The sequence below is a fragment of the Archocentrus centrarchus genome, chromosome 12 (assembly GCF_007364275.1).
Source record: "Archocentrus centrarchus isolate MPI-CPG fArcCen1 chromosome 12, fArcCen1, whole genome shotgun sequence".
Taxonomy (NCBI): Eukaryota; Metazoa; Chordata; class Actinopteri; order Cichliformes; family Cichlidae; genus Archocentrus; species Archocentrus centrarchus.
In genome coordinates, this window is record NC_044357.1 from 3,311,471 (window position 1) to 3,455,649 (window position 144,179).

The 144,179-nt window shown below is 41.0% G+C and overlaps 6 protein-coding genes across 13 annotated transcripts; 5 read left to right on the plus strand and 1 right to left on the minus strand.

Moving 5' to 3' along the window:
• The first annotated feature begins 212 nt into the window (after nt 1-212).
• jmy (junction mediating and regulatory protein, p53 cofactor) lies at nt 213-33,978 on the plus strand. Its single transcript, XM_030743301.1, has 10 exons — nt 213-1,532; nt 9,684-9,857; nt 23,340-23,490; nt 24,244-24,413; nt 24,945-25,110; nt 25,386-25,576; nt 25,714-25,800; nt 27,140-27,226; nt 27,564-28,077; nt 28,461-33,978. Exons 1-10 carry the CDS (start codon nt 663-665, stop codon nt 28,769-28,771), a joined length of 2,721 nt encoding a protein of 906 aa, XP_030599161.1. The 5' UTR covers nt 213-662; the 3' UTR covers nt 28,772-33,978.
• Nucleotides 33,979-34,965: 987 nt separating this feature from the next.
• homer1 (homer scaffold protein 1) lies at nt 34,966-62,880 on the minus strand. Of its 5 annotated transcripts, none has more exons than XM_030742418.1 (10): nt 61,793-62,880; nt 45,702-45,858; nt 42,852-42,986; nt 42,670-42,762; nt 39,727-39,780; nt 39,322-39,464; nt 38,415-38,574; nt 38,216-38,326; nt 38,003-38,083; nt 34,966-36,583 (listed from the first exon to the last, which is right to left on the minus strand). In XM_030742418.1, exons 1-10 carry the CDS (start codon nt 61,795-61,797, stop codon nt 36,395-36,397), a joined length of 1,128 nt encoding a protein of 375 aa, XP_030598278.1. In that variant the 5' UTR covers nt 61,798-62,880; the 3' UTR covers nt 34,966-36,394. The 5 variants fall into 5 exon arrangements, with proteins under 5 accessions (XP_030598278.1, XP_030598279.1, XP_030598283.1 ...); XM_030742419.1 differs by having other exon boundaries at nt 42,852-42,983; nt 61,793-62,879; XM_030742423.1 differs by lacking the exon at nt 39,727-39,780 and having other exon boundaries at nt 42,852-42,983; nt 62,410-62,879.
• A 3,954-nt stretch (nt 62,881-66,834) lies between these two features.
• si:ch1073-398f15.1 (cardiomyopathy-associated protein 5) lies at nt 66,835-70,234 on the plus strand. The gene is made up of 2 exons (XM_030743161.1): nt 66,835-66,999; nt 67,322-70,234. The coding sequence occupies exons 1-2, from the start codon at nt 66,875-66,877 to the stop codon at nt 69,537-69,539; spliced, it is 2,343 nt and encodes a 780-aa protein (XP_030599021.1). The 5' UTR covers nt 66,835-66,874; the 3' UTR covers nt 69,540-70,234.
• Nucleotides 70,235-70,798: 564 nt separating this feature from the next.
• Nucleotides 70,799-76,138, plus strand: dtwd2 (DTW motif tRNA-uridine aminocarboxypropyltransferase 2). 2 transcript variants are annotated; one of them, XM_030742667.1, is made up of 7 exons: nt 70,799-70,899; nt 71,330-71,479; nt 71,697-71,787; nt 72,545-72,639; nt 72,717-72,915; nt 73,494-73,622; nt 75,335-76,138. In XM_030742667.1, the coding sequence occupies exons 2-7, from the start codon at nt 71,391-71,393 to the stop codon at nt 75,512-75,514; spliced, it is 783 nt and encodes a 260-aa protein (XP_030598527.1). In that variant the 5' UTR covers nt 70,799-70,899; nt 71,330-71,390; the 3' UTR covers nt 75,515-76,138. The 2 variants fall into 2 exon arrangements, with proteins under 2 accessions (XP_030598527.1, XP_030598526.1); XM_030742666.1 differs by lacking the exon at nt 70,799-70,899 and having other exon boundaries at nt 70,990-71,479.
• A 1,518-nt stretch (nt 76,139-77,656) lies between these two features.
• On the plus strand, nt 77,657-88,467 carry LOC115789152 (nucleolysin TIA-1-like). Of its 2 annotated transcripts, none has more exons than XM_030742405.1 (12): nt 77,657-77,844; nt 79,791-79,887; nt 80,123-80,221; nt 82,188-82,242; nt 82,353-82,440; nt 82,967-83,042; nt 83,161-83,266; nt 84,424-84,522; nt 84,606-84,690; nt 84,801-84,942; nt 85,510-85,658; nt 87,579-88,467. In XM_030742405.1, exons 1-12 carry the CDS (start codon nt 77,819-77,821, stop codon nt 87,715-87,717), a joined length of 1,161 nt encoding a protein of 386 aa, XP_030598265.1. In that variant the 5' UTR covers nt 77,657-77,818; the 3' UTR covers nt 87,718-88,467. The 2 variants fall into 2 exon arrangements, with proteins under 2 accessions (XP_030598265.1, XP_030598266.1); XM_030742406.1 differs by having other exon boundaries at nt 85,513-85,658.
• A 4,134-nt stretch (nt 88,468-92,601) lies between these two features.
• c12h2orf42 (chromosome 12 C2orf42 homolog) lies at nt 92,602-98,992 on the plus strand. 2 transcript variants are annotated; one of them, XM_030742088.1, is made up of 9 exons: nt 92,602-92,695; nt 92,939-94,045; nt 95,894-96,013; nt 96,160-96,270; nt 96,563-96,667; nt 97,394-97,501; nt 98,009-98,109; nt 98,260-98,422; nt 98,511-98,992. In XM_030742088.1, the coding sequence occupies exons 2-9, from the start codon at nt 92,977-92,979 to the stop codon at nt 98,747-98,749; spliced, it is 2,016 nt and encodes a 671-aa protein (XP_030597948.1). In that variant the 5' UTR covers nt 92,602-92,695; nt 92,939-92,976; the 3' UTR covers nt 98,750-98,992. The 2 variants fall into 2 exon arrangements, with proteins under 2 accessions (XP_030597948.1, XP_030597949.1); XM_030742089.1 differs by lacking the exon at nt 96,160-96,270.
• The last annotated feature ends 45,187 nt before the right edge of the window (nt 98,993-144,179 follow it).

Genomic DNA, 144,179 nt, shown 5'->3' on the forward strand with positions numbered 1-144,179 from the left:
CGTTTTGTATGTCAGTACAGTAGCGACATTTTCTAGAAGCTTCATATTTACTATTTTCATCATAGACATGAATGCAGCACTGGAGAGGGGGGTTCACCAGTTAAATCCCTCCCCGGACAAACACGCACGCACCTTGTGCTTGTAAACAGAAGCTCACACGTGACACCGAGAGGCGATCTGCGTCGCGCGACGGCATTGTCTGAGAGCGGACAAAGAGCTACACGTTCAGACTGCGCGAGCATCGGCCAGGTGAGCGGCCAGGTGTCATGGCAACGCACGTTATCTGCCGCAGTACGAAGTCGACATCTCGCCTTCGGTTGGACCGTGGTGTCCGAGTGCATTTGGCCGCTTGAACTTCTTCATGTCGGAATCCAAAATCCGACCATTTGGAGGAGGGACAACGACGCTGGCTGCGTTTTCGGCCGCTCACACGCAACTAGCAGCTGGTTAACAAAGCAGGAAAGTCTTTGTGTCATCTCTTAATCTAGCTAGTCGGTTTGTTCGCTGTAGCTGCGCCAAATCTTACTTTCTTCTTCTTTTTTTTTTAAACTCTGAGGTCTGTTATCGGGAGCTAGGAGTAGCATTTAGCCTCGACATCAGAGGAGAGCTTTTTTTTTTCTGACTAACGTTTATCTAAGTGTCTTGTTTACTGGCTGGATGAGATGTCATTCATCATGGAGGATAACTTGGAGTCCGGATGGGTGTCCGTCCGGCCCAGAGTCTTCGACGAAAAAGAGAGGCATAAATTTGTTTTCATTGTGGCCTGGAACGACGTCGAGGGAAAGTTCGCCATAACCTGCCACAACAGAACCGTGCAGAGACGGAGCACTTTACTGGACGTCGACTGTAGCCCAACCGCTGGGCTTCCTGCCCCCGGTGCCTGCGTGGCTGAAAAACAGACAAAAAGTCCCTTCACAGCAAAGAAGGACGGAGTCTGCCAAGTGGGTAAAGTTAGACCGCACTCTGTCCCCAAAGGAAAACCCGCAACAAATGCTAATGCAGACAAGAAGACTTTAAAAGCCGGTAGTTCAAAGTCATATGAGTGTGTAAGTCACACATTAGGCTCGTGGGATGTGGTGACACCCAAGATAACGGATATGGAGATCCTGGACCCCGTGGATGTCATGCTGTCTCCGGGTGATGCAGACCCAGGGGAGAACGAGACCAGTATCCGTGAGGACTTCAGCTGGGCCGGACTGTTCTCCTTCCAGGATCTGAGGGCAGCCCACCTCCAGCTATGCGCTGTCAACTCAGACCTAGAGCCGTGTTTACCCTCGTTCCCGGAGGAGCAGTCCGGCGTGTGGACTGTCCTTTTCGGTACGTCCGGGGTGTCACAGCGGGAGACGGATGCCCTGTGCTATCAGTTGCAGGTGTATCTTGGTCATGCCCTGGACACCTGCGGCTGGAAAATCCTGTCGCAGGTGCTTTTCTCCGAGAGCGACGACACTGAGGAGTACTACGAGAGCCTGAGTGAGCTTAGGCAAAAAGGCTATGAAGATGCACTGGAGAGGGCCAAAAGACGCATGCAAGAGGTGAAGTAACTAATTTAGTTGTCATGTAGTCCGGTTTGAAAAGGGATTGCCTTTAAATGAAGGCAGGGAATGAAGCTTTTAGTACTTCATGATGTGAGCTTATAAAACCACATTCTTAATGACAGCCTGGCATTACATGGAAAGGGTGGGTTTTTTTTGGATAGGCGGGACAATTTTGGTAGAATAATTGTAAGTCGTGGGCTGCTGGTTCTCTTCCCTCCTCTTCCTTTGCCCCCCTCCTCCCTTGATCTACCATCTGTTGCTGCACATTCACAAGCCAGTAATATGATCTGGTCTGGCCAGACATCACACTCCAGTTGGCTGAACCATTGGAGGGGAGTTGCATAGAAAAAGGGAGAACAAAAAGAGGTGGAGTCACAGGCGTGATGTGTCACCACAGCTGTTGAGATTGTTTCAGATGTAATCCTAGACAGCTGAAGTTATATATTTAGCTCAGTTCAGTTCCTACATTTTAATTCATATCTGTAGCTTACAGTGCGTGCTGAGCATAGATGCTCTTTGGGAGGAGACAAAGGCTCAGGCAAAATCTTATACACTCCAAAGGTGCTTTCTTTAACTGTTTTCTTTTATCTGACCAGAAGTTTAAAACCCAATGGTTTTGTCAAGCACAGCATAGAAAAGCAATCATCCTCATAGTAGAGAGGCTGAAACTAGTGAAGTTTTATCATTGTGGATGGGAAAAAATTACAAAAACAATATATATTTTCCTTGTAACTGGTTAAAAAAAAAATGTCAAAAAAGGGTAAAGGAGATCCAGAAGTATGTCTGTCTGCATTTGGTCCTAAAATTGTCCCAAATGCTACACCGCAGTTAAGCTGAAATGATTAATCAAGTTGGTTGACAGCACACAAGAGATCAGCAGGTATTTCTCAAGATGTTTCCTGCACCTTTTGGACATTTTGAATGAATTTCCAGTTAGGTGATTAATCAAGGAAACAGTTGTTAGATTAATCAGTAATGGAAATAAGTGGTAGATGGAGCCGCCCGCAAAGATTAGTGTCTTATTTTTGAATGCAACTTGTGAAATGTGTTATTTCATCCAACACATTCATATGGGAGAACTCTTAAATTAGAAATGCAAACAATGTAATGTAAACGGGCTCAACTCATAAACTGCAGTCTCAAATGTTGGAACACTGTAATGTCAACAACAGAGGTAATATTTACTCAGTTTTTGTTGGATTGGATTTGTTTCTGTTTTCCTGGTCACCAAGTTCATTCATGGTGAACTTTGACTGTAAGAATGCTGACCTGGTTCCAACACTTTCAAGGCTATAGTTTGTGTTTAATGGCATGTTGACATGGGAAGAGGGTATATCATATTATCTTAATTAAAATTGAAGTATACCCTTTTTGACTTTAAAGATCTGTAAACATCATATTAATGTGTTGTAGAACTCCAGTAATTATGTTGATTTATCCAGCCTCATTCTCCAGATCTCATTTTTAAAATGTCTTGACCTCATATGCTGAATGATTGCCTAAATGCATAGATGTATGCTCTGCATCTGCTAATAATTGTACTTTGACACTATTCCAGCTTTTCCTTATCTGTGGCCTGTTCTCAAATGAAATCTGGCTTATAGACCTGACATGTTGCAAGTTAATAGTTACATTTTAATAGTTACATGTCCTGTAAAGTCCCATCTTTGAGCAAAAAAAAAAAAAAAAAGAAATCATATTGCACATTACTAGTAAGAGGAATTAAAAACACAAGTACTGATGTACATTTCATATATACAAATAAATAAAGCACAAAAGTTGAAAGTAATGAAGAGGTGATTAGTAGCTCATTTCATGTGAGTAGTCTTACAAGGACAAGTTGCCGTGTATACATGCCCAGTTGGTAGTCCAATACAATACCCTAACCCCGACCCCTTAACCTAAGCCTATTCACCACAGACAAGCAAGATTCAGGCTGTCAGTGTGCTGACTGCCAGAATGAATGCTGCAACAATTATATATGAAACTGTTACATTTTTGCATTTTGTAATTGTTGCCTCATTCAAGCTTGTAATCTGTACAACATACCATTTAAGAGTTTCTGCCACTAAAAACGCACACTTCCAGATGGTTTGAAAGTCAGGTGTAAATACGTACAATGATCAAGTTTCCTCAGTTTGCTATACAGTTACTGGAAGTTGCAGTTTACTTGATTCACATTTGGATATGTTGCACTTAAACGGATGCGTTCATGACATAGTCAGAAGACTTATTTGCCACCTAACGACTCCTGAATATTGTTCAATTTGAACAAAAACCTTTAAAGCAGATTCTGCTCAGTCAGGGCGTTCTCTTCCTGCCTCTAATCTCAATTAAAAGGCAGAAGGGAAACTGCTTCAGCAAGACTGAGCAGATTTAGCAGCAGCAGGAGAAGGTCCTGATGACAGGGCCGGTGCAGCTATACTGTACTGCATATCAACAGGAATGCCCTGTAATTATTATGTATTCATTTTACATTGGAGGGCCTTCTGTAGCTTTGATAGCAAGGCGTATCATAGGTTTTATGTTTGTTCATTTCCAAGTGGTTTTAAAACATCCAAATGTATCCATAGCAGACAAGCAAACATACATTCAAAATCAGAAAGCCATATGACAATAATAATAAAAATATTCATAGTATGAGAATCGTAAAGAATAACAAGAAAAGTACTACAAAACAACACAAATGAGGTATAAGCAAATTATATGTAAAATGGAATAATTAGAGAGTAATGTCTGGGATCCTGGATGGTGCCTTTGGCTGCATGCTTGGTCTTTGGATGCACAAGAAAGTCCTACCAAGCAGCAATTACCGTAGTTTTGCCCCACAATGTGAAGTAACAATTGGTAGTTTTTAATTTTGTAAAACAACAACACAGTGTGACCACAACAGTACAGTACAGTTTTACTGAAAATTGACAAGAATGTTCTTAAATGATCACCTTTTGGATGTAATGCATGGAGATCCTAAAAGCTGAACATCACGCTAGGCAATATCAGACAGATGTTCAAACAAGTAGTTGAGTCAACACGTGCAGTGTTCAACACAACATTTTTCCCATGGGGGCAGTTCATGCTTTTATTGTGGTGGGTAGGGCTCACCAGAGAGAGGGTTGTCTATCAACTGGACAGTTGGTGGATCGACCCCTGGCTCCTCCAGTCTGCATGCCGAAGTATCCTTGGGCAAGATACTGAATCCTGAGCTGCTTCTGATGCATCCATCAGTGTGTGTGTGCGTGTGTGTGTGAGTGAGTGAATGTTAGCTAAAGCACTTAGAAGCGTAGATAAAAACGCTGTGTGACTGTGTGTGTAATTGGTTGAATGAGAGTTGTAGTAGAAAGTGCTTTGAGTGCTTAACTTGAGTTGTAGCTGTATAAATACCAGTCCATTTATTGACCCACAAAAAAAAATCCAATTTAATTAATTAATATACTGCTAGCAGTGTTTAACTTTGATCGTGGTGTTGCGTGTTTTCAAGAGAGTAGATAGTTTCTTAAAGGCAGCAGTGGTGATAATACCACATCTTTTGATTTCATTGCCAAGTCTGCCATCCCAGCTGATCGAGTTGTCCTACATATTTGAAGGAAGTGACCAATTTGATGGCAGTGTCAAGAGGGCTGACAGGGTTGATGTTTGAAGCTTTTTGGACATAATGATGGCTTTTATTTTGCTAGAGGAAACGTTAAGGCCATAGTTGGCAGATGTAGACCAGAATTTATTAAGTTGATCTTGACATACTTGAGCAGAGTCAATCAGTAGGTTGATATTGTCCACAAATGTGAGGTAAGTATAAGAGTGGCCTTGAATTTTGAGATGTTAAGTTTGTCACTGATAGTTTGGAGCATAATGAGGTGAAGTGACCACTTAAAAATTGCTTATTACAGCTCCAAACCTGACAATATTCAGTTCACCATCACTGCACTATCACTTATGGTAAAAAGAAGCATCTATGAAAAAATCCATTATTAAAACCGCTGCACATATATTTTCTATTCATTAACCATGTGATTAGTCAGATGACTGCCCAAGCACTAGTTGAGAAGTAATAAATCTGCCACTGACGGGGAAGAGTCGCAGCGCTGTGCCTTCTTGCACTATCACCAACAAATAGAGTTGAGTGTGTAAATAATATCACAGCAGGAGTTGACAATGTTACAGTATAAATAAAAAATGGGAGTTACAAAAGAAAAACATGCAAGTCCAGCTCCAGTGATTTGATCTCAAATTCTCCAATCTGAATTAAGTCGGATTATTTAGCCCAGGGGTTTTTTCTGGCTAGCAGTGACTGAGGGTGGTTTGGGGGGGGGGGTATGGCTGGGCATTGGTTGCCAGGGTTACGCAGAGCTAAAGTAAACAGTAGGAGCAGTGTTGGAGCTGAATCGTGTAGTGTCTGCCCCCGTCCCCACTGTGGAGGGCTCTGGAAAATCAGCCCAGAGTTAATATAAGAGTCACTATTCATATCTATCTGTTTCTGCAGAACGAAGATCACTTTATTCACCACTTTGGATGACCACTGTGGATATTTCAGTACTAAGCAGGGGTGAAGGAGAAGTATTATGCTGTGTGAATTGGAGCTGCTGGTTTCTGAGAGCTGGGAGGTGAATTGTATTTCCTGTGAACAATCGTTGTTTTAATGTTATTTTCTCTGGAACAATGAACCGTCTGTGGACACTTGGACATATGGTATGAATCAGCAAGAGTAGAGGCCAATTTATTCTTCTTATGCTACACTTAAACAATGTATTTTATGGCATCATCCCTGATCTCACACAGTAGTGTGCCTGCACTTACACATGCACACACGCTCTCACATTCTGCATGATGGCTAGGATTTTTTTTTTTTTCTTTTTTGAGCTTTGAAAGAGCTTTTGTTTGGGACTGACTGTAATCATGAATCAGTCAGACTTAGACCCACAGTTGGATCAGCAAATGACTTCAGCATTGCAACATTTGCCTGTTTCTACAGATAATGAAATTAACTTGGCAGTATTTTCTAGGAATAAATCACAGGTTTGTGTTGTCATGGAATAACCTACAGTGTAGAACTTTTTCACATCATATATTCCTGATAGAAGGGAAACATGGATGGAGTTGCTAATATTAATGATGACCCAGTTCCACTGAGTGTCCCAGTGTGACGTGACAGTAGGCCAGCATGCATGGTAACAGGCCCCCCCCCCCCCCCCCCAGTGTTTGAAGTCTAAATGTCACCTGTGAAAGGGCTCCTGTGGATGTGTTTAAATTTTAAGCCAGGAATTTCCAACCATAGGAAGCTACCTGCTGTGGCAACCCCTTGTGAATAAGGGAGGAGCCAAAATCAACTTTTAATATCTATGATATATTTATCAGGGGCAGATATTCTGTAATAGTTCTAATCTAATTAATTATAGTTTTCAGTCATTTTTAATCCAGAGGGAGTTAAAAACACACTTTTACAAATAAAACTGTATGCTAGTATCATTTTAACACCAGCATATGGATGAACTGGAATAATACTTTAATCATCAACGGATTACAGTAAACTTATCAGTCTAGGTGTTTTGGGGGCATTTTTTGTTTTTTTGCTTGTTTGTTTATTTTTTTATTTTTAACTTACCTGTTTCTGTTTCAGAGCAAATCTAAAAACATCTTGTTTGTACAGTGCTGTGCAAAAGTCTTGATCCACCCCTCATTTCTTTGTATTTTGCATCCAAGGATTTTGGAAGCTGAACTTTGGCCAGACATTTTTTTTTTTTTTTAAATGTTCCTAAGCAATAGTTCTCCAGGCTTTCTGAACATCTTTCAAAGTTTTTCTTTGGACATTGGCTGCGTTTTCACTCATTTTCAGATTAGTGTTATTCTTTTGTTTGGTGAACTGCTTAACACTGACCTATGAGTCATTTAAGCATAAAAAAAGGCATCTAACTCAAGGGATGAACCACTGTTGCATCCATGCATAACAAGTAACTTGGCAAAGAACCAAATTTAAATAGTATCTTTAGGCACTTGATTACTAGCAGCCTGTCAGAAAAAAATCTTTTGTTCCCATTTTTAGTTGAATCTAGAAAAAAATGCCAAAGACAACACAGTTTGACAGTCATAAAATAGCATTTTGCACCAGCAAGGTGATTGCCAAGAGCTATTAGCTGAAAATTTATGTTGGCATTGTGTGCAGTGTGTCCTTTTAAACATTTAAGGAAACTGGATGAGTGGAGGACAAAAGATGATGCAGGCCCACCAAAAACTACAGCAGATGAGCCATATCTGTAAGACGTGTTCTTAAGAAATAGGAAAAAATCCAGCAAAGAACTGACACAGAACCTGAGAGATGCTTCTGGTCCTTCAGCTGATCCATCTACTGTTTGCCAAAGCCTCATCAGAAATGGTCTAAGTGGAAGGGTGGCTGTCAAGAAGCCATTCTTAAGGAAGGGAAACAGGGAGAAAAGGCTGTGAGTTATGCCAAATTACACGAGAACTGGACTAAAAATCAGTGGCAACAGGTCTTATGAATGTAGAAAAGTGCCATCAGATTCACCTTCTGGAAAGTAGCTGATTGGCAACAGTTTATTTTTTTCAGCATAACAATAATCCCAAACACACTGGCAGTGCAGTAAAAGGATAAAGGATCTACCTGGATAGAAAAACACAGTGGAACACGATCGGTCATCCAAAGAAGAGCTTTGAATGTCCTTCATGAAGCCTGGAGAACTATTCATGAAGCCTACTTAAGAAATTACAAGAAAGCTGCCTCAGAGAAATCTGGCTGTGTTGAAGAATAAATGTGGTCATACCAAATATTGACTTTCAAGCTCATTAGAATTCTGCAAATTCTGTTTTTGTATTATATACTGCATTTCAATATATGTTTGCACCTATTGTCCCTAGAAAATATAATTGAATGAGTGGTCACTCAAGATTTTTGCAAAGTGCTGTAGGTGTTTAATATTAGATATTTTGTGTAGAAATACTCAAAATATTTTGACTGAACTACCTGAAAAGAGTCAAAGATGAGATGCCTAATTATGAAATAATGCCTGTAATTGGTATTTAAATGACAAAGTCAAAGTCTATAACGTTCAATGTTAAAACATAGTATCTTAGTGTTCATAGTATGTTTTTAATGTCACACACAAATATATTAAATGTGACGATCATAACTGATTCTGCTCGGTCACTTGGAAGTTGAAAATGGGTCAGTGAACCACAGTATCCTGATTGGAGTCTCACTGATAGTTTTTTTATAGTTCATAGTTTTTATTTATTTTATTATTTATTTCTTTTTTTGGGGGGGGGGTCAGTGCCAGTTATTAGGCAGTTAAACATTCAGATATTCTTTCCATACAATGTACATGCATAGAGTATGTTAGTCACATGGAAGCAACAGTTTACCTTTTTTTCTATGTATTTAGCAGCTTAACATGCAGACACTTGCTTTTTCTTTGTTCTGGTTTTCAGAAACATGCCATACTTTGAGTACTAATCGAGACCAGGATACAGGGCATAAATAATTAAGTCCTTATGCTTCCTCTACTGGTGAATAACATAGGGATTGTGATGGTGAGAAATCAGCACATAAGCTGCGCACAAAATATCAGCCACCTGCTCTGTAAAGAGGGATGTGAATTATCAGGTTTTTCCTGCTCCATTTACTACACTCACTGGTTTGATGGGCTACATGTCCATTCATTAAAAAAATAAAAACATGGGTGATATTTTGAACCAGGTGCTTTTTACACTCACTTACATGCACCATATAACAACTTAAAAGTCTCAGCAAATGCACCATGTACTCAGGTTTGAGTGATGCTTGCTGAACAGTAGGACTAATGTCATTACTAATTTATCTGCTCATTACTTTCTCAGGTAATTGGTTAATCTGTAACAGTGGTAAATTCCCCAAATAGTTTACAGAAAACCAGCAAATATATAAAAAAGAAGCCTTAAACAAAAACATAGACTATAATTTGAACATTCAGAACATTTTGACCTTTAGTAACAGTCATTGAGGCTTTGTGCTGAGGTGAGAGAGGTCAATAAAGCCTGAAACTTTAGTCTTTTGGATTATTGTGAAATTTATGAAAGGGGGGGAAAAAAAATCACACATCAGCACACGTTTCACTGTGTGGCCTGTTTGTCTGAGTACACTGTTCTCTGCACATTTTGTTTCAGGTGTTGGATAAACACAAAGCCATGGACAGCATGGTGGAGCTGCTACAGGTGTACCCTGAGGAGGACGAGGCGTATGGAGAGCTGCTGGAAGCAACAACTCAGCTCTACCACTACCTGCTTCAGCCCTTCAGGGACATGAGGGAACTGGCAATGTTGCGCCGACAGCAGATTAAGGTAATACACACAGGCACACTGATACACGTGCCATCTGTTTCAGGGCTTGATTTAAGTAGGTTTAGCTCTAGCTGTCTCCAGCTAACTGGTCTCTACTGCTCTACAGTGGTGCACACCACCACTTAAAATGCTGTCTCTATGGTTTGGTTAGTGCTGAAAAGTGATACCTGAACCACTGCATGGTGAGCCTATGCTTCTGAGGCCGCTGCATTGATGGTAGCATTAGGTATTTAGGCTGGGTGCAGTGGTAGTGATGGTTGGGTAGTAGCCAGTCTGTGCTATGCATTAGATTTGCAACTGGGGGCTGCAGAGGTCAGAGGATCAGCAGAGAGGCTTTCCCCTTACCCAGAGCAGCTTAACAACCAGCATAAGTATTATTGCAGAAGCCACTAAACCACTCTGTAATTCTGCAGCCTCAGCACACCCTTCTGTTTTCCACCCTCTTTCTCTGCTCTGTCTTTGTTGCTTTTCTTCATTAGGCTTGGAAAGGGAAGTAAATCCGTAGACTAATCCCTACTGTCTTACAGCCTTCATGGAGTGGAGTTCAGTCTTAACACATGCCTGCTCAGTCAATAGGTCAGAGTCCTAGTTGCTTCTTGTAAACTTGTTCAACAGCCCAGAAGATTAGAAGTGAAATGCAATTGCAAATTAGATAAATAACCTGATTTCTCACTAATATGAAAGTTTAGATTTTATAAACAAGAATCTGTCAAACCAGACTAGAAGTTGGCTAATGTCACACTAGAGTAAAAATAGGATGGCAGCCTCCTTGCATCTAGGTCACTAAAGGTAACTAAATCATTAGTTACCTGGTGATTGCATTTTTTTTGCATTCTATGACCAGTTGCAAGGGGTCACCAGCTGGTTACCCAAAGGTTGAGCATGCAGGACTCTCAACTTCTGGGCTTACTTTTCATCCCAAGGCGATTGTACAGGTCGCGTGTTGGAAGGCAACCTGTTTCCAAACAGTCACAGTCCAGCTCAGACTACTTGCAATCACTCTCAGACAGATCGGTGAATGTGTGCAAATAATTGCCATCTAATTTATAAACAGAGACATATTGCCAACACATTGCAGTCAATTGGAATCAGTCTGTGCTGATAAGCTCATCTCTGACATGTCTCTTTGCGATAGAGGACTTGACCCCACTGGTTTCCAGCTGGTTGTATTCTGGTTATATTCCTAAGTAAAAGCAAGTTTTCCGGGTGCTTTTGCAGTTAAATCACCGTCACCTGCACCAACTACGTCACTATTTGTGGAGGAATTTCTGTTCCAAAATGTGTTTCTAGACTCTGAATGTTGGTAGTTAATGTGAATTTTTGTGTATGCATGTGCAACAGACAACAGATTTGTCATTTGCACAGATTTATCACAGTTAATTGCTGTATTATCACAAACAGATTGCATGTAATATCCAACTTGATTGGATAGTCAATCACAAATAGGGCTGCAACGATTCCTCGAGTAACTCGAATAATTCAATTATAAAGATCCTCTACACAAATTTGTTGTTTCGATGCATCGTTTAAACTCTGCAGCTCAGGCGTCACTGTGTAAGCAGCGCGTTTCACCCACATTAGCAACATTAAAGTTCTCCATTGCTGCGACAGATTTCTGTCATTTGGAAAAACGACCCTTTAACACGGAGAGTAACATTGCAGATATGTTTTTCCATGCCTGCTTTAATCCCTGGTTAGCAACTAAAAGTAGATCTACAATAGAAACATATTTAGGAGGACGCCTGTGAATACAAATCATTACAACAATAAGCTCTTTGCAAGTTCATTGAACGTGGTCGCAACAATTTTGGTTGTGCTGTCTCCAACCACTGTTTTCCTCAGTGTGACTGGCATTGCCTCACTCAGTTAATACATGCATGCTTCAGCCACAGAATACAGTAGAGGCATCTGCTTCTGTTTTCTATTTGAATCCACTTAGTTATTTATTTTCATTATAGCATAAGCAGAAATTAAGCAATCATGAAGTGCCAAAAAACTGCAGTTCTTTGAGAGTTGTTTCCAAAAGTAACTCAATCCCAGTAGACCCTGATTTTTCAAATGCCCAGCTTGACTTAATTAAAAAAACATGTTTACATCCTAGTACAAAAAAGTGGTTTTGTACTCTGTGGGTACTTTCCCCCTTCATCATTACTGTACAGTGGGCATTTTTTTTAATTAAGTAAGTAAACTTTATTTATATAGCACCTTTGACAGATAAAATCACAAAGTGCTTTGCAATGTGCAAGTAGAATAACAATAGCTGATAAAACAAAGTAAAACATTTAACTAAAAGCTTGTCTGAATAAAAGTGTCTTAAGCTGCTTTTTAAAGAATCAACAGATTCAGCCATATGGAGAGACAGCTACAGAGCATTCCACAGCCTGGGGGCTGCTACCTGAAAGGACAGGTCACCCCGGGTTTTAAACTGGGTCTTAGGGACCCTCAGGAGGTTCTGGCTTGAGGACCGAAGAGTGCGGCCTGAAGAAAAAGGGGTCAGCATTTCGGTGATGTATTGGGGGGCCTGTCCATTAAAAGCTGTAAAAGTCTAAATTTGACAGGTGGCCAATGTAGAGAGGATAAAACTGGTGTGATGTGTACCCTTCTGTTGGTTCCTGTCAAAAATAACTCACCTGTTTATATTTTGTTAAGACTTTAAGGTAGGGGTTTTAAACTTGCCATTTAAACAAAGCTGCTATAGCTTAAGCATATGAAACACTAGTAAATAAGAAGGACAGCTAAGGGTTATGAAGGACATGGAAATTAATTTAATGGACAATAGAAATAATGTCCCGTGTTGTCCCTATTACTGTCTCTGTACCTGTCTTTTGTTCTCTCTCATAGACAGTCTCAGTCATTCTCCCACTGTTGGGCTGTGAGTAGTTTACTTTCTCTGCATGCCTTTCACAGCATGCTTATTTGGCATCTTGTCACTAATGACACAAGTGTGGTGTGTGTGTGTGTGTGTGTGTGTGTGTGTGTGTGTGTGTGTGTGTGTGTGTTATGATGGTGTTTTTGGGTGTGTGCTGAAGTAAACAGACATTTCATCTATTTGCCACTTTGCACTTTTTCTTAAAGGAGAAGTTACTCTTTTCTTACTATTTTTTTTTTTCTCCTGGAAACAAAAAAGTGTTAGAACATCTTTTTAGTCGCTGTTGCTCAGAGCGCCACTGCTGTCCACATATGTTAAAAACACATCAGTGAGTCACACTGTTGGACTTGGCGGCAACTGTGGTTTACTTTAGACTCAATTCCATATCTATGTATGTTCAGCTGCCAAAAACCGTCATTAGTGCAGTAGACTTTTCACTCTGTGTTTATACGCCACTCTGCATTTAATCATGAGTTATTATTAATCTCTGACTTTCTTCCACAGTGTGTCTTTTGCCCCTCCTCACCCCTAACGGGTCACAGCAGATGACTGCCCCTCCCTGAGCCTGGTTCTGCTGGAGGATTCTTCCTGTTAAAAGGGAGTTTTTCCTTCCTACTGTCACCAAGTGTTTGCTCATAGGGGGTCATTTTGACTGTTGGGTTTTCTCTGTAATTATTGTTACATTATTTAATTTACAATATAAAGCACCTTGAGATGACTGTTGTGATTTGGGACTATATAAATAAAACTGAAATGAATAGATGTGGTCTAATCTACAACCTAAAATAGTTCCCTGTGAATGTAGTGTTAAGTAAGTCTTACTAAAAAGCCTGTTCTTTGTATTCACAACCTGTTTTTAAGGCAATTAAGGGTCAATCAAAAAATTTCAGAGAAGGATTAACACATCATTGAGTTTTGGTCTTTTTTTTTTAATTTATTAACAAGAAGAAAAAATATGTCTAAATCAGTAAATCTGCAAATTGGTTCAATTAATAGATAACCCTTTATATTGTAACATGTCAAATAATGTTTCAAAGCTTCTGATATTTTGCCAGTGCAAAATTAGACATAGTTATTTCTTTATTTTTTGGATATTTACACTAATTTCATTTCAGTAGCCATGACCAGTGAATATTTTTGCTTGGAAATTGTGTAACTCATTAATGCAGATTAGCTAATCCTTTAAGCTGTGTTGGCAGCCTTATGGTTTAAGATTAACAATCTTGTTTATGCTGCAGAAAAAATGCAGTAGAAATAAGTGAAACATGATTGATAAATTGTGGAAAATGTGAAACCTTCCCTGAGGTTTTACACCTTTTTTTTGTAGACTTCTGTAAGGCTACAATACAAACTAGTGGTGCGAGCTTTAAAGGCAGGAAATTTTGTTTAATTAAAGAGCTTATGAGTTGCATTATGGGAGTTGTAGTCCAACATTTTAGAAGCTTAGCCCATACTAGAGTTTAAAGCTGTATGTAATGGCTAATGAATGCCACTATTTCGGAGATCAGCTTTTACCTGAAGCCTGTTTTTTCTCTGTCTGCTTGTTTCTGACATGCTTTGTGAGTCACTGTGAGAATCTGAACTCTGTATGATGCCAAAGTTTTTGTAGCTCTACCACCTGCTTCCCTCAGGGCAATCCAACTGCTGAAAACAAAGCTGTATGCAAATGAGACCTTGATACTGGCTATGGGAGTTGGTTTCTCTCAAACTGATGAGTCAGGGGATTGTGGAAATTCTCTCATTTGTGAAGAAAGGGAAAGCAGGGAAGGAGGGAATCGGCACGTAGGGCACTGTGTGGACATTTACATGCAGTTTGCATCCTACTTGTGGTAAAGTGGAGGTGGAAAAAAGACAGCCAGTTGTTGGTTGCTTGATAGAATTACAATCTGTTCTGACCTCATTTGCAAGTGAGAAATGCAGTAATACACATGGCATGTGTGAGGTTATTGTGAAAACACCAAAGTGCTTCAGGGAGCTGCATGCCACGATGGTTCCAATGAATTGCAGAACCCTTTTCAAACATCAGTCTGTTGAAGTGGTGTCATTCTATCATTCAAACATAGTCCTCTTTTTTTGGCTTCATTCAAACATTTCTGCAAGAGTAATGTGACCATCCACAGTATTTTCACAGACTTTTAAGTGATGTAAAGTGCAAAAGATGAGAGTTTTGTTTAATTGGCAACTATATTTCGATAATTGCTTTGATTGGGTTTGATAGGAATTTAATGAGTGGATACCAATTCGGCAATTGAGCAAATGTAAATATGTTCACAATCTCCTGATTTGTTCCCAGATGCAGCAGTGAACAATTAACAGAAAAGTGTTTTTGTAGGGGCAGCACGGTGGCGTAGTGGTTAGCACTGCTGCCTCACAGTTAGAATACCATCTGGAAGGCCTGGGTTCGATTCCACCTTGGCCCAGGCCTCTCCCTCTGTGTGCAGTTTGCATGTTCTCCCCGTGCTTGTGTGGGTTTCCTCCCACATTCCAAAGACATGCACTTACTGGGGTTAGGTTAATTGGCTAATCTAAATTGCCCATAGGTGTGAATGTGAGCATGAATGTGAGTGTGAAAGGTCATCTGTCCCTCTGTGTTGGCCCTGCAACAGGCTGGCGACCTGTTCAGGGTGTACCCTGCCTCTCGCCCTATGACAGCTGGGATAGGCTCCAGCCCCCCCACGACCCTTAACAGGATGTGCGGAAGCGAATGGATGGATGGATGGTGTTTTTGTAGAATGTTATGCTGTGACAGTGAAGTTGAACCTTGAGAAGCCACATCCTATATGTAGGTAATTGATTCTTGATTCTTGATTCTTGATGTAGGTAATAAACCTAGAACAGACTTAGAAACAACTGCAAGCAACAAAGTAACTTCAGACCCTGGTGGAGTTTTTTAAAACTAGGATTTGAGCATTACTAGCAAGTCTCATTAGTCAGACTCTGTTCTCCTTCTGGCAATTGTGAAGTTGTTTATAATCAACACTTAAATCTGTGATAGATGGGAAATTGAACACAAAGGATCGGTAATTCTGGAGAGGCCTGTCTGTGTATCTGGCAACTAAAAAGCAGTCAAACGGTCTTTTTCACTCTGATATTTACGGATTAGTGTTAGTGCTGAGAGGTTGAAGTAGCTGGATGTTTAGAGTTTTTCATATATGCAATAATAAACTGTCTTAACATTTATAACCATTTCTTTTATTTTTTTCCCTCACAATTATTGTTTATTAATTTTTATTGTTTATTAAGCACATGCTTAATATTTTAAATATTTTCTAGATTCACGGGTATGAATGTGTGTGTAAGGAGAGAGTGAGCTGTGTGAATAAGATTGTTTTTACTGTATTTTTCGTGCACTGCGAGCGTAACCAAAAACAAATTCCTTGTTTGTGTGAGCGATACTTGGTCAATAAAGCCTGATTCTGATTCTGATTTATGGTTTTTCCAAAACAATCAAGTCCTCTTATGAGCTGAACAACTAAAGATAGAGCAGAGGCTCTTTGTGTGTGCTGTTAATGTGACTACATGCATACAGACTTGGGCTGTGTTGACCTCAGGATTGCAACCTTTGCTGAAACTGACTAGGGTGCCATTCATACATGAAGCTAACACATTCAGATGCCATCACATAATTTATTCACAGGTGCTGGGCTACACCTAATAATAAGTATGCAAGTAATACAAGTAATAAATAATTGTTTTCTCAAATAACTTGAAAATTGTTTGGTCTGTATAATGTCAGAAAACAGTAAAACTTTCTGACAAACTAGTAACTGAGTTGTGGGAATATTTTTTTCTGCCTGCTAATCAATTATTTGACCAATTGTTGCTGCTCAACAGTGAATTTTCTGCAAAAGGTTTAACTCTTTCCACCCTCTCAACTAGAGGCATCAAAGCTTAACAGAATCAGTGAAGAGCAGATGGAGAATTGAATGAATGTTCCCTGACAATGGATATCAGGCCTTGTGGTGAATGGTGCATTGTGGGATTGCCCTGTAGCATGTCAGAGCAGTGCAACATGGGTGTCCTGTTGCTCAGGAGGTCAGAGGGCAGCCATGAATTAAAAATGTAGTTTCACTGTGGCATAGCGCAGCGAGTTTTGTGCCACAGTGAGCTCCAATTACTGTTTCACATTGAGTTTTTTATAACATGGCAGCAATTGTCAACATGTTACACTTGCTGTGCATACCCCCATCTATCAAGGAAATTTTACATAAATATTGAAATATCACATAAAATAATATAAACTAAAAGGGCATCTGGAGATTGCAAACCACTGCTAAGACCCCGTCCTGCAATTTTAAAGAAAGTGACTTGGACATTGAATGGGTTCTTCTACCCTTTTGTCCATGCTCCACCTCTTCACCGTCCTGCATCACTGTAAACATTTTTGTGCCTCGTCCTTCTGTTGTGGTTACATTAATGCAGTGTTTCTCAAACTGTGGAGTGCGTCCCACTGGGGGTGGGGTGTGAACGACCCGGGAGAAAGGTCATGTGGAACAAGTGTTGAATATCAGATTAATTCTCACTTAGTTGCTTATTTCAATTGTTTGTAAAGCAGTCGCAAGTAAGAATTTCATTGCTCAGCATAACCACAGTGTTTTGCGGTGTACATGACAATAAACTTCTTGAATCTTGAATCTTGAATCTTCTCACGGTGGAACAAGGAAATGTTAGCACAGCGACTAGCCAAACTGTCCACTGTCACACAAGGATTTCATTTGAAAGTTTGAGAACCACTGCATTAATGTGTAGCTAAGCCAGCTTTTCTAATTTACTGTGACTTAAAGAATAAATTTCCATATACATCTAAGCAAGCAATTTAACTGTTTTGATTCATCTTCTTAGTCTTTTACAAAACTTAGTGCAAAAAGTGAGGAAATTTGTGTTTGGTCGATATATTTATTCCCCCTTAAATGGTGCCACATTTGTAAGGAAAGTTGAGCAGCAGAGTTGAGTGTGTGGATTGCACTCACGAAAAACTTGCCAAATCTTCTCTGCCAAAGCCAAACAGCTTATTCTGCTACTGACTCTTCTTTTTTGTCATTTATTGGATTGGATAATTGAAGTCTGAAGGAATAAGAGATATTAGCAGTTTATTTAATGAACTGGGACTTCAGGAACATGTGGAAGAACCACACACAGCCACAACAGCCTGTCACGTCCTCCTCATGCTGGTCACCAGCTTGGTCATGCCCTGCTGTGGGATGGCATCCCAGTCTTCAACCAGCATTGTCACGAGTCAGCCAATGTGGTTGTGCCGGTCACTCTGCCACGAACAGCAAGCCTGAGCTGATCCCACAAGGGTTCAACAGGATTGAGGTCAGGACTGCAGGCAGGCCATTCTATCCTCTCTGCTCCCAAATTCTGGAGGTAGTCTCTTATAAACCCTGCTCTGTGGGGGCGATCATTGTCATCTTGGAGGATAAAGTCTGGCCCCAGACTGTGGAGATACGGGATTGCCACTGGCTGCAGAATCCCATCTTGATAGCTCTCTGTATCTGGTCTTTAAGTCCGACGTCACTTCTGGGTCCAGATGCCCATAAATGGACAGTAATGGCAGCCCAGTCACTGTTCACTATTACATTCGAATCAGTCAAAACAGCGAGTGACACAGCATTGTTGAGTATTGAACACAGGAGAGTTTGGACCCGGAAATGGAATTCTACGTCATCACTTAAAGACTGGATTGCCTCCAATGATGACAAACCTAGTTTTTCCTGAGCGAGATAACACCCCGCACCATCACACTGCCTTCACCAAAAACTGTTGCAGAAATCGGTGTAGTTTTCCCTGCATCTTCTCCCCACTTTGACCCTACTATCCAGTTGTTATAGGCAGAATCTGAACTCACTGCTGAACATGACATTCTTCTGCCTGTTCAGGTTGCAGTGCGCATGTTGCTGACACAAGCACAAATGGGTTTATGGTGGCAGCCCTACAGGACTAGAGACTGTCTGCGTGCAGTCTGCTTCCGATTGTCTGGGTAGAGAGCCGTTGGCCATATTGTCCTGCAAACCTTGACTGAAAATCTCTAGAAGACTGCCTACAGTTCCTAAGTGTTGACAGGGTGAGGAAACATCCCGAAGGAGTTCATGTGTTCTTGGGATGTCCTCTTCTTGGGATGCCCACTTCGCGGCCTGTCTCTGACATCCCCCTTTATATGGAACTTGGCCTTCAGTTTGGAGATGGTACTAGGGCTCACTCCAAATAATGCTACAACTTGGTTTTACAGAACACCAGCTTAAAGTTGCCCTATGGCACGGACCCTATCCAGATCAGTCAAACTTTGTATGCTTGGAGCAGACACCAACTGACTGCTGGCTCCCTGCTCAAAACAAGAGTCAATAGCAGAATAAGCTGTTTGGCACTGGCATAGAAGATTTGTTTTTTTTTTATGGTCACAACCCACATACTCAACTCTGCTGCTCAACCCACAAATGCATTTTCCTTACAAAAACGTGCCACCATTTAAGGGGAAATAAACAAAACAAATAAAGTCCTGGAGGAGTTGGACTACCTGTGCATCCTCTGTAGGGTCCCCGTATCGCCTCATGCTACCAGTAGTAACACTGACCCTGGCCAAATGCAGAACTAATGAAAAACAGTCAGAAAAGATGAGGAGGCAAAAATGTCATGTGGCCTTCACCTGTAAAACCGATGCTGTTTTGGGGGTTGTTTCATTGTTGCCCTTCTAGTGCCCTTGTTAATTTCATTAACACAAAAGCAGCTAAAACTGATTAACAACCCCCTCTGCTTCAGGTCAATATCCCAGAAGTTTAATTAGCTTAATGCTATACTCTGATTAAAAAGTGCTCCTTTAATTTTTTGAGCAGTGAATTTGTGGGCAGGGCACCCTGGGTACCTCTATCTTTTTTTTTTCTTCAAAATGGCTTTTTTGCTTGCAAGTAGTGTATTAGTTTTGTTTTTTAAAGAAGCGTTTCATAAATAAATTTGATAAAACAGCTCGGGAGCTGCAGGTTTGTCCACACTTACAAATTCCAACTATTAAATCAGTGGACTTGTTGGGCTACATGGTTCCAGCTGCTTGATAAAGACTGCCTCATATCTACCACAGTGTCAACTAAAAAAAGCCTTGTTATTTTAACCAAGTGAGATAAGGGCTACCATGACACTATCCATGCTGTAATCCCAGCACTTTAGAGTGGGAACTGACGTCACACCTCTGTTTTCAGTAAGTCTGACACATCTTTGTATGGTCACCAACAGCTGCTGACCAGAGGTGTTAGGAGATGTAACCCACCACTGTTTTTTAACTTGTATGTAGGAAGTAAGTCAAAATGCGAATGGGGAGAAGGCTGGCAACAAAAAAGATGCTAATTGTATTTGTGTGGCCTCTTACTTGGTCTCTTTTACAAACATTCAGAAAGTGTTTTAAAGTTGACGTAATTAAAATATAAAAGGACTGCAGCACATTTGGCTTACAACCCAAATGTACATTATTCATAGAAATTTGTCACCTTTCCTGAGCAGCTTTACAGGCTTGAATCATCACTCTTTTGTTCTTATAATTTCATCACCCCCTATTGAGATTTAACTTAGTCTACAACACACACACACACACACACACACACACACACACACACACACACACACACACACACACACACACATACACACATATATATGCAGAACTCATAAAATTCCCTAAATGTTAGCGTTTGCTGTTATGTTTCAACAGGCTTTGGACTGCTTTGCTTGTAGAGCAGGTGATATGTTTTCTCAGTTTTGTGGAAGTTTTTCTGCTTTGCATAAAACCAGTCTAACAGACTGGCCAGCAAGAGCCAGCTTTATGCAGAGATGTTTGCTTCAGTTTGATTTGCTTTAAAGGTCAGCAGGGACAAAGTCAGTGACAGCATGCAAAGAAGTTAAACAATGGATGCTGTTAAATATCAGCATCACCAGTTGGGACTGACTTACTAAGGGGAACCATACTCTTGTTTTCTCGTGTCCGTGTAGTTTTTAGGTTAAGAAACCATATGCTTTCTAAGATTTTTATGCCAGACTTTTTCTTTTCTTTGATGTAATCTCTCCTCCCCCACTCGCTCCCGGTTTCACCCCCAAACCACTCCCTGTTCATGTGCCTCACGTGCAGACGCACACACAGAGAATAAAAGCACTGAGTATGCTGGTTAACATAAATCAAAGCCTTTGGGGTTTGATGATGATTATTATAGTCTTGTTTATTTTTGCACACCTACGCACATCTGTTTTGCATTGAGATATTGAAATACGACTTTATGCACAGGGGGCCCTTGCAAGGAGTTTAGCTTATATTGTATGTACATTTTGTTCCTGCACTTCCTCTTAGAGGGGGCTGTATTTCTCAGTCAACACCCAGGACCCAGTTAAGGCATTGGATTTCCTTTTGAGCCAAATTATTCCAGCTGGGATTGCAAAGCTCTTCTTTTTCTGAGTCGGAATTAGCAGTTTAGCATTGATCTGACTGGGAAACCGTAGGCCACTGCACACTAAGCTAGCATCAACATTAAAGCATACCCTACTTCATCCTTGTTTTTGCCTGTATAGGGACTATAACTTTCAAAAAGAGCAGAACATCATGTTGCATTCATACGCATATAAACTTAAGTCACATCCCAATCTTAATCCATATGATATGATGCCGGCCCACCTTTTGCAGCTGTAACAGCTTCAACTCATTTGGGAAGGATTTCCACAAGGTTTAGGAGTGGGTTTATGGGAATTTTTGACCATTCTTCCACATTTGTGAGATCAGACACTGAGGTTGGACAAGAAGGCTCGTAGTCTCTGCTCCAATTCATCCCAAAGGTGTTCTATTGGGTTGAGGTCAGGATTCTGTGCAGGTCAGTCAAGTTCTTCCACACCAAACTCACTCATCCATGTCTTTATGGACCTTGCTTTGTGCACTGGTGTGCAGTCATGTTGGAACAGGAAGGGGCCATCCCCAAATTGTTACCACGGACTTGGGAGCATGAAATTGTCCAAAGTGTCTTGGTATGCTGAAGCATTAAGAGTTCTTTACACTGGAACAGTAGCATTCTCCTGGTAACCGTCAAACCCAGACTTGTCCATCAGATAACACGTCTCCACTGCTCTAGAGTCCAGTGACAGCTTGCTTTACACCACTGCATCTGACACCTTGCATCGTGCTTGGTGATGTAAGACTTGGATACAGCTGCTCTCTTCTCACTGTTCTTGAGCTAATCTGAAGGCCACATGAAGTTTGGAGGTCTGTAGTGATTGACTCTGCAGAAAGTTGGTGACCTCTGCTTACTATGTGCCTCAGCAACCGCTGACCCCGCTCTGTGTTTTACATGACCTACCACTTTGTGGCTGAGTTGCTGTCGTTCCCAATCACTTCCATTTTGTTATAATCCCACTATCAGTTGACTGTGGAATATTTAGAAGGGAGGAAATTTTACGACTGGACTTGTTGCACAGGTGGCATCCTATCACGGTACCATGCTGGAATTCACTGAGCTCCTTTCACAAATGTTTGTAGAAGCAGTCTGCATGCCTAAGTGCTTGGTCTATACACCTGTGGCCATGGAAGTGATTTTATTAACAGAGTGTATATCACAATATAAATCAAATCACTGTCAAGCACAGATCCCACTGTCTTGCCAAGGTTCTATTTTACTCCTAAATGAGATGTCATTTATTTCTGTCAGAAGTTGAACATGATAAATGTAAAGCAACTGTAATTTAAATAAATAACAGGGTGTATATACTAAACTAAAATTCTGACATTCACTCAGTTGTGTGTCATATAAGATCAGATGTGCACAGCTGTGTGTCTGTTGGGGCATCATGATCAGTAATGCTGTCACCTTCTGTTGTCACTTTGTCTTTTATCACTCACACTCTTAACGTACTGCGGTGTAGCAGCCCAAATATCAACACACGTGCTGCTGCTGGCTGCGCCTCTTGACGTTGCTCTAACTTTATTCCAACCACATAATTGGTTCGGAGCGGCACTAATCTCGTCATGGCCTTTTGTGTTGTGTGTCAAAAAAAATGGATGGAATGGAAAAGAAACTGAATCACATACTTTTTGGACATGCTCAACCTCAGAGTGAGCAGTGTTACTTTTTCAGATAACTATTAAAAATGACAGAAACCACAGAAACACACAGAGATGTCACTCCATATAGCTGAAGTGAACCCTGGAAGACAAAAATCAGCTGCAGCTGCTTGTGTGGGGACATCTTCTAAAAAGTTGAGCTAGATGAGGATTAAAAATGTGCCTAAGACTTCTCACATATTTTAAGCTTTCTTCAGTGTACATAAGTGGATGAACTTTAAACTGATAGCTGCTAGTTTGGCATCAGTTAATTGGAGCCTGTTTGCCAAAATCCAAACAAAGACAGATTAAAAAAACACAACTTTATACTTCCTGTTTACATCCCCCCAAATTTAGGCTTTTATCTGTCAAAGAATGGTAAGACCACGGTACAAGCAGCAATATGAGTTCCAAAATCGACTAAAAGCTCTTGTTGTTGCACCGTGGAGTGATGACACTTTGAAAGCCTCTGTTTTTTTTAACTTTGTCACCTGATCTGAGGTAAATACAGTATGTTTAAGCTGTTTTAACAAACTACTTTGACTCCTGTCAGATCTCTCTGGAGACAGAGCGCCTCGGCCCCCGTCGTGTGGAGAGCCTGAGAAAGGAGGATGAGGAGTGGCAGAAGAAGGCTCACGCCGCAGTGCTTTCCATTCAAGACCTGACTGTCAGGTTCTTTGAAACCACAACTCGAGCTCAGAAAGGTAAACAGTGTGTAGCATTGTTTTTGCTGTGACATTTGAACCTTTGTAAAGAACGTTAGCTTCATAACAAAGTGCTTTAGAGATCATGTCAAAACAAACGCTCTGGCTCTCTTCTCATCTCCAACTTCTGGCATACCAAAGTCATTATCATCCATTCCACCCTTACTCGTGAAACACTTTAACCCTCAAACCATCTCAGCTATGAACTGGAATGAAAAAATGATAAACTGTTTTGCCTCAAACAGCATTTATTTGCTTAGGGTTTTAAGACAAAGCACTGCTCTAAAACATTGCCTTAGTGATTATCTTATTTAACACTCCTATTTTTATACCAGGAAATAAACTGTCCATTATTATCCTAATTAACAGGTTCCATACATGCCAAACCAATTTTTTTCCAGGTCTCCTTTTTTTGCTCCAAATGATGCAAAAGTCAAAAATATTCTATTATTAGTGCTGTGAAATAGAGAATAGTGGAAAATCTTCACATGGGAACAGCTATTTTTTTTTTTGATCAGCTGCTTAATGTCCAGTTGCCAGGTAACTAATTGACTAATCACTGCAGCTCTAGACCATTTCACACACGCCCCACTGTCCTTCCCACTGTCGCTGAATGCTTGCTCATAGGGGGTCATTTTTGACTGTTGGGTTTTCTCTGCATTATTGTAGGGTCTTTACATACAAGTTTGTTGTGATTTGGCGCTATACAAATAAAATTGAATTGAATTGAATTCTGTACTGTATATGTTATAGCTCTGTATGAGCGGATGCGTGCTGACCAGAGAAAGTTTGGAAAGTCAGCGTGGACAGCGGCGGTTGAACGCATGGAGCGGCTGCAGTACGCTGTTTCCAAAGAAACTCTGCAGCTCATGAGGGCCAAGGAGATCTGCCTGGAACAGAGGAAGCATGGCTTGAAGGAGGAGGTAAAACATAACATGCTGGTGCTGCTCAGGAAAACGACAAAACACAAATCAGAGATGTAGACCAAGATCTGAGATTCACTTTCAGATTCTCAAGCTTATCTGGGTGTGTTCTGAAAAGTTTATGATGCTAAGTAAGGTTATTTAAAAACCACAAAAACAAGACTTGGATATAGACACACTAAAAGACTCAAGATAATAGCCGTGTTGGAAAAATGAGCTCATGGCTGTGGCATCCTGTAATGGAAGGAACAACTTCCTGGTCTGAAAGAGTGGAAATGACTCATTGGGAATAACTGTCAGGTCAAATATTTGTGCATTTTTAAAGTACACTAAAACTGCAATGTAACTGGTCAGTGTGTTATCGTATAGAGGACTTCAAGAAAACACAAATGCTGGCTCAGGTTCACTTTCCACTGGGTCTGTTAATGTTAAAAATAAATGCAGTCATTCAGGTAGTGCTTTTGGAAAATCACCCAGCCTGTGGACGATGCCCTTTGGCCTGTGAAATAGTCTGTGGGGTTGTTGTTCCAGATGCAGAGTCTGCAGGGTGGGGAGGATGCCATGCTTCGCCTGGACCAGCTGGAGGCGCTGTACTATGAGTTACAGCTACAGCTGTATGACATTCAGGCTGAGGTGCTGCGCTGTGAGGAGCTGCTGCTCACTGCCCAGCTGCAGAGTCTGCGCAGGCAGATGACAGGTGAGCATCACTTTTGATGGTTTAGTGCAGTTTTTTCTTTCTTTTTTTTTTTTTTTGTATAGCTCAATGCATCAGACTTAAGACTGATGCATAACTATAACACCAATTTAAGATCCCATTAATAAAAATGCTAGATTTTAAATCAGTCTCTCTTCTCTCTCTTAAAAAATGAATAATAAAAATCAATTGTTATTTGGTTATTGTTACAAGCTGTACACGCCAGTCAGCTGTACAAGCAGCTCTTAATTCTTCGATGTCTTCTGATGTTCTGCCAGAGAGACAGGATGAGGTGGTGTACTACGATGCTGTTGAGAGCCCTGATGCCATGAAGGGCGTAGAAGACCCCGCGACCCCACCATCACCCCTCAGAGAAGAAGAGCTCAGCATCCTGCAGCAGAGGACCCGGCAGCTCGAGGCCCGCAGGGGCCGCATCACTGCCAAGAAAGTCTACCTCAAAAATAAGAAGGTAAATCACCGATGACTGAAGACACAGTCACATGATTTAACTCCTGTGGTTTAAAGATCCATCTGAAAAGTTATGCAGTCTTTTTAACAGCTGTCAGTTCAGAACAACATTTTTGTGCTTTGTTCTCCCTCAAACAGGAAATCTGCATCATCAGTCACAACCAGAAAATACAACAGCGCCAAGGTAGCCATGCTGACAGCAAATCTCTGCAGGAGCTCCAGCAGGTAAATCATAACTGTCTGTGGGATTTATACATTCACTGTTCTACCGTATCAGTCTGTGAAGAGTTTATGCTGCAGTAAATTAAGAGAAGCTGTTACTATTAGAGGGTGTAAACGTTTCCTCATTTTCTTATTATTTTGAATGGTGAATCAAGCAAAGCTACCCTAGCAGAGCCCAGGAATAAAACTATGAAGCAGGAAATAAGTGTCATAGGTTCATTTAACATGACTAGTTGCTGCCAGACTTTGTTTTTTTTTTCCAGCTTTTCCAATATTTTATTCTGCAGTCAGCTCAGTTTTATTTGTGTCTATAGTTTGCAGAGTTTTTTTTTTTTTTTTTTTTTTTTAAAAAGAAGGAAAAAACTATGAAGGGACTGAAGTCCACATTTGTTGACTAAACACGTGTTTAATCACATTTAATGTTGGGTTCTACACAGCAAATGCCTGGAGGCTAACACAGAAGCACCTTGTGTTATGTATACTGAATCCTTTGACAGGCTAATGTTGTTTGTTGTTGTCTGGTGTCTTGTAAGTGCAGAGGACACATTAGTCACTCTCACATCTGCAGGCGGATTCGTTCTGCCTTGTTTTTCTTTTTTTTTAAACCTTCTGGTGTTTTAGAATAAACAAGGACAAAGTCACAACAACTAGCAGGTAACTGACTGGTGTTCATTTATCTGGATGAGGTCATATAGAAAAAATATCCAGAGCAGTTTTAATAATTTAGGCCACACCTCAATGTTGTGTCTCATAAATGGCGATGAACAAGAGAGAGTGGGTGGCGTCTTGCACTGCAGTATAACTGGATGATGGCTCATTTGTATTGAATGTGATGTAGGGTGTTGTGCATTGTTGGTGCTGTGGTTAGAAAGTAGTTACCTAAAACAATTTGAACTAACCTTATTAAACACACACTTTGTCCACAGAACGAAGCAGGTTATGCGTCAAAGTACCTCTAACTGCTTACAGGGAGCTGTTGGCCTCACTTCCAGCTCCGGGGCTTTATTCTTGGCTCCTACAGTAGCGCCTACATTCAAAGTTCAAAGCAATCCTTGTTTGGCTGTTCCATTCATCCTGTGCCTGAAATAAGCTGTTTTAGCTCTCTTACCCCTCTCCTTAAGCAAACCTTTCTTTTTGCTCAAGGCGATGGTCACATTAGGGATATCCACTATCTGTGACATCAGTGAGAGCTAAAATTAGAATAAACCGAGCATTTAAAACCGCTGCTTATATGTACCCTGACTTCACTGTTTAAAACTTTGGTCATGCTTAATATGAGCATCCACCACTGTTCTAGTCACTCTGCTACAATAGTTTCTTACAATTGCTGTTTCTTGTAAAGGGAGAAGAAGATGATGAAGCTAAGCGAAATGCCAGAGTGAGTCAGGAGAGGCAGAGGACACTTGACAGGCTTCGCAGCCTCAAACAGGTGAGAACTTAACACAAACAGCCTCCTTCTGTTTAACTGTACCAGCCTCTTCTGAAGAGGAACCTTCACTGAATCCTCCTCTTCCTCCAAGAACAATGAATAGGACACCTTACTTTAGTTGAAAGATTGTTTTGTGTTCCTCCATAGTGTTTAGCATATTTTAAGGTTCTTATGTTGTAGTGACATCATTATTCTATAGTCAGCACACTGTGCATTCAGCATTTACATAATCATGATGTGTTAAAGCAAAAACACGTGTAATGTTACTTAAACTAAACTCAGTCCTCATCTACCAGGCTCAGTGCTGACAGTTTTTTCTTGCTGCATCCCCACACAGCGTTATCCAGGCCAGGTGACTGTGAAGTCAAGCCGCCTGCGCCTGAGTCAGACTCAGAGTCGGAGGCGTGCCGGGCAGCAGCCCAGCACCCAGGCTGCCAGCGTTCAGACCGACTGCATCTCAGATCTCCCAGAACTCGCTGGTCCTCTCCTGCCAGAAGTCTGCAGCTGTGAGAGCGTGTCTTTACCTGTAGTCGATCTCCAAAGCCTCGATTCTTCACCTCCCTTTCTCTCGCTGCCTCCCCTGTCAGCTACACCATCCAATTTTTCACTGGGTCCACCTCCCCCTCCCCCTCCTCCTCCTCCCCCACCCCCTCCACCGCTTCCCACCTCAGAGGACGAACAGCAAAAGAACCCTACAGGCGTCCCGGTGCAACACCAAAAAACTGAGTCTGAATCCACCTCGCTCCCGCTGGCTCCATTTTCCCCTCGATTCTTTGATAGCAGCCAGCTGTTAACGGCGAGGAAGAAGCTGCGGAAGACGGCTTCTCTGGACTCATCGCAGTGGAGGAGAGGTGAGCAGGGAACTTTTTCAGTGCTCTTCTGGTAGAGACCGCCATGGCTGGTTAATATTCTAGATGTGTAATTTAAGACACCAAACACTCATTAGGTGCCTGCTTTGAAATTAGGTCATTTTTACCTTTTTGTCCTGGCTCCCTCCCCTCACCCCCACCTGGTCACAGCAGATGGCTGCCCCTCCTTTAGTCTGGTTCTGCCGGAGGTTTCTTCCTGTTAAAGGGAGTTTTTCCTTCCCGTTGTTGCCAAGTGCTTGCTCATAGGGGGTCATCTGATTGTCTGTATTATTGTAGGGTCTTTAGCATACAATATAAAGCACCTTGAGGTGACTGATAAACATGGTGAACATGTGAGGCTAACTGTCTCGGCCTTGTGTTCTCAGCGAGCTCTCCCATGGATGAGGTGCTGGCCTCTCTCAAGCGGGGCAGTTTCCACCTGAGGAAGGCTGAGCTGCGGGTCCTGGGCCCTGATCCAGATGACGACAGCAACAATATCTTGGCTCAGATCCGACAGGGTGTCCGGCTGAGGAAGGTACGGACCAGACCGGAGCAGCAGCATCATCCCAAAAGCTTCCCCCACTCAGCCGATGCTCTGACCCGCAGCATCCACGAGGCTCTGAGGAGAATCAAAGAGGCCTCTCCAGAGTCGGAGTCAGAGGATGAAGGTCTTCCCTGCACTGACTGGGAAAACTAATGTCATTCATCAGAAGAATCTTTTAACCCAAACTTTTTATTATTTTTTTTTTCCGTGTGTGTGTTTTATTTACACACACACAGAGTCAAAACAAAGAGAAACCCAAGTTAAGCCAGGGTTAAATCACCTGGAGATTTCTTGGTGCAATTTGAACAAATACCCTTGATTTTACTTTTTTTTTAATATCTATTAGAATTTTTTTTTCATACTCATGTATGCTGTTTGTAAAGACGGACCACTAATCTTTTTTTATGTCATTGCTGTGGCTCTCTGGGCGAGGATACAACCTCTAACCTCTCATCACGTCTGAATTGTACTGTAGCTTGCAGTGACAGGGTTGTGGTAGGAGATGAGTTTTGCTCATGGTTATGGTAAACATTCAGTCTGAGCTCCTCACTGAATACGTTTACATTTTACTACACAACAAGCATTTGTACTGTACATCTTACATTTTAAAGGAAGAGATTGAGTACACATGAGTGGTATTAACATTCATATTTACAGAATCGCCAAACTTTGACTTTAACTTGCAAATTTGAGACAATGATTTGTGTATCTGGCAAATAATCCATGCTCTTTTGTTGTTGTTGTTGTTGTTGTTGTTGTTGTTGTTGTCAGAATCAGTCTGAATGGCCAGAATCTGATTAAGGCGTTAGAACTCTGGTTTCAGTATAAAAGGTCCCAAAGGCAGTTAGAAATAACCCAGTCATCCGTACATCTGTAAAATCACTGTTTACCTGCACCTCTCACAGGATGAGACAGCCCAGCTGGTCATCAAAGACAAAAGCAAACTTGTAGATTTGCTGCTCCACAGCTATTTACCCTGTGAGAACAACAGACCTGGGGCCAGATTTACTGAGTGTGATGCTGCAATCACAAGAATGTGCTGATTAAAAATTTTGCAGGGATTCCATTAACAGTGTGCAGATTTATGAGTATGCACATGTAGAGTTCTTCTCAGTAACCAATGCCGTTTCCTGAGGGCCGTATACATTAGTGGGTCAAAAACCTGCAGCACTGATGAGGGGGCGACTCTACCAACTGAAAGAATCCAGAGTAAGTGCAGGTTTTATGGATGCCCTTCTCTCTCAGACAGCATGGTAATTCAAATCAAGGACAGGCAGCTGAAGGAGAATCGATGTTTGATACAAAGGTGAACTCTCCTGTTAGGACACAGTCAGATCCTTGTTTTTTTTTTGTTTTGTTTTTTTCTGCATGCTGTTTGAGGCTGCAGCTTTTAAGGTCAAAGAAAAGACTCAAACAGGTTCTAAATAAATGAATAAAGGGGCAAAATTCTGAGGAAAAGAGCTAAACTTTGTGATTAAAGTTGCATATGTGTAAGGAAATGATGACAATCTGAATAAATTTAAGAGAAAGAAAACTTGTAGAGATTTACAAGGAAAAATGTAAATTTATAAGAAAAACACTGCATATTGTGAGAAAGTGGCATATTTTTGATGGGAAAAAAATCTGGGGGGAAAAAACTTTGAGGGGGAAAAAACTTGCAAATTCTAAGAAAAGTGGCAAATTTATGAGAAAAAGGAGTCTATTGTTTCACTTTTCAAGATTAAGTTGGAAAGAGCCACATATTTGAACTCCTGGGATCGATAAACCATACCATATGTTATTAGAACAGCAGCAACAACTTTTTCCAAGCGTCTGTTTAAGGCAGAATCAAACTCCATGCTTGTTTTCATTAAAAAGCCCTCTGACCTGTACAAACAGCACTGGGCTCCACGTGCAGCTGGCTGTGAAACGAGTGTGCAGGGATCGTCTGTAAAGTGCTGTGAGTGAAAAAAATAATACGTGCATATGCAGTAATATCTTGGCTCTCATACAATGTCACCAACATATAGGGGCCTCCAGATTCTGTGTGGTCCATTACAGCAATTTGAAGTGCTAAAAATAGAAAACGTTGAGACCAAAGCAGCGTATGAGGAAATGCTAATAAATGTTCACTGTTACAGAAGATCAAATATGTGAATTTCTTTCCAACTGAACTTTGGAAAGTGAAGCGATGTGACGCTTTGACTAAAACAAAAACCGCCAATTGTTGAGTTTTGCTCTTAAATGAGTCGCTTTTTTTTTAAATTTTGTGCTGAGATCGAAACTCCTGCAAATGCAAATGTGATAAAGCCGGCCACAAAATTAGCTGCCCACGCCTTTCAGTTGCTAACTTTAACGTGTCTAAGGGCGTTTTGTGCTGATGCAGACCCACAGGAAATCTGGCCCCTGCTGTTCCTGTCATAGTCACACTGTAACACTGTAATTATGAGCTGTAGTTTTGCATAACAAGCTTTGTCTGTTGTTCTGCATCCTCCATTTCTTTTAGAAGGATGCAGTTAACACCAGGTCAGTATTTTGATTTCAGCTCCATTTGAAGTATAAATGAGTACTTGAATGTTGCTCTGGATGTTTTCTGTGTTTGGCAGATTTTACTGTCCACCTCAGAGATGGAAAAAACTTGTTGGGCTTCCTGTTGGACATGTGGACCAGATTCCCCTTCATTTATTGCTTTGGTCTTGATTCTTGAATGGAGCTCTGCTGTTCAGATACTACGACTAGAGATGAGTAGAGAATTTATAGAAATTCACAGATAGTGAAATTCTAGACCGATACCATTATTTAAAATAAGAGTTTGGCTGATATTTTTTTCTGTTTGTGCTACCAAACAAATTAATTTTCATTCTAAAATATAACTACTTTGTTTTAAAGCCTTTCACCTCTACCGGTGCAAAATTGATCCGGCATGACAGATAAATATCAGCCACTGATATCTGTGTTTTTGTTTTTTTTGCCAGTATCAGTCAAGAGGGGCCGCTATTGGCTAGTAGTCTAACCATTTGGCTGATACTTGCTTTGTTTTGTTTTTTTCAGATTTTTCTTCTTTCATTCTGATTGTAGCTTCTAGCATGTGACAATTAGCAACACATTAGATAACCATAACCTGGATATGTGATGGATTTGAAGACTTTAGGAAACAGTGGCGGGTGTTTTTTTTTTTTTTTTTTTTCCTTTTTTTTGTTTGTTTTAAATCATAATCTGCACATGAATGATTAACAGATTAACACAAAGAAAATAACCAGCATATTATTTTTTAATAATTTCAGATGCTTTACACGGCGTGGCAGGGATCGGTAGAGGAGTGTTAGTTTGTGTGATGTTTCTATTTATTGTGCGGAGCTCATTTGTTGTTTTTGCTGTCGGTTTCCTCACCTGAGAGATGCGCTCTCGTCCCACTGCCTTCTTTTATGAAAGATGTTTTCCAAGCTTGATTACTTACCTTATTTACTGGAGTTGTTGTTGCGTGTGTGTGTGTGTGTGTGTGGTTTTGTTTTTTTGGTTTGGTTTGCTTGTTTTGTTTTTTAATGTCTGCTGAGAAAACCTGTTTTTAACTGAAGAACTGCTTCCACATTTTCCTGTATTTGATAAGCCGTGCACTGAATGAGCACCATGGCTTATATATATATATATATATATCAATCATCTTTCTGCTTATGCTGACAGAGTACTGATGACATCAGTACTCCTATGTTTAAATGATGAACAGTTTAACTTAACAGAAAGACTGGAAACAGCTGGCCTGCCGCTGTTTAAAAGAAAAGTAACACTTAGTGAGCTTTAGAGGTTAAAATTTTCTTTATAATGTAATAAGCTGGACTGTTTGGCTGGTTTTACACACAGAGCATCAAATTCTGAAACAAACTAGCCATTAATCTGATCTGACATGAAGACAGTTTGAGCAGTTCAGGTTTTGGTTTGTTCCTCATTTCTGGTGCTTTCATAAAAAACATTTTGCTGGACTATCTTAAAAGTGGCTCCATGGAGTAGCGGCACATGCATTCGCCTAACAAGTGAAAGATCCCCGTTCCCTTCAGGTCATGTTGCAGGCATCGTAACATTTGGTGACCCTAGGCTCTTCACACCTGTCACAGGTGCTCAGTTTGAACCTCTCATCTGTGACGAGAACAAGTGCCAAGCAGGTGAAATGGATTCACAATAGTTTATGCTTCCTAACTGGAAGCACTGATATCTCTGAAGTTTAAATGAGTTTGTAAGGGTCAAGTGATCCCTTAAAGAAAATGGTTTAATGCTACCTCGTGCCACTCCATATCTCACCTTTGTGTGGCCCGTCCTTTACGGCAGTCACAGCTGAAGCTGAAAGGATGTTGTGGAGAAACACCAAACAAATCATCACCTTTTGCCATAAACAAAATAATGAATTGACAGTCGCTCTAGAGTGACATATCAGTGACTTAGCATCTTTGGGGATTTCATTTTTTAGCTAAACTGTTGAATCCAGTCACACTGTCTAGAGCCAGACTGATTATCAGCAGACAGATATTATCGATTTGCTGATCTGTCAGTATCTGCATTTGTAACGACTGAAAAATGACCATTAAGAAAGGAGAAACACCCTTCAACTGAGTGTTTGTTGCATACTTTGTTCACCAGAGGGCACTCTGCAACTTCTTTGTTGACAATACAACACAACAACCAGATGATGCAAGCAGAGTTGGGCAGAGCCAAAATAACTACGCACAGCAAATGTCAGGGAAATCTGTTTGTTTCTTGTGTCTGAATACCAGAGTTTTTAAATCGCCAAATATCTTTATCATTATCGCTCTTAAAAATCTTGTATGGGTCGGGCTCAATCCCAGTCTTTATGCTAAGCTAAGCTAACTGTAGCATTATATTTTCTGCATACTGTATAACAGGAATACAGTAAGTCAACTGACAGAGTAAAAGACTGCTGCTAAGTGTTAAAATCATCAAGAATAATTTGCACGCAGTTCCTCTTCAGCCACTCAGATCTTTAAAGATATATTGTGTGAGTGTAAACCTTTGGCAGCGGATGATTTGACGTTTTCCTTTTTTTTTGTTTTTAACTTCTTCATTTGAACATTTGTGGAGTTCAGATTCCACCCTGAGCTCATCGCCAGTTTGACCTTTACAACCTTATGCATGTGACGGGTTTGAGGGCAAACCTGTCACAACGTAAGTGCAATAACAAAGATTGGGGGAGGGGAGTCATTTTAAGAATGATACTGTAATGAAATGTAAATCATGAAAATATATCCGCATGCCTAAATGTATTGAAGTATTTATTTAAACTTCATATTTTAAAGAATTTTTAAAGCGTACAAATATAAATGTTCAAGGTTTTTTTTTTTGTTTGTTTCCTATCATGACATTCCTCTGCTTTCTCAAGGCCATTTATATAAATATATGTATATTTTTTTCCTTTCAAAATAAAATGAAGCACCTAAATGTTATCTTTGAATCTCACATTGTGTTTAAATTACTGCCCTCTGTTCTTAGTGTTTTATGAGTAGCATATGAACTTTTAATAAATGGTTTATAACTTTAATGTTGCTGCTGGGTTAACAGATGACAAAAATATTTGTGAATTCTTTTTAAGCTAACAATTACTGTGAGGCAGGGATCCAGAGGGCAGCTATGTGGTGGCACCATCAACGTATTATGCTGTATCATTCTAGCTAACATTACCCAGCAGTATAAAAGTAATTAGATTGAAGTTCACCCCAGACTCTGCTTCCTCTATGGAAGGTGCGTCAGTGGGTTGAGGAGATCCTTGAACTATGCCTGGCTAAGTCCTCAGTTGAAGTCAACAGCACTCCAGCCCCACCGTACGCAGTGTGGGTGGTAAGCTGCTTCCCCCTCCTGAGTTGCATTATGGTTTGCCAGAAATGCTTTCAAGATGACCGAAGCTCTTGCTCCATGGCCTCAGTGAACTCCTCCCACACCAGTTTTTGCTTGATGCACAGCCAGAGCTGCACTCTGGTTGGCCTGCCAGTACCTGTGAGCTGCCTCCACAGCTAACCAAAGCTGCAGGGACTCCTTCAGCTCGATGGCGCCCTTCACCTTCAGCATCCACCGTCTGGTTTGTGAAGTACAAAACATTTTCTTGAAAACACCGTTACAACCACACATGCTTGCTTGAGTTATAGACATTCCTGTAATAAGTGCAGGGTTCACCTGACATGGATGGGACTGATATTATTATTGCCATTATTTGAAACAAGCTTGGAAAGATTGAAATGTGATTTAAGTTCAAACTTAACCCTTTAACCAAGCAAGTCTCACATCAGCCAGGTTTATTTACGAAGGTGCGGGTTGGTTTACTGTCAGCAATCACTCGTCAGATTGTGAAGGGAAAAACAGCTGCAGGGTTTTCTTTTATTATAAACTCAAAATTACAATTTGTGTCTGTAAGCATGTGGTTTAATCAACATTTCAAAGTCTTATTCAAATTTTTTTTTTTTTTCCCCTTTATAGCACAAAATCCATCCAAGTGTCCCAAATGTACCCGCGCTAACAACAAGCCCTTAAATAGTGTTCCTCAGGTGTACACACTGAATTGTATTCCTCTCATTTTTGGCAATAGTAAATCCCACCAAAAAAAAAAAGTACCGCTTAGTTAGCTACCATTGATGCATGTTTGTACCAAAGGCAACATCAGCAAAAATTCAAATCTGTACAGGAAAACATTATTTGGCAAAAGAAACAAAAAAAGAGGAAACGATTAACTGCAAAGTCCTACCCGCCATCACCTGCTGCGTTTTCCTTTTTCCTTTGATAAACAGCTCAAAAATATTTTTTTCTCCAAAAGCAAACATCTTGACAAACACGTACCACATGATAAAAAAGATTAAGTGAAAATGAGATGTAAATAAAGATACTTTGATTTTGTACAACTTCCATCATAATCATAATAATCGTCACAAATTTCTGTAATAAATTAACAAAAAAAAAAGGATTCAGTCATTGCACTTCAAGATGCAACAGAAACAAAGAGGGAAAACAAAACATCTGATTCACCCACACACACACACACACACACACACACACACACAAGTGCACTATGAATCTGTTTATAGCCTTAAAAAAAGTGTATAGAAAGAAAGACGTTTGAGTAAAATCCCACCTCGATGTCTAAACGTATCCGAGAGGAGGAGTAAAATTACCTGAAAGTGAGTGGAAAGTGTTTTTTTTTTGTTTGTTTTTAAACCCTCTGGTGCTGCCCTTTTGTATTGCTCATATATTTTAGAAGAATATTCGACATACTGACGTCCTCTTTGCCTCGAGTCCACATAACATGTAACTGAATGGATCTCAGAGTTTATTTGGCTGACGGTGACGTGGGATTTAATAAAGATTTGTGCCTGGAAAAAGTCAGAGGAGAAAAACAAAAAAGAAAAAGGAGAACAGTCACCGACTCTGAGTGGCTGCATCTGAATGCACTGCGAATGTCGTCCTTATAGAAAAGTTTCTGTGAGTGAGGAAAGAAACTGCAAAAAAAACCAAAAGCTTCTGTGGATTATTCCAGAGTGGAGCGGCGGGGAAGGCTTCGCTTGGCTGTTTGTAAACGATGTGAGCGTGGACGTAGCGACGCGTGTGTACCGTTAATGTATGAAGTCATGTGTAAACCTTTACACGCATGTGGGAGGGGAAAAAAAGAGAGAGAATTCAAGTTGTCAGTGAGCTTGCGAGTGCCGACATGCAGTAAAATGCAGGTGACGTCTTCCTTAGAGTGGCTGGTGGAGCGTTGGCCGCCGTGTTTGGTGAAGGTGCTGGCACGTTCTTCGTCTCTCTCTCTTTCTAGCTGCCTTCCAGCAGCTTGGCCAGGGCGTCCCGCAGCTCGTTCAGCTCAAAGAGTTTGCTGTCCAGCAGCTCCAGCAGGGAGCGCAGGCTCTTGCGAAAGGCTTCTTGCTCCAGCTGGTTGCTCTCCAGACGCTGCTCCAGATCGCTCAGCTGGGCCTCCAGTGTCTGGTTTCTCAACTCCGTCTCCTGATAGAGACAACAGACAGAATTTAGGAGTTTTTTTGAATGTCCATCATGACATCTCTGGCTATCCCAACCATCCTCTTCTGTCTTCAGCCAACAGCAGCGGTCTCTACTGGCACCCCGCTGGTCAACAGCACCAGTGGGAGTTATTAACCTGGGCCTCAATCAAACCAGTGTGGAAATCTTATTGATGAACTGCATGTTTGATTTTCCAAATATTTTACGTTGGATGCCCTTCCTAACACAACTCTCCCCCATTTATCCGGGCACTAGGAGTACACTGCCTTGTGGCCCCCTGTGGATGGGTTCACATAACGCCATTAAAAGGCTCCTAAAGGCAATGACAGCACAAACACAGCCCAGTGACTTGAAGACACAGAGTTCAGACAACCTGCCAATCAGTGTGGACACACCCCTAACTCCAACATCCACACGGATGAGTTATAAAAATCTTCAGCTGCTATAAAGAGAGAAACTATCCACAGAGGCCAAAACTTCTTTTTTTTTTGTACCAGGCTATAAACATTATATCTAATGCTGTAAAGCTAGCCATTTTAACATGAGACTCTATGGGGACTGACTCACTTTGGAGAAAGCCTCAAGTGGCCACAGGAAGAACTGCAGTTTTTTGGGCAATCCATGTTGATGGTCAAAAATAAATAAATAAATAGCAACAGGCAAAGGGTGTCAAAATACTGGTCCAGAACCCACTCGACAAAGTAGAGATGGCTGAGTGGATTAACAGATTGACATGGCCATCCAAAGAGCAGTATTATCCTCTGCAGCCAGTAAAAATGAAGTAAATTCAAAGTGGCCATGTCCCTAAGTCTAGTACCCACAGTATAATTGTTATGAAGGGGGACCTCTCTACTGAGGCCAAAACCATTTTCATACCAGGCTGTAAACATGCTTTTTAATGTTATGAAGTTGGGCATTTTGTAACATGGAAGTCAGTGAGGGTTGACTAGCTTTTGGAGTCTGCCTCAAGTGGCCACTAAAAGAAATGCAACTGTTGACACTTCAGTGTTGGTTTTATTTTTCAGCTCCACAGGTTGCTGCTTGCTTCCCCTCCTCAGCTCATGCACAGTCTGAAACAAGCCTGTTTAAGCCCTTTCTCTTTAAGGCCTCCCTCACTTGTCTGTTCTGATTGGCTGCCCCTCACCTGGTTTCCAAGAACAGAACCAAATGTTTTATCATCACTTGGTTCTCTGTAGCAGTATTTGCAAAAATTCATACCAAACATGAACTGACTGATTTTGTTACATTTGTTAATACTGGCCTTAATTATGTGGAAATGGCAACTCTGTAACCAGTCTGGAACTGGTCTTCAGTGGTTATAGATGGAGTCATTTTTCCCCTCAGCTGTTCATATTTATAGACTGCATTAAATGACTTGAATGTTCAGTACAGTGCGTTACTCACCTGTAACTTCTGTGTGAGGGAGTCTCTTTGAAACCTAAACTCATTGGCACTCTCCACCTCTGCTTTGAGTCTCTCCAGCTCCTGCAAGTATGATCAGAAAGAGGAAACAGATCAGAGCAGATGGTTACAGTACTAATCAAGGTCTGGGCATATAAATTTGAGGGTTTATTTATATGAATTCAACACTGTAGGATGAGCAAACACTCGCCGTACCTCCTCTTTGGCCTTCAAAGCCAACTCCAGCTCTTCTATTGTTCGGTTGAGTTCAGTCTTTTGAGATTTAATCCCCGTTGTTTGGCCGCTTACGCACTCCAGCTCCGTCACCTGCAATCAAAAGAAAGAAAAAGCATCCGGACGTGGTAAAATGGGATCACGCAGTCAGTACTTGTACTGCTGTGTGCAGTGAGGGTACCCGTTTGTGTAGCCTCTCAGCTTCTTCCTGATAGGCCGCCAGCTGCTGTTTCCACTGTTTGACGTTGGCTGTAGATTCGAGAAGAGCCGCTGTCAGTTTGGCATTGTTCCCCTTCAGCGCCGCAAGCTCCGCCTCCCAGTGCTTATTGATGCTGGATGAACTGAAAATGGAGAAAGAAACAGAGGGAATATCTGGAAAGGGTGAAAATGGCCATTGTCATTTTCTTAAGCCCACAGTGGCACAGTTTTCCTGGATTCAAACCCACAGTAACCAAATCCAGATCAATATTTACTATTTATTGATCTAGAGCTTCAAACCAAAAAAAAAAAAAAAAGACATTGTTTAAGTTTCTAATGATCCTTCAGTTCATCCACTGTATGAAACAAGACATTTTAACACCTCTCAATTTAGGCCAAATTTCTTCAGATTTTTCAAAACCTTTTGTTTCTCGTAAGCATCCTCTGTGTGGGTAGTTTTCGCTCCCTTTCCTCCCTTTGAGCCACATTTCCTCTGACTGGTTGCCCCTTGTAAGTAGCTTTGAACAGCAGGTGGGTGGGGCTGCAGAAAGCCCCCCACTTGACAAAAGGTATCTTCCAACCTCCAAAGCTTCTCTCTCTGTGCCCTGTAGAGCTGACCACCATGAATAATTCTTTATCTTTCAGGCTACCAGACTCTTTAATATGAATGAAGATACAGTTTGTGATGTGTTTTCCATGTAACCATTACATGCCTGATGAAGTTTTTTAACTACTTCACAGCTGCATTGAACTGACTTTAGTTGTGGTGTGTGATGTAACCTTTGCATAAAACTTGGTTCATTTACACTGCAGACTGCGATCACGTCACCAATACGTTCTTAACTTCAAGAGAAGACGCTTCTCTCTCTGTCAAATGAGCTCTGGTTTACCTGTGTGAGAAGGGCAGTGCATTCTGGGAAGGCTCTGCTCTGGGTTCAGGGTGCTGAGGTGTGTCTGGCGTGACTCTGTCGTTGTCTGTACCATTGATGCTCTCTGAGGTCAAAGGTGACTGCAGATCACCTGGGGCTGACTCCTGATTTGGCATGTTTGTGAAAGTGAAGGGGAAAAAAAAGTCAGTTCAACACTTTGAGAAATTCATACTGAGAGTTAAGAGGAAAAGACTGACACCACACACAGCTGTGAGTTAAATATGAAGCTACAACCAATTAGATTAGGTTAAAGAGAAGCTGGAAAGAGAAGGAAACAGGAAGAGGAACACACCACTTGGGGAAGACTGGGGGGGGGGGGTCTCTGAGCCATGGAAGTGATTTTTTTTTTTTTCCATTTGTCTTTACCTTCTTTTTAATGGGTTTGTTGACTGACAACACATTCCTTTTTATGGTGCCACCCTGAGGAGGAATCATCAGGGAGAGCAAAAGAGCAGAACAGATTTCATCTTATTTTCAGCTCCATGTTTCTGTCCTCAAACTCAAGTAGAGTAGCTTTGCATGATTCACAGTTCAAAATCATCCTTATTCATATTGTCTAATACTAGGCCTTTGTGCAAACAAGCAAAAAACCCAAGATGTTGTTGCTCCTCTGTGCTCACAGCTCACAGACATGACCACAGCAGGGATATCTACTATTAAACCAAGTAGAGCCAAGAGTAGAAACAGATCATTTGGAGCACCCTGTAGATGAGCTTTTTGCTCATAAAAAGGTAGAATAGATCCCATTAAGCAGACAGACAGACTTATTTCATGCTAATTTTCTCTTATGTCAGCTTATAACCTGTGCTGCCAGTTGTTGATCTGAGGGACGCTTTTCGTTTCTCACTCCTTGTATGAGCTACGTTAGTGTAGTCACAGCATTATGGCAGCTAGTAGCTGCTGTTCCTCACTGAGATTCTTTGTATCACGTTAACTAGCAAGAGCTACCACATGTCTATGAATATGTAGGTTACCTGTGGCTTAATGGATCTAATAAAAGATAAAAGTGCCATATATAAATTTAAACCCCAAACTATTGTATGTCATCTACAAACCCAATACCAAAGGGGTGCTGTGTAAAATATAAATAAAAACAGAATGCAATAGATTCACAATAGAATATAGAAAATATATTAAATATTTGACAGGAACAACAAAAGACTGCAAAAGTAAGTGATATTTAAAAGAAACCACCGAACAAACATTTTAAAAAGTGTGTGTATGAAAAGATTTAGATTGAAATGTCTGTGTCCAAAGGGACAAGGCTGAAAGTTGGTATTGGATACCCGTGATCTTCGGGCACTCAGGCAGCACTGCTTTAAAAACAGACATGATTCTGTCACAGAAATCACTGCATGTGCTCAGGAACCATCCATCCATTTACTTCTGCTTATCTGGGGGCGGGCCATGGGGGCAGCAGCCTAAGCAGACAAACCCAGACCTCCCTCTCCCTAGCCACCTCCTCCGGCTTATCAGGGGGAAACACCCAAGGTGTTCCTAGGCCATCTGAGAGTTATAATCTTTTCAGTGTGTCCTGGGTCTGCCCTGGGTCCTTCTCCCGGTAGGACATGCCAGGCACCCAAGAGGCATCCTAGTCAGATGCCCGAACCACTTCAACTGGCTCCTTTCAATGTGGAGGAGTAGCAGCTCTACTTTAAGCCCCTCTCGAATGACTGCACTCCTCACCTTATCTCTAAGGGAGAGGCCAGCCACCCTTTGGAGGAAGCTCATCTCAACCGCTTGTATCCGTGATCTTGTCCTTTCTGTCACTATCCAAAGCTCATGACCACAAGTGAGAGTAGCGCCACCCTTTTCTGTCTGAGGACCATGGTCTCACATTTAGAGGTGCTAATTCTCATACCAGCTGCTTCACACTCGGCTGCAACCCCCTCCAGTGTGAGCTGGAGGCCACCACCTGATGAAGCCAACAGGACCACATCATCTGCAAAAAGCAGAGATGAGATTCTGAGCTCACCAATTCGGAAGCCTTCCGCCACTTGGCTACGCCTAGAAATTCTGTCCATAACAATGATGAACACAATCGGTGACAAAGGGCATCTGGTGGAGTCCAACATCCAATGGAAATGAGTCCAACCTATTGTCAGCAATGTGGACCAAGCTCTCGCTACACTTGTACAATTGTACAGGGACTGAATGGCCTGTAACAATGGGCCAGATAAAGAGCTGGTCCAGCGTTCCGCAACCAGGATGAAAACCGCATTGTTCCTCTTGGATCTGAGGTTCAACTAACGGACGTTCTCGGGGAGCTGAGGAGTGTGATTCCCCCGATAGTTGAATCACACCCTCCGGTCCCCCTTCTTAAAGACAGGGACCACCACCCCAGTCTGTCAATCCAGAAGAACCACCCCAGATTTCCATGAAATGTTGCAGAGTCGTGTCAACCAAGACAGCCCTACAACATCCAGAGCATTCAGGAACTCAGGCGTCCACCCCAGGGGCGCTGCCAACAAGGAGTTAACTACCTTAGTGACCTCACCCCCAGTGATGGGCAAGTCGTCCCCCTCATCACAAGACTCTGCTTCCTCTACAGAAGGCGTGTCAGTGGGATTAAGGAGGTCCTCAGTTGAAGTCAGCAGCTCCCCACCCGCACTATAAACTGTTAGGGTAGTGCACCGCTTTCCCCTCCAAGGTCGCATGACGGTTTGCCAGAATCACTTTGAGGAAGTCCAAAAGTCTTTTTCCATGGCCTCACCGACCTACTCCAACACCCGAGTATTTGCTTCAGCCACCACCCAAGCTGCATTCCACTTGGGCTGCTAAGGGTTCCAGTAATCACTTTCTGTGAACATAATTCGCTGTGCCATCCACAAATGCAGGTTAAAGCTCTATCATGCAAAGAAGAAGTCACATGTGAATATGATCCAGAAAGGCCGCTGTCTTCTCTGGGCCAAAGCTCATTTTAAAATAGACTGAGGCAAAGTGGAAAACTGTTCTGTGGTCAGATGAATCAAAAATTATTTTTGGAAAACAAGGATGCCACATCCTCTGGACTAACGAGCAGAGGGACCATCCAGCTTGTTATTACTCAGTTCAAAAGCTTCCATCTCTGATGGTATGGGGGTGCTTTAGTGCCTATGGAAGCTGGCAGCCTCATAGGCACCAATATGGCTGAATTAAAACAATTCTACAAAGAAAGGTGGGGCAAACACAGCTTCCCAACTGTTTTGGAATTGGGCTTGTATTACAACATGTTGCCTGCACTTCTAAATCCTTTTAATTGGAAATGTATATGTATATATTATAAAATGCACAGACAGAGGCACTGGTGGTATTTCTAGTGTTTGTTACCTGAGAGGGCGTGCTGGTGAGCTCCATCTTCTCCTGAGACTTCTCCTTGGCTAACCGCGCCGCCTCCTTGAACTCTGCAAACTTATCTGCGAACTGAAATAACCGGAGCAGCTGATACTACAGCACGGCTGACAACTGAGCAGCAACGTTCAGTTTCTGATAGGGAATCCACAGTTTCTCACCTTGACCAAGTGGCTCTCTGATGAGAAGCCGAGGCCGTAGACAGTGTTGGCCCGGCTGTCCGCCCACTGGCCAAACTTCTGCGATGTCTTGGTGAACGTCATGTTGGGGGTGATGGTGCTATTGATAATGGCCTGCTGGGGAGAAATGAGCATGACATGGAGTCCCAACAGAACATCATAATCAAATGTAAACATGAAGAGTTTATTAAAGCCAAAGAATAGTTACAGCTGCTTTAGACAAGCAATGGAAAGCTGTTATCTACAGATGAATGGTATGCTTCTTCTACAGGTGCAGGTTTGTATTCCCTTGGTGTGGTAAACAGGAAAGTGTCAATAAGGTGTCTACAGCTGACAGTAATGAGAGTTTAGAGCTAAAGAAAAAACTAACTGCTGATATAAATTTGCTTCAGTTCAGGGCAGTTAACGAGGTCAGCTTGCTTGCTTTTCTTGAGATTTCTATAGTACCACATGACTCCATCATACTGTCCGAAAACTGATCCTGGGCACGTGCCTGGCGGTCAGGACTTAGCCTAAAAGAGTGACATGGGCCTGTCCTCCTGTAGCCCCGCCCCCTACAATAGGAGCTGTAGGTATCCAGTGCAGTGTGGATATGGGTGGCTGTCAGAGGCAGAGGCCATGGAGAGCAGATCCCTGATCCCCCAGTTTGTTTTATGTTAGAGTGGCTGGGCTCTACCATTGGAATATTATCAAAGTATCACTAGGATTTTAATTAATGCATGGGCAAGTGCACGAAGGTCTGGGTGAAAGGGTGTACGGGAGGCTGCATGCAAAGCAAGCAGCAACGTCCTGGGCTGAAAAATGAAGCCAGTACAAAAGTGGGAAAAAAAAATAAACTTGTGGCTGACTGAAGTGATTCAATCCCAATAGAGTCCAGTGTTAAAATGCTAAATTTGATCAATAAAATGAACATGCTTACAACCCGATACAAGACTGGTCTTGATTTATATAGTTTCCACCTTCATAACAACTGCACCGATAGCCAATAGCTGTCTGCTTTGTCTCATCTTTGCGAATTCAAGTCATTGAACTGAACAATACAGTTTACTGTGTAGTACTGTAGTATCCAGTAAGTTTTTGATTCAGTTTTGAGGCTTTAAAATGCAAAGTCCAACAAACAATGGTGGATGTCCCCGTTACTAAGTCCATCTTTTATATACAGTCTGTGAGGCAGACATCTGTGTACCCTCAAATTTGTTGTGACCACTACTTTATAAGTGCACATGGACATACACAGGAAAACCTAAAAGGATGCTGAATTCAAAGAGAAGCTGTGTGAAGAGGTGGATGGCTACCTGAGTCTGTACGATTGAGCTCTAAAACAAGATAAAGGCATTCAAATTTGCTGCAGTTCTTCGATGAAAACTGCCTATAATTTAGGAAAATAATAATAAATAGAGATGTCCACAGCTGTCTGTCTGCACATAAGCAACAGAGAATCATTCCAGACTAAGTCTGTGGATTGAAAACTTGGAATATGGTTCATAGGAATTTTATGGCTGCAGTTTTGTACAACAGTGGACTCACACCCAAAACCCAAGGTAAAGCTCCAAAAGAGGTCTTAACTGGTGGGAAATACTGCTTTTTCTTTCTCATCATTTATGTATTTACAGTACCAAAGAACAGTGGTTCCCAGTAATTGAATAGTTATAAGACAATTAACAGAAGGTACGAGCAGAAACAAACATCCAAAATAAAGCTCAAGTTAATCTGCAAGTGGCTATTTTTTAGTTTGTGATATCAATTTCCTGAACCACTTGGGGGCAGCAGAAACTACTGGCAAACTTTTTAATTGATCCTATAAACAGCCGCTCATTTACCCAACCAGCAGCAGTCATGGAGGAACATTATGACTATAATCTCAAGTGTGTTTAGCTGTTAAAAGCTCACCAGCAAGCAGCTGGAGCAGGTTGCGTGTAGGAGAGTTTTTTGCTGTTGTTGTTGTTGAAAACATCTGCCTGTTGCTGCTGATATGAGTGAATGAAAGTAGTAAATGTGCAGCCAAAAAGACAAAGAATAGAATGAACTCACTGTAAAGTTCTTAAAGCTCTTATTTCAAACACATTATTAACATACAGATTACAATCACTCTGTTTTTAGGATCCATGGGCATCCTGAGAAACATGTCAAAAGTTTGCTCCCTCTGGAATTTAGACGGTAACACCAGCAGACGATCTGTCATTGTGTGTGTGTGTGTGTGTGTGTGTGTGTGTGTGTGTGTGTGTGTGTGTGTGTGTGTGTGTGTGTGTGCGCGCGCGTGCGTGCGTGTGTGTGTGTCTGCTGAGAAGCCTTGTTGTTGTCTGGATAATAATGTCCTCCAGCGCCAGCCCACCCAATTGCTGCTATTTCCAGCAGAGCACAGCTAACTTGCTGGTTCAACAACAGCAGCACAATCACCCATAGAGGCTCTTGTATAACTATGCGAACTCCACCCCTGCACCTCGCTCAGGACTAAAATAATCACTGCCACATAGATATGACAGGCCTGAGCTCGACTTCACTGCTCCAGGAGAGAAACCAGACTGAGGCACAGCAGTCAAAGAAGACGTGCTGACAGAAAGCTGGTGTTTCTGATTATTTAAATAATAAAACATCACTGATACACTTTGGTGAAATCCTTTTCTTTTTGAGGGTGATGTGTGGTGAATTAAAGGGTCTCTGAGATAAAAATCACTAGTTATTTGATGGTTGACTATTAGATATTTTTATTTAGACGCAAAGCAGGTGAGGAAATGAGACAAAACCCAGAGGATGCAGATAAATATGTTAACACATTTTAAAATTAACATCCTGTACCAGCTGGGGTTAAGAACTGGCTTTACTTGTACGCACCTTGGACCCATCCAGACTGATGATTCGATAAACATTCCTGGTGCTATCGAAGAAGTAGGAGACTGTGACAGCGTGTTTACTCGTGGGAACCCAGTTCTTCTTGGTGTTCGGGTCAATCTGGAAGACGTGGGCCCGTGTACTGAAGATGGGCTGCTCTCTGCACAGAGAGAGGGAGAAAAGGATGAGGGGGGGAAAAGGAGGCTTGGAACAACTGGAATCAGATTAGGATGTGAACAACTCAACTGAATAACAGTTTGTGAAGAGGAAAAACAGGAGAAATATGCACTTTTTCCTAAAAGGAAAATGCTAGTTTACTTTTCTGGGCCCACTCTCTCTAAGGGAGAGCCCACACTGATCAGCCAAGTTTAGAAGTTAATGAAGAGGGGCTTCTCGTCCTCTGAGCTACTGGCAGGAAAACAGTTGTGGCTTTTTATCCCCTGCTGTTTGTCTCATCTCACAGCTCTTGTTGTGTAATTTTATTTCATTCAGAACTGTTTACGAGCAGTGGCAGGAAATCCCATAGCTGTCTCCGTTACTATGGACTGCTCATCCGGATAAAAGGTTAATCCACGTGTGGAGAACGGGCCCCTGTGTGTTCACAAGTTAATGTGACCTCATTCAAAAGGAGCATGACTGTCAGCTCAAAATTGTATCTGTGGACTGAGGCATTTTGCATCCATCTGGTAGATACTGAGATATCTTGCTGGATAATCCAAAACAATGAAAAATCAGTCAGTAGGACTCACCCTCTGAATCTCTGCACAATGTTTTATGGTAGTCCGCCCAGCTATAGGGACTAAAGCTGTGTACCAACCCACTGACACTGCCACAGCTAAAGCAAACGTGTGGACAGAAATATCCAGCACTGTCCTGCCCTGCCCTGGAAAGGAAGTGGAAGTCTTGACCGACACAATGAATCAGAAGACACCGTTTCTCAGATCCCTGCACATCCATAATTCACAGGCCTGCTGTGTTGTTGCACTAGCAGATACTGAACAGGGAAGGAAAAATTTTAAAAAAGCCAGCAGCCATTCACACAGAGCGAGCGTGTAAGCCTGTTCAGCTACAAACGTGTACATACTGCAAACATTAATAAACTGTTTACAGCGCAGACCATATTTATTTCCTCATAACGTCAATGAACCTTTGTAGTCAGCGGGTGATACAGTCGAGCCATCTGTATCATATTTGACACACAAGTTCCCGAGACCCCGACTTTATCGACACGAACGATGCTTTGCTGAAAAATCTGTTGTATGGTATCTGATCCATGTCTTCTGCCACGGGTGGATTATCTGTGCATTTTCAGGCAGTCACAGGCCTTTGGATGCCAAAATGGATATCTTCATGTAGTAAGTGTTGAAAGCAGCCATTTTTATTTAACACAACAGAACAACAACAATGCAGTACTTAGCAGACGCAACAGATGGCAGCACAACAGCCACTCCATTAACAACCATTGAACAAATTACTGCTTCATATTTCAACACTCCCACTTAATTTTACAATGGTTCTAAGACACAAGGTAATGCTGAAATAATAAATTTAACTCAACTTGCAATAACTAACCTATTATTCCTTCCGGTTTATAGTTTACTTCTGTCTTGCTATATCCAACAAAAAATATTGCCCATTTTATAACAAATCCACACAGCAAGACATTCTATTACAGATTTACATCGGGACAAGTCCAATCTCTCTCCTGAGATACTCAAATTTCTGTCTTGTAAGAGGTTTTGTCAAGATATCTGCCTTCATGTCATCTGTTGGACAGTATTCCAACTTGACTTCACCGTTCTGCACACACTCACGAATGTAATGATAGCGAATGTCTATGTGCTTGGTTCTTGAATGGTTCACTGGATTCTTTGCTATTGCAATAGCTCCTTGATTGTCCTCCAGAATCACTGTAGGCGTTGTGACCATACCTAGATCACTTAGTAATCTTCTCAGCCAGGTACCCTCTTGAGCTGCTTGACTGAGAGCAACATACTCAGCTTCTGCTGTTGAAAGTGCAACTGTTGCTTGTTTCTTGCTTAGCCAGCTCACTGCTCCTCCACCCAGCAGAAATATGTTGCCTGTTGTTGAATGCCGGTCATCCTGATCTCCAGCCCAGTCAGCATCAGAGAAGCCAATCAGATCTTTGTTCCCTGTACAGTCATACTTCAGAGCAAGGTTAACTGTGCCCTTTAAGTATCGAAAAATTCTCTTTACAGCAGTCAGATGTGCAGTATTTGGGTTTGCACTGAATTTTGACACTGTACTCACTGCTTGTGTTATGTCTGGTCTTGTTGTCATCGCTGCATACAGCAGACTTCCTACCATGGACTGGTAAGTACTTGGATTGACAGGATTACTGACACCATCATCCTTTTTCAGCTTTACACTGATGTCAGCGGGGGTTGCAACAGTTTTTGCTTTATCCATCCCATACTTCTGAAGAATGGTTTCAATGTACTGTTTCTGATGAAGAGCGATGCAGTTTTCTTCTTTGTCTTGAACAACTGAGATGCCCAGGATATAGGACAGCTCACCCAAGTCCTTCATTTTGTAGTGCTCCTGGAGAGCTAGTTTTAACTCATCCATGCTTTCAGTTGACTCTGTAATCAACATCAGATCATCTACATAGACTGCAATGATCTCCAGCTCCTGTGATGACCTCACAAACACACAAGGATCTGAGGTGCTCTGCTTAAATCCAAGATCCTTCATGAACTGTGTGAATTCTTTATTCCAACAACGAGGAGACTGTTTTAGTCCATAGATTGATTTTTTTAGCTTGCACACAAGGTGCTCCTGACCTGGTTTGATGTATCCCTCAGGTTGTTCCATGTATACTTCTTCCTCCAAGTGTCCATTTAGGAATGCAGTGACAACATCCATTTGATGCACATGTAGGTTATTCTGGATGGCAAAGGATAATAATGTACGAATTGAGCTAAAACGTATCACAGGTGAAAAGGTTTCATTGTAGTCAGCACCATACAGCTGTGAGTAGCCTTTGGCAACAAGTCTGCACTTGTATCGCTCCACTTCTCCATCACTTTGATGCTTGATTTGAACACCCATCTTGACCCTACAACCACTTTGTCCTTTGGTAGTTCCACCAGATCCCAAGTTTCATTTTCTAGCAGTGACTCGTATTCCAAATCAGCCGCTTCTTGCCATTCTTTTGCATTTGGACTCTTTAATGCTTCTTTCAGTGTACCAGGTTCTGTGACAGAACACACATTAGCACAATGATCAATAGTCACCATATCTGCAAACTCATCATATCCATATCTCTTTGGTGCACTTCTGATTCTACTCCCTTTTTTAACAGTTTCATCGACAGTGATTTCATCATCAGTTGTTTCCTTTTCTTCTGTGATGATAGTCACTCCCTTTTCTGGACAGGAAGCATCCACCTCATTTTTCCAGTCAAATTCTGTCTCACTAAAGATGACATCTTTTCGAATCAGGATTCTTCTCTTCTCTTCATCGAACAAACGATAACCTTTTGCGTTGCTTGCATAGCCCACAAATCTGAGCTTTACTGCTTTCTTGTCTAGTTTTCACCTTTCAGCATCTGGGACATGTGCATAAGCAACACAACCAAACACTCTCACATGACTGATGTCAGGTTTTTTGCCAGACCATCGTTGGTAAGGTGTCTCTTGCTTCAGAACAGATGTGGGCAACCTGTTTTGTATGTAGGCTGCTGTTGCTACTGCTTCAGCCCAGTACATATTTGGTAGCTTAGCATGCAACAACATGCTTCTAGCTGCTTCAATCAATGTTCTGTTTTTCCTTTCTGCAACTCCATTTTGTTGAGGCGTATGAGGTACAGACATTTCATGGTGGATACCTTGAGCCTTCAGATAGTCTTGAAACTCCCTTGAAATGTACTCCCCACCATTATCTGATCTTAGTCTTGCAACTTTGTGTCCACACTCATTGGAGTATGTTTTCTCAAATTCCTTGAATTTGCTTAAGACTTCACTTTTTTGTTTCATGAAGTAAACCTTACAGCAGCGAGAGAAGTCATCAATGAATGTTACAAAGTATTTTGATCCACCTATTGACTCAGTCTGCATGGGTCCACAGACATCACTATGGATCAGTTGCAGCTTACGTTTGGAACGGATTTCTCCCACTGTCTTACATGACTGTCTCGTCAGCTTGCCCTCCACACATGCTTCGCAGAAGGGAAGCTCTTTGTCTGTAGAGAATTTCACTCCATTTACCAGACCTTCTAGTTCCTTTAGCTTGGTAGTGTGACCCAAGCGCTGATGCCACAGATTAGCTGTCACTGATGCACTTGATGCACTATAACAGATAGGTGAAGCTCCTTCAACATCTAACTGATACAGTCCATCAGCTCTTTGTGTTCCCATTCCTCGAAGAATTCCATCCTTGTCACGTATGTAGCAACGAGATCCTTTGAACTGCACTGTATTTCCTTTTCTTGTAGCAGCTCCCACTGAAAAGAGATTTCCAGACAACTTTGGAACGTACAACACATCATACATAGTGGCAGGTTTAGCATCACTGACTTTGAAGATCATGTTCAATTTAACAATGCCAAAACCTTTGGCTTCAACAACTCTGCCATCACCCAGTTTTACAGACTGTGGGTTTGAGAACTGCTGGTAATCTTGAAGAATTTCTTTATCACATGTCATGTGTTTTAATGCTCCGGAATCGATCAACCACTCAATTTGTCTTGGTCCTTCAGTAAGATTCACATTTTTAGCAACGAATGCACTTTCAGAGGAGTCTTCTGCATTTTCACAGATCACATTTTTGGCTTTGTGGTTTTTGATTCGTTTTTTCCAGCTTGGACAGTTACGCTTTATGTGTACTTCTTTTCCACACTTGTAACATCTCCATGAACTTTGTCTTTCAGCTCCCACTACTTTTGAATCAATCTGCATTCCTCTGTGAACTTGTGTTGACATGGCTGATGCACCACCTGATGTAGCAGCACCGTAGTCATCAACATTAGCTCTCTTTTGCTCTTCGTTTATTAAAGCTTGCTGAACAAACTGCAGTGTCAAACTGTCTATCTTTGTCTCCAGAGCTGTAACAATTGTAGCGTAGCTTGGTGGTAAGCTACCCAGGAGTGTTACGATCTGATCTTCTTCTTCAATTACAGCACCTATTGCCTTTAGCTGATCAGTCCGTTCCTTCATTCGTTTTAAATGATCATTTAAGCTTTCCTTTTCTTTCATTTCACATCTGAAATATTTCTTCTTTAGAAACAGTTTATTTGCTAAAGTGTCTCTCTCAAAATGTCCTTTTAGCGTGTCCCAAGCCTCTTTTGGTGTTTGGCAACTTGTTATCAAATACAGTTGTGGTGTACTCACATTCAGCACTAACAAGGAAAATGCCCTTTCTCTCCGTCTCTCAAACTCTGCCGTAGCTTGTGCGTTAGCATCCGCAGTTAGCATATCCGTCTCAGTTAGCATACCCCATAGTCCTTTAGCTTTCAGCAAATGCTCCATCTGAAACTTCCATGTTGCCCAGTTCTCTGGTCCGCTCAGCTTGTCAATAAACGTCTTATCATCCATTGTGAATTCCACAACTCCGTTTATCTGACTCAGCAACTAAGTTTACAGAGCTTTTTTAGCGACGCTCTGGGCCCATAACCTGTTGAAAGCAGCCATTTTTATTTAACACAACAGAACAACAACAATGCAGTACTTAGCAGACGCAACAGATGGCAGCACAACAGCCACTCCATTAACAACCATTGAACAAATTACTGCTTCATATTTCAACAGTAAGCACAGACAGTATGAAACACTGATATAATGCATCATATCTGGATTCAAAACACCAAGATGGTGAGGGTGAAAATGCTCATCTCAATGCTTCTTAGAGCAATGGGTGATGTCACAATAGCTACGTCCACCTTTTATACTAAGTATAAAAGGTTATCTCAGCTACTGTCTAAGCACAGACAGGCTAACCTTGCATTCTTTTTATTCACCAGCAGGAGGCGACCCCTGTGGTAGCATAAAGACTTCTGATTGTAAAGAGGTCTGTGGGGCAGTTACCCTTTAGCGCCCTCGCTCTGTGACCTCAGTAAACAGCTTCCTGATGAGTTTATGAGCTCAGTTGCTGAATGGAGCATTAAGTCAATTTTGCAAATTGTCGTCATTCTAAGAATCAGAAATGCAGCTTATCCAGTGATTGGATAACGACTTTCATTCACAAGTTTCATCACCTTTCATACTTCTTCACAAACCACAAAGTGTGATGTTCTGGTGGCTACGCGGTGGCTTAGTAAGTCACTAATTTTTGCCATCTCTTTTCATTTTTCAAGTTATGCTACAAGTAGCATTTATATTGTTACTAATATTTAAATGTTTATTGTACTGAGGTAACTTAAAACAACAGTTGCATAACAGTAGAGTTCAGTTGAGCTCAGGCCTGTGAAACAGGCTGTGCACAACTTGCAGATATACGTGCAAGAAAAAAATTAAGAAAGATTAATTTAGCCTTAATATCAGGATGCATTTAATAGTTACGTATGTTGAGTTGGTGATCTCAGCATTCGTAACTAGAACCAGAAAGCAATGTCTTGCTTGACTAAGTGGAGTGATGATTTAACCTTTTTGTTGATTGGCTAAAGCCTTCAAGTGGACTAAAATGTACCTAGAAGATTTTGTGGGAGATGCATTTTACATTAAATAAATGCAGGTCATTAAACTGTATGTGAGGCTATACACACCGTGGGCTGCGGGAAATGTAATTTTAGTTCTCAATCCGTTCCGTACATTCGGCATCAATTGACAATAAAGTTGAGTTGAGTTGAACCAGAGACTATCTCAACCTTGTTTAACTTCACTGGAAAATGTGATAAATGTAGATCTTTGCACTTCTGTGCACCAACAGAACTGTAATAAATGACACATGATCACAAAGGCTTAACCTTTGTGTCAATAGTAACAGCTTTAAAAAAAAATGCTACACATCACATCAGGGGATTTGCTGCTTCTTGTCACCATATTTCTTTTTTTCACTTGAATTCATATCTTTAAACTTCTGGTTTAAAGTGGCGCCCGTCATAGGCACAGCTCTACTTGACATGCCCGAGTGACTTCTGGCTGGAAAGGTAACAGGACGCTATATTCCTGTTGCCTATTATATGTGAGCGTGTGCAGGCTCTGGAAAGTTATATGCATGCACACACACACACACACACACACACACACACACACACACACACACACACACACACACACACAATTTTTTTTACCATATAAAATATGAGAGATAGACAGAGGCGGGGGATCTTTCTTGAAACCTACCGCATCTTAGACTGGAAATTTTTAAAGCAGCAAAAGTAAGCAAGGCTAAGTTAGTTAGCATGACTTTCTAAAATAATGAAGCTGAACAATGCACAGTGCCTGCTCGGATGCAGAAAACCATCATCTCCACTACGAGCAGAGCGACTGCGCAGCTTCAGGGGATGATCGGACGACCTTAGGATCCTTTGGCAGGAAAACTCTACAGCAAGGAAAAGCCGGTGAAGCTGCTGAGCAACTTGTTTGAGATAGAGGGGATTAGACTTTAAAAAAAAAAAAAAAGAAAAAACAGGCTTATCATTGGACTATCAGGATCATGTGGATCCAGATACTGAAGGAGGGTTGGTATGCTTCCATATTCGTTTGTCAGGTGCCGTTGTGGAGCTGCTTGCTGCTGATTGGCTGTCACTCCGATCATTTTAAAAACCACTTTCACAGTGGCACCCGTCATAGGCACAGCTATACTTGACATGCCCGAGTGACTTCTGGCTGGAAAGGTAACAGGACGCTATATTCCTGTTGCCTATTATATGTGAGCGTGTGCAGGCCGGTCTTGACCAGCAGGGTGCACTCTGAGTGAGGCGAGCACCTGTGCAAACATACAGAGATCAGCAGACACTGGATGGCTTCCAAGTACTGCTATGGATGAAAAGCTCCCAGGGTCTTGGATTAAAAATAAGCTTTGACTGCGGCAACTGGTCACAGTGATGATGGAAATCCACAAGAAATGAAGAGCAGATTTTTTCTTTTTGTTCCGAGTCGCACAATTTCTGTTTGGAAATGTCCCAGTTTGTCATTTTTATCCAGAACATTCAAGTATAGGACCAAAGTTTGAAATCTTTTCATAAATTTAGAATATTTCAGTGACACCATAAAGATGGAGAATGTATCAACAATGCAGAAACAACAATAAAGTCCTTTTTTAATTGTTAATAATTGAAAAAAAAGTCATGTAGGGAGTTATATATTTTTTTTCAGCTTCTTAAGGGGGACATGTCAGAAAAGGTTTAAGAAGCACTGCCTTAGAGGATCATGAATGTCAAGACATGCGAGAAAACTTGAGATATTTCAGGGAGACTAACTGCTGCTACCACAGCTAACAAAAGGTAAAACTGACAGTGACGTGTCTAAATGTTATGGTTAGCATATCTGATACTGATATCATATCGACATGCAAAATGGGCATCACTTCCAGTGTGCACTGCATTAAGTCAGGGATCATGGAGATCGTCTTTCACACTCTGGCCTACCAGACAAAAATAAACATGCTCCTCAGAGGGCTGCAGCTTCAGTTAAGTTATAATTAAGTCAACAAGCTGCTCAAGTTAGACAACAGATTTAACTGCGGTGACTAAATCTGGGTGTAGCCCAGCACCTTAACAAGCTCTTTATTCCAACACTTTAATACAGTTTTGGTTCTCAGAAGTCTATCTAGCAGGCTTTCACGGAAAGTAGATACACTCTCTGTTGCCAAAAGTATCCACTCACCCATCTGAATCATTGATTTCAGGTGTTCCAATCACTTCTGTGGCCACGGGTGTATAAAACCCAAGCACCTAGGCATGCAGACTGCTCCTACAAACATTTGTGAAAGAATGAGTTGCTCTCAGGAACTCAGTGAATTCCAGTGTGGTGCTGTGATAGGACGCTGCCTGTGCAACATCAGCTATTAGTGGAATTATAACAAAGTGGAAGCGACTAGGAATGACAGGGACTCAGCCACAAAGTGGTAGATCATTTAAAATCACAGAGTAGGGTCAGCAGATGCTGAGGCGCATAGTGCGCAGAGGTCGCCAACTTTCTGCAGTCAATAGCTACAGACCTCCAAACTTCATGTGGCCTTCAGGTTAGCTCAAGAACAGTGTGTAGAGAGCTTCATGGAATGGGTTTCCATGGCTGAGCAGCTGTTTCCAAGCTTTACATCACCAAGTACAATGCAAAATGTAAGATGTAGTGATGTAATGCATGGCACCACTGGACTCTAGAGCAGTGGAGACGTGTTCTCTGGAGTGAGGAATCACATGAATCTCTGTCTGGTGATCCAATGCAAAAGTCTGGGTTTGGTGGTTACCAGGACAACTGTACTTGTCACAGAGCACCTTTGGGATGAAGTAGAGCGGAGACTGTGAGCCAGGCCTTCTTGTCCAGCATCGGTGTCTGACCTCACAATTGTGCTTCAGAAAGAATGGTCAAAAATTCCCTTAAACACACTCCTAAACCTTGTGGAAAGCCTTCCCAGAAGAGTTAAAGCTGTTATAGCTGCAAAGGGTGGGCCGACATCATATTAAACCCTATGGATTAAGAATGGGATGTGACTCAAGTTCATATGCGTGTGAAGGCAGATGAGCGAATCCCTTTGGCAACAGAGAGATATTTCAGGGAGACTAACTGCAATTCCTTTTCTGGTAGCTAAGTGTTCCAGGACTCCTCTGAGAGCCAGGTACTGTTCCCATCTCTGGGAATATCCTGTCACATCTCACTGCGTTAATTAAGTTAGCGGAGCAGAGGATTATTTAAACCCTGACACAGTTAATGATGTAACAATGTGTGCATGGGAGTCACACCAGCTCCACTGTTTCACACAGGCTGGCAGTAAAGAAGCACATAAATATACTGCAGGATATAAACTCATTAGAAAAGTAGATTGGATGAAAATTAAGCCCTAGGAGACACTGGATACAAAAGCATTCTTTGCTTTGGAGGTTACGTGAGAGTCAGAGTTCATCATAAAGACTTCCTCTGACATGATTTGGTTACAGCAGCTCTACCCTGATATCAACCAGGACATCATCTAGATGAGATATTATGCAAACAAACAAGGTTTTAGATAAGGTAGTTGGAAGGGAGCAAACTGGCTCCTGGACTGAACATTTTAACTACTGTGAGCTTATTTTATTTTTTTAAACTATGCCAAGGCAAGCTAATTAAACTAACATCACCTCTGGTTAACTTACTAATGTTTAACTAGCAATGCAACATTTGGATTGGATATTAGTTCGATCCTTGCTCGAATTAAAAGCTGGATTGGATACTGGATGTTGAATGGCAGCACGCTGGTTCTAGCATGAGACCTAATGTAGCACAGAGGAAGCCAGTGTGAGTTGTAAAGATTGAAAAACACCTACAATAACAATGCTTTGTCTTTCTAGTTCGCTCTCTTACACTGTTCTTATGTCAGGAGTAAAGCTAAGTTTGTGGCTGCTGCACTGGTTGTGTCGCAAATCAGCTGCGATTGGTGCTCAAGGGGCGGCAATGGTGACCGTAAACCAGGTGTAACACTTGTTTGGAAGGTTTTAATGAATGGTAACATAATGTGTTGTTACCATGTTTCCATTAATATCAGTTCAGTTCAGCTGAAAGCAGTAGCACAGTAAATGACAGCAGAAGCCTGTGACTCTCACACTGAGCAGAAATTAGACCAGTGCAAATAAATCAATAACAAACCGTAAACATAATTTTTCAGAACTGGAAAAAGCTGGATCCCTAGTTTCAGATAACCTGCCTAACTACAAGAAGAATCCTGATAAATACTTGCAGCTGCACTGCAAAAAATAGCACTGTGGCTGCCAACACAGATAATGTTTGGTGCCAGCAGGCTCCTAATTACACACTTACTAAACAATTCAAAGTAAACTGTATCAGTGATATTACCCTGCTTTAAGCCAAAATACAGAAAGTTATCCTGAACCAATAAAGTTAGTAAAACATTGTGATGGGTAAAACTATTGGCTATTTTTAATACCTTTTGGATTTTGTTAACCTAATTGGTGAGTAAATATTCAATGAATGAACTGCATAATTTCATAAATGTTCCACAATTTTTTTATGATTGTGTGGCAAATATATGGGCCAGTGCTTAAAGAACAGTTCTATTACTCAATGGAAAAATGTATAAAACAGTGTATTTAACTCATATACCTATGATTGTTAGCATGGCTAACTCCTGGTTAAGGTAATTATTGCAATTAGATTAAATAAACTCACTGTTCAGTTCAATCCTTAACTCTTTTGTTCTTGGTTTTAAAGGTACCGCGTAGAAAATTTCATCATACACCTAAGGCTCGGATGCAGCTGTTCAGCCATGGAAACCCATTCCATGAAGTTTTCTACACACTGTTCTTGAGTTAATCTGAAGGCCACATGAAGTTTGGAGGTCTGTAGCGATTGACTCAGCAGAACCACTCACAGTACCACGCTGCTGGAATTCACTGAGCTCCTGAGAGGGACCCATTCTTTCACTAATGTTTGTAGAAGCAGTCTGCATGCCTAAGTGCTTGGTTTATACACCTGTGTCCATGGACGTGACTGGAACACTTGAATTCAATGATTCAGATGGGTAAGTGAATACTTTTTTTAACATAGTGTAGTTATGACTCTTCATATCTTGAGTCTGAAGGTGCAGGCATGAAATAAAATTTGATTCCATGGCACACGAACGCCTAGGAGTTCTCTTCTTCTCTGTCTTTGGCGTACTACGTATATGGTCGGTCTCTAGTCACATACATAAAGCGCGATTAGGCATAAAGCCGATGTCCATCTCAGCCACCATATTCAAGATAGCGAGGCAATATGGTGGCTACCACAAACCAGTGCTGGCTCCCATTTATTTTTAATGAATTAATTCTAAATTTATGAAAATGCATCAAGATGTTGGAAAACAAATATATATTGATTAGTGTGTAATTACGAGTACAACATTTTTTTTCTATTAAATAACCTCAAAAAATGACTGCCACTAACCCAGTTCTTCCAACTCTAGTAAACTTCTATCATTCTTAGCCCTTCAGACTCCAAAGAAAGCTAAAGCTGTCCCAGGTTTACTGTAGTTGCTATGCAACAATTAATCCTACGGTTATTTCTTCATTTACAAAAATAAGCATTGGGTCAAATGTATGCAAACTAAAAAGGATAAAGAAGATTATTCAGAGTGAAAATTAATTTTGAAACTATAAAAATTTAAAACCTGTTAATAATCAAAGTTCAATTAATCGTTAAACATGAATAAATTATATTCTCCTGAAATCTGCCTATTGCTGGAGTCGCTCTGCTCGTCACTGTGTCAAAGCCTTAAGTAGCCGTGGCTTTTCAGGGGCTGAAGAGAGTGCAGGTCATTAGTCTGACAGTGTGGCCTAGATCAAAATCTGCCTGGTGCAGTGTGTCTCCATGAGAGCGTGCCGATTGTTAGCCCATAATCCCTTTTCACAATGAAACCTATTCAGGCATTCGACTCTCAATGACAAGTACTTTGACAGGAATCTGAGCGCAGATGTTATCAGATCAGCACAAACATTCACAGCAACAGAAGACACACACAGGCACTGGTGTTTTCATGGTGGCAAACAAAGATGTGGACTATTTGTGACTGAAACAATGTTGAGATTAGCTTCCTACTAGGACATGCTGCAGTCACCCAGGACAGAGACTTGTTGATACCTGCCACATTTAGTGAGAACAACGAGGTTTGGGGAGAAACACAAAACGATTTCCTTAATAATTTACATATACTAAAATTGGCATCTTAATTTTAATTAGGGCCGCAACTAATGTTAACCTGAAGTGTTAACTAACCTGATTAATCTTAATTACTTCACCACTGGTGATATATAAAGTATCAGAAAATAGTAAAAAACAATGTTCACAGAGATTGAGAGAGAAAATACAAGAAAGATTCACATTTGAGGGCTTGACTCCAACAATTTTTTTCACCTTTTCTAAATAAAATATTTATTATTTGGGTTTTAAAACTGAGAAAACTGGCAAAAAAAATAAATAAATAACCAAAGCAATCAGTTGCAGAACGCCTTCGCTTGAAGTCTGGAATAAACAAGTGATATTAAATGAACGGGGTGCACAACCACACATACAGTTATTGGTCTAGTTTTTAAATTTTCTTTATGAATTGACATTGCTTTTCAGTATCAATACATCAGAAGGAGACAGCTTATCATTTAGTCATTGCTATATTTTCTGAAAGGAAAAATTAGTGCAACAAAAATGCAAATAACATGGCCCAACTCCAGCTGCCAGTTCCTACTAGTGCAAATGCTTTACAGATACATTGTTCACCAAGGTAGTTTTTTTTTTTCAACAGACCAATAAATAAGCAAATTAATCCCATTCCCCTCAAAAACAACCACCACCAATGGACTGAATGACAAACTACCCAACCCAAACAAATGCGCTGACTGATGTTTGTCTTGCAGACTGCTATCAGCCTATCAGCCCTCAGTCACAAAGACCTAGAGGCTGGTCTGCAACCCCCTGGCGACCTCTGGTCACAAGGGAAAAACGTGTATTCCCCAGCTGGTTGGTGAATAGTTGCTGACTGCTGCTATGTGAAATCAATTGCAAAGAAGGTGCTACACCAAACGCCTCCTTGTGATTGCTTTGGTCATTAGCAGATTGCCACGGTTGCCCGCAGATTGCATGTAAGACGCCAACTTATCTACAAACACTCACTTAGCGGTAGTTAAACATGAAAACGGAGAGCATTCGCCTTCAAAGTAAAAGTTGTGCCTCTCCGCTCACTAGTATAAGAGATGTGACAAACACTTTCCTGTATGGGAATCTTCATATATCCAAATATAAATAAATAAAAGCCATGTTATTTCTTCTTTATAAAACATGAATCAGTTTTTAACCTATCCTGTCAATGCCGTATATGAAGGACTATAACAAGAATATAGAAAATAGTCTGACTACAAGACAAAACTCCACTGACTGAAAGCAATGACAGCTGCAGCCTGTGTTTGCTATGCACAGGAATAATAACTCCACATTACTAACTTAGCTGCTACGTTGTCATGGCAACAGCCCACGTGACACAGGGCTGGTCATGAGCTGTGAACATCCTCCAACTCCATCGCTCCCTCTCCTTCCCACATGCTCTCTCGCCCAATCCGATCCCTGCATCCCTGTGGGTTAGCCCACTCGCAGAGGGAGGCAGCAGGAGCCTGGCAAGGCGAAGCCTCCAGTCCCAAACGCCCATATGCCGTTCACAGACCTCTAGTCTTTTAGCAGCTGACGGGAGAGAGCGTGGGACACTCGGTTGGTCTGACACTTTCAAACTATTGCTCATAATAATGATAAAGCCCCGTCTTTTCCACTGCTGTTCTTTTTGTTTCAATGTAACAAGTTCAAAGAGTTCGAGCCCTTCTGTAATAACTCTTCATATTCACAGAAAATAACACAAGCTCACGAAGTTAGTGAAAGAAAAATGACAGAAGTTATGAAAGACTGGCTTGTGCTGAGGAAATCCAATTCAAATATCAGCTGATTAATTGCTCTAGCTCTGTGTATGATGTATTTTGTCCAAACGCACTCAGCTTATTAGAAAAGCTGCCAAATATTCCCATTTGTGAAAGAGCATTTTTGTTGCTTAAATAAATGACTCAGATGATTAACTGCTCATCAAAACTGCTGCCTGCCAACTGAATGATCATTTTCGCTCTACCTGAAAATACCTGTGAATATTCACAAGAATGGGGCAGGCACAGCGACACAGGTGCAACCCCAAAAACATAAGCGCTCCAGCTGTTATCAGCATGGAGGCTTAAAAATATGAATATACAAAAGGCTTTTTTTTTTTTAGGAAAAAGTTAAACTTTTAAAGTGATGTTGGATTATAAGATCAAAGTTTCCTGAATTCATTTGAAACCAAAGAGGTTTCAACATTACTCCAAAGGAAACTCATCAAGACTGAGGTAAAAAAAAAATAATTGCAAGAAGTTGGTATAAAGCAGGATTTACTTGAGCATGAAATTGCTTTTTTTTGTCCATCAAATGAACAGAAATAACAGGAAATGCTCAGACTGCTATAAGCAATGTAACTCAGAGTCATTGCCTTCACTGTATGGGACCAACTGTCTGTAGATGCTTCCCAAATGCCCATTTTTAAGCTAGAAAAATTGGAATTGTGTTACTACTGCTTGCATTACACTTGCTATCATTTCCTACAATGTCCTAACTGAATTTCAGTGGCAGGGGTGTGCCACTGCTGCAACCTAAGATATGTATGTTTTCACTGGAAAAGAAAAAAAGATGCCAGCAACATTTGAACTGGCCAGCTGTGGCCTGACTGACGGAAACAGAAAAGCCAAGTTCGAGCCTTTTTACAATCAACAACAGCACTAAGAGCACTGGCACAGGGAGAAGCAGCTAATTAAGGGTGTGTGAGCACATACTGTAGGAGGGACATACTGTCTTCTACTGAGGAACTGGTTGTTGGCCTTGAGAATTACAGAGGATGAGGAGGCCAGCAGTTCCCCAACCCCCTTCTCCTCCTTTCCAACTACAATATGACAACAAAGCAGTCACATGCTGCATCATCTGGAGGAAGAACTAGGTCGCTCTTGATCAGGAGAATCACCATAACATCTGCAGCCTCAGCTCCATGCAGCATGGAAGCCTCAAGAGTTACTGCTTATTTTCCAGCTCCTTCAGGAAAAATTAAATATGCACTCCCCATCATCAGTAGTCTACTTCATCACATCCTGAAATGTCAGCGTATGGAGACTTTAGGCGGACACGATGATGGACATCTACCGCTATAAGTAGTGCGCGGGTTAGTGGTGAATATTTCGGGCAGTCTGCACGGCTCAAGCGTTTTCTTTACAATTATTTTTTTTTCTATGAGGACACAAGGGATGACAGAAGTGCTTGTTTTAGTTAGCAAAGGGTGGCTAGCTAGCAGACTGGCAGCTGTGGGTGCTGAAATGTCCTCAAATCTGCAACAACAAAGTCTGCAACACATGCGAAGTGAGAAATACAGCTTCCAGCGTCCCGCCAATTACATACCCCATTTTAGCAGAATGCTGTCTCTAAGTTGAGTCGAAAAGGATCCTCTCGGTGGTCTCCTGAGAGCGGTTCGGACAGGCTAGCTGCAGCTTTTTGATCCGCTCCCCCCTCTTAAATTGAAAGGCGCTCGGTGCGAGCTCACAGCCGGCGAAGCCCCGCTCTCGCTCCTCTCAGTCCGACATGGCTCGGCGTGTTGCTGTGCCCTCTGGGTGCATCATATTTTTGGCTAGGTGGTGGTTTCATCCGAGCAAACGTGTCGGTGCACGCGTGTTGACCGACAACACACACGCATATATATTATACACACACACAGCTGCACTGGCGCTAGTAGCCGCCACTGTTAGCTAAAACACAACCAAACTCCACAGTAATGCAGGATTATGGAGCTCAACACGAGACCAAAAAAAAAAAAAAACTGACAGCAGAGGGAGAGTGTGATTTATAACCACATTAGGCTCTTAGTGGTCATGCTGCGCTTAAAGTGAAATTATCGAAAGGGAGAAAAATGTTAGCGTATTCCAGCAGATGAAACAACCTTTAGTCTCGGTGCTCCGTTAGCTGGTGTTATAATCTGAATCGAGATGGCAGACGATGGGATAAAAAAAATTAACATTCACCCCTCAGTTTCAACATTCATAAATCCCACTTTAAGTCGCTGGCTTTTGATTGAAGTCCGCTGTGCCATTAAAATCCTCAAACCGGAGCGATATTAAAGAGTTTTAACGCCGAAAGTGAGGCATTTAACGCTCTGTGGTGACAGACATCTTCCTCCCAGACGGGGCTCCATCATCTCCGCTGCTTTTGGAGACAACACAAAAACCCCGTGGAGCACACTCCGGGTTTTATCATCACGTCCCGTCCTCCCAAAAAAATAAATAAATAATACAGCTTCACCGACGTTAATCTTCACCAGAAATGTTCCTTCATTCACAAACGAGCGGATTTATCGTCTTATTATTATTATTTTTTTTTTTTTAGCTATTTCGCGAAAAGCGGGACTCAGACGGTGGGAGAATAGGGTGCTGATGCACCTTCAGCGGCTTCTTCCTCTCTCATCAGCAGCCCGTCTACCCTCTGTTAGCCTCTCATCTCATTCATCAGCTCCATCCGCCGCCTCTGCTCCGAGGGAAGCGTTAACCATCGACGTCATGACGCTGTGTTAAGCCTGAAATTTTGACGTAATTGGCAATATGCGTTTCCTCACATCCGGTAGAGGGGAAAAATTGACTGTAAATGAAGGTGGAAATAAAAGAGCGGTACTCAGCACATCACAGTATATTTGTAAAATACTAAAACTGCCAAAAACAGTCTTCAAGAAACAAAAAGAAGTCCCGTCGCCTTTTTTCAAGCTCCAGAGACTACTATGACCTGGATGACTGAGAATCTACACAGACAGCAGCTCCTTTAGTGATTCTCTCACATTGGTGCCCTGTAGAACATGCCTTTAAAAAAAGGGGGGGGGGGGGGGGGGGGGGGGGGGCTATAATTGTAAGTCTAATTACTTCATCTTATAGTGGACTTCAGTATGAATATTTTAGAAAATATTATTTCCCACCTCAAGCATGAAGACGCAGTCATTATTAGGCATTTAACCCTCCCATTTTGAGTTCAACACCATCAGAGACAATTTGAACCCCATATGATCATGACTTTAATATCATTTCAAGAATTTAAGTAAATTCTTGTAAAAACTCAATTATGGAATGTTCCTGGTTGAAGACCACTTATTAAATATGAAATTTTCATTCAAAATGCTCACATCAAAAAAAAGAATTCTCAAAAAATATGTAATAACATAAGTATTTGATAATCAATCATATCCAATAGACTCCAATTTGTTCATGTTAATGGGGAGTCTCCTCCACACGCTAAGGTTAATTATGGAGTTCCACAGGGTTCTGTGCTAGGACTAGTTCTATATACATGTTTCCCTAGGCAGTATTATTAGAAGGCATAGCATACTTTTTCATTCCCATGCAGATAATACCCAGCTTTATCTATCCATGAAGCCAGATGACACACATCATTTAGTAAAACTGCAGAAATGTCTGAAAGACACAAAGGCCTGGATGACCTCTGATTTCTGCTTCTAAGAAGATTCAGGAGACAGACACCCTCTCTATTTTTAAGATTAGGTTTAAACATTTCCTTTTTGATCAAGCTTAAAGTTAGGACTGGAACAGGTGACTCTGAACCCTCCCTTAGGTACGGTGCAATAGGCCTAGGCTGCTGGGGGTTCCCATGATGCACTGAATGTTTCTTCTTCATTCCCCTCTTTTCACTCACTGTGTGTTTATACCCCACTCTGAATTTAATCATTAGTTATTACTAATCTCTGGCTCTCTTTCATAGCATGCAATTTGTCCTGTCTCCCTCCCCTCAGCCCCCAACCAGTCATGGCAGAAGAAACCCTGGTTCTGCCAGAGGTTTCTTCCTGTTAAAAGGGAGTTGAAGAGACAATTGACATTTCAACATGATATGCATTCACTTACCTATGAAATTAATGATGTAAGGTTAAAATTATGGTAAATCATGGGAACTGACTTAAAAATAATGAAATTTATTTTATTCTCTGGATCTTGGAGATTCAATTTGTTTATAATTTTTCTTTTTAACAGGACTCTGTGCAGTCCTGTGAATCTTCTTAGAAGCAGAAATAAGGGGTCATCCACGCCTTGTGTTAACACTTGAATGCTCCAGACCAGCAAACTTGCTGAAAATCAGCAAATCAAGTGCATTATTTTTGGCAGCAACTTGCTGCTACTTACATTCACAGGACTGCATAGAGTCCCGAGGAAACCCCACTGAAGGACAAAACTCTGTTTTTTTTGTTTTCCCTCCCTCAGTATCCCTTTTCCACCTCTCATATTCACTGCTGAGACATTTTTCCATTCTCGCTGGGTCTATAGTCTTGCTCTGTACTCTCTTTGCCTCTGTGCTACTGATGTTGCCATGGGCCTGGTATGAAAATATGAAACATGAAACATGGCCACTGAGGAAATGCACACATGATGGTACTCTGTTAGCTAGATACCCATTTTTTTAAAAGATGAGATTAAAATATCTAATTTATTTTTGCAGTGTAATGAAAAGACACTAGGTTTTACAAATTAATGGTTTTAAAATGTATTTTGAGGTTTCCTTTGAGTAAAAACCTATGAAATTAGTTTGGGGGACTTAAAGGGCACTAAATTCAAAGAATCACCTAGTGGCTACTAGAGGGTTGCTTCAAAAACACGTTAAAATGTCTAACTTTGGAGCATTAAAAACGTCCTTACAGCCTGGCACAAAAACAGTTTTGGCCTCTTTCATCTTGTCTGCAGGGAGAATTGAGTGCGGCATGTGAAGTTGTAGGATTTTATGAGTCTGTTACTATTAATTAACAGAGATGTATGGCTGTGCATTGCACAGCTTGGTAGTTAGCTAACAAGTTAGCACTCCAACCAAAAACTGTAACTTTCGGCTTCAAAAACCCAACATGAACCACAAAGTTTAAGGCTTCAAAATGTAAAATTCAAAACCACAATGAAATTCACGATTTACATCCATCATTTATATACAGTCTGTGGTAAAATCAGCAGTTTCAGATACAGACAATCAAAATTGTCCATGCTGGGCATTTACAGCTGTTTAATATCTTCATTATTTACCATTGTTTATTTATTATTAATGGGATTGTTGCACAAGCATGACATCTTGCTGTTAGTGGAATTCTTATTATTGCACTTAAAAAAAACTGAGAAATATCATCAGCCTTGTCTGTATATTGGGCATATTATATCCTTTATAATATCAAATCCTTTTTAAAAAAAATATTTTTTCATGTTTTGCACATATTTACTGAATTAATACAGCTATGTTATGATCTTACATATTTGAGCTCACAATGTGCAAACTGACTGCAGCTAAAAGTTAATATTAACCTATTATGTATTATGTGCATCTGACCATTGCCATCTTCTGGAGAGCTAATGATATTGCCAGTTGTGATGAAGCTGGTAGGCAAGAAGGGGGAATAGTTATGTGCAGATTGCAACTCGTTTATTTTGTTACTTTTCCCTTTAGGATACTTGCCTGCATGGCACAAAGAGACACAATATGGTAAGAAGGTAAAGAAAATTCATGGAAGAAAATGTATGGAAGGTAAATAATACTGATACTTACATCTTGTCATATACACTGTGATATACCCAGCAGCGGTAAAACAGGAAGCTAATGTAAAATAAGAAAGTAATTTAACAGTGTTGGATATAAACAGTGTAACTAAATGTGCATGCTACTAATAGAACTCATGAAAGATTATGCACTGGTTATTTTACGCACTTGTACATCAAAAAGTAGGAAAACTAAAATTTGCAAAGTGTTGATGCAAAGGGTTACCAACTTTAAAGTTGGAATTCCTGGAATTGCTGGAATTTCAGCCACCCCCCCAAAATGTAGAAGATCACTGTTTGCCAAGCCCATTTTAAAGGCTTATGATTTACAGAGGAGATGTCAGACTAGTTTACACTGGAGAACTTTTACCCAGAAACAACATGTTGACTAAACCCTCCCCAACTCCTTCACTCTTTCATTTCCCACATAGCATCTCTGTCACACTGCATGACAGACATGAGCAGGTGGCTCAGCTAAAATGAAAGAAAAGCAGATTTTTAAAAACAATGTTGAAATTTTTCAACACTTTCAATAACATTCTCACCTATAACTTACTTACAGGAGGAGTAATGATATCTGATACATGCTGCCAGGACAAAATTATATATAGACCCTGCAAAAATAAATAAGAGAGACACTGATTTAATGTTGTTGCATTTTCACACTTCAAATGAGTTCCAACTGCTTAACCCAGATTAACCTGTTAATTGTATATACCAATTTCAAGGGTTCAACCAATGTGAACAGATGACAAACTGCTCTCCCTGCGTGCTGCAGATGCTTCAGATGAAACACTGGAAGGCGAGTTTTCTATTTCAAGATTACGCTGAGCATGAAAACCCAACTCGAGCACGCTAGCTCAGAATACGATCAGCAGAGCAGCGTTGAGTCGTGCTGAGAGGCTGAAGCAGATCCATACTGCAAACAATGGATCCGGCAACAGAGGATTCTGCACAGTCAGATGCTGACCCTGAGATGACCGTGTTGACCCCTGAGGATATTACAGAACAAAACCTTTATGTTGGTGATGAAGTGGAGACACTTCGAAACAGGTATTTTTTTCTTTGTATGTTTGTGTTGGCTGAGCAGAATGAGAGGTTCTGCAGTGTGAAATTTCCTTTTTGTTCCTTCTCCTTGATGACATTTGTGTGAACTAAACATCCTCATGGAGCGACAGAAGCAGCTTTAAAGGCTGCTATGAATGCAGTTTAGGAGAGTTTGGTGAAACTTACATGAGACACGTGTTCTTGCTTTAAGCCAAATGCTAAAAAATACAAAATCAAAAGAACATATGCAAAACTTCAAAGTTATGAGGACATGTTTTATATAGTTTTACCTCACTGTGACAATATTTGTGTGTTACTGTGCCTCCAGCTTACGTGAGGCTGTCCACGATGATAATGTCCAGCCTAAGATGCAGTGCCTGATGATGGACTCCTCCTTCTCCATGGTCACTATGCAAGGGGAGGACAGTGGAATTGCATGGGAGACGACCCCTAGTCGCTGCACCACACCATGGATGTCTGAAGCTGGAATCCCCTCTGTGGATCTCAGCTCTCCGGCTGCAGTACGGCCTGCAACACCTGGGTCTCAACCAGCAGGAAAGATCATCTTTGTCATGGATGAGGAGCTCATCTCAAGACGGAAGAAAACTAAAGAGAGGCTAAGTGGTCCAAAGAGGAAGGCAGACAGAAGGCAAGAAGTCCTGGCTGAAAGCTCTGAGAGCATCTCAGGACGGCCAGAGTTAGTGGAAGTCTCTCAGCCAAATGTGAAAACCGAAGGAGACCAAGAGGACCCGACCGATCCTCTGGAAGATAAAGAGCAGCAGCTGTTCAGCTTAGTGTCCGAAGGCTCTGAAATCCTCAACATTGTTGTTCCTCCCAAACTGGCCACTGTGGATGAAGAAGTAAGCAAAGAAATGATGGACAATCTGTCATACCTAGAGGAAACTCTTGTTCCTAGAGCTAATGAGGAGACCCATGAAAACGAGTTGCTGACCTCAATAGAAGAGATAGATGACCAAGTCAAACCCAGCCCTCCTGTGGGTCTAGATTCAATGGATCCACCAGGAGCTCCAGTGGCCAGAATGCCAACCAGAGGAGCAGTAGGGAATGTGGACTATTTTGAGGCATTCGCCCTGATTGATGCTCAGGCTCCAGGAGGTCCTACTGTGACTGGAGAAGGACAGGTGGAACCAGAGGCAAAGACCGCTACTGAGAGTCAGGACACTGAGAAACCTGCGCAGCCTAAAGACACCGCCATCACCAAACATGTAGATACTGACAAGTCAGACACAATTAGTCTGGAAGAACTCACTAACGAGCTTCTAGATGAAGTCTTTTATGGCGGTACAGACGACTACTTACCGAAAAGTCCGGAGACGACAGATGGAGGTGGAGCAGGGGAAAGCGTACCCTCTAGGCTTCCCTCAAAGCCGAGTGGTTCAAATTTATTTGAAAGCCAAGAGGACATCCTGACACCAATCTTTCTACCTGAGGGGCCCCCGAAAATTATTGATCCCATTTTGCTGGAGGAGCCCAAAGCCATGGCCTTCCTTTATACTGACCTGTATGAGGAAGCACTTGGCAGCTGGAAAAAAGAAGAGGACACTGAAAGCGTGACCTCAGAGAAGTCTTTCCACAGCCGGCATTCGGACCGAGAGGCCCGGGGATATTTAGAGAAATATGTCCTTATAGATGAGACTCCTGTAGTAGAACTGGAACCAACAGATAATGAAAAATGCTCAGAGGAAGACACTCGGATAATGTCCCAAGATTTCTATGATTTGGGAGTTTTTGTGAACAAGCCTGAAAAAGGTGAGATGCCAAACTCAGAGGAGGAAATCACAGACTTCTTCAGGTCCAGCGCCAGTTCTTCTCCATGTGGCATAGAGCCTTTCTCTCAACTCCTGGAAGAAGATGACACACAACCAACAATAAAGAGTAAAACCAAGACAGAGAGAAGTGTGTCTATAGCTGCAGAAAAAGCTGCAGAAATCCCAGTAGATCAACTTAGCATCTCGAGCTTTGAGTTTCCCTCAGAGGAACTAGAATGGGCAAGTACAGATGATCATCCTACAACCCTGACAGAGAGCAATGTCAGTGTTCAGTGGCAACGAGATTCAGAAATGAATAAGCCAGTCGCCCCTCCTAGGAGAAAAGTAACATCCCCTCCTAAGGCGAGTCTAGATCTAACGCCTCTGATTCCAGTTGACGTCATCACACAGGAAAACGAAGAGGCTGGAGGAAAGGAGCAAAGAGAGGAGGAGAAAGAGACGGCATCACCAGCAGAGACTGCTGATGAAGGCGATGGAGATGGAGAAGAGAATGCGTTGGCTGTGACCAAAACTGGAGCTGAAAACATGCAGGAGATCGATGAAGTAACTGCTAAACCAACAGAAGGAAGAGACGCCAAAACAGAAGAAGAGGAAAGAAGCGAGACTGAAACGGTCACAGAACAAACTGACCTGGAGACAAATGTTAATTCATCAGAAACCGATCAAACAGAGAATAATGCTGAAAAACAAGAAGATACTTCAACAGTCTTACCAACTGAGCAAGCCAAAAACAAAGGACAGTGTTCAATACTTTAGGGTAGCTACAGTTATTTTTTCAGTAACCTTGGTATTAAGTACTGTAACAGATCAATATCCATATTTGAGCTTAAAATCATAGTAAAAATAAAACACATTCAAGTAAGGCGAATTCTTAAAGCTCAGATTTGTATGTATTAAAAAATCTGCCTTCACGTTGATCAAATATCCTCAGTCTCTCCAGATAAACCCAGTGTTTCTGCCAACAATGCATGAGTCACAGACTGATTGAAGAGAGAGCGCTTTGGGTCACGTGCAAATAAAAAGGATGACAGTGCATGTGTCGGTGTTTGTGTGGTGTTAGGGTGCATCTTCAGCTATAAATAAGCCTCTCTGGCAGTTAACCCGACACCTTATCTAAACTAGGAGCGTGTGTTTTGTGCAACCACTTGTAAACAGTCAAGAAAAAACATCTGTAATATATGCAGACGAGTGTATTTACACACAGTTATTCCTGACAAATGATCCACCCTGCAGTTCGTTGTTTAATCACTAATGTGTCTGGAATGCAAAAGTGAATCTGTCGCTAAACCGAATGGAGAGAGATGTTTTCCACCCAAGCAAGATAACCTGTGGTTAAAGATCGCCCTCAGATCTTATAAATCCTGCCTGTATTTTTTAATTTCCACAAAATGTTCAAAGAAGCTAATAAAAACTGCATGTATTCCTCCTGCATCATTGAAAATATATTTCCAACTCAGCCAAGCTTAGGCCTGTTTTTAATCTGCTCTAACACAGCTGGTTCAAAATGAATAAAATATTCCCCACTTTATGCACACAGAGAACTCTTTTCTTTTGAGAGCAATACACAATCTTGCTCTGTGACAATATTTGAGTGACACATACTATGATTAAACACATTTACATTATTTGCAGATCTACTGTACAGTCGTTTCTTCATGTCCTGAATCCAAAGGTGCCACCTGGAGCTTCAGCGGTGACCCGTGAAGAACAGACTAAAAACAAACTCACAGGTCTTTATTTCCAATTGGACAAACGTGTTGTGAGTAAAATGCAAACACAAGTAAATGTGTAGTGCAGAACTATTGTGTTTCCGTGGAGTAAAAGCTTGTTTTCAAGCATTTATCTTTAGTTTAAATGGGCTTTGGCGGCACCCAGTGTAAAGTAATGCGTGTTCAGATTTGCCATGCCTTTTAAAAGAACATTTTCCCTCCACACCGACAGGTGGCAGCATTGAGTTAATGACGTACTAACAACTTCCAAAATAGGTGTCGCTGTGTCATAGAAACACAGTAGATAGAATAGATATGCCAGCTCAGGTGCGCAGTTAAGGTTTTAGAGCAGCAAACATCAGCTTGAACAGGAAGACAACAGGAACCCACCTCTTGTTACAGCCAAGGTATGCATCTGTGGAAGCATACCCAAAATACTCCTCTGTAGAACAGATACTAATAGTGATTTTTAGGGCAGTGAAAGATTACAGTAACATTATATAACTTGTGCTATTCAGCATACACATAATGACAATATGTTAGATTTTTATGAAAAAGGGGGTAAATGATGGGGTTCATTAGGAACGAGGTGAGTGCAGCAGCTCCTTGGCAAACAATGACAGCAGAGGGAGGAGTAGAAGGTATATGAGACTAAAATAAACGCCACTCGGTTTAAAGCTCAGTGAAACAAACGCTGGCGTATTAAAATAAAAAGCAGCCTACTATTCAGCCTTTCTAGTTTGTCTATTTCTATACCAGAAGTCCCTGGTCGGCGCAGTGTTTGAGTACTTGGACAAGTTAGCTTTTTGCTAACTCCGCAATGGACTGTGCTCCCAGTTTGTGTCCCCCAGCCGCTCCTGATACAGAAACCGTTCCAGAAATCTGCGGCGGCTCCTCAATGGAGGACGGGTTGGTTGACGCTTTTGGGGACCTGGCTGCGCTTCCGGTGGAGGCTGGGGAGAGAAGACCGACATGTTTCCGCTGCCGGTGAGTTGAATTAAAGAGAAGGTTTTGCTAGTAGCTAGCCGAGTGGATTGATCCAGGCAGCGCACAGATCGCCCCCTCTCCCCGAGTAGCTGGCATGCTGTAATGAGGGAACAGATTCGTGTCGTTACAGAAAGCTCAAGACCACAGAGATGGGGCTATAGGATGGGAAGTAGCTGGGAAATCACAGCCTCACGTCTTCAACTTTCCTCCCATGTAGTCGCCCTCAGAAGGTGTGTCTATGTCCTTTTCTTCCACCGCAACCCCTGGAGGTCTCGACATGTCTGTACGTAGTGCAGCATCCTGCAGAGGTGAGTCCCAAGTTATCCTTTCAGACCGCAGGGGTTCAAATCCAGAGTCCTCGATCCTTTTACATGAAGCTTTTTGTGAGGGTTCAGTAAAATTACGTCTCTGTTATTTAAAGTTATACAGTTTTTAAAAAGAATCTAAAAGCACTCTGATTATTGGATAATAAAATCTGTCAGGTTATGTTTTCTGTTGCATGGTATTTCTAGCACTGTTAGTAATGATATGTTTTGTGTGTATTGAAGATGGGTAATTTTTTTTTTCTGCCCAGCAAATTGAGCTTGCAAATTTAGTCAGCACTTTGAGACCTGGCCAGCAAAAGTAAATATAAATATATATAATATAGTATACTAAATATAGGGCATGGTTTTCCATCCCACTTAAGAGCCTTAATTTAATTCTATGTGGCACTGAAACATCCACATAGAAGAATATCTATCAACCTGTAGAAATACTGATAATGTAACAAAGAAAGAAGGATTTGTTTTGTAAGATGACTGCATCTGTTTGAATTGGATTAAAATATCTTGTTGAATATTAAATTACACTTTAAATAAACACTCAAAAGTTTCAGTTGTAGAGACAAACAATATGAGCCACATCTTACTATAATAATCTCTAATGTTAATTTTATTATGATTATTACTATTGTTGTGGTTAAAGATGTAAATCTAGTCTTTTTAGCCCTTGTTTAATATAAGCAAACATTCTGGTGAGAGTGCATTAATAATAAAAACATTAAGGTGTCATTATTTCTTTCAGGAGAGCCGAGTACTTCGCACAGTTCCTCTACTTGCTGCTTGTTTGCCACAAGGTAAATGCAACGTCATAGTGGGGAGGAGATTCAATGAGGAAAAGTAAGTATGCATTAATTAAATATAGCTAAATATGTATTATATATATTTTTTTCTACCTTCATATATTCTCTGTGCAGGCACCCGGAGCTGGCTGTGGTGTGTCGGGACAGCAAAACCCTGATCCTCTACCCAGGTCCTAAATCCCAGAACCTTGAGGAGTTAATACAATACCAAGAAGTGGGCACTGTCAAACATAATGTCATCATCATAGATGGCACCTGGAGCCAAGCCAAAAACATGTTCCTCAAAAACAGCCTGTTCCACCTGCCCAAACAGGTGTATATAACTGTATAACCAGACTTTTTTTTCTTTATAGAAAGCCAAAATAAGGAAAAAAATGAAATGGGCCAATTTATCATATGATGATAGCTATTTGCTGATCTATCAGTATTTATAACGGCCCATAAATGAAAATTTAAAAAGAAGTGATGGGAGAAACACCTTTCAACTATGTTAACAGTGTTGCCATTGCATAGTTTGTCCACCAGAGGGAACTCTTCAACTTTTGTGTTGAAGTGTTTGGGAGCGCAAACACAAAAAACAGCTGATCCAGGCAGAGTCAGGGAGAGCGTAAACAAGTAAATAAATAAATAAATAAATAACTACACATAACAAATATTATGGAAATCTGCTTATGCTTCACGTGTCTGAAAGAAAAAAATATTGGCTCATGTATCGGATATGGGTATTAAAAATTCTACGTCGGTTGGGCTTTAAGTTGAATGCATTTATTGTTAACTGGCATTAGAAAATGTTCCGGCTCTGGTAAGGTGTTAATGAAGGCAACCGTAACAGTGAAACTTAACTATACCCACCATATTAGACTACTATTCACTTCTGCTTTGGTTTACCAGGTGCAGCTCAATAGGACTTTATCCAGTCAATACGTGATCCGCACACAACCTTCCAACATCTGTCTGTCTACGCTGGAATGTGCCGCTGTCGCCCTGTCGATCCTAGAGCGGAACGATGAGATCCAAGAGGTACCGTAATGAAATAGTTATTAATATTGTGTGATGATTTGAAGCGGCTCCATGGTGTAGTGGTTTACACATTGACTTGCCGAGTGGAAGGTTGCTGGTTCAATTCTAGCCAGTGGCACAAATCCCCTTTGGGGCTAGACTCTGCCAAATCAAATCACCGTAGCAACCCCTTGTGACAAGGGAGCAGCAGAAAGTAGCTTTATTGTGTGATGGTGTCACTTTTTCCACAAACATCCCCCAAAATCCATCAGATATGAAGCAACATTAGTTACACCATTCATTTTGAGTTTGTCTGATGAGATTACATCATATATTCACATTACTTTAAGCACCGTGTTTGATCTCTACCAACTGCTGAGATAAATATCTGGATTTTAAGCTGCTAAAAGCTTGACTGTATTCAGCAGATTGTTGCTAAATGTAAATGCCTCTTCTTCAGCAAACAATGGGTTTTTTGCTGCCTTCCTCTTAAAACGAGGCCAATGAGTTGTTGGACTAAATCGAAACAGTAGAAGGACAGTAAAATGAGTCTTGGAGCTTAAGAGAGCGTGAGGAGCTGGCTGATAACTCTCTGTAGGATCTTTGTTATGAGTGTCCCGTCTCACGCTCATTTCAGAGTATTCATTTTAACAGTTTTTGCAGTTACAGGTAATGCAATATTTGGACATTTTACTCTGAAATCTGTGCTTGAGAAACATTCACTTGTCGTGTCCAATTAGTTTTGAATGGTTTCAAGAGTTAAACAGACAAACTGAAATCATATAGAGCTAAGAATAGGAAAAAAAGTCTAAAATTAAGCATTTTTGAGCAGTTTGAAGTCTAAACTTTTGGTTCATAGTGATTACTTACATGCACTATACATACACACACATATACAGCTAACTGTTTAATGTCAGCCTCTTTCTTTGTCTATATAAATAGCATAATAGAAGAAGTAGTTCATATGTCTGACATCTCATCTGAGGATTGAAAAACCTGATGGCTGTGAGTGTGAATGATTTTCTGTAACTCTGTTTTACAACAGAGAGAGAGGAGCCTTCCAGTACTGATGTTATTTTGCTCCATAAACATGTTACATACACCATCTCTGGTTCACAAACAAAGCCAGACCTCCACCTTTTTTCTTGCCACTAGCTTTAGCATTTCTGTCTGACTGTATGAGGGTGAAACCAGGTAGAACCACATTAGAGTCTGAGATGTTTTTATTCAGCCATGTTTCAGTAAAGCACATGAGACTGCACTCACGGTATACTTTTTTAGTCTTCACCAATATCTTCAGCTGCTCACGTTTGTTGGGCAGAGTTGTAATTTCCCATGATGACTGTTAGCAGAAAGGGCTTATATCTCCACTTCCAATCCTTCATCTTTGCACCAGCAAAGCAGCCACAAAAGCACCTTTTTTTAGCTCAGCTGGAAGAGGGTGGTATCTTCCAGATTTTCTCCATTTCAAGCTCTTCTCTTGAGTAAACTCTTCTTCCTACAAAAGTATTCATCAGTACCTGACAAAAACAAAAACTTTTTTTTTTTTTATCCTGAGCCGTTAGATCAAAAATGGTCCGAATGTTTGAAGTCTGAGTTGTAGATTTTTTTTTTTTTTTTTTTTTTTTTTGGATGGAGTGCACTGACCCAAACTAGTGCAAGAAAGTCCTTTGTGAAATAAATACAGATAGTGTTTTTCATCACTCTTTCCTTCCGATCCCATCTGTGTGCAGGTTCTGCTGAAGCCCCTGAAAGCACTCTGCTCCTTCCAGCTGCAGCACGGCGCTCAGATCCATCACAGCAAAGAACATCTGCTGAAGAACGGCATGTACGACAAACCCATGCCAAAGAACAAACGCAAGATAAAGAGGATGGAGAAACTCCTCACTGACCACAACATCTGCCCGAGATGAGGGCTTGTCAGAACAGAGAGGACAGGCTTGATTCATCTCTGCATGCCCTGCTGTTTGCACTGACTGTATCATCAGAGTACAGGCATGGACTCTGTGGGACTTAAGGGGACTGTTTTTTCTTTTTTTGTAACATGCTGGTGTAGGCAATTTATGTATTTGTCATTCATTTTAAATAAATGAATGACAAATGTTGTACTTGAAGCATCACGGCTAACAGTAGGTTTCTTACTTTGTTTACATGTTAGCCTGGATTTAATAGAAACGCGGTGGTTCTGTTGTGAAAGGATTTATATGGCTATACATACAGAGGGTCACATCTAGAAGGGCTGATTCCATTCATATTTTTAATAAGCAAAATCTCAGTTTACATGAATAATAACAAAACAAACTGGAATTAACACAAAAAAAAACCTACCAAAGACAAATAACACACTGGTGACAACTGAGAATTGCACTATACTGTATGTGAGGTCATCATAGGTGACAGTGTAACTTTACTGTATAAATGGTGTTTGCAGGCTTACAAAGAATGTTTGTTAGATACTACAAAAAAGCTGCTAAAGTACTGCAGCTTTTCTGTACCACAAATGACGTCAATAAAATGGATAAGAGATCTCATTTTAAGTAAGTGGAATGATTTATAGCTGCAAAATAATGTGTGGTTTTTAAGACACAATATGAAGTGGTTTTATGCGTGGACTTTCAGAGATACTTCTTTACTTGGTCGTGTTTTTAAGATGAAATGCAAGCGCAGATTGAATATGTAGGTTGCACTGTCTGAGTCTCATCACCAACTTTACACCACAGTGCTAATAAGAGCTTCTCCCCCATCCTATATTTAGAAAAGTTTAAATGAAAGCATGAGCCAGTATCTTTCAGTGTACAGGGAGTGTATGAACACATTTATGCACTCATTATTTTTTTTGGTGATTTTTTTTTTTTTTTTTTTTTTTTTTTAATTGTAATTTATTGAAGCTGTCTTATTTTGAAAACTTGCTTACAAGAACAACAAAATGTAAGACAAGCCGACCTCCATGAAGTGGTGGGTCTTGGGGTGAATCAGATTTGTACTGTTTTGGAATATAATTGTAAATGGAGGACAGCACCCACAGAATGGACATGAGTGTCCCAGAGAAGAGAAGACAAAGGACTTTTGAACCAGGGTCTTTGCTAATCTAGAGAAAGCATATGATAGAGTGCCAAGAGAAGAACTGTGGTACTGCATGAGAAAGTCAGGAGTGGAAAAGGGGTATGTGAGGGTGGTGCAGGACATGTATGAGGACAGTGGTGAAGTGTGCAGCAGGATTGACAGATGGATTTGAGGTGGCGGTGGGATTACATCAGGGATCAGCTCTGAACCCCTTGTTGTTTGAAGTGGTGATGGACAGGTGGACAGATAGAGTAGGGAGCAGGTGGAGGTGTTCTCTGAAGAGAAGACGAATGAAAGTCAGTAGAAGCATACATGACATACAAGACTGCATACATGTGTGTATTCTGTAGGGAGACAGGTGTAACAGTGACGTTGCAAGGAGTAGAGGCATCTGTCTACCTGTCTAACCTGTCAATCACCACTGCAAACAAGAAGGGGCCCAAAGCCAATCCTTGATGTAATCCCACCACTCTCTCTCTGACCGTCTCAAAGCAAACATCACATCTGTAGTGCTTTTTCAACATCCTGTATGTCAGCATGCAACTCACTGATCATCACCTCTCTTTTTAACCTAGTTTCAACAACTCTAGCTTCATGGTATGGTTCATCAACTTTATCCCTCTGTATTTATCATTTATCTTTTAATATATATTTACAATATATTACATATCCTAATATTTGCTCCAGAAATTTGGAAAAGAGTTGAAACGCAAAAGATATTTTACACCACAGAATAAATAAAGAGAATAAATAAAACAGGAAATAATTAAGTTATTAAAAGCCACACAGCTCCTTAAATATTTTTTATTGCTTGGAGATTTAGAGGTCTACTTGTACTGTACACATTATGGATGTATGTGTGTGTGTGTGTGGTTTATGAAACATAATGCACGCGTTTTGTAATTTGCAGTTGCTGTTATTTTGTAACCCATCTGGAAGTTGCCTTAGGCTGAACTACTGCGCATGCGGATTTCGAGTCGGCCTCTAGTCGCTCCGCCATCTTTGTCGGCTACCCATTGTTCACCGTGGAGCTAACAGCGGCGATAAACTAGTTCGCAATAAAATAACTTGACAGTGTCACCGGCAGCTGCCCGCGACAGTCGTGGATTTGCTCTCAGGGTTGCGACTTGTTTTCGGCCTGCGAGTGAAACAGAATGGACGATGACCAGCCCAAAACCCTGTAAGTGTGTGTGTGTCTTTACACAGCTAACCGCTTGTGTCCGTCGCGCAACACTCAGCAGCAGTTTGTAGCTCTCACTCCGGTGTCGAAACGGCTGTTTCTTTGGCTCGGACACACTGGAGACTACTCTAATGTGACCGATCAGCTGAATGTGTTGTGCAGGCTTTTGTTAAAGGTAGCACAACTACACGTTAATAACAACCAAGCACATGTTAATGGTCTATCTCTGGGAAATCCGACACCTTGGTTAGTCCTAGCGTGCTAGCTAGTTCCAGAAAAATCTCAAATTAACGCGTCCGTTCGCGTTGCTTGCTCAGAAAAAGCCAGTGTAAAAGTTGAATTTTTGCTAAAATAAACAACTCTTGGTATATTTAGTTAACGTCACATTAAATGGTAACTTGGAGAAAGTCGCCAAATGTGTTAGAGACCGCTCTGTAACGCAGTTAAGTGTTGCGATCAACGCAAACTAGGAGGCTTTTCAATGGACTTGGATGTGCCATCACCCGACAGTCTCACCAGTGTGCAGGCCAAAGAACTTGTTTAAATCCTTTTGCTACCTTCAGCTGTTATAAATGTTAACATGGGGTCAAGATAATGTTGATTTGGTTATGAACAGAGGTTATTTTTATTTCTTGAGGAAGATTAATTCTATTTAAGGCCAGTAGGGAGACACAGCAAGGTCAGTGCTTGATATTTCATTAATGTAACTTGTCCCTTCTCTTTGGCTGAGATTTAAATGCTATGATTACAGAATCATTAAGCATAAATAGCCTTCAGATTTCTTGATAACATGTGCATTTAATGGACTCATGTAGTTATGCTGGATGCTGATATTGTTTTTATTTTTCTTTGTGTTGTTTGCTTTACTTTAAGATTATTGATTAATCTGCAAATCGTTTTCTTAATTATTCTTAATTAATCATTAAGTCTGTAAAAGGTCAAAAAATAGGAAGAAGTGAATTAAAATTTCAAATAATTTTTCTGAAAATACATCAAGTAATTAAATGTTAGAAGCAACTTAACAGAGTTGTACATGGACATGTAAAAATTAGGTAAATGTGCCTGCAAAATATTAATAAAAATTTTAATGAAAGGGCGATAGCTATCAGTTAATCTGTGACCAGTTACTTTGCAGATAAAAGATTGTGCATTCAAACCCTTTTGTCAGCTCATTAAGTGTTTATATTTTTAGAGATTACATTCTTCTCCAGTGTGTGAAAGTGTTTAAATTAACTTAACCCTGATGTACTACTCATTCATCCACGATATTATACAATAAAAATAAAATAAAAAAACACAGTATTTTCATAGTAATACTTTAATAGTAGAGAAAAAGAGACTTAGATTCATGATAATTACTTGTGTTTTTAGATTGTGATGTTTTTACTGTATATTTAGTCCACCACAGAATATAATTTTTATATTTTATTGAAATGTGATCACAGCAACTGCTTTGCCATCTTACAGAAACTTGCAGTGCAAGTGAGCTCATTTATAAAAAAAAGTCAAGACTGTAATTGTGCACTGAACAAATGCACTGAAGCCCTGAAATATTCTAGACATTACCCAAAAGAGGGGCGTGTGAGAACGCAAACGTCCGATACGGTTGGATTTATATGTATGTGTGGTATGCGGACGTGATTTGCTGAGTTGCACTGGTGTAAGAATAACACATGTGATAGTCTGGTGAATTCACATCTATCACGTTTGTCATGATGTCTGGCCTCATGCACGCTCTACCCTGAAGCATCCCTTGTGTAAAACCAAAGAAAGTATTTCAGTAATGAGAATGTGGCTGATGTGAACTACCTCCTGCAGTGTGCTAAAAATGAGAAAGGACAATTTCTGACAGTATCCTAACAGGTTACGGATCGCCATCAGCATCTACATTAAAAAATTAACCAGCACTGTCTCCTGTCTGTCTGTGCTTATCTTTATGCATCTAGGTATGTGGGAAATCTGTCCCGGGATGTGACAGAGGCCCTCATCTTGGAGTTATTTGGACAGATTGGACCCTGCAAAAGCTGTAAAATGATAGTAGATGTGAGTTTTTGTTTTTTCTATAACTGTTTTTCCTCTCATCTGTCCTCTCTTTGCTTTCTATCCTGGCGATCTGGTTTAGCTGCTTGCTTGACACCTCTAATGTTCATCCTGTTTTTCCTTTGTGCAGTGGTGTTTCGTCCTCCCATTTTAATGCTAAACAGTGATGTCAGCACACTTATAAAAGCTTGTATAATGCCCACAGTTACTTAACTCCTGTGTTTCCTGTCCAATCCAGACAGCAGGTCACGATCCGTACTGCTTTGTGGAGTTTTATGAGCATAGACATGCCACTGCCACAATCGCAGCCATGAATGGTCGGAAAATTCTGGGTAAGGTAAGCTATCGTATCTCCTGGGTGAGTCAACTAGGGCAGGGCTGGGTGGGCACGGTTTGAAATGAAGCGTCTGGAGAAACTTGTCTTGTTAAAGCTTATCACACTGCCCTGTTCCTGCTCCACTTCACTTAATTTGTTTAATTCCCCTGTGCGAATCATTCTTCTGTGCTGTCTGAAGTGACCAGGGTGAGAACACCAGTCACTCATCTGTGTAATCTTAATGATGTGAACTTTGTGAATCCTAAAAATACGTAGTGTCGGTTCTCAACAGTGTGGGCTTTTGGTTTCGTTTGTTTCCTGCTCTCTTGTGTGGAATTAACATAAATCAGTAGATGCACCTCAAGAAGTGACTGCAAATAACATAGACCTGAAAAATTAGATGCAAAATTACTTACCAGCATATTCTTTTTCACTGTGGTAGATTAAGAAGGCTAAAACAGTGTGTTATGGTTTTTCTAACCCTCAGTAGTGCGACCAGAGCTTCTTAGAACATTAAATCCTATTTAAATAGATAATGAAATGGTCATATCTTTGTATCAAGAAATTAATATTTTTAGAAATTTTAGCAGTTAGTGCAATACAGATGCACAGCAATTAATTGTCTGATTCTAGTCTTTTTTTTTTTAATGAAATTAAAATTAAGATAAAATGGAAAAACAAATCAATTCTAGCTATCACATTTTAGAATATTGAATATTTGTTTTGTCCACAAAAGGTCAAAAAGTAGGGCTGTCCAGACTGAACTGTGTATTTCTTAGCTGTTCATAGGTAAAAGTTCAAACTGAAGTTAGCATATTCTTATCTTTCATTCTGGTTCAGTAACAGTTTAGTTGAATGTTATAATTACACCACATGCGCACATTGGAGAAATCAGATTTTTTTTTTTTTTAACTTAAGTTTTTATTTCAGTTCATTCAGCCAGTTAGATTATAAAAGCACAAAAAGGAAGAAAATTTATTTTTTATAACTTGTGTGTAAATGTGGTCACAGTTTATACTGAGGTTTCATTGTAGTTTTTTTTTGTTTGTTGTGTTTGGGGGTTTTTTTGTATTGAATTACTACAGGACCCCTGAAGTCCCATAACATTAACTTTATCTTGTTCATATGAGGTAAAGAGCTTCCTGGGCACACAGTTTGTTTTGTGAACTAAAGCTTGATACCTTATGGGAGTTCAGGAGCTCTGTAGGTTACTGATGTCATAAGTGAATTACATTATGCGAGTGGGTATAAACACAGTGTTGCTTTTTATTGTCACTTCATGCTCCATGCTGTCTGTTTTGAAATGCCGATTTTTTTCCTTAAGTGAGTTTCCATCTGTGTATGACTTAATTTACCGTGGCCCTGCTGTGTAATCATGCAACATGTAACATTCTCTGATCTCCTTTAATTGATGCTCTTCTGTCCCCCCCTACATCTTTACTGCTGTGTGTTCTTTTGCAAACTTATTTCCACATAGAATCCACATAAGAGCTACTTCCAAGAAAAATACATTCAGTTGAAAATATTTTATCCTCAACAGGTATTGAAGGACCATTTGAGGAGTATAACAAGTTCGTAAAAATCACTTGTTTGTAAGTCCCTTGTTATTTGGACCTTACTTCCTACAGTTTTGCTCCAAATTTTTACTAGACTGAGAGTGAAATGTTCCTGATTATGACGGTGAAATCTTGATATCCCTTTGTGTACTCCACTGTATTTTATTGTATATTAATTACTGCAAAGGTGTATAAAATTAAATAGCAACGGATAAATCAGTTTGTGTTGGTGTTTTAAGAACCCAGAAGTGTCATGCAGAGATCATCTTATTTAGAAAAAAGTTCTCAATCACCAAATATGGCCTAAGTAAAACTGGTGTGTGTGAAAAAGCCTCTAATCAAAGAAAAACAACCTTCCTCCCTTCCACAAGCACACTACATGTCTCACCTTTTTTTCTCTTCCTCGCTTTCTGCATCTGTCTCTTTTCCAGGAAGTCAAGGTCAACTGGGCTACGACGCCAACCAGCCAAAAGAAAGACACAAGCAGTAAGTAAAAGTTGCGACGTTCTCTCGGTTCTTCTAACCTTTCTAGACAGGGAACATTTGTAAATTCTGTGTTTTACTGTGTTGTCCTTTTTTTTTTTTTTTTTTTTTAGGTCACTTCCATGTCTTTGTTGGAGATCTAAGTCCTGAAATCACCACAGATGACATAAAAGCAGCTTTTGCTCCATTTGGGAAAATATCGTAAGTGCGTTCTCGTGATATTTCGTCTGTGGAAATGTCTGAAATCCAAAGTGAACATGCTAAACCACTGGTTAAGTTTTGCATCTCCAGCTCCTCTGTGTCACTCAGCTTGACCCCCACTGTGTGTGAAATGAATTGATAGGTTAATTTTCAAAAAAGGCCGCTGTAAATATTAGCAAACACTACTTAAAAAGCCGTAAACAGACTCTCATCTAACCAGATTTGCTGGTGCGTTCATAAGGAGGGAAGTGTTACAGAAATAGGCTGGAATTTATTGCTGAAAATGTGAGGCCTGTTCCTCAGTAGTTCTTATGCTGGACCATCACTTGATACATTTCTATTTTTGGAAACCAAATGAATCCAGGCAGGTGAACACTGGTTGACTCTGAGGCTCTTATAAGCTACAATTATTAACCGTGTTACAAATGCTAGCTTTACAAGTTCAATAATCTGTTAATATATTCTTTTATAGTTCTGAGTCTTTCAGGTTGTTTTTATTTTGACTTTGAGCTTTATTTCTTTGTAGGGACTGTCGGGTGGTGAAAGACATGGCCACAGGTAAATCTAAAGGCTATGGCTTTGTCTCCTTCTTCAACAAGTGGGTAAGTGTGCCAGCCATGACTGTGTGTTAAAGGAGTCAGAAACAGGTTCTTAAGGGTTTACATATTGTAATTGGTAATGTTGACTAATGTGTTTTTTGTGTTTGCTTTGTGTAATCAGGATGCTGAGAATGCCATTCAGCAGATGGGAGGCCAGTGGTTGGGAGGAAGGCAGATCAGGACCAACTGGGCTACAAGGAAGCCTGCTCCAAAATCTACAAATGAAAGTGAGTTCACTGAGTAAAGATTTGGGAGATTTTTTGTTTCTCTTGAGCCCAGTCCTCTTGTACATCTCTGGACTGCTTTCAGTGTGGCTGCTATTTTTAAATCACTCCCTAAAGCCCCTTTCTCACCGCTTGCACTTACCTGTGTCACCATCTTCCTGTGTGAGAGACCAGATGCAGTGAACTTTTTCCTCATCATCACTTCAGTAGCATCCAGTGGCATCTGATGGTGGATATTCAGTAGAAACAACTGTGAACTGTGGCGCATGCCATTGAAAACACAGGAGTTCTTTAGCCATGCTAACATAATCTTTGCTCACCCCCTCACTCACTTGACACCATGCAGCTCTTGAAAGGGCGACATTCTGACTAAGGGTGATCATTTCCAGCATAAAGTATTCACTGGGAATTTAAAGATTGCACCACATCCCAAACAGCTCACAGCTGACTGTGCATAGTTTCGGTTTACCTGGCAGAGTTTACACTGGGCCTTATTTTTGTTTAGTCTTTGAAACAGTTCCACACAGTTTTTTTTTGACAGCTCTTTTTGTCTTTTGCTTTGTGTCTTTCTCCTGCTTGTACAGTATTGTTTAGTCTCCCACACCGCACACATCAAGTGTTCTTCTATTGTTGTTGTTTAATGGTCGTCGGCAAAAGCTTTTACATATATTACCCTCACCTACTGGTGGTTATATTAAATATTATCAGGTAGGGGTTAATGCATCTGAATATATTATCCTAATATAGCTTAATAACTTTTTGACATTATGACTATCCCTGGTTTTTTTGAGTTCCTGCATGTGCTGCAGAAGCACAGATGGGAGGGGACTGAGTTGGACTTCCAGGGACAAAATGAGAGGCACTCCAGCAAATAGAAGTGCTGCCTGCTCGTGGCTTGTTGACAGAGCAACACTAGACTTCTCAAAACATGGCAAACAATGAATATTTACATGATATTAAAATAGCATCCAATTAAAAAAAAAAGTTTTCTGTTTTTTTTTCTGCCTTTAGAAATGAATAGAAATGCAATTTAAAAAGAAAGCAGCTCTGTCCAAAGCTAACTTTTTATCAAATATGCTACACACACAGTAAAAGAATAATTAATCATGTTGATAACAAAACTAATTAAATAAGCCATGGCTTTCTTTTTCTAATTTTAGCCACCAGTACCAAGCAGCTATCTTTTGATGAGGTGGTGAACCAGTCGAGCCCCAGCAACTGCACAGTCTACTGCGGAGGAGTGACAACAGGCCTCACAGGTGAGTCACGGTTTACCGCTATACTGCAGGGTTGAAGGCACTGCCCACACGCTGAGCATTAAAACTGTGTTTCCTGTTCATAGAACAAATTATGAGACAGACCTTCTCACCTTTTGGCCAAATAATGGAAATCAGAGTTTTCCCAGAGAAAGGCTACTCATTTGTGAGGTAAGCTGCCTTTTTTGTTACACTTAATGAGGCAGAACTTTCAAATACACTTAACTTTAGGATGTCTTAATTTCACTAAGTGTAATGCCTAAGCTTTTTTCTTTGTGCAGGTTCAACTCCCATGAGGCAGCAGCTCATGCTATTGTTTCTGTCAATGGCACTTCCATAGAGGGCTATGTTGTTAAGTGTTACTGGGGCAAAGAAACAACGGACATGGTCCAGGGCCCCATACAGCAGGTACAGATGGCACAGGTATGAATATATATATTTTTTGCTTTTATTTTTAATGCATAACAGATGTACTGCAGCCACACCCACTCACATGACTGAGATGAGTGATTTTTTTTTTTTTTTTTTTTTTGCCTGCCGAGAGGCAGGGAGACACGTAGGGATCACTTTTCTGTCCATCTGTCTTCCTGTCAGAATTTCAGTATCTCAGTAACCATAACCCTACTTCCTCTTATACTGGAGTTATTGGCCTTTGTCTACATATTTTAATCGCTGTCATCAATCTTTCCATCATTCATTCGTCTCTCTGCCGTCTCATCTCTGTTTTTCCTGTCTGATATCTTTATCAATATTGAATGAAATAAACTTCATGTATAAAATATAGACAGTTCTACTCAGTACCTGTTGAACAATTATTTACTGTAAAAAAAATCTATTTGTAAATATTAACTACTAAGCACTTAATCACTTACTTTCATATATATGAATATGCTTTCTGCCAAGCCTTTGAGCAGGCGACACATGCTCTTTGGAACACTCTTGTGATGCAATGTGATAGTCTGCCTCCTAAAATATAATTCTGTATGTCAGCAGAACACAGTGAGCTTCGCAGCGCAGCCCTATAGTCAGTGGGGTCAGTGGTACAGTAACACGCAGCAGATTGGTCAGTATGTGCCCAATGGGTGGCAGGTGCCGAGCTATGGCGTCTACGGACAGACCTGGGATCAGCAGGGCTACAAGTGAGTACCAAAGATGACTGCAGTTAAAGTGAACAGGTTGTTCCCTTGTGCCTTCATTGTTTTCTGTGCCAGGCGCTGTGTGTTTACATTACAGTGAATTAAACATGTTACATGTTCCCTTGATGCTTTATAACTTCTGCCAGCATTAATAACCCTTAGTGCACCTTTTTGAAGCTGAGGTAACAGTAGGCTGCTTAACACATACGTACGGTTAAAGACGGAGCCACCGTGTTGTCACCCACTGGTTCGTGGAGTCCTATTTTGAAGCCTCGAGATGAGCGTTTCCATTGTTGCCATTTTGGTGTTTTGAAACCAGATATGACAAGCAAGGGATGACTGACAAAAACATTACACAATGAGTGTGTGGTCTCACAACTTGTTAAGCAATTAACATATCGTGGATAATCCTCCTTCCTGAAACCTAGATTGAGTAAAATGGGCTTAATGTTTTATTCAGTATGACCTGAAATGAGTGACTGAGTCCATAAACTCATTAGGAAATAAATAAATCATTAGACAACAGAACTAGGGTTTAATATTTTTCCCGAAAATGACATGAATCAAATCCCGGGAAATGACGAGCCATTTCCCGGGAATCCCGGGAAAAAGTTTATTTATTTTTTTATTTTAATTAGGCCTTCTGTAGCCTGTGTCGGCCTTAACCTATTCTGATATTGTAGAGGTAGCTTTCCAGCTATGTCCTGTTATGCCCAGTAGGGGGTAACGTCGGCTTGATTAACGCAATAAAACCTACATCTGGACATTCGAGTGCTCGAGCTATGCGGTGTTGTGTCGTTCCTCAACACTCCCTTAACAAATATAATTCGAATATTCCTCCATTGTACATGGAATTATAACAAGCTATTTTACAACTGCTGGTGCAAAACAATACGGTTCATCTCCACAGCATTGATAAAGGCTCAGCCACGCTGTCGTGGCGACATCTGTTGCGCTATATCTCCACCAGTGGAACGCTGTAATAGTCATTGAAAAGTTAACTACTGTACTACACTATAATATGGCATAACACAGAGCCTTGAGTAATGCTCCACGACTTGGTCATTGCCATTCTGGCAACAGCAAATTTATAACACCGTGTCTGAGGGTTAAAGTAGGTTCGCTGTGAATCGTCTTTTGAAAAACTGGCCAATCCTTATAGCCTAAAAAATATACATTTTACTCAACTCCATTTTAAAAGCGAAATATGTTAAAGCAATCTATTTCATGATAATTTCTTCACCCATTAGGCCCGTATCCTAATTCATGATTGTTAGTAAGCGGCTGCAAACGAGGAAAAGAAACACTCGAAGTTAAACAGATATTTCTTTATTGTTCAGGGCAGGCATATTTTATAGGCTATATAATGCAATATAACAATATATAATAATATAAAATTATATAATACAAAATACCTTAGGGTAAACACATTGCCTACGATTTCAACAAATTAAAGAGGAAAAAAGTACAACTGTGTAATACCTCTATTAAAACGCTTGAGATGAAGGCTGAAGCCTTAAACGGAGGCTGAACGTGCCTGAAATGAAGAGTAATGCTTTTCGCATTAAACGAACCCTTCTCTCAATATTTCCTTAAATTTAACATTCTGAAGCTTTCTTTTCTTTCTGAAAGTCAAATCGACGCGCGCGACTTTTTTCCCGGTTTCCCGTCTAACGTTTCCCGGGAAACGGGAAATGGTTCTGATCGCATTTCCCGGGAATCCCGGATCCCGGGATTAAACCCTAAACAGAACTGATCATGGAGCTGACCAGTGCTGGGAAGAGCTCACCGTTGCCCCCACATAATAAACCATGTAGGGAATCAGGATTGGACCGATAACTTGTCCAAATATCGGCTCAGTGCGTGCCTACTCTGCTTCATGTCTTATTCTGAATCCCTTTTTGTCCTTGTCTGGTGTTGCAGTCATTTACATGCTGGTGCTGGATGGACAGGTGTGGGCGCCATGAGCAATGGAGGCATGGTGGAGGCTGGGCAGGGCGTCAACGGGACTGTGCTAACCAACCAGGCCGGCATGGGCACTGCTGGCTACCACACTCACTGATCACAGCATCCGTCTCTCTCTAAGGCACTGATGCCACAAGGATGATACTCTGCTGGGGAAGGAGTGCAGTAGAAGTGCTCTGTCTGTCACCTCACCAAATTACTCTGCTAATGAAGCTGGTATGCCATTTTTATCAACCTTACCAGCCCCAAACTTCACCCACTGCCCAAATTTGCAAGTGTAAAGATAACTAGCCACACTTTAACACTGTTAAAGCAACTGCTAATGCACCTTGCATTCCTGGGCCCATTTTATTGTTTGGTGTGTTATTGGCCAAATGTAAATTCTCTGACTTCCCGATATTTCGAGCACAGCCACAGTTTAGTTTAAAAGGAACATGTTCCTTGAATTAGATTTCTATTCAAACAGCTGCTTTTTTTGGTTGTTTTCCAGCCCCTGAGAGCCAAAGAGCAAGGGCAGAATTTTATACCCATATTCAACAATCGTGCAGGGCGAAAGAGGTGATGAACTCAATAGTTGATATAATTGCAACACAGCTACAAGATGTGTCTTGAATAAGGGTATAGTTTTTTTTGTTTTTTTTTTTTTTCCTTTCAATTTCCCCTCTCAGTTGGAGCTCGATGTCACTGTCAGTCTGTCAGCCGGTCGCTAAAGTAAAACACAAGTCCGAGCGAGTTCTCAGGGTGTTGTCGAGTCATTCTGTGAAATGTAGGATATCACTGAGTAGAAGGAGCCGGCAGGCTGAGGGAAGGAAGCGGATGCAAAAAAAAAAAAAAAAGAAAAAAAAAATCAAAGTAAATTTGAGTGCTTCTCCACTTGTTATCCCAGACTGGACTGAGCAGAGAATCCCATCTATGGATTAAGAAATGTGTGTGTGTGCTTACGTGTGTGCATGAACTGATGCTTTTACACACAAGACAATACCCCGATCATCTTCCCCTGAAACCGAAAGGACTACGCCATCTTTTTCTTTTCTTTTTTGCTACAAATCTAATAGACGAAGTGTCATTTTTCTCTTTTTGTTGAGCAAATTTAAAATGCTGTTATTGTACAAAGAGCTTTTGCCTTTTTGTGTTTCCTTTCAGGACTGTCTTACAAAGAAATGTTGAAGTGACACCATCGAAACATGTGACGCGCAAGATCTTTTATGTTTTCTTTCTAAAACATGAAGTGGCTGTCAACTGTCAACTTTATTTTTTAAATTAGAAGATCTCAAATAAAATGCAGGGATTACTGCCACTCTTATCTTACTTATAGGCAGACAAATATTGCACAAGTACTTAAAAGTTTTCACAAAATTTGAAACACTAGAGGTTTTTTTTTTTTTTTTTTTTAATGTTTTTTGCATTCCACTTTATTTGTGATTTCATTTGGAAGTCTGTTTTATGTAAATAACCAAACAGTCTGTTCAACTGTACTGAATCTGTATAAAGACAACATGATGATTAAGGAAGTGTGCTTGCTGTCCTGGTTGGGGAAGTGGACTCCAGCAGTAGCCAGTCTGTTCAAGAGGCAGTGAAGCATTTGTCTTCCAGGTGCGCAGGACACGCTGCATTGCTATGCAGTGCAAGTGCATTAATAAGCTATTCTATTTTACCCCTATGTAACAGTTTAGTTTTAGATGTAGAAACAGCTTTATGAGGAATAGATTTTATTGTGGCCACCATCATTTAAACATAACTGAAAAAACCCTGTTGTGTTGCCTTATCAGTGACCTACCTTTTATTAAACCAAAAAATCATTAGAGTAGGCCGAGCATAACAATGAATTCAGCCCAGTCTCAGCAAAGTTCTGTCGATGCTTCAGTAACATGCTTTGTGGGTTTCTTTTTTTGTCTCATTAAAATGCCAATACTTAAAACCCATCATATTTATGCTGTTTGCATTGGTCTTTAAAAGCAGGCGGAGCCTGTGAGATGGAGACCATTGCTTGTAGTTGGTTTATTACCTGCTGTAGGAGAGGCTTCAAACATAAATGAATTAAGAGTACAAGAGTCCCTAATTGAGAATTGGTCACAGTCATGAATGCTGATGGATACATTCACAGGCCAGGTATACCTGGTCAACTGCTTGTTAATGCAAATATCTAATAAGCCAGTCACATAGCAGCAACTCAGTGCATGTAGACATGGTCAGGATGATTTAAGTGACTTTGAATGTTGCATGGTTGTTGGTGTCAGATGGCTGGTCTAAGTATTTCTGACCTACTGGGATTTTCCCATAAAGCCATCTCTAGGGTTTACAGAGGATGGTCCAAAAATGAGGAAATATCCAGTGAGCAGCAGTTCTCTGGGAACTGATGCCGAAGTTCAGAGGAGAATGGCCAAACTGCTTTGAGCTCATAGGAAGGCAACAGTAACTGAAATAACCGCTCGTTACAGTCAAGGATTGCAGAAGAACATCTCTGAATGCACACCACATCAAACCTTGAACCACTGGTCTTTTCCGGCAGACAGCTATAGAAGATCGGACAGTCAGTGCCCAGTTTGGTTATTTCTGCTGCGACATTTGGATGATAGGGTCCGAATTTTCCGTAAACAACACAAAAACATGGATCCGTCCTGCCTTGTAATGATGGTTCAGGCTGCTGGTGGTGTAATTTTGTGGGAGATATTTTATATGACACATTTTGGGCACCTTAATACCAACTGAACGTTTAGACGTCACAGCCTGCCTGAGTATTATTGCTGAACATGCCCATCCATTTGACCACAGTGTAGCTATCCTCTGATATTTGCTTCCAGAAGGATAACACATGTCACAAAGATCATCTCAAACTGGTTTCTTGAGCGTGACAGTGGTGATGACCTCCACAGTCACCAGATCTCAATCCAACAGAACACCTTTTCAATGCGGTGTAACGGGAGATTTGCATCATGGATGTGCAGCTGACACATCTGCAGCAGCTGTGTTGATAAGCAGCACTGGTGCACCTCAGGATACTGACATCAGTCATTTTCACACTTAACGTGAGAAATCCTTAACATATCCCAAACCAGGAACCTTAAAAATTTTTGGACAACTTGACAGTGATGAGGAATATACAGGACTTATGGAGGATTTTGGTCACATGGTGCACAATCGGTCACCTAAAGCTCAATATCGGACCAAAGTCCAAAGAGCTGGTGGTGGGCTACAAGAAACAACCCACACAGATGCAGTGATGAACCTAGAACCATAGATTGACCATTCAGCTCCTCAAACCATAACACTCATGACACCACTTCTACAGTGGCACCTTTAGAACAGTCACACACTTTTGGCGCTTCACGTTCTCTATTCGATTTGATTTTGTTTTCATATATTGACTGTTCCTGAAAACAATTTTAAAAACATTTATCATATTCTCATAGTCATGCATTTCTAAACCACACTGTAATTCTATATGCTTAATTTTAAAGTAAATAAAGAATGCACAAAGTGTGGGAAACTGCAGGAATACTTTTATCTGAAAGATTATTTTTCACTCTTATGCACAATCAATGGGTCAAAAGTCCTGCATATTGTACAATAATATTCCCAAACATATGTTCATTTGAAGCTTCTGGTAACTTAAACATTTTGGGTATTACAGAGTTGATTTTTGCTCCTCCCAGGGGTTTATCAATGCCTATTATTGAGTTTATGAGCAGTTATTAATTTTGTTTAACAACACTAGGCAATTAAAAAAAAACTGTATTTTAAAACATGTAAACATAAAAAATCTTTTTCCCCCAGAAAAATCTTTATGACATTTAAATGTGTTGTTGTATATTGTATAAATACTGCATGCTATCATAGACTAAATGTTTTGTCAGACAAAAATAAAACTTGTCACCTTTTTTCTAACATTTGCAGACAAAATAAGTTCTTTAAAAACAACTCGAGATAAAGTGTATCCGTTCAAATATATTTACATGCTTAAAACGGATCTCATACAGTTTATTGGGAATGCCAGTTTTATTTAAACAGTACATTTCATTACACATAAACTCAGTGTGCTTAACATAGAAGATATAAACTTTTTACACAGAAATAAAACACAAGTTAAAACATGGTTATTAACTGTAAGCCTGTGAGAATAAAAATACTTTTAATCTGCTTTTGAAAGTTGTAACTGATCTCAGGTCAGCAGGCAGCAGGATCACAGTAAGTGAAAGCACCCTCAACACACAGATCTAATTCTGGGAACAGTTAAAAGCTGCACCCGATGACCTGAGAGGTGTGACTGAATTATAGATGCTGAGCAAGTTAGAGATGTAGTGGGGCCCAAACCATTGAGAGCTTTATGATTTTAAAGGTAATTCTGTGTTGAACTGGGAGCCAATGAAGTGACTTCAGTACTGGGGCAGTATGGTCAGATCTCCATGTACCTGTATGGCCTCTGGCTGCTGAAGTCGTGCTACTGATGATTTGATAACCCTGCAGCCTGCTTGATATGAATGCATGGATCAATTTCCCACGGTCAGTTTGAGATCATAATTTTCTAACTTTTCATATATTTTTGAGTGCAGTTCTGTGACCTTATTAATATGATTCTCAAAACTAAGATTACTGTCCAAAATGATGCCACAAGTTGAAGTTGCGCAACTATAGAAAATATAATGTAACATATAAGTAATAACAAGAGTCTTCAGCTCTCAACGCGTTTATTCAGCATAATCTTTCATGCTAATATTTGCAAACCGACACTCCGGATAAAACATACTTCAATAAATATTTGGCACGTTTTTTCTCCATATGAAAAGTGTGTTTTATTCCATTTGAAAACCAACGTTTTCAAAAAAAAAAAAAAAAAAAACCTAAAAAAACCCTAAAAAAAAAACTCACAAACATCCGCCCAACAGTCTAAATTAACTACAGTCCCCATAATCCAACGCTCCGTCCCCGCCTTTCTCCCCACGTGATCGTCTCCGACCTATAGGGAGTGTCGTTACAGGCGCAATGCGGCTGTCGGGATGTAAGAAGCAATGGCGACGGTCGAGACGATTTTGGAGGCTTGAGTTGAGCTGGATTTGACCAAAAGAGGCGGATTATAGGTAGTGTGAACATTCACACACGTAAAGATCATATGCAAGATAGGAGGTTTGTTTACAGAGCGGTGGTGTAGCTGTTAAACAGAAATATGATAAATGTAAAGCACGTACAAACACTGAAACTGAGTGTTATTTTAATTAAAGTTTAATATAAAAAATTGACTGTTTTACTGGTAATATTTAGGTACAATGTCCTCTATTCTTAATGGACGTGTGTTTTATTTTCCCTCTTTTTTTTTTTTTAAGGCTTGAATCCCTTCATGTCCACCTAAAGTGGACTGAAGATGGAAACTGAAGTGTCCTCCTTTTCAAACGTCCTCTCAACCCCCACTCCACAGACTCTGACCAGTCAGGCCAACTTGGCAGCAAAACAGCGAGACAGCAGGAAGTCCACATCCACAACTCCTGCCTTTCTCTCCAACCTGGGACGGGCCACCTTGCGGGGCATTCGCAAGTGTCCTCAGTGTGGTGTCTACAATGGCACCCGTGGGCTCAGTTGCAAGAACAAGGCCTGTGGGGTGTCCCTCCGAAATGCTTCATCGACGGGTAGAAGCAGCAAGAAATGTGCTGTTGAAGTGGTGAAAGTTATAATCGACAGTGAGGTGAGAGGTGGGAAAGAGCAGGAGGGAGAAGGGGTCCTGGGCAGTGGCTCGGGTGGCGGAGTGCAGGTGTTCTCGGTGTGTCACAGAGGAAGAGCCACAGCCGCACAGTGGGGCTTTGTCGAACTTGTTCCCACAGACACTGCGATAGCCACAGGGGATGGGCCCACACTGCTTACCCGCATCAACCTGGGCCGCTGCTTTTTGCCTTCTTGCAAGCAGGGTCAAAGGTCAAATCAGGGTGAATCTTCTGCAGCCAAACAGTCCTCCGAGAGCCTTTGCATCCACATCAAGCAAGCCATAGAGTGTCAGCGCCATGCCGCCCCGCTGACGTTAAAAAGCTCCATCCTGGAGGGTTTGAAGGCCTCCATTCAAGTCAAAGAGGAGCTGTGGCGGCTGGCCACAGAGTCTCCGGGGCCCCTGGTGCAGCGTGTTTCTAAAGACACGCTGGTGGTGAAGTGCCACACGGACTCTCACCATCCTCTGGGGCTGCTGCATCTCACTGTAGGTGCAGGGGGACCATCGTCAGAGGCTTTAAAGAGTGAGAGAAGCCTTTTTCACTGTGCCTGCCAGGTTAACACGAGAAGAAATAAAGCTAGTATTGATGGAGCAGGTGGATCGGCTGGCTCTCACCCTCCTCCCAGTTCGTTCACATCGCAGCCCTGCCTTCACTTCTTCGCCTGTGTGTGTGCCTTTGCAAGCGATGAGAAGCTGGCTTCAGAGTTCTCAGCTTTCCTCAACTATGCATCCAGCGGTACAGCAACTTAGCTCATTTCAACCTGTTTCAAAGGACCCAGGCAGCAAACTCGGGGTTACATCAGTCCTCAAGTTTTGTCAGGCAATACTACTGTATCTAAGAACTATTCAATCAAATTTCTTTATTTATACAAAATCTTAACACGAAAAAAGAAATCTGCATACATTAGCAATATTCTCCTTTTGGAGGGTTGAAGAGGAATAATGTAAAAAAGTTTATGTCAGCAATTGAATCTAAATGTACATGATGTTTGCAATGAGAATTTGCAAATGTACAGATATTTGAAAAACTTTTGCTAGTAAAAATGTGTTATGTTACAAGATAGATAGCAAATTCATCAATAACATAAAGGGGCATTTTACCCCAAAATGAAATTTACATACCGGTACCTTTTTTCCTCTGGCCTGCAGAACTTTTTTTTAATTCATCTAGATTGTTTTCAGATGAGTTGCCCAGCCTCGCAGATTACGGTACAGCTGTAAAGTTGTCTCCCGTCTCTTGAACATACTTAAACAAGAAGGCTTGAGCTGTGGCAGTTAAACCCTAGATATATAAATTATATATATACATACACACACATGCACCAGCCATTAATACTCATAACTGCTCATGAATGCAACTATCTAATCAGCCAATCATATGACAGCAACTCAGTGCAATTAAGCACGCTCAAGACGACCTGCCTACGTTCAAACGAGCATCAGAATGAGGGGAAAAAAGGTGATTTGAGTGACCGTAAACATGGCATGGTTGAGCCAGATGGGCAGGTTTGCGCATTTCAGAAACTGCTGATCTACTGCGATCTCTGGCTTACAGAGAATAGGAAGGCAACAGTAACCCAAATAACCACTAGTTACAATCAGGCTATGGGGAAGAGCATCTCTGAATGCACAACGTGTGGGACCTGAAACCAAATGGGCTCCAGCAGCAGGAGACCACTCCTCTCATCTGAGAGCAGGAAACTGAGGCTACAGTCTCCACGGGCTCATTAAAATTAGACAGCAGGTAATTGGGAAATGTTTCCTGCTCAATTTCTGCTGCAACATTCAGATGGTAGGGCCAGAATTTGGCACAGAAAACATGAATGCATGGATCCGTCCCACCTTGTATTAACGGTGCAGCCTGCTGTTGGTGGCATAATGACGTGGGGGATATTTTCCTGGTCCACTTTGGCCCGTTAACCAACTAAAGTTTGCAGTTGGTACTAAGCAGACAGCAAATCTGCAACAACTGCATTATGCTGTCACGTCAATATGGGCCAAAATCTCTGAGGAATGTTTCCAGCACCTTGTTGAATCTGTTTCATGAAGAATTAAGGCCATTCTGAAGGCAAAAGCAGGTGCGACCCACGAATAGCAAGGTGTGCCTAAAAAAGTGAGTGTGTGTATACATGAAAACCACAGCAGGAGTGTCTTATTAACAGTAATCATGACCAAAATTTCACTCAAGAGCTGTTTTCTGCTTTCTACACCAGCCAGCCAGGAGGAGTGTGCAGCCAGCTAAAACATTACAGCTCGGACGAGGGTGGGCACATTAATGTTAACATCCTGCCACTCTGTCACAAGCGAGAGCCTCTCATCACACTTCCTTAGTTCCTTGCTGCTTAGTTCTCTTTGGGCGTTTTAAGGACCGCAAGGCTTTGTTATATTCAAGAGAAAGCAGACATCTCTACAACTGAAATCTCTAAAACTGGGCAGCTCATACCAAAACAATCTAGATGGATAAATAGCACTACAGGCCATGTGTCCATTTGATTTTCATAATTAACTCACAGCTCTACTCTCAGTGACAAATGCCTGCTTATTCTTTTTTATTTCATTTCTTAACATGTGGTTTTCCTTTCAGGTGTGCAGCAAAAGGTTTCCGGCAGAGTAATCAGTCCCTGTGAGAAACCTCTGCAGCAGGCCGAACCCGTCGGCTCTCATCCCAGAGCCAAGAAACTTCACCTGGATGAATCCGTCTCTGGTGGTTTCATCATAATTCTTTCTGAAAGATTCAGCACAAATCATTCATTGCTCATTAATGTTGGTCTAAATCTTCTGTTGTCGTCCCTTCTCTTCCTGTCTTATCTCCAACTCTTTGCCCTTACATTTCCTGCTGCCTCTGTGAAGCCCCCTCAGTGGCTTCTCCCTCTCGGGTGGGGAAGGAGGGAGTGTTGGCCTCCGGCCAGAGGAAAGTCGGTCACAGGAAAGCCCCTGGTGCTGGTGGGCTGAAGGCTCCAGGTGCCGCCTCCTTGCCTTGTCTCACCACTGAGCCTTTGCTTCTCGCTGCATTTTCGTCTTTCTTGTATCTGTCTCTTAAGGAGCTTTACACCATCTTAGACATCTGTCTCTGTGGTTATCACTCATCTGTCTAATCCTGCAGCACTTGCACTGATCCACTCTTGAAAAAGAGCAGGCCAACTATAACATATTTTAGCATTTAGGTGAAACAAATCCAGGCATTTCAATCTGATTTGCAGATTAAAGATGAAAAATCTGGGTTTTGATCTTCTAATCTGTGTGTATGTCTCAGGGAGCGCGCAGGCCGTGGATGAGCATACGGTGACGATAGGCTTCCATCAGTGGCTGGCAGGTGTCACAGAGAGGATCCACCAGACAATGCACTACCAGTTTGACGGTAAAGCTGAAACACTGTGTTAACGTTTCAATGTTTTCAATAAATAAGGCCATGAAATTTTGTATCTCTGAGAACAGGGTGTCCTGTCTGGAACAAAACTGGCTGGTGTGGCCATTTCATGAACCTGGACAATTTTTAGTGTGGCCCAACTGATGAGAATCACTTTCAAAGGAATTAAACATTAAAACATTGACCAAACTCACTCGACCTTTGGCCATAATTTATCTCTATTTTAGTGACTTTATGTTCAGTGTGACTCAGTATGTGAGACTGTAAATCAGTAAGAAGCAAATCAAAACAGCAGCTTAATATAAAAAGTTATTGATAATAACATGAATGACAGATTATTAATGATACATAGAACCTTTATAATTTAACCAGTCACTTGAAAAAGATTTCATTTAATTGTTAAATATGCAGTGGTTGCTGTATTTGGCCACCAGAGGGCAGCACAAACCCACTTAACACATTTTAAGTTGATGAACTTTGGAGCAGACAGTTGTAGGGACAATACTTAATTACTACTCTACTGCTAATGGAAATATCGCATTCTGATTGCTTAATGCGGAGCTGTAAAACAAAATTTAAGGGATGTACCACGAATGAAAACTCATAGACTCTTTGCAGTAATTGTGAATACTCACAATGTGGGCACTTTAAGCTTGATTACAGTATATCTTTCTGCAAGTGGACTGGCTTTGAATTTCTCACTGTTTTCCCCATCAGGGAAGCCAGAGCCTCTGGTCTACCATATTCCGCAGGACTTCTTCAACGCTCTGCAGCAACGTCTGTCGCTGGGATCCAAGAAGAGGAGACTGCCCAACTTCACAACAGGTGGGATTATATTAAGCTTTAAGTAGAACAAAGCTCTGAATCTGAATCATTCAGGTGATGCAAGTCTAGTATTGTGTACAAATTTCTGCTTTTAGCTCATCCAGCCAAAGAACTGATGAGCTTACGCCACAATGAGGTAACCGTCTGTCCACAGTTCACAAGAACCACTACTTCACCATAGAATATTGATCAGAAATTAGTTGTTTACAGTGATTATCTCATTTGCATTGATTCCCCACTTTACATTTCCCAAATGGTTTTAAGTTTGAAGCCAACATTTTTAGCATGTCACAAAACATTAAAGATAAGAGAAAATTGAAAAAATGAAATGCAAGCAAGTGCATCTGAACTCGTTAGCCCTTTTGTACCCCTTTAGAGAGTTATGACCCCTTCAGTTTGCAGCGACTGCCAGTGTCTCCTGTGAATCTGAGTACTTCAAGCTAGACAAGCCCATAAATATGTAATTATGTGATACCTCCCTCTTTGTCTTATTTGTGTGGATGCCAGCTTTTGTGAGAAATGATGGCCTTCCTCAGAGCTCTTTCTCCAAGTACACCTGGCACATCACCAATCTGATGCAGGTCAAACGCATCTTTGACACTCCTGAGGTAAACACTCACATCTAAATGGATCAAAAGCATGCAAAAAGAAAATCAGCATTTCTTTCATCAAAGGACTTCATTAGTACTAATAAAGGAAGCAGTCCCCAGACCTCTTCTTACAGCTTCACACCTCTTTCCTCTCCTTTTGTCCAACAGTTGCCGCTGGAGGTCACTCAGAGTTTTGTAAAAAACGTTGATGGTTCCTTCTCACATTTTCGCTGCCCCGAGCCTCCACCTGAGCCGGAATTACCGGAAGGATGCAAGTCAGATCGGCCACAAGTGATACGACCAATGGAGCTCCGCACGTTCCTCAAAGTCGGTGGGTAACTTTTTTTTTTTTTTTCCTGGTTCTTTATCACCTGAGGTCAGTCTGCACAGCTGTGTTGACACTGTTATTTCACTGCCAGGAGCAGGCACTGCAGATCAGAAGGAGACCTGTCCATTTGTGATTGACTGGATCCCTGACGTTCTGCCCCGCTGTCACATGGGAGAGCTCAGGATCAGCTTTGAATTTGGCCACCAGCAGAGCGGCCAGCCTGAGTGCTGCGAGAAAACGAGTGCAGCAGAGAAGGGAGGTCGTAATAAGACAGACGGTCCTCAACACAAACTCACAAACGCTGTTGAAATTCTTCAGGTAGTTGTCTAAACACAACATGACATTATGTGACTCACCCATGTGTTAGTATTATGCAAAGTGTGGATAAACAAGTGTGTTACACAATATGATATAGATCAGTAGAAAGCTAGACTGTAGTGGACTTCTCATTTTAATGATTATTCCTTTATGCAAAATATTTACAATAATAATATTAAAAAACAGAGTTTATTTTTGAAACATTCTATTTTTTAACTTTGTAAGATTGATTATACGATAAGAACGTTTTAACAAAGTGTGTAAAATAAAATCCTCTTGAAAAAAGAAACATTTACTTGTTCTGCTGTGTTATCATTATGGAAAATAAAATAATTAAACTTGTCACTGAAATGTTTTGGATGGATTTTTAGCCTTTCTAGGCATGTCTAGCACTTAGCTCCAGAATTAAAAAATAAATAAATAAAAACACTGGATTAATGAACAGAATTATTTTTTTCTCTTTACAAATGTTCATGAACTCCAGAAGAGTTCATGATCCTCAGATCACCAGTAACACTGTTGATCCTCAGATTTAGAAGAATAGACAAAACACAATTATGTTTAATTTAAAAATCCAGTAACATTTGGAAAGAAAATATCATCAAGTACACTAAAGAGGAAGAGGCCATTTCGTAATACACAGAGTACATGGTGTGGTCAAAGAAACCACACTGGACTTAAATTTGAATGCCAATGTTTCAACATACGGGAGATGATCCAGCCATCATTGCAAATTCACACATGTAAGTAGTCCGAGCAGGACTTCTGGAGAGTAAGCTAATAATAGCCTCTGTGCTGGTAGCAATGCAGTACTGCAGAATGAGATCACTTTCAAGAGGTGGCCATCCATCCATCCATCCATCTTCCGCTGGGTCACGGGGGTAGCAGGCGAAGCAGAGAAACCCAGACCTCCCTCTCCCCAGCCACCTCCTCCAGCTTTTCTGGGGGAACACCGAGGCATTCACAGACCAGCCAACAGATATAATTTCTTGAGTGTGTCCTGGGTAGGACATGCCCGGAACACCTCACCCAGGAGGTATTGTACTGTATTTTATTCAGTTTTACTTATATAGCACCAAATCACAACAAATAGTTGCCTCATGGTGCTTTATATTGGTACCATACAATAATTACAGAGAAAACCCAACAATCAAAATGACCCCCTATGAGCAAGGCATCAGTGGGAAGGAAAAATTCCCTTTTAACAGGAAGAAACCTCCGGCAGAACCAGACTCAGGGAGGGGCAGTCATCTTCTGTGACTGGTTGGGGGTGAGGGGAGAGAGACATGACAAAAAACATGCTGTGGAAGACAGCCAGAGATTAATAACTAATGATTACATGCAGAGTGGTGAATGAAAAGAAATATTGAGTGCATTATGGGAACCCCCCAGCAGCCTAGACTTATTGCAGCACAACTAAGGGATGGTTCAGGGTCACCTGATCCACCTGTAACTATAAGCTTTATCACAAAGCTTATAGTTAGCTTATAGTGTCTGTTTTCTGAATCCAAACTGGGAGCTGGTTCCACAGAAGATGGGTCTGTAAACTGAAGGCTCTGCCTCCCATTCTACTCTTAAGTATCCTAGGAACCACAAATAAGCCAGCAGTCTGAGTGCTCTATTGGGGTAATATGGTACTATGAGGTCTTTAAGATGGGGCCTGATTATTCAAGACCTTGTATGTGAGAAAAAGGATTTTAAATTAAATTCTGGATTTAACAGGGAGCCAATGAAGAGAAGCCAATATGGGACAAATAGAGGCCAAGGTAATGCCATCCAGAGTAAGCCACCATGTTTCTAAGATTTCTAGGGCTGAGTACAATAACTTCAGTTTTATCTGAATTTTGAAGCAGGAAACTAGAGGTAGTCCCGGCCTTTATGTCTTTAAGACATTCCTGCAGTTTAACTAATTGTGTCATCTGGCTTCATGGATGGAGAAAGCTGAGTATCATACCCTCATACCCACTGCTTCACACTCGGCTGCGACCCACTGTGAACTGGAAGCCACCACCTGATGAAGCCAGAACAGAATTTGTAACAAAGGGCAGCCCCAGCGGAGTCCAACACCAACTAGAAACAAATTAGACTTATGGCCAGCAGTGCGGACCAGACTCTCGTCAGTAGAATTAAGGAGGTCCTTGAAGTATTCCTGACTATATCCTTAGTTGAAGTTAGCAGCTCCACATCCACCCCCACCCGAGTGAGTGGAGCACCGCTTTCCCTTCCCGAGTTGCCTGACAGTTTGCCAGAATTGCTTCAAGGCAATCCGAAAGTCTTTTTCCATGGCCTCACCAAGCTGTTTAAGTTCTGTCGGAGGAGGGAATTGAAGATTGTGTGGACTGGGGCCTCCGCCAGCTGCAACTTCACTATATGTTTAGGTGCACCAGGTCTGTCAAGCATCCACCCCCATTACCTAATCCAACTCACCACTAGGTGGTGATCGGTTGACAACTCAGCATCTCTTGTCACCCGAATGTCCAGAACATATGGCTGTAGATCTGATGATTACAAAATCGATCACTGACCTGCGAGCTAGGGTATCCTGGTGCCATGTGCACTTATGGGCATCATTATGTTCAAACATAGGGTTTGCTATGGACAAGCTATGGTTTGCACAGAAGCCCAATAACAGAACACCACTTGGGTGTGATCAAACAGGCTTTTTCTCCCAATCATGTCCCTCCAGGTTTCACCGTCATCATCCATGTAAGCAATGAAGTCTCCCAGTAGGACAACGGAGTCACAGGATGGAGCAGCTGTCATTTGGGGCATAAACGCAAACAACTGTCAGGACCCTTTTCCTGGTCCAGAGGCGCAGGGAAACAACCCTCTCCACTGGTAAAAACTTCAACGTACAGACACTAAGGGAAAGGGATACAAGGATACCCACTCTAGCCTGCTACCTCTCACCGAGGGCAACTCCAGACTGGAGTCCAGCCCCTCTCCAGGAGACTGGTTCCAGAACCCAGGCTACGTGCTGCACCCAACCCCTATGGCACCTCCTGCGGGTGGGCCTACAGGAGGGTGTGTCCTTGTTTGGCTGCTCTTGGTCAAGCCCCATGGGCTACGGCCTGGCCACCAGGTGCTCTCCTTCAAGTAACAATATTGCTGGTAACACTATCCCAGGCTGGGTAAATTGTTCCCTTGAGCTTCCTCTCATATGGGTCATCTGAATCGCTCTTCGTCTGGTCCCTCACTCAGGACTAATTTACCTTGGGAGACCCTGCCAGGGTGCAAAAGCCCGTGGACATCATAGGCCCTGTGATTCTTGGGACACACAAACCCCACACCACAATAAGGTGGCGGTTCATGGAGAGAGCTTTTAAAAACCTTTTCTTTTCTCTTTTTTTTTTTTTAATCAAAGTATATCAAATGCCAGAAACCTGGATGTACTCTGTCTAGTCGCATTTTTCAGTTTGGCTTGCTTTTCTGGCCATTCTGATCAACAGTCCAGCTACATGTACAGTACACATACACATACAGCTACATGCAATGTCCAGTTGCAAAGATGCTGCATGCCACATTATGTATTTGCTTACATCCATCACTCGTTAGTACTTCCTGGAAACATCTCCAGTGTAGTAATTACTGTATTTGCAGCATGCAGTTTGCTTTTCCAGTTAGGGGAAGATGCTCTCTGAATCTGCATGCTTTTGCAGTTCAGATCTTAAGCGTCACAATATTGCTGTCAAGGAAGTCAAATTCAGCTGATTAAACAGTAAGAGTGTTTGCATTCTCCTTACAGAATGTCAGGCAATCTTTTTGTGGCACAATCTGCCTTTTAAACTCAACCTTTTCTTCAGAAAAAAAAATAGTTCTGTATTACTTTTCTGGACTGATGTGCATAACTTTTACCAGCAGATGGAAGCAGCAGCCTGCTCATTCACCTTTTTTCAAGCAAACACAAGCTGATAAAGTGGAAAATGGAAGAGAAATGAGTGTAAAAAGTGCATCATTTCACTCGGTTTGGAAATTAGTTAATGTAGAATAAAATTAGGTGTATAACTGCATTTCATAATTTGGCTTGATCCTTTTTTTCTCCCTTCTGGGCATCACAAAGCGGCGATTACACACTTGCTGTGTGATATATCGCTGGAAACATCACACATGCTTACAAAATGTGTCCAAATGTTCATGAATTAATTAAGATTATAAGTTAATGCCACGAAGACGTAATGCCAAATTATATGCAGTGCTCAGAATAGCAGCTTGCACACTGTGTATCTACATGGTTGGTGTAGGCGTTTAAGAACAGTGCCAGCCCCCGGCCTCATCTTCCCTCACAGGCCCCCAGGACATCAGTGTGAGTACAGCCTCTGCCTGCGCAGGGGGGGCCCGGCTGCCAGACAGCTCTGAGGAACGCATTTAGCTGTTTATGTAGTCTGTCAGTCACAAAGATGGGAGACGCATCAATCCTCTCCTGGAAGGAATAGCGAGCACATTGTGACAGAGAGACTTCCTCCATCACCTAAAAGATGTGTCATAGAAAGAGACAGCAAAGGCCTGAGAGGATGGGAGGGCTGAAGCGTTGTCTGAAGCCAGAAAAGTTGATTTAAATTTAAAAAAGAGTGGTTTTCAGTAAAATTAATGATCTTTTTAAAACAGGCCTCAAAACTGATAAGATGCTAATGGCATGTCACTGTTCGGTGGCACATGTGAGTTCTACAGTAGTATGTCACAGCTCTTGGATGGCACACCATACCATACTTTCCAACAGTGGGTGTCACATCAATATGCAAATTTAATGCCAGTGACATTGTTTCTATCTTTATCGACAGTGCAGCTAAGGCGAATGCACTTCATTTCAAAGAGTGTAAAGCTGCTTGTCTTTTAGAGTAAGTGCAGCAGAGGCTCATATTAGAGCTAACCTTTGCTAAAATGTCCACGGTTCGCTCAGCTGCTGTAGCCAGTCTGTCTGACCGATAATAGCGGGATGAGCTGATTTAGGGAAGCTGCACAGAAATTGGGTGGAATGGAGTTCAACTGAGGCACAGCAGGTGGGACTCCCAAGATACTCCTCAGTGAACAGGAGTGACTTTAGCTGAACAGTTAAAATGACTGTACATGCTCCTGGACCAAAAAAACAAAACACTAACCCCACAAAATTAATATTTTTAGCTATACCTCCACAGGGCTCCATTCATGTTGAACTATCTTGCAAACGCCGCCATGAAACTGGAAGTCTGGAGCGTGCGAGTTCTTGAAATATGAAATGGCACCTGGCAAGAAGAAGCAGCTACTCAGTCTCAGAGCTGCTCAATAGGATCTTAGAAGCTTGGTGAGCCTAACCTACCACTAACACTGTGACCAGCAACAACAGCTCGCAGAGCTACTCTCCACTTTCCCTCTACTGTTCTCTTCACTCCACCCTCAGATGTTGTTCATATCGTATTATTTTCTTAGTGAAAAATTATTAAAACAGTGAAGCCATCTGAGCAACCCAGTCTGCTAGCAGCCAGCAGCTTCCTCTAAAACTATAGTGGTTTTAACACTGCGCATGTAACCAAAAACAGGATAAGTACGTTTTTTACTTTAATTAGATTACTTTCAATTAAGTATGTACATCAATGAATTAGTCATGTTTAAATATTTGGGCACAGTAGCCATAAACGGAGCTTTATAGCATCTTTGAGCCCCTTGTTTTGGTTTTATATCCTGTTCATATCATGGCCAAAGAGACACTGGCTCTATAAAGTTATAAGCAACAAAAAAGTTATAGGTTTGTGTCTCCTGGTTGGCTGCGGTCTTTCTGTGTGGGGTTTACACGTTCATGTGCCTGTGTGGGTCTCTGGCTTCCTCCCACAGTCCAAAGCGATTCATGATTTCAAATTGGCTCGGATGTGATGTAGATACCTTTTCCATCTGTAGCATGTCTCTCTCTCTCTCTCTGATATACAAAAATGTGCAACACATGCAAGTTTTGTTTGGCTAATATCACTGCATGTTGACAAAAGATCACTCATTCACCTTAATATAATTTTAATTGCATTTTGCGAGATGCAGCGTCTTGTACTGCTGTACTATTAATACAGAACTTTCAGACCTCAAAGCTACAAATCCGTTATCGCTTTGACATCTTGTTGTTTCAGCATTCCCATGGCCCTCATCACTTGACTTATCTCCACAGAAAAGTTGCTCCTATGTGCACGTCATTAGTAGTAACAGCATTCTGTAGCTCTTTGTTTCCAAGCACAGAAAAACAGCACTAAAAAAAGGGAAAAACCTTGAGGAAGCACCACTCATCAGTTACAAAGGTCAACATTTTTATGGTCAAACGAACAAGGCAAAACACATTATCTAAGCCTGCCACGTGGATATATTAGCTACTCAGTGCACCTGCACCAACAGCACAGGCACCCATCTGATGTGGTGTACTTCAGCATAAGGCGAGGGAGGGGAAACGGATCCGCCAACAAGTGGCCTACCTGCCAACTGGAAGAGGTGCAGGCAGACTGACGGGACTTATCAACACATCCGTGATGACTGATGACAAACCGTGACACGCAACATTTCCACGGCCTGGAAACAAACTGCACTCGACCTGCCTCAACAGAAAGTCATTAAGCAGACAGAGAGGTCAATGTCGCATGCAAGACAAGGAGCAAGAAGACCACTTACCTAATGACCTGCGAGCTCTGTCTGTCAATCCTCGAGCCAACCAACCGAATCCAAAGTCGATGTCCTGACGATCCGCATCTCAATACCTCCGCCAGTCCTCCTGACTTCACAGCTTCACGTATTGACTTGTATTAGGAGGGGTAAATCAGCCCTGAATGATGGATGAATATGTGGAGCGAGTCGATTGTGTTCACAATCACATGTTCAGTAGCAGTGTGAAGGAACCTTTAAAAAACAACCCAGAAGTGGTGGAATCTGATTAAATCTAAGTCCTCTATTAGAGTACATTTCTGACTGCTTATATTTTACTTTCATGCCTCTTGATAAAAAAGTATTTTATCTTTCAAGGTACATTAATTGCTTTAGAGGACTAAGGGTAGGGTTAGTTCAGTTTATATCCACTTCCTTTTATGAATGTTTTGGAAAAAATACCCAGATGGAAAGTCTTACAACAAGAATGCATGTATGAAGATTGATTTACAAACGTAACCTCTTTCAGTTTATAAAAATGTGCCTGTTTTGCATGTGGATAAAACACTACTGAACAGTAGCTTTGGTGGTTTCTTTACTCTTAATATGTTCATTGATCAACTGACATTCAAGGAAGTCATTTTTCTCACTATTTTATTGCTAATAATTTAGAAGTTTGGCCAATTAATTTTATAACACAAACAGTAGGAGGGTGTCACTTGTGGCTCTGGATACCATTGATAACTTTTTCATTACTGTCTAAAGTTTTACAATCAGCTGAGAAAGTACGTACAAAGTACTAAAAAGTACATTTATAAGCTTCACCTAAACTATCTCCAGCAGCAAAATTCCATTTACTCATCAATGTATCAGCAAATCAATGGAATCATATATCATAGAATTTTAGATCAGTCTACTTTAATTTTAATATTGTTGTACCTTAATTTCAATGAATCTAAGTATTCATTGAAAAATTAGACTGAATTTATATATATATATATATATATATATATATATATAGTATTATAGTATAGTATAGTAGCAGTTATTGCTGTGTATTATTACCCTTCCAGTTTATGGATGTAGCTAACTAACCAAGCTTGCTAGCGTTAGCTGATAACTTCCACCTTCTCATTCAAATATGGTCACTTTGTACTTAAAAAAACCTCACATGGCTAAAGTTAAAACACTAAGGTCAACTAACTGTGGGTGCTTCCGTTATACATTCTAGACGGGGAGGGTCCTTTGTTTCCATAAATGGAAACAACAAATTTAATTCTAAACAAAAAATAATAACAATTTCTCTGTACCTGCAGCAGTGACAAAAAAGTGGAAATGGTAAAAACAAAATTAAATACATTTTTTTTTAACACCATAGAAACAGGTGAGTGAGATATGTCAATGTCAAACTCGAATGATGCATAATAAAAATGCCAACGTTTAATGACTCTCCACTATTGAATTAGCACGCTAACTGTGGATCTCAATGCGCCCAGTAAATCACAGTAGTTGTTTTACATTCTTTAAAGAACTGGTAAAAGTTTGGGCTGCATTTGAGTGGAAACTCGGCGTGTGACGATGAATCTCTGAGGAAAACTGAAAAACAGTTTGAATGTGCAAAAGCGATTTGTTTGTGATTGCCATCAGTGTTTGGATGGATCTCATTTTGTGCAACTCAGCTGCTACACTGCATCATTTAACACGGCCTTTCTTCTCTTATGATTCACGCATTCCTCCCCTTCACATGCAAACTTTCTCTCCCCTCCTTCTCCTCCTCCTTCCTTCAGACTGCTTCCTGATCGCTGGGCTGAGCAGAGTCATCATCAGATCCATCAGTGCACAGTCATTGCCTGAGGAAACACGGGCCAATTATGGCCATAAATAATAATGGGAGAGCGCATCTGGCATGATGACTGATGGGCCTCTCTCACAGCTCATTTACATGGCTTTTGTGTGGCCATCAGCAGCTTCACTATAATGTAATGCTCAAAAAATGAGCCTTTCATAGAATATTGTACGATTCAAGGGCGGAAAAACGGCACCAGGGTGGTGCATGCCCTGGATTGGAAACAGGGTAGGAGTGAGCATAAAGAGGTCTTAATTGTCCCATTATATGCTGCCATACATACAGTGCAGGCTTGTGGCTTGTCTCTGCTTGTGTGTTACACAAAGAAGTCCATCCATCAGCATCAACATGAAGGGGGGGCTGATTGTGCCTATGCGGTCAGGTAACAAACTAACCACCTCCCACGCTCGAACACACACACAGTACAGATACTTTACATGTGCCTGTCAGACACCTGCCCACTTATCCTGCCTCCTTAATGCTTTTCATGTCAATTCCTAATGAGCAAAGTGAAAAACGATAGCGTTACTTCAAAGCACAGATTGGTGGACAGTTTTTAATTTCTCAACATAGGTGTCAACGGCGTTCAGAGAATCCTTAATCTGTCCTTTGGGTCGGTGGCTGCCTCAAGCCAGAGAACAAAAGGCTGCAGCATGCTGACGTGTGTCCCAGGAGCTGATAAGCCTGGTTGTTAATGGTGTTAGGGTAGATTTCATTACCCCCTCCAGACTGCTCTCATTAAATAAACATCCTCCTGTCACATCCTTCACCCTGCGAGCAGAGGAGTAACCGAGGCAGGACGGGGTGACGGGAGGGGAGGTATGAGCGAGACAGACAGTAAAGTGGAATGTTAATGAAAAACTTGTCAATCAAAGTCGCATCAGTTGTAACATGCATGTTTGTGTTCTTGTAAAATAACTTGCATCACTTTTTCTTTTGCTTTATAGCCAAGCTGGCAGTATGGCTCTAGGGATGGCAGTGCTGGCTGGTCCGCCTCCTTGATCCAGACTGAAATATCACTAACTGTTTAGTACAAATATTCATGATGCACTCAGGATTTTGGAGATCCTCTAATGTTTCCTTAAGGGTCACTGTGATACATTGGTGGAAAAATGTATCAGCAACACTCATGTAGATTTGCATAATATTTATTAGACAAACAAATGTCCCTTTGGGATGGTGACGTTTTATTTAGGGCCAAGTAATGGCAATCTTCAGCAAGGACTTGGCAACAGTGGGGAGGAAAAACTCCATGTTAACCGACCTTCAGCGGAACCAGGCTCAGGGAGGGGTATCCATTTGTAGACAAAAAGAGAGAGACCACAAGCAACAAACAAAACAAAACACAAACTATGGCACAGGGTAGACAATGTTGCAATAGTGAGGAGTGAAATAAGGGGGGTGAAGGTGAAATGTTCAGCGCATTTTTTTTTTTTAAGCATTATTCTGAGATGGGATATTCTTTTCTACAGATGAAAAAAAAAGTGGCAGTGATTTGATGTGTGTAACTGTCTGTAGTTTCACTAATTGATTTGCTTTGTAAATATAATAGATTATCATCTACATAGCACTGGAAACACATGTAATGATTTCTAATATTAAAACAATGCCTAAGGGGAGCATGAGTATAACATGAAAAGCATCTGTCCCAGCACAGAGTTCGGAGCCAGCCTCCGGTGGAAGAAGAATTACAGTTCTGCATTGGCTTTATTTTTCAGCCCCAAAGGTTTCTATGTGGCAGTAACGTTACAGCGCAGAAGCAAACCCAGTAGCTAGGATTTTTGTTCCCCTTTTGGCTCATGCACCAGGTAAGCATTTTTATTTAAACCACTATCTTGTAGTCAGTATCAAAAGAGTGGCTGTCAAACCTCAACATAACAAAAACGAGTTTTCAGTCCATTGACCAGTGGATGGAAACTTGCAAGCACGTTGATGTTAGCATTTAGCTACAGCCTTACAGAGAGTCTAGCATGGATTTATTACATTCCATTTTTAAGATACCCACCAAACACATGGCGATCTGATAAATCTGTTTTTTTTTTGTACCATTGCAGTTATCCAGTCATGTCCCCGACCCCTTATACACTTATTATTTTCCACACTGTAATCTCTTCAATCAACCTCGTCTCTGCTTCCACTCTCCGTCTCTTTTGTCTTCTTCCATTGGTTTTTGCTGCAGTTTTCGTTGCTGACGACCCTTTCATTACCCCACTTACACCTCCTCTGACCCTGTGTGGACTCTTGTCTTCTTCCCCCTCTCTCTCTTCTGCCCAGATGAATCTATGCCATCATCCTCTCTTCATCTATCAGAGTGCTCTCATTGTTTTGACGTCTAGTTAATTCTCGGCTCATGATTTATCAAATTCTTATTACCGCTTGCTGAAAGCCTCATTCATTGTCCTGATGTATGGTAATGATAGCCCCGGTGTGGCTGCCTGAATCGCAACAAACCAGCACATTTTTTCTTCTTCGTCTTCCCCCTTTTCCTTCATGATTGCCTTTCCTTTGTAAATTGTTTTCTTTTTACTTTGTAATGTGACCATCTCTCAATTATGTATGTGAATGTAAAACTGTCCATCCATCCATTTTCTTCCACTCATCCAATTCAAGGTCACAGGGCTAACACAGAGAGACAGACAACCGTTCACACCTATGGCCAAGTTAGAATCACCACTTAACCTAATCATGTGCATGACTGTGGGAGGAAACCGGTGTACCTGGAGAGAACCCACACAAGCATGGGGAAAACATGCAAACTCCACAGAGAAAGGCCCCTGCCAGCCAGTGGATTCAAACCCAGTGTGGTGCTAGTACTGTGTACTGTTCTCAGCTCAGCTCAAACATGTGATGGATGATCACGCTTTTCTTCCTTCACTGTAAAGAAAAACACATTCACTGCATCCAGTCAAGTGATGAACATGCTCCTGGAGTGGAAAAATTACGATCCCAGTGTAACATGTGGAGAAAACTTCATAAGGAAATACAAAGTATTCACCATCAGGTATTGAAGAAGTGACAGAAGACAGAAGAAGCCAAATCAATTTTAAAGCCTGTAGTGCGACACTTTCTGCTCAGGTTCAGCCAAATATGTATTTGACTAATTGTATTTCCCTTGCTGTAGATGAAACTAAAAGCACAAGGACCAACATTTAAAATTTTTTTTTTTAGCTTTTATTTATGATTGTTACTTTGTCCAATTATACGAACCCCTAAAAATGAGGGCCGTGCAAATGGCTGTAACTATTCCTCAAATTAAAGCTGTAAGTCTTCACTTAAAAAAGTCCTACTCCGCAGGACCTTTTTTATATTAAATGCTTTTTTATTGCCAATGTGTGTACATATTGTAATGTAATTAAAAACAGAAAACTAAATAGACCTTGCCTGACTCTCTCAGTTGCCTCTGAAAGCCGCTAAGAGATTTCCACGTGAAAAGTGCATAACATATTTTTCACAGAAATCCGAGGGATGTAAGGGATGAGTGTTTTGCCTCATTGTTTCTTCTTCCATTTCCAGCATCAACAGTAAGGAAACACTAGCTGACATTTGTGGGCAAGTAAGCTAGCGGGTAAGCTATTTTTAACTAGCATTAGCCAAAAGGAAGCCATTTTTTTACCTAATTAACCTTCATTCATGTACTCCTCATTGCATTGCACCCATACAGTTTATGGATTAAACTGTAACTAATCAAGTTTTCTAGTGTTAACTGATGACTTAGCACTCCACCTTTTCATCTAAATATAGTCACTTTTCACTTTTAACCCCCCAGGAAATAACATGGCAGCCGCCAAAACGTGTAATTCAGAACCCATGGGTGACAACAGGCAGCTATGTTCAGGTATCGTTTGATGATACTATTGTCGCTATGCTTATTTAAATGGAACACCTTTACTTATAAGGGAGTATTTTTATATTATGGTACTATATAAGTTATAGTACTATCTGAGTACTTATATGCTTAATCATATATCATCTTAGAGTTATTAATTTCTCAAAACACTAAATTTTTTTTTTCACAGTTTCTGCCCAAACAAAGTGCTAATTGAGTGCCCTGAAAGTTGGTTTCCTCCCACAAAAAAAAAAAAAAAATCTATTCTCCTCCTTCACTTTTTATCCCTTCATTCTCTCCCTTGTTTTTTTAAAACATTTTTTTTTCCCTTCTTTTTTCCCCTCTCTTGTCCACCCCATTCCCAGTCCCCGTGCAGGACAGGCGCCAGGTTAGAGGAGGTCAAGCATTAGCGAAACTATCTAATCACTAGCTCTACTCTTTCTCTTCCTCCTCTCCTCTCTTTCTCCTCCTCTTCACTGACAAGTCATCTGTCAACAGGCTGGCGGCTCTGGCCTCTCCATTAGGGCTGTGGCACCTCAGTATTTCTCAGTCCTACACACACAGACACACACACACACACACACTTTTCCATGCATCTCGCTGCCCAGACACCCTCCTTGTGAGCGGTGAGATCAATGCTGCCAGCTCCATGCATCATTTGTCACACCGCTGCCCTCACTTTAATGAGCTTGTCTGGCTTCAGCTCCTCCTTTTTCATTCTCCCTTTTTCCTCTTCACCTTTTATCCCCTGTTCAGCTGACTGTTTCAATCTTTTAACTTGGCTCGCCTGCATGTAGAACAACTTCTCTTCTCACTTGTCCCACTGTCAGCCCCCTCTGACTTACTCTCTATTTAGGTAATGATACAAGCAGCATGCTTTACAGTGGGTGGAGATTAACCAGCAGCCGGCCTGTGTGCAGTGGTGAAGGAAGTCCTCAGATCCTTTAGAGTAAAAGCACCAAAGTTTGAAAATCGTAGCTCGGGATGATTAAAATAGAAGTGAATAGAATGCCTTTATTGTCATTGTACAGAATGTACAATGAGATTGGCGATAATGTACAATGAGAAATCCTACTAAATCCTACTTAAATGGAGTTGTAGCACCAAAATGTTATATAGAGAAATTGTTGAGCATTTTTGTTTGGACTTTTGCAATTATTCATGAAACACTGGATACTTTGACCTTGGTGATAATTCAGGGTGGCACAGTGGTGTAGTGGTTAGCACTGTTGCCTCATAACAGGGAAGGTTCCTGGTTCAAACCTACTGGCCCACCTTGTGCCTGTGTGTGCTCTCTCTGGGTACTCTGAGTTCCTCCCACAGTTTAAAGACATGCTTGAGATATCCATGGACTATAATGTTCACAGATGACACTGATCTGTAGAGGTGGAGGAATGTACAGGAGAGAAGAGGAATCAAAATGAGAAGTAGCAGAAGCAAGACAGAATACATGTATGTGAATGAGAGGAAGGCAGGTGTAATGGTGAAGATGCAAGGAGTAAAGGTAATGAAGGTGGATGAGCTTAAATACCTGTACTATTCCCAGAAGAAGACAGCCTGCATGGGTATTTTTAATAGTCCAGTGAGCACATTTCTATATAATAACAACATTTTAACTTGAGGAGTTAGAGAAAAATACTTCTTAATAAACAAGTAACTTTAAATTACTTTCATTTATTCATATACTTGAATGAATAAATTCAATATGTTTCACGCCTTAGTTCCATGTATGGTTGTAGTTTCATATTTGGAGGAGTGTGTGTGTTTTGGCACTGAGTTGTTGTCTCTTCTCTCTTTTTCGTTCATTGCGCGGCTTAACTTGTTTGTCAGAAAGTAGATGCCGTTGGCACTGGAGGTTTTTGAAAACAACAATGACGACAACAACAGCAGGTGCAGCAACGCGTCATCTGGATCCGTACACTAAACTGTACTTTGTGTTTGCAGAATTTTCACATCCTGAAATGTTGCTGTAATTGTTTGTTAACAGTAACACTGGTCCACACACAGTGTCCACAGAGGTTAATGTATGCGTGGTATTATGAAATCCCTCCCCTAAATTCAGTTTTAGTTATTTAAAATTCCTTCATTTGAAATTTGGAGGTGCCCACCCCTGCAGATGGCTACGCTGAACATGTATGGAATTTGTGCAACCAGTAACAGTGGTGGAGTAAATACCTGTACCTGTAAAATGAAGTAGTTGTTAAAAGTACAATTCCCTGAAATATGGTTATTTGATGTTTATCATCCGTAAAACTACATAACTGCATATCCAAGTAGAGGTGAAACAGTCGCTTGATAGAAAATTAACTGGCAGCAGACACAATTTCTTCAGTGCAAAAATATCTGAAACACTTTATAGTCTTTATATGGTCTGTGTTAGAGGTGAATGTGGTAGTAAATCACACAAATTTTATGGAAGCACATTCAGAAAGAGCCTGATGCCAGACAGAAGGAATCTTGGCAAAAAAAAAATCAAGATGGATTTAAAGAAATCTAAAAAAAAAAAGAGTGAATAAAAATAAACTTAAGAAACAAAAGAAAGAAGAGAGAGTTTAATCTTCTTGTAAAACATGAAGAAAATCTGCTGCACTTCCTAAATCCTAGGTATCAAAATACAAGCCCTGGCAGTTCCTTTTCATATTAATGAAAAGAGTTCTAACCTTGATGAAGGTTTGTATTACATTGTTCAATGTAACAAGGTTACCGGGAGCACTCTTATCTTTGTAGTGACAAAAAGAGCCGACACAGCTTAAGGTTAGATTGATAACTTTAGTGATTTAGGAGTAATTAAAGAATTGAAATCAAATAAATAAAACAATTAATGTGAAATAGATTTGCAAGTCAAGTCAAAACAGCCACCAAACACACACATAAAAACAAGGAGTTTAATGTTAGCCCTAATGGGGAATAGATGCTGCATGACTGTGATAGCTGATAACACAATAATAATCTTAACTGGGGGAGATAGAAATATAAAAAACAATGGACAATTTCAGCCAATTTCCAATCACCAGTTAACCTAATGAGCACGTCTTGGGAAAGTGGGAGGAAAATGGAGATGACACTGACACAGGGAGATTCAGCTGAGCAGGAGGTGCAACCCCTGCACCACTGTGCCAGGAGGTCCAAAAACAGCATGACTTTATAGTTAGTACCACGGCGGCAAATAGCATTAGCTATAGGCTAAAGTGGGACATCTACTAGTCGTCAGGTCAGTGGTTAAATCCCCACTTCTCATGAGTGATATTGCATGACCTTTGTGCCTCCTCCACCATTAGCTATAAGTGTTGTGCAGTACTGCAAGACGAGGTACCAAATACACAACCAGTATTGCCGATACATTTAACTTACAAAGGCAGCTTATCAATATTATCGATATTGGTATCCACCAACCCCTATTTGTTATAACAACATTGCAATCAGTGTTGGTGTCACTAACATCAGGATGAAGAAGATTAAGTCCTAATCTGTAAGCTTGAGTTTGAGATAAATGAAAGTGGATGTCAAACTCGGACAGGCCTCGCTAGTTTCTCCAGGACTACAGAGGGCAACACCTGATACACACAGCAGAAGTGGACTTTTAGCTAACTGTGTTTGTCTGCTTGTAAAATTGTGGCCTGAAAAAAACAAAACAATGACCCGAAAGATGCTGAAAGGCTCCACAGCATGGAGGGGGTTGTTCGCGCTACACAGTCGTTTGGTCCGTTCTTAGTATAAAAAGGGGCTTCCCACCCACCAATCAGGAACAGAGGAAAATAAATAAACAGCCCTTAAACAAGGAACCATTCATCATGCAGTTGATGTGAACCGTGCAAGACTTTTATTTGATGCTCTGATGAAGAGAGATTTTGTTTGCTCTCTGCAGCTGTGTAACGATGCCAACATGGAGAACAATGGCAGCCCAAACAAAAAAACCCAGCCGCACAAGTGGTGACTACACATAGTAGCTGAACGGAGTTGAGAGATGTTTAATAGCATTACTCCTCAACCTCCTCAACAGTGCGGTACTTTATTACTCTTTGTGGAAACTTAAGCTATTGCTTACTCACACTGAGGATGCTCAAACCCAGGATTGTTCCACAGACTGCTTTTAAAATGATGCTGGATAGACACAGTGTGCTGTATTTATGCTTTGCTGCCATTTTGGCCTGGAACAAGTCCCAACAAGTGATTTGTAATCCATCTGAGGGGCTCAAAGCATGAGAATCACTGCTATAATGTATGATGTCCTGTGGATCCAGATACATAAAGACCAGCAGAAAAAGATACCAGATTCAGTCACTGCAGAGGAGAAAGACTTAAGGGAAAGATTTATCATGCAACTCTGTGCTTAAAGAAATGTTTTGGTGATTTAGCTTGTTTTCACTGGCGCCGTTTTGATATGTATTGGTAGATTTATCTTCACTAATACCATTAAATGTGCCTGACATGGTGTCATACTGAGATATATTTTGAGCTCAGTTTAAGAATATTCTTTTTCAGCTTCCAAATACGTCAGTATTTATCAGCTAGATCGCAAATGGTTCTCTCTTTTTGAAGTGATATGAAAAATAAGGAAATAGAAATCATTGTATCAATTCATTACACAACAAACAAGCCGTTTGAGAAAGAAGTTCTTTGGAGGGTTGTGTGGGTGGGAGTGGGGTAAAACTGTCCAGAACTATTTTGTTTGCAGGTTTCTTAAAATCACCAGGCACCACTAGATCAGAAGGACTTGGATGTCTCCCCGTATTTCCTGAATTCTGTCTGCCTGTTTTCTCCTGCTGAATGTGCGGCTCCATCTCTTTCAATTAATAACCAGTCGAACCGTTCTTTTGCCAAACTAAGCACTCCTTATTTTGTCAGTCTGAATCATATCACATTACTGGCTATCTGAGGACAAGCTGTCATCTTTTACTGATAGGGGCCCCTTTTTAAATGAAGCTTGGAAATTTCTTATTGTTGCGATTGTTGCTCATAAATTGTGCTACTGCTCACTCTCTTGATGAGCTTCCTCTTCTCTGTGTTTGGCATTGCCTTGTCTTTTCCAGGCTGATGCTCACATTGTGTTTTGGTTCACACTGTCATGCAACAGGCAGCTGCTTTTAGCAGAAAAAACTGGTACTGTGTGCAGTACCTGCTCAGCAACAAATAGCAGGTAGACACAAAATAACAGCTGAACATATTGGAGCATTTAGCAACTAAAGAGCCAGATTTTTCCATCACTAGCCAAACAAAGGTATAAGGTAAGTGATAATTGAACCTGGACTCCTGTGTTAGACAAACACAAGCCTACAAGTCAATGCTAAAGTGATTTCATATCTGTGTAGATACGTATCTGTTTGCTAAAACGTAAAGCTTTTTATGTTTCTGCTTTGCCAGAGTCAGGAAAGTGTTAGCAGTGTAGGTGTGTGGATGGCAGCGCTGGTCTGTTGACCGCTTTTAGTTCAGACTGAAATATGTCTTTTTGTCATGAATTTCTGCACAGATATTCACTGTCCCAGAGGGGAAGTCCTTATGTAGAGCTTTAGGAAATGTTGTGAGTGATGATGCAGACATTAATGATCATTCCATCAAAGCTCAGAGTTCCCGGCGCTAATGTCAGGGATCTTTCCAAGGAACAAAAAATTCCTTAGAGCCTGATTACCACTCCACACATTTTTAAGATAGACTTTATTATTGTGGATTGTTGGTTACATTTCTGGACTTCATACATCAGTCATAGGATTCTTCTGTACCTCCACATCTTTGTGTTAAAGCAGCATTAGCAAAAAACTAAGTAAAGTTGTCTGCAGGTGCAGATGTGATTGTAAAAAGCTGCTAACTGTTCTTGCCACCTGCTACCAACACTCTGAAAGTTCCTGAAATAAAAATAGTCTCGCTGGGACATAATTTAGACCCGGGGGACTAAATTTATTAAGCCTGGTCCTAACTGCCAAGTTTTTGTTTGCTGAGATATATTTTAAGATATATTTTTCTTATCGCAGGTGGGATACATTGGGAAGTTACTGTGTTACAGCAGCCAACACGTTAAACACAGCCTTCAACAGAATGGCTTACATAAGGGAGTATATCTTAATAAATAAATATAGCATGACAAAAATCTCACCATAGTTAAATAAGGTAAAAGTTACACACAAGGAGCACAAATTAACAGAAAAATAGAACATCACACAAGAGCTAAGTAGTATAGTAGGAAGCAGAAAAAAATAAAAATCCAAATCTTTTAAGACCAGTTGTTGGAATAGACTTTACCTAAACTGAAATAATAAAATAACAGAGCTGTACAGTCAACACAAGAACGCACTAATTGTCAAGCATTGTTAATAAACAATTTAAGGCAATCCATTAGGAAATAAATAAATTGTTCTCAGACGGCTTTGGCTGAAAATCTATCCATCCATCCATCCATGTCTGTGTCATTGAGGGCAGTAATATATGTAGTGCTATCCAGACTTCTCTCTCCCCAGACACCTCTCCCAGCTCTTCTGGGGGTATACTTAGGCATTCCCAAGCTAGCCAAAAGACAGTCTCTCCCATGTTTCCTGGATCTGCCCTGGGTTGGACATGCCTGAAACCCCTCACCTGAGGTGTCCAGGATGAATTCTGGTCAAGTTAGCTGAACCACCTGTCAACTGATTTCTACTGATGCTCAAAAAAACCAAAAAACCAACATCCCAAGGAAAAAGTGTAAAGACATCCTCTGTAAATTTACTATGTTATGAGTATTGATGTTGCATAGTTTGTCCAGCAGAGGACACTTGGCAACTTTCCTAACAACAAACAACCACCAGGTAATCCGAGTTGGGAAGAACATAAACAAGTAAAGAAATAGCTACACACTCCAGAAATTAGGGAATTCTGTTTATGTTTCACGTGTCTGAAAGAAAAAAATATTGGTTGATTATGTTAGATTTTTAAATCACCAAATATCGGTATCAGTCTTAAAAATATTATATCGGTTGGGCTCCACTCTGACTTATGGCCTGATATTTCCCATTAGCCTCAGCTCTTCTACATGCTAACTGCCAAACTGTAGCATGCTAATACGAGAAATTAAGATGGTTAAATTGAGAAATATTTCACTACACTTAATGACAGCTAAACACTGTTGACTTTTAGCCCAGCGCATCCTCACAGGGTTAGCTAACATGACGCTAGACTCTCTTAATATATAAAGTTGTCAGTATATGAGGGGAAACAGGCACCAAACTATTTGTCATTCAGAAGATTTGTTCATACTGTCATAGCTCACCTACTTGTTAGCTAGATTATTATCAGGGGGAATGAAGAGTATTTTAAAAAAAACCCACTGTATCCAGCAGAAATGGTGCAAAGGCAAAGTCAAGTATTGATTTGAATTAAGTATATCTGCATTTACTGTACTGTGTGAAATTAATTTCTGTATAATAACTATTCAAGGCATCTTTTAAAGGACACTTGCTGTGCATTTCCACAGAAGTGCACTTTACAGAGCTGTGAGTCTCTCTGCTGCCCCTGCCTGGTCTTCATTGGCTGCTTCCTATAAATGTTCCCTCCCTCCCTCCTCCCCCCTCCCCCCACCTCAGTCCACCAGCTGGCCCATTCCTCAGTGTTATTATTGGATTTCAGAAAGCTGGGAGGGGGCATATATCACATCTCCCTTCGTCACCCCTATGCTCGTTCACACTCATTCTTTCATTCATCTTTTTCCTTTTTAATAACTCCCTCTCTGCTCTTTGGCCATTAATAAAGATGAACTCACTCTGCTGTCGCCTCCTGCACTCATCTCTATCTCTGTCTCACAGTTGTCCTCTTTCTCTTAACGCTTTATTGACCCCCTGTTCTTAAAATCTCATCCCCCCTCTCTCACGTGCCTTCCCCTTTACATTTTCCTTTTTCTCCCTCACGCTTCCTTTTAGTCTGCCCTCTGTAAAAAGCTCTCGTCTTCCCTCTATTCCCCTCACCTCTCTTTTCTCCTTCAATTTCTCTCCACCTGACACAGCAGTCCATCATGTGCTGGGCTCTGGACGCCGGGCCTCCCTCTGACGCCCTCATTCATCAGGACTTTGAAAAGCAGAAATCACTCACTCCTCTCCTCCGCTGGCCGCTGCCACTTATTGCGCTATCCATCACACCTGGCAGATGATCAATACGAGCCCTTCCCCTCTGCCCCCCCTTGCTCCTCTCTCTCACCGCCTCTCCCTGCTCCTCCTCCTCCTTCTTCACTGCACACTGTATTTCTTTTCCAACTGGCTCTCTGCAGCCCAGGTTTACGCAAGAAAACAGAACTTGTCATCCCTATGTGAAACATGGAACAAGAGCAAAATAACATGATAGGCAATTTAGTTCTCTTTAAAGTGAAAATGTAATTCAGATGCCGCTTTTTTTTTTTTTTTTTAGGTGAAAATTCACTTACATATCGTTCTTCAGTTTAGCCACTGTCACTGAGATGACAAACTAAAGAAAAGTAAGCATCAGTAAACTGACATGTCTTCAAAAGCGCACACACACAAAAATCTAGTATAATTGAAGACAGTTTGTTGACCAAGGTGAAGTTAATGTAGAATTTGATAATGCATAGATTTTAGTAGCTTAAGATTTAGTGGTAGAAAATCCCATCCTATGGACCTGGATACAGAAAAGGAACCTAAGCCATCTTATACCAGGCAGAGACAACAGGAGAATACATCTGGAGCAGAAATCTTAGTACCACGATACCCAGAACCCTCTATAACCCCCTGCTTGCACATTCACCAGAACCATCCTGATAACATCACATATGTTTGAGGCTTAGGAGTTACTATCTATGGATCTACTAAGCATTATTATAGTTTTGTCTCAGAGTATAAAAATGCACAGAAATGAATGAAATGGTGTGAAATGGCGACTGCAAAAAAACCCCCCAAAAAAACTAAAACAAGCGAGTGTACCGTTGTGATTAACAGCCAAAACAGAGGAAGGAGGTTATTGATATTTAGCATTTGAGGCTAATGTTAGCTTGAATACTGCTGTTGACAGATATTGCTATTTCCCTCAAGTTCTTGTGAAAGAAAAAAAAACAAAAAAAACCAAAAAAAAAACAGCCTGTGTTGGATTATCTCTCCAACCACTTTCTCATCCTGTCAGGTAATGCAGGATAAAAAAAAACAATCCAAAGGCAGGCAAGATTTAACACAAAATGTACCTTTAATTGAGGCTTTTGATGCAGTCCAAAAATAAAAAGGCCACAAGGCAAAATAACGCCCATCAACCATAAAGAAACACATAAGGAAAGGTTAGCAGATGTCACAACAAAGGACAAAGGCAAGACAGCACTATTTAAACAGGAACAGGGTAATCAGGTAAGCGAATACAGCTGGGAAAAATGAGGCACAGGTGAAAGAAATCAGGGAAAATTACAAAAACAGGAAGTAAAATTTGAGACAAGACACAGGAGACATGCACTAACAAAGTAAAACAGGAAGTGACAAATAAAACTGAGAAAATACACACAGCAACTAGACACTAAGGAAAACTCGGGAAGGCTGGGAAATATCTCAAAATAACAAACTCAGATCATGACACATCAAGACTTGTTCAGCCTTCTGCAGGTGTTTTTTTCACACTGCGAAGTACAGCTATTATAGCCAGTTGTGTTACCGCAGTCTCCTCCTGCTCTGCGATGAGATCATATGATGTGGTGCATTGCGCCCTCTGGCATCAATACCCTGTTATGTGATGTGGGTTAGGAAGAAAAAACAGCATAATAAAAACCCGAAAGCCTTCACTGCAAAATCCTGTGAACACTAACTGCAAGTGCCAGGTTCTGTCCTCCACCTGAAGCCACTAAATGTGTAAGAGCTGAAAATGAAAAACCCTGAGAACAACTTCAGCTTTGGAGTTTATTTGTCAAAGCTTTGTCTCACAATTTTGCCTGTCTACCAAGACTAAGTAGACCAGGGATTAAGCCAAGCAAAGAATATAATAAAAATTACAAACACAGCCCAGAAAATTGCCGGCTGCCCTCTGCCCTCCCTGGTGGAGATTGCTGGCGCCAGATGCCTGAGAAGGTCCACGACCATTCTCAATGATCCCTCCCACCCAGCGCATCACCTGTTCGAACAGTTGCCTTCTGGCAAACGATTCAGGTTAATGAAAGCCCACACAGCCAGACTAAGAAACATTTTTTTTCCCCATAGGCCATCACAACCACTGAACTCTGCCAATCTCTCCATCATGTGAAATGTGCAGTACTTCTGATTATAGCAATACCTACAAAACTGCTAACACACATCTATACCCATGTCACTCATACACATCCATACTCATAATTCCTGCTAAGTATATTTAATACTGTGATTTTCCTTAGCTGTGTAAATAAAATTCCTTAGTTGTGTAAATTTAACTTAAACACAAGCTTTTACTATGTCTTCAGTATGTTTTATTTATCTTATTCTATTCTGCTTTTATATACTTTATACTATATGCCTCACAATGGGAGAAGCACCTGTAATTTCATTATATGTGAAATATAAAGACAAAGATATTCTATTCTATTCTAAAAACCTGCAGGCCTTATATAGCTAGCACAGCTCCAGTCTTTGTTAAAGAGTCATGGGCCTGCCCATCAAAATGACATAGGCTATATATTTAGTGCAAGGGCTAAGCAGAGTTAGGCCTGCTTTTGGAGACAACAGCCAACTATGATTTAAAGGATGAAAACAAACAAGCAAGAGGCTTTATGACAGAATGCTGTTTGAGATACAAGGAGAGAGATGCTTTAGTTTTATTTTTCACTGGACAAGCAATGCCTGCCTTGCTTGCCCCCTTGAGATGCCAATGGTTTAAAATTAAGTTACTTAAGGAGGTTTGCATTAATAACACAAACTACTTTAGTAAACTATGTATTGTAATTAATCTAAACTTGATCTTAAGAAAGTTTAGGAGTAACTTTTTTTTTTCTGGTGAAGTTGATGAAAGGCCCTAGTCTGACAACAGTAGTGCTTTAGCAGCCCATATGAAAAGGTTTATTTATCTTGTGAGCACTGAAGTGGTACATATATTTATCTGTTTACGAAAATTTGTATTAGCTGGATCTGGGTTTTATTAGAAGGTAAAGAGGAGGTGTTGTAGTGAACTTGTTGGCCAAAATACAAATTTGTAGGAAAAAAATGGACAGGTGTATAGACCTGATCAACTCTAAGAAGGGCCAACCTGCCACAGCCAGATTCGATTCAATTCAATTCAATTCAATTCAATTTTATTTATATAGTGCCAAATCACAACAAACAGTCACCTCAAGGCGCTTTGTATTGTGGGTAAAGACCCTACAATAATACAGAGAAAACACAACAGTCAAAACGACCCCCCTATGAGCAAGCACTTGGCAACAGTGGGAAGGAAAAACTCCCTTTTAACAGGAAGAAACCTCTGGGAGAACCAGGCTCAGGGAGGGGCAGCCATCTGCTGTGAGTGGTTGGGCTGAGGGGAGAGGGAAAAAAAGACATGCTGTGGAAGAGAGCCAGAGATTAATAAGCAGCCTAGGCCTATAGCAGCATAACTAAGGGGTGTGAATCAGAACATGTAATTGAAATTTGTGGGTTACAGTAAGCACAGGTGAATCTGAGGAGTGACAGGGTATTGGAAAGAACCCAAAGGTGCTGATACCAAAAGGAGATTCTCAGTTTTCCTTAAATGTCCTGGTCATCCACCACATTTGTCATTGTCATAGTGTCATAGCATGTGGTGGTACCATGGGAAAAGTCAGGGGATCACCAATTCATTAGAAGCCATCATCTGAGCATCATAGATGTATGCTCAAAACTTGTCAGTGGTTATTGATATCATTCTTGACCAAAGCGGTGGAGCAGCAGACTGACATTATCATCCATAGGACCAGGCTGTAAGCATTCCTTCTGAAAATATGAGTTAAAGAAGTTAAGTCATAACCACAAAAACCTTTTTTTTTTTAAAACATTGGAGTTAAACTTTTTTCCAGGAACCAACTTGTTAGCCAGGGGTCTAAATTGATGGTGTTATTTCACCGATCCCTCTTCAGGTAGGACCCAGTTAATGGGGGCAGGCAATAACAGTGGCTAACAGAGGCTATAATTCTGCTGAGAGCAGCTTTGCTTAGTAAAACTGATTTGTTCAGGACAGAGGAGTCGTTAAGCACCACTGCCGAGCCTCCCAGATCCTAATGCTTTTCTAATCTCCTTTGGTATCGCTAATTCTTTTCGTTCTATACCGCCATTAAACTTCTTCACAGGTTCTTGGCAATGGATTAAATTACACTGGATGTATTGAGCAAACTAACCACAGACTGGCCTGTGCTGCCTTCGCTGGTGTAGGTGGAAAGCTGAGAATACTTTAGTTAACTGGCTGCAGCTGCACAGTAAATATAAATGGTACAGAAAATACAAAAAAAAAAACCAAACAAAAAACCTTCACTATTCTTCACCTCAGTTTGCACCTCTCATGTATTATTATTAGAGTCAATATCTACTGTAAGCATCTGGCTCTTTAGCAAATAATTATCTTGTGATCTCTGATAAAGCCCAGGCAGTTTATTAATCCTTGGAGACTCGTCAAACCAGCTGGATGAAATAATATTTGTCATCTGCACGATGAATAACACTATTAATTCATTTTCCACTCAGTTTCCTTACTTTTAAATGGTGCAAATAATATATACAAGTAAGTAAAGATGTACATCTTTTTTGGATATCATCTTTGTTTGGATTAGAAAATAAAGGCAGTGCACTGGGGTGAAATTTTTTTTGAATCATGTAGGGAACACATGTCTTGTTCAATTTGCACTCTCGATTTGTTATGTAACATTTTCCAATAAAGACATGCTGGCGATCTTTACAGAGTGTACCCTGCCGTTCGCCCTATGGCAGCTGGGATAGGCTCCAGCCCCCCTGGGACCCTGAACAGGATAAGCGGAAGAGAATGGATGGATGGAACAAAAACATGAAAAATAACTCACTTTTAGAATTTCTGTCTTTTGCGCTTGTGGCTGGATTGTAAACTTTATGTCAGGACATTATAAACTTGTATAATGTGATCTAACAATGATCCCAGCATCCTGCACTCAATCTGGGATTACCTGAACAGACAAAAGACACTCAGAGTGCACTGCCTACACCCCAAAATGAGAGTCCACACAGGAAGTGATTTGCTTGTTGTGCATCGATTAATTAGCACTCTAATGTATTTCCAACCCTGTCATATGTCAATCAATAGTTTCATTAAAGATTTAAAAGTCTGACTTTCTGTGGTCTGTGGTTACATAATGCTGGTAGTCGTTTCCTGTATGGGTGCTCCTTAGGTTTGCTGATTCTGAGGATTATGTTTTATTTCTATTTAGTTTTGCACTGTTCTTAATTTTCAAATTAAAATTTTTGCCTGTAATGCATGAGATTTACATACAGCGCTCTGAGACTCTTCTGTGAAAAGACTGGCTGAACTTTTGAGTAATACAAATTTGTATCACAAGATGATGTAACGAGTCAGTGTAACCTTTAATTTAGCCAGGCAACTCATGAAGAGCACATTCTTATTTGCAATGGCGGCCTTGCAAAAGGCAAAGCATCTTGAAAAAACAGAGCTGAAATTTTCAAAAAAACAGTAGTGCACATCGGAAAACATCTCAAGACACCCGCTGGTAAAATGCTGCCCCTGGTGGTGAAAGCTTTAGTTAAATTCTGCAGAGAGCAATTATGAAAAGTGCCTTTAGGCCGGCACAGTGTGTATTTTCTGTTTAATTTCATGAACCTTTAAAACTGCATGGTTGGAAAAGTCTGAAAGAGCCTCCTGAGCACCAGTAACTGACAAAAGAGCTTTAATTTCAGACATTGCTGGGAACAAATGGCACCTGCGTTTAGCTTTATAACTTAAACCTAAAGGTAGTACACAGCAGGCTTAAATTAAAGCTACTTTCACCCCACCGACACACACTCAAAGCTATATAAACTGACACGACCCCAGAGTTGCAGGGATGCAATAGGGGTTTTAGATCTTGACATAAAACCAAGCAGGCGGACCTGCCAGCAGCTCAATTATCTGTCATTAGCAGGCAGCGCAGCACAGACGCAGGGTAATTTGACAAGCTAAACTAATGCTCTTTCATGCTGGACTGCTCCACTGGACCAGAGTAAATATATTCTCAGGCTAATGCGTATGAATAGAAGAGCTGTGTTTGAACAGCTGAGAGAATGTAAAGGGCCACAGAGACAGAAATAAGAGGCTAGATTTGATAGGAAATGGTGATGCGCTCTGACAGGCTGGCTTAGAGTTTTCCTGCAGATTGTTGTTTCAGTGTTGTGAAAAAGGCCAAACCCACTGATACCATCTCAGCAGACACAGAGGGATGACCAGGGGTTAATCTCCTCTGAACCCCTTGTCTCAGAAGACGGCTTGTTCACACTGATTCGAGGCTTTTGAACTGAAATAATCCCAACGTCACAGCCTTATCTCTCTGGTCCTTTCTGTAATTTATTCAGGATTTGTCTCTGCATGTTGGACGACAACAGGCAGGTGCTAACATTCTTACCCTTTGGCACTGTTCATTCCTTACTCATGCTAGATGGAAGAAAGAGTTAGAATAAATTTAAAGAGGAACACCACCCGTTTTATTTCTGACACAGCATGGAAGCAGGATTTTGGAAAATCAGGTGGTTTATGTGCACAGAAGGAGCGCCCCAGCAGAGTCTGAGGGCACTTTTGCAAGAAAGAACGGATAGAAGGCGATGAACAGAGAGCTGCATTAGCTTTGTCAGTCCATATCACCCTGGCTGCCCTCGGCCTCTGCTGTCTGTCAGCTGTCAGGACCCTGAGTGAAGAGGGGCACTTGTGTCTGACACCTGGGGATCAGGTGGAGGGAGGGACCTCAGCACAAATAAAGAAATGCAGTGACAGGGAAACAGGAAGTGACACAGAGGCAGAGAGATGCTCCTGCACATCCTGATGGTGGGAGTGAAGACTGTCAGTGAGCTGTGACTGCGGCTAGCAGCTGCAAGTGTTCACCTCCTAATTTATTACCCAGCATACGCAGAAGTCAGTGCAAAAGAGTCACTGTCGGCCGTGTTATAATCTTTTAGTTGGTGTATATCCTCTTCCTGCGTTACTTATTTTGAGTTTTTAATCTACTGCAGTGTAATGTAAGTGCTCTTTTTATTAATTTATAATCATTGTACTACGATTTCACTTAGGGAAATATTGCACATTTTGCTGCACTCTTTTTAATCTGACAGCTTCAGCTACTTTATGATTTTTTTTTATAAATAATGCAAGTCATTTTTTAAATTTGGGCATTATCCTGCTGAAAGAGACCACAGCCATCAGGGAGTACCTCTTCCATGAAAGAGTGTACATTGTTTGCAATTGTGCTGAGGTAGATGGTGCATATCAAAGTAACGTCCACATGGATGGCAGGACCCAAGGTTTTCCAGCAGAATCCTGTCATCTAGCCATCACAATTCGGCCCTCATCAAACTCACTCAGCTCCTTACGTTTGCCCATTTTTCTTGCTTTAACGCATCAACTTTGAGGACAAAATGTTCATTTGCTCCCAAATATATCCCACCCACCAACAGGTGCCATGATAAAGTGATAATCATTGCTATTCACATCCCATGTCAGTGGTCATAATGTTATGTCTGATCGGTGTATTCATAATATTATATATAATATTTAGAACATATGTATATATTTTTTATTTCAATGAGCCAACGACAGAAATGCGAGTCTTGTGTTGGACTCCCTTTTTCAGAACTGCACTAATTCTTTGTGGCATAAATTCCAGGAGCTGCTGGAAACACTCTGCAGAAACTTTGGTCCATATTCACCTGACAGCATCACATAGTTACTGCAGATTTGTCAGCTGCACATCCATGATGTGAACCTCCTGTTTTACCACATCCCAAAAGTGGTCTCATGGACTTGGATCTGGTGACTGCAGAGGCCATTTTGAATGCAGTGAAATAACCTTCATGTTCAAGAAACCAGTTTGAGGTGATCTGAGCTTTGTGACATGGCCCATTATCCTGCTGAAATCAGCCATCAGAAGATCGTACACTGCAGTCATAAAGGGATGGAAAAATAAAATTAAAACCAGTTAGAATCAGAGGAGAAAAAATGTGCATACCTCGTAATTTCTAGAGTTCTTGAGCTACATAAGCATCACCAGTATGTATGAATATAAATATATTTCATGTTTCCAATCAGCCACTCAGTTATGATAGCTGAGTGATTGATGTGTCTGTATGCCCCACAGGCTCAGGCTAACCTGTTGATCCTCACAGTCTTAACACGATCCAGGGACATTCCTTTGCACTGAGAGGTTTGAATATTTATGTATATATAGATATATGTATCTTGGATTTCTCTGTCCATGTTGACCAATATCACGGTCTTCCACTTTCCCCCTCCCCCTCTTAGAACATGTGGCATCAGTAGTTTTTTTGGCTTGATCCTCCATCCTTAATCCTTCTTTTTGTGAGACAGAGCGCAAAAAATGGGAGAAAGAAAGATGGGAGTGTCAGAGAGAAGCACACGGCAGCTGAGGGTCATTAATCACTGTCATCACAGAGAGAGACGGAGGATGAAAGACATGAGAGCTGGAGCGCAGCAGACATGGCAGAAATCTCTCTGCAGAGATGAGATGAATCAGCCTATTCAGCGGCCTTTTCTTTGTTGCCGATATGAAGCTGTGACATCACATCCTGCTCAAGATGAGTACTGAAGCGCTGGAGTCAGCGAAGCAGGAACGTCCTGGTCAAAGGGGAGGGGAAGTGAATGCATCACGCTCTGACCAACAAAAGCATATGGATTTTGCATTGAATTACTGCCAGTCTAGAATCTCCCAAAGGCCTTCAATACCTGGTGATGACAGCAGAGTTATGGATCATGAAAATATTCAGACTCCAGTGGGAAAGGAAGCGTATTACAAAACCAAACACTGACCTACAAAACTAAAACACAGCAATATTTGGTCAATTCTAATGTTGTGACAGTTCGCCATAAAAACAGCTCTTGGGTCAAAAACTGTAGAAATTTACAAAGAACAGAAAAATACAGGTAAACTGGAATGGCTATTTGAGGTTTGCCGTTAGCCTGAGCTTGGGTAAAACTAATTTAGCTATTTTTAAAACATGAAAAACAACCGAGCTCCATAAAAGTAACCTCAAAGTTAACAAACACCACAAAAGAAGAAGCCTAATTTAAAAAAAAAAAAAATGTTAGAGCTCTACCCATCTCACACGTTGTAGAGGAATTTCCTCTTTTCATCCTTGCTTCAGTTCATTGAGGTTTGCATACGTTTGTTTATGCACAGCTCTCTTAAGGTCACATTTTAATGAGTTGAGGGCTGGACTTTGGCTGGGCCAGCTTGTCTTTTTCAGCCATTCTGTTGTAGATTTGCTGGTATACTTGTGATCATCGTCCCCGTTGCATGACCTAAATTAAACCGAGCTCTAGCTGTCAGACAGATGGCATCACATTTGACTCTAGAATACTTATACAGATATAACTGCAAGGTGCCCAGGTGCTGTAGTTGCAAAATAAGCCCAAATCATCACCCCATCCATCGCCATGCTTTAGCTCTGCATGAATGCTAACTGGAGGAGGAGGAGGGCGGGCCAAAGCGGGAGCTTGTGCACACCTCGGATCAGATTTCTCACAAGAACTCATAAACACCTTTCAGAGAAGTTTCATTTTTAAAAACTGATGAAGAAAAAAATTGGGCTCAAGTAGAAAGGGCACTTTTCAGGTCAAAAGGGGCAGGTGCTTGAGCAGCACTAAGGGTCTATCTGTGCATGTGCCTGTGCTGCCATGTTCTTTTTACAGGAAAGAGACTTTCTCCTGGCAATCCTTCCAAATAAGCCATACTTATTCTGTTTTTTTCTACCTGTACTGTCATTAACTTTAACATGCTAACTGAGGCCTGTAGAGTCTACGATGTAGCTCTTGGGTTTTTTGCAGTGTCTCTCAGCACCTAGGGGTAAATTTACTGGGATGTCTACTCCTGGGATGATTGGCAGCTGTCTTGAAGGCTTTCAACTTTTTTCAGATTATTTGGAAATGGCCTTTCCCAGAATGATGGACAATGACGTATGCTTTGCTAAGATCAGTACTGATGTCTTTCCTCCTTGGCACTGTATTAACACCAGATCGGCAGTTCGCAGGTCTGGAGCCTTTAAGTGAATGAATGAATGAAGGTTTTTAACCTCAGGACACCTGTCCCCCCGTGTTGTTTGTGTTTGTTGTATTCTTGGATGGGTGCTTTGTTAATTGCAATTTCCAATGTGTGAACCTGTTCACCCACATGGCAATAAAACATTCATTCATTCATTCATTCATTCATTCATTCATTCATTCATTCATTCACTTAAAGGCTCCAGACCTGCAAACTGCCAAAACCTCTGCTTTTATAGAGGTTCTCACACTTGCTGATAATCAGCTAATCAAGTGCATTTGATTAGCAGCACCTGGCTGCTACTTACCCTCTCAACTGATGTGGAAACAATAAGCATGTAGGCTGCTTTTTTCACACACTGCTTCTACATTTTGGCTTAGTTTTTGGTCATTGGAGGTTGGATTTACCTAATTTTAAGACTTGATAAGGGCCAGATGAATTTTTATTATTTCTTAGCAAAACCTTGGAATTCAGTGAAGGTACTACAGGCTTTGACTCTTCTGATTTCTTGTGATTTATGTCGTGTTAAATTCATGTGGGATGAAAATAGAAATGATGGAAAAGATTCCCAAGTGTACCTGGATGCTGGCATTATGGGCATGGACTTTTAGATGGAAAGGAGTCCTGACACAGGCAATTGAAGCCCATTGCTGTCTGCTAGGCCTCACCTTTGCTAATGGGAATCACTGAATAGGACCTATCCACAGTGTTTAAGCTGCTGGTGCCTTTTGGAGCATTTTAATGGAACCATCTGACAAATAATGTGACCTGCTGTGTGTTACAGGACACCCATAAAGTTTGTGCTTCCATTTTAGTGAGTGAAATTTTAGTGTTTCATTTGTCCGTTAGCATCAGTTAACAGGGATCTATTTATGGATGTGCCTTGCTCATCAAGCTAGCTGATAACTCAGCACGCCACCCTTTCATCCAAATATGGCTAAAAAACCAAAAACAACAAAACCAGTGCATGAAACCAAACCAATTCCCTGAGACCAAAGCATTTATGTTTCAAATTGGAAACATGTTTATTTTTGTAAAGCTGACCATTTTAATGGTATTTTAGAGACTGACTTACCTTTCAGCTTCAAGTGGCCATGCAAAGAACTTTAATTATGTTGGATTTTTACATTGGCTTTACTTTTTAGCCCTGAAGGTTTCAGCTAAGAGGTGGCAGTTTGTTTTAACTTACTTTTCTTTCTTTTTAACCTTTTACTTTTTACTCATGATATCCTTTTGATATAACAAACCAATAAACTTTTGGCTAGCTAGTAAAATTGGGAGGCCTCCTCCTCCCACAGCTTTTATTTGTAGAACAGCACAGTGGGAATGCATTTTCTTGACTTGGGTCTTTTTAACGTGGACACATTACGCCTGTTTTGTGGTTGACCAGAGGAGCTCATCAATGTTTGATTAACAGCAGCTGGCAGACTGAATTCAGTTACAGGTGGCACTGACAAGAAACTCGATCTGTGTCTTACAAAGTTGTGGGCAGCCTGCATGTTGTTAGTGGCACTGAAGACCAAGTCAACATCTAGCCTGACACTTACAGTAATGCTTACATGTTGTTTGATGTGCTTTAGCTGAGTATTTAATTAGCCCACAAACTGACATCAGCAGCGCATTTTATCCCCATGAAGGTGCGCTTCAGCTCATGCAGAATGTGTTTTTTGTTAGCTGGATACCAAGAAACTGTTACCAAGAGAGCTAATGTGGATTGTTGTTTCAGGCTAACGTCTGGTCTGCTATAAGCTAACATGTCAAGTATGAAATAGAAAATTCTCTGCTTTTGTTTTTATTGTAACTAAACACAGGGCAAATGATTTACAGAGCTGATATGTATGCAAAGACAAAAAAAAAATAATACATTTCAGTTAGATTAAATTATATATATATAAAAGACACTTGGATAGAGGAAAGGGGAAAGCTGAGGAATGTCTCTCTTACCCACATTTCATACCATGGCTCTGGTCTGCTGCACTGCGGTATACTCATAAATATGAACCAGATACTCGAAATTAGGATTCTTTATTATTCTGACCGTCCTGAAAATCTATAACATCCCTTTGCTTCAAAACTGTAACGACCAGATCACATGTTCTGCATATATTTTTCTAGCCTCCGGCTGAGATGTTATGAGTGGAAAAGAAAAAACTTAAGAGTATGATGAATGTGTTCTGGCTAGAGGAGAGTGGGTGGTCTACATCTGTCAGTGCTGCTATTAGAGCAGACAGCAGAGTTACAGGCCAATAAGCCTCACTATCATCACCATCATCAGCAGCAGATCTCCTTACAACAGCTCTCAGCTGTCCACATCCCGGCCTTGACAGCCCAAACATGTACTTACTTAGACAGCTCTGCAGTTGAACGTTTTGCATTAAAAAACCAGCCCGCTTTACTGTATGATCTCAAAATGCCGGTTCACCCAAACTGTAAAATTATTTTTTTCACTCGTTTAGTTGTACAAAGCCATGTAGAGAGTTTTTGTAGACTCTGGAAAGCCAACCACATATGTTGGATGCCAGCATAATATATTCATATTGTTTGTGGTTCTCAGAACATGAATAGCTAATTGTAAAGTTTACGAGTTATTCAGTGTGACGAGGAAATATTTAGTTATTTGCAGTACTGTGCAAAAGTCTAGAGCCACCTCTCATTTTTTTATATTTTGCTTCCAAGGAGCCAGACTGTGTTTTTAAAGTGATCTAAAACAATCCTTCTCCAGGCTTTGGACACTGGTGGCTTCTTCACTCATTTTCAGTCCAGTTCATGTACCTGACCATTTTTTAGAGGAATTTTTGTTTGTTTGTTTAGCGACTTAACAATGATCTATGAATCATACAAGCATAAAAAGGCACCCAACTCAAATTTGAGGAAACTGGATGAGTGGAGGACAAAAGAAGTTGTTAGCCTAAAAACTGTAAACAGCAGATGAACAGAATCTGAAAGTCCTGTCCTTAAGAAATTGGGGAAAAACCTCAGCAAAAGACTGACCTTCAGTTGATCAGTCGACTGCTCGATGAAACCTCATCACAAATAGTCTCCGTGGAAGGGTGGCTGTCAAGACGCCATTCTTAAAGAAGGAAAACAGGGAGAAAAGGCTGAAGAATGCTGAATTACACAAGAAGTGGAGTGGAAATCAGTGGCAACAGGTCTTACGAAGTGATGAATCCAGATTTAAAACTTTTGCTTCAAATCCTCGTCACAGTTGGGGCTCTATCATGGTTTGGGGCTGCATTTCAGCCGGTGGTGTTGGGGATCTTGTTAAAATTAATGGAATTATGAATGCAGAAAAGAGCTGTCAGATTTTGATCCACCACACAATACCATCTGGAAAGCATCTGATTGGCTCGGCTTCATTTTTCAGCATGACAGCCATCCCGAACACGTTATCAATGCAGTAAAAGCACACCTGGATAGAAAAGCATCCAGTGGATCACTATCAGTCATGGATTGGCCTCCCCAGAGCTCAGACCTCAACATTATTGAAGCAGTGGGGGATCATCTTGACAGAAAACAGAACAAAAGGGGCCAACATCCAAAGAGGAGCTTTGAATGTTCTTCAAGAAGCCTGGAGAACTATTCCTGAAGACTACTAAAAGAAATGACAGGAAAGCTTCTCTGAGAGAGTTCAGGCTGTGCTGAAGAATCAAGTTGGTCACACCAAATATTGACTTTCAAGCTCATTAAAATTATGAAAACTCTGTTTTTGCTTTATATACTGTATTCCATCTATGCTTGCACTTGTTTCAATAGATCACTTAACATTTTATATTATATAAAGATTTGACCTAAATGAGCTTTACTACAGGTGATACTGAACCTTTAAAAGTCCTTTGTCCTGAAAATGTATTAAAATTGTTGTTTATTGTTCATAATAAACAACAATTTTATGTTCTGTGTAGAATCAATCCCTCTGCCACAAATTCAACTAAATGCTCTGCCAGCTTTACAGGCCAGTAAGAATTTGTATCCAGTTTGTACACTGACATCTTGGAAAATATTCCTGAAGGTTAAACTGTGTTTCTTGCTTCTTCCCCTAGCCTGTACATAAAACGTGGATGCAGCCACATGACGTCACCTGTTGGTTAATGAAGAGCCATTTTAAAACCCTTGAGCCTGTTGTTTGGGCTGTTAAAGTCTTGGTGTTTTCAAACTGGAAATGATGAGCAAGGGAAACTCACCGGGTAGCAACGCCTAATGTGAATCACACCTAATATTCTGCCTTATTGTCCTTTTTGACTCCCACTTCATGCTCTTTCACGGCATCTTCGCACTGCCCCTCCTTGTTTACCTGTGTTTTCCTGGAGCTGTGACGCTCATCTAGTGGAATTTTTATGAGAGATTTACTGGAGCAATATGAGCCTGGGTGTTATAATTACTGAGCTAGGCAGGAAAGCTGCTTTCAAAACAATGTGACGCTGGTTTGTAGTGCTGATTCATGACTATGAAAACGTGAGACCCCCCCCCCCCCCCCCCTTCACCCACCCACACACACACACACACTTAGACGGCAGTTGTGGAAAATGCAGGCAACACTTTGTTATCCTTGAGATTGGGGAGGAGAATAATGAGGTCACCTCTGAGCCAACTCTGCTGTGTTACATTAATGAGGTTGCTGTCTGGCACAGTGGCCAGCCACAAGGACACACACACACACACACACACACACACACACACACACACACACACACACACACACACACACACACACACACACACACACACACACAGTAGATCACCTAGCATTATCTGTGCTTTGTCATTTGGCCTGGCACCCATATAGAGCTGAATAGAGAGTGCAGCAGAGCATGGAGCAGACTGCACCACTGCTCTATTTCTCTTTCCAGCTTATGTTAGACACTCTGACAACGCAGCATTGATTTATGACTCCTGCAAACACACACAGCCAGTGTGCACGTCTGTGTGTGTGTGTGTGTTGAACTCATGTGATTGATTATCCTGCCTGTCTTGTCTGTGGCATTTTTTGAAATGTAATCTCTTTGAACAGCATGGAAGGTTTTGAGACCCCAGAGACTCTCCTCCCACCCCCTCCCTCCCAACCATGTCTGTCCTGGCTCTCGGTGTATCCTCGCTCATATTGTATTTGCATACCTTTGCTCAGGCTTCCTAGGAAATTGAATTCCCTCTCTTCCTGTGAAACTCTCCCCGGGGTTAAACCGTCACTGCGTGATTTACTGTAACCTTGCTATAAACAGCGTCACCCCTGCGTGATTGATGCGCCAGCCGAATGTTTTTTGCAGTGCCCATTGTCACGCAAGCAGACATTTGATTTTGCTTACTGTGCAATGACAACAGGACTTAATGCGCGGAGGATGTTTGCCGGGTGGCTTTAGGAGGCAGAAAAAAAAAAAAACTTTCTAGTCAAGGACAAATCAAATAACAGGAACCTGGATTGCAAAGTATGATAATTATGTAATAATTGTACAGACTTTTGCATACCTTCTTTTTATATTTAAGGCTACCAAAGCACATTAACATTTATTTATTTATTTTTTGCTTTAGATGCATACAAATGAGGCACAAACGGAAAATAGCTTTACATTCTCCCAAACTTTTATCATTTTTGGTGCTCTAACTTTTGATATTTACTTGTGACCGACTAAACCCGCTGGCTTTTGGGTTTTATCTTGTGCTTCTCGTGACACCAAACTGCGAAACTGCCACGATTCCGCATCTCGGTTATTCCCACCAATGGCAACGATGGTTACGTCTATACCAAAATAACATGGAAGTCGTAATAAATTGAAATGATCCTTTAAAACTTCCGCTCTGACGCAATCCTCAATAGTGACAGCTCCTCATTTTTCTTCCTGCGTTCATGTGTGTGTGTATGCCGCTACATAGCAGATGATAAATGAGCGCAGCAGATCCTGAGAGACCTCGCAGAGGAAAGAATAATGGGTATTTAAGCACACTTGTAAATTACCAACACATTTGTCTTAGGCTGTCCCCTTAGGGATGTCTTACAGCGCAGCACACAAAGTATATAAAGCTCACATGCATCTGTTCCACATAGCCTTATTGGATCTGCTGACATCACTTAAATACAAACTGTCACGCCATGTGCCATAATTCACACTTTGACAAAGCGCATAAAGCAGTCTTTGCACCTGCATGCATGCGTGTATATGATGGAGCCTGCCTCGGCAGGTGTGCAGCAGGTCACGCAGAGTGCACGCTGATGTTTATCTCTAAGTACCACAGACAGGCATGCTGGACCGCCTGGTGGGAAAATGGGATTACAGCTATCTGTTCCTCCGCGGCGTGCTGTGCGCCAAGCCTGTGATTTTTACAGTTACATATTTCCATCAGCCGCACACATGCTGTCTGCCACTTAGTTATATGCAAAGGTATTTGACCCAGTGAAATGGCCGGCCACGTGACTGAAATGAAGCTGCTGGATCGCGATCAGATGCCTGCTTATTTAGTGACAGCTTTATTATTTTTCTCCAGCATGGATCTAAGGATAAATAGGGCGCAAAACTTCTCAGTTCTGAACTTAATGACTTTGCTTTGACTTGCAGAGCTCACACTCGTTTTGAGTGGTCTGCCAAAGTTAGGATCACAGCACAGCTTTGTGTTTCTCCGGCCGTAACCTGCTGAATGGCTTCCAGAGAAGCTGGAGTGCTCCAATTCATCATCATCCTTCATAAACAGCCATTAATGTTAATGACAGGTGTCGTGACATGTTTACGGCAGAATTATGTCTGCTTTACAAGACCGCTGTCAAGTCAGGTTTTACAGCCGAGGCACTGGGGGAGGCAGCGAGGGGATGGCTGGCAGCGCGGCCAAGCGGCTCTGGGATGTTACTCAAACACACTCACAAATAAAACGAGAGCACAGTGTTTGGCAGGGAAGTCGGTCTGTTTGACAGGGATAGCCATCAAACCTTCTCATTAAACTCTCTGGATCCAGGCTCCCCAATGCCCCTGAGAGTTTTTATAGGAAAATCACTATTCTCAATTTGCTGGCTTTTATGAAAGTGCGTCCCAGGTAGTGGCTGTTGATCCTGGTGAGGTTTAACCACAGAGCCTCCCTCCCTCCTGCTTTATGGCGCGCTGTAAAGCTGCTGGCAGGCCGACAGTAGCAGTATCTTTTTATCCGGCTGCTAATTTAAGAAAAGGGATTAGGGTTGTAAATAACATTCATGGTGTTGGCTTTTTCCTATTTGCTGATGGTGAGAAAGGGTTTGGTTTGAGGCATGTGCCTCATACAAAATGTTATAGCAGTGTTCTTATTTTTACGCTAGTTGTGTATCTCTTTAACACTTTACAAGCGGTTAAGTTGCCATGCATAATAGATTTAAAGGTTTGTTTATATATTTCACTATTGACATCACTATTGGCATACCAATACAAATACTATCCCATAATGGCTTTTTGCGCCATTGAAAGCTACTAATTAGCACATTAATAATGCTTTCTATATGAGTAATAAACAATATAATCAAGATCTTTGGCGTATCAGGTTGTTCCAGATAGCTTTGCAATGTGTCCACATGAAAGCCACGTGCTTTCATGACTTTTTCATCACATGCTTAAAATGACCTGGTTTCCTGAGAAAAAGGCAGAAGTAGCATAATAGTGAAATGCTGTGAAAGGAAAGACTGGTTAGATGTTTAAAATTAGTAAAACATGTTAGGAGCCTAGTCTGACAACGCTTCCATCCCACTTTGGATGAGGCAGCTCTCATGTCTAGAAAAATGCTGAATTTATTAAACTATCCAGAAAATATGACTTCCTGAATTGTAGCCACGCATGTCTCTCTGCAGCTTCCCCCAATAACCCAACCCTGTACAGACTATGTCAGCAACCCACCTAAAATTAATAAAGCAAACATCAGTAAGTTGCTGCAAGTCAATTTTGTGATTGTTTGCATGAATTATTTAAGGTTTGATTGTCTGAGGAGTTTCAGTCAGAATTTACAGTTTATCATAGTATAGAAACAGCAGACATAGTTTGTCCTTAGCTATAGTAAAAAAAAAATCACACATCTTTACTAATGGCAGAATGATCTATTTACCTCTAAACATTCAGAAAGAAGACGATCTGTCTTGAAATAGCTCATCCTTGAGTTGAAACAGAAGCTGTGTGTCACTAGAGGTTGAACATTCACTGCCCTCCCCTGCGCCCCAGCAAGCACTTTACAAACAAATGTAAGCAGTTTTATTGATAGGGTAATCCCAGACTGATTAATGGCCCAATAATCAGCTGTAACCTGCAATAAATCAGCTGCTGATCAATACTGGTTGTGCTCTGCAGCCGTGGCCAGATCATTACCATGTCACCGTATATCTACCATTAGCACAGGAAGGCTGAGTGCTAGAGGGAGGAAGAGGAGTGGAAGAAAAAGTGCTTCCTTTCTAATGTGTTGGAAATAGGATTGATAGAGAGGTCCTTTTTTTGATTTCATTTGTCTGCTTGGTCGCCTCCCTCCCTCTCTCCCTGTTCTTCTCAATGTGATTAATGACTGTACAGCAGAGGCAGTGATAAAGATGGAGAGGGCAGAGCAGGATGTTAAATTATGATAATGACAGTGCAATTAATGACATTGAGAGACATTATTCTTCAGCCTTTTGGCACCTCACAGCTGCCAGGAATGCTGAAGATGTACAGTGACCTCATGCTGTTACTGTACCAAGAATCTTGATTATTTGACCATCTGAAGATTTTTGTTTTTCACTGGTGTGAACCTGTGCACAGTGTCACAGAAGTGTGATATGAGTGTTTGACTTGTAGCCCACTTGTGGTCTAGTATTTTCTTAGTTTGTTACTTGGCACTGACTAGCCGATATGTACATATGTGTGTTGCATCCATACAGTTTATGAACATAGTTTGCTGACCAGGCTAGCATTAGCCCGGTTAGCCCTCCCTGTCATCCATGCAAGTTTACTACAGGCTTCAAAAGCTAACACTGCAGTGGCCAAAATGCCAGTATTGTAGGGTGTGTCCCAGTTCAGGGGCTGCTGTGGCCTGCTCTTGAATGGGACAGTCTAACCTCACCAGTTATTCCTGCCATTACCTGTGTCGCCTAGCAGTACAGCTGTGGAAAAATTTTGTTAAAATGGAGCCCAAATTTTTGCTGTTTTAAAATTTTTTTTTATTGATTTAATCCTTGAGGAAATACAGCGTCATCGTGGTACATCAAAGAATAAAGATGATTGGATGATTAATTTCCGAAGATATCGACAGTGCTTCAATAAGACATTAAAGTTAAATAAAGCTATCCAGCTATGAAGCTTAACTTTAGTCTCAGCCAAACTGATTTGCTCAGACACAAATGAAACACTGATATAAACCAAACATATCTAGATCTGGATCATCTGAGTGAATTATATCTCTATTTAACTTCCACTCAATAGTGAAAGCCAGTGGGAGTTTTGAAAACGATGTGCTGGGAGTCAGGTGTTCTCTCTGGCTATAATGAGCCTCAACCGCCTGGTCAGCTGACAGCAGGCGAGGAGAGCTGCCTTGTTAGACCAACAGGAACATCTCTAAAAATGTTGGAGCACTTTTGGAATTAAGCCAATTCTTGATAAATTTAGCAGGGTATTTAGGGTTTATACATCTACATGCCTGTCTGAAAACATTATAAAATCTTATTTTGTGTCACAGAAACAGTAATATTTCAATTCTGTGGCTGCTGTTCTCCACCACTCCTGCAACAGGCATTTAAGCCCACAATAAATCATGGGATAGGGTAGACCACGAAGGATACACCAAATCAACCCTTAAAATCCATAGAAAAGAAGGCTGCATTTGGGGGACAGCCTTCGTGGCCTTATCAATAACATGTTACACCAATATTCTTCGCCTCACTGTTTGACATTTTGTCAGCTTGGTCACTGTCTTATCACTGTTTCAATGGAGCAGGTTTCAACACTCACACTTAAAACCTGCTCTGTGTTCAGTTGATGGACCGCCTGGTACATGCTATCCTAACCCAGGCAGGGTTGTGGGGAGGTGATCACCTTTTAACCAAACAGGAGAAATTCTAAAGTTGCTTTAAGCTCTGTTTTCACAGGATTATTATTACCAGGGGACCTCATGTGATGTAGGAATATTTCCCCACGTCTGTGTTTCGTGCCGTGGATATACACATGGGATAAGCATGGTCCATGTTACCCAAGTTTAATGCTGTCTGTGGTCCCTCCTTACAAACCTGACATTAACGTTAATGGGCTCCCACATAATAACTGCTGAAAGACCGCAAAAATGTTTCTTACTGTTTGTCCAGCATGTTTTCCATCTCATCATCCTTTGATGTTTCTTTTTCTTCTGACGGATTTAGATTTGGCCTTTCTGATGGGTCTCCAAGCTGTGTAGACATGAGCCTTCTGAATTTTCACCCTAAATGCTGTCCAACCTTTCACTTGCAATTGTCGACAAAGTCTCCACAAGAGGCAGATGAAAGATGCGAGCACACGAAACTTCCACGGAGATGCTGATATCTGTCTTTGTCGTAGGTAAGCTGAGCTAGAATTTTCAGTTTCACTTGGAATTAAGATCACAGAACACCTCCAACCCTGAACAACCTTTATTTAAATGTTGGGTGTTCTTAGATTCAATACATGATTACCTTGAACAGCAACAAGCTTTTCATTCACATGAATGAAACGTTGACTTGCACATGCTTTTTTGTCCATTAATGTGGAGTACGTGCGCTAGGAAATGTGATGGTACTTCCTGAGAACAGGAAGAAAAGCTCTTTTGTTTGGTGTGTTTGGCTGCGTATAAAGAAGTTATAAAGAGAAAGCAACCATCCATGCCACGCAGAAAATGAGAGTTGAGTGCTGGCATTTGCCAGGTTTGTCACGGAAAGCCACAGGTTTCATTCAGGAGTCATGTGCTAACGCATAAGCATTATCACAGCAAAAATAAAAATGAGACTACTATTCATGTGGATCATTGATGAACCACATGTCATTTTGCTGTCTGATGGCTTACAGCAAAGCCATCAGAGGAGGACATATGAGCAGACCAGCTGAAATGGATGCACTGCATTCGAATGAAGTGTCCCTTGAAATCAGAGATGAGATTAGAGGTCAGGATTTGGTCAAAGCGCGTCCCAGATCCATAGCGGAGCTGTGTGCTGTGACAGATGGAGAAGATCAGTGGAATGGGAGGGTCACCAAACAAGGGAGAGAAGGATCAAATCAACTAAGTGAACAGAGGAGAAGATAGGCCAGGGCAAAAGGAAGTGAAGATGACAAGGTGCGTGCAGAGGAAGAGCATGTGGGGAGATAAGATAGTGCAGACGCAAAAAGAAAGGGGAGGACGAAGAAGAAGAAAGGTAATTTGAGAGAGAGAGAGCAGTAGAAGAGGTTGAGGCAAGGCTGACAGTGGGCCATTCATCCTCCATGCTAGAAGAGACAAACTGCTGGCAGAGGAAGACAGGCCCCATAAATCACTTGGCAGCGCACACACATACACACAGTAAAACACATTCATGGCCACACAAGCACAGAAACCCACATGTGAACAGAAAACTCACATCTCCTACAGCTTATTTCAACCACATCTGTCTCTTTTTTTTCCTTTCTGACCATCTGCGTGTCTCTCTGTTACAGTCGTGGAAAGAAACTCAGTGTTTAAGTGTGGTTTTGAGATACTTCATTAGAGTAAAGTAGAGCACTACAAGACATTTTAAATGTTTCAAATTTAAAATGTCTTGCTCAGAATATGTTTTGTAATTTAAACCACAAGTATATTAGGTTATGGGCCAACAAAGAAAAACAATTAACTCCCAAATATTGATCAGTAGCTCAGATTTACATAGTCTGCTACTGACTTTGTGTCAAAATGCAATTATATTGCAATGCAGCATAGAAGTAAAAGTTAATTTAGGAAGCTGAGAGTATGCCCAGTCTTCTCCTTTAACTCTCAGTTTCTTACCCTGTTTTTCAAAAATGTTGAACTGTCCTTAACAATATTTTGTTTGCAATTTTGTTTTTGCAGTTTTATTATACAAGGATTGTAATACTTCTTCCAGTACTACTTTGGCAGCTCTATTTCTGTTATAATGTAGGAGTGCGGAGGGGAAAAGAAGTTGCAAATATTTCTGTAACCTTTTGGATTTTCCACTCACAGTCGAGTAATACTTAGCTGGTGGTGATGTGGCCGGGCTGTTCTTCCCCTCCGTCTCTCTGTGGCCAAGGCCGGCAGCTCTCTGACTGATAGACTTTGTCTCTGTGGGTTCTGTCACTCACAAACCTCCCGCTTCCCTCCTCCGCCCAGTGAGGGTGAGGAGTGCCAATTCCTCTTCGCCCAGCCCTGACCTCTGCACCGACATGCATGGCGTGTTTTGACAACGGGCCACATGCTGACCACGGCCGCCGGGCAGGTCAGGGAGTGGCTGCTCTTGTGTTTTCACTGGAGGATGTTCATTTTGCTGTTATTTCAGTAATTAAGGTCAGACCTTTTAGACACAATTAATGACACAGGGTGAGGATGTGACTAATTCAACAACTTCATGTGTGGCTGAAACACACATACAAAAGTTTATGCTTGAATCAGATTGTTAGAGAAATTAGTTATACTGTGTGACAGGTTTAACCCCACAGAATGTACCAAATGCTGAGTGTGGTGGTGCAGGGAGGTAGAGGGATCAGAGGAGGGGTTGAAATGCAAAAAACTTTTAGAAGGCACATTTAAGACTTTGAAAAGGCCCCGCTTAACCTGGTGAGCTAAATGGCGCTATAACGTTAATATTAATCTTGACAGGTTTTTGGACTAAATGCTTCTTTGGTTACCAAATACAAAAACGCGCTGTAGCACCATTAAAAGCTAAAAAGTTCAAGTACCTCCAGTAAAATAATCCGTGTGGCATCTACGCATCCATCACAAGGAGGATGCACAAGGTTTATTGGTGTTAGAAGTTAGCAGTAAGTTAGCTTGCTAGTTCACATTTAAAGACAACATACAATGTTATGACCAAATTGTTTTTTTTTTAAACAAAACTAAAAGTGTACAGCTCTGCTATATGACTGAACATAAAAGAAGATGAAAAACTAAGTACCTGCAATATTTGCAGAGTTACTGAATTTTTGCTAGTTGCCTTATACTGATTTGCTAATGTGTGGCTAGCTACAGCATTATCATTTGGCAACTATAACCACATTAGCACAGGGAAGATGTAGGATGGTGGATTCAATTGCTCTCAGTGTTGAGATTTCCCAGTCAGCAGACACAAATACCGTCATATGAAAGTTAGAAAACAGACAAAATTTTAGCAAAGAGAGTGCCTGAGATTGTTGTTCGTGAATATCTTGCTGTTGTTGTTTGGATCGCTTTCAGTGAAAACTGCATGATCCTAATCTTATTGGCAAGTGGTTTTCTGAAGCATTAAAATATTTGGTGTGGGACACTGTGAGCCCTTTAAAAAACTCGTGAGCTATTAAAAACTGAGCTGGAGGATATGCTACACTTAAATAGTACTAATTAAGAGCTGCAGATGCCTCAAATGATAACTGAATATTTTTCTTGTGCCTATTCAACAAACAAAGGACAAAGAAAACCAGCATTATAAAGATGAAAGGCTGGAAACAGGGCAGCTACCATGTAAGGTTATGCAGAACCAACCTGAATTTCATGGCACTTTGTGGAGAGGCAATGTGTAGATCCAGATCACTATCTTGTGTAAAATGTTCTCTCAACACAGCATAACAAGGGGTCTAAATTCAGAGTATGGTACCTCTCACTGTAACAATGTACAATAAATCATTAGTGTGACACAGGTCATATGTAACCCTAAACACACCAACTCTGTAGACATCAGCAATGCTGCAGTAGAGAAACAGTAGAGGATGATACACTGTGCATGTGTAAAATGTAAAAGGTAAAATGTAGGAGAAGTTAGAAAAGCTGCAAAACCAAGATATATTTCCCTATAATTAAACAAACACCATCTCAAGAGACCAAACAACAAACAAAACATCGAAATCCCATTAATACCTCAGGGCATTTTATATACAGTGGAGTCTCATAAATTGAGTTTCATGTGATCTATCTTTTGTTTTTCAGCTACATGTGCATGCAGCCTATTTTTAAACACACCAAGGAAACTGCACTAAGAGAAAAAAACTTAGCACACACTTAGCACTTCGGGGTCTCTGCGGCTCAGGAGGTAATGCAGGTCGTCTATTAATTGGAAGGTTAGTGGTTCAATCCCTGGCTGCTTCCGTCTGCGTGCCAAAGTATCCTGTTTATTTCCCCTTAAATGGGGCCATATTTGTAAGGAAAATACATTTCTGGGTTGAGCAGCAGAGTTGAGTATGCAGGTTACACCCATAAAAAAACTTACCATATCTTCTCTGCCAGTGCTAAACAGCTTATTCTTATAGTAAAAAATATACAAGTAGTTATGCTTTGAAAAAAAAAATATCAAATATAATTTATGTTAAAATGTACAAAAAACCTTGCTAGTTTGGGGTTGGATCCCTGTTTTAGTTTTTTTTTGTGGCATACAGTAGATTCAACAAGGTGCTGGAAACACCCTCAGAGATTTTGGTCCATGTTGACATGATATCATCTCACAGTTGCTGCTCATTTGTTGGATGCACATCCATGATGTGATTCTCTCATTCCAGCACATCCCAAATGTGCTCTACTGGACTGAAATCTAGTGACTGTGGAGATCATTTGAGCACAGTGAACTCATTGCTCTGTTCAAGAAACGAGTTTGAGATGATTTGACATGTGGATTGTGACATGGTGTGTTATCTTGCTGGAAGCAGCCAAGATGGATACACTGTGGCCATAAAGGGATGGACATGGTCAGCAACATTACCCAGGTAGGCCATGGCATTGAAGTGATGTTCAGTTGATACTAGGGGGCCCAAAGCATGCCAAGAAAACATCCCCCCATACCATTGCACCACCAGCAGCAGTATGAAGTGTTGATGCAAGGCAGGATGGATCCATGTTTTCATGTTGTTTATGCCAAATTTTGACTTTACCATCTAAATATAGCAACAGAAACTGAGACTCCTCAGACCAAGCAATGTTTTTTTAATCTTCTTCT

Coding starts and splice junctions, on each gene's coding strand:
- jmy (XM_030743301.1), top strand. CDS start 663: ATGTCATTCATCATGGAGGATAACTTGGAGTCCGGATGGGTGTCCGTC. Junction 25,111..25,385: donor TCTGCGCAGGCAGATGACAG/GTGAGCATCACT, acceptor ATGTTCTGCCAG/AGAGACAGGATGAGGTGGTG. Junction 25,801..27,139: donor CTCTGCAGGAGCTCCAGCAG/GTAAATCATAAC, acceptor TTTCTTGTAAAG/GGAGAAGAAGATGATGAAGC.
- homer1 (XM_030742423.1), bottom strand. CDS start 62,477: ATGGCACAGCGGACTTCAATCAAAAGCCAGCGACTTAAAGTGGGATTT. Junction 42,763..42,851: donor CAGAGAGCCACTTGGTCAAG/GTGAGAAACTGT, acceptor CGGTTATTTCAG/TTCGCAGATAAGTTTGCAGA. Junction 38,084..38,215: donor CTTTGAAGGCCAAAGAGGAG/GTACGGCGAGTG, acceptor TCATACTTGCAG/GAGCTGGAGAGACTCAAAGC.
- si:ch1073-398f15.1 (XM_030743161.1), top strand. CDS start 66,875: ATGGATCCGGCAACAGAGGATTCTGCACAGTCAGATGCTGACCCTGAG. Junction 67,000..67,321: donor GTGGAGACACTTCGAAACAG/GTATTTTTTTCT, acceptor CTGTGCCTCCAG/CTTACGTGAGGCTGTCCACG.
- dtwd2 (XM_030742666.1), top strand. CDS start 71,313: ATGGACTGTGCTCCCAGTTTGTGTCCCCCAGCCGCTCCTGATACAGAA. Junction 72,640..72,716: donor AGGAGATTCAATGAGGAAAA/GTAAGTATGCAT, acceptor TTCTCTGTGCAG/GCACCCGGAGCTGGCTGTGG. Junction 73,623..75,334: donor GGAACGATGAGATCCAAGAG/GTACCGTAATGA, acceptor ATCTGTGTGCAG/GTTCTGCTGAAGCCCCTGAA.
- LOC115789152 (XM_030742405.1), top strand. CDS start 77,819: ATGGACGATGACCAGCCCAAAACCCT. Junction 82,243..82,352: donor CCAAAAGAAAGACACAAGCA/GTAAGTAAAAGT, acceptor TTTTTTTTTTAG/GTCACTTCCATGTCTTTGTT. Junction 82,441..82,966: donor GCTCCATTTGGGAAAATATC/GTAAGTGCGTTC, acceptor ATTTCTTTGTAG/GGACTGTCGGGTGGTGAAAG.
- c12h2orf42 (XM_030742088.1), top strand. CDS start 92,977: ATGGAAACTGAAGTGTCCTCCTTTTCAAACGTCCTCTCAACCCCCACT. Junction 96,668..97,393: donor AATGCACTACCAGTTTGACG/GTAAAGCTGAAA, acceptor TTTCCCCATCAG/GGAAGCCAGAGCCTCTGGTC. Junction 98,110..98,259: donor GCATCTTTGACACTCCTGAG/GTAAACACTCAC, acceptor TTTGTCCAACAG/TTGCCGCTGGAGGTCACTCA.